The sequence below is a fragment of the Hemicordylus capensis genome, chromosome 1 (assembly GCF_027244095.1).
Source record: "Hemicordylus capensis ecotype Gifberg chromosome 1, rHemCap1.1.pri, whole genome shotgun sequence".
In the NCBI taxonomy this organism is placed as follows: domain Eukaryota; kingdom Metazoa; phylum Chordata; class Lepidosauria; order Squamata; family Cordylidae; genus Hemicordylus; species Hemicordylus capensis.
The window spans coordinates 265,586,974-265,731,152 of NC_069657.1; the positions used below are offsets into that span (position 1 = coordinate 265,586,974).

Here is a 144,179-nt window from a genome sequence, read left to right on the forward strand (position 1 = left end):
TGAGAAGGGGGAGCAAAGACTGCTCATCTCACCTTTACATACTCCCATGTCAACATTCCAACCTTGAATCGGACCCCATGTTCAATCTTTGACAAGGTCTTGAACACAGGATTAGAAACCCACTACTTTTATCAACTCTGGCATCTCGTGGGCCACTGTTGTGAAACAGGATGCTGGACTAAATAGACCTTGGGCCTGATCCAGATGAGCTGGGTTTTTTGCCTTTAGAGTCATGTACCAAGCCTTCCCTCAGGCCTCTGCTTGGAGTCTACTTCCTTTTAAGTACCCTGGTGTTGGGTTCTCAAGCGAGATCTTTCCTACCTCCCAAGTCATCTCCCCCACAACTTCCCTAGCCCTTGGCATCTTTCCCTGCCCAGAACCCAATCTCTTCCCCATGCCTACCAACAGCATACAGCCCCACTAACCTAGGAAGAAGTAGGTTGGATTGAGCCAGTGAGGGAGTTTGAGGGGAACATTACACAAGGCTTAACTGGCTACCTCCATGGTTGCAGAGTAGGTGATATGGAATGTCTGCATATTACATGATCAGCCAGGGGACCAGATCCTACTGCCTGGAAAGAGTCTGGTACACAGACAGGCATTCAGGAATGCACTGATAAAGGTAATGTACAAGATTGACAGTGCTACCGTGTTTTAATTCTCATGATTAATATGGCAATAATTCTGTCCAACTGCTAACAGGCAGGGCATGTACATGACATGACCTAGAAGCACCCCAGTAATGACTAAACTAGTGGGAAGATATTGCAGGCTGCATTTGAGACAAATTCCAAAGGAGTAGCAAAAACAGAGAGTCTCATGGAACCTTAGAGAAGGAATTTAATGGGGCCAAAGCCTTCAAAGGCCAGAATCCACAATGCTACTAGTGACTGTTACTCTGTTGAGAGGGCTAAGCAGACAGTTCTTCAGAGACATTTGCTCAGGTTCACCATGCTGCTGAATTTGAAAAGCCATATGCTGGAGTTGAAGGTACCACTGATTTGCAAGCAGATATATAGTGTAATGTTTGGAACTGGGTGCCAATAGTTTGCTAGGAGATCTCAGCATTCTGTTAAGAATAATTGGAAGTTATGGCATGAGCGATAGCCAGTACTGCAACCCTTCCCCAAGTAAAATAAAATCAGGAATCCAGGCTATATTCTTAAATATGGTTTAATACTCTTCTCCATTTTGTACATCACAACACCAAGATATCACTGCTTGGGAGCGCTCTGAAGAGGCTACGTAGTATGCAAAAGGCTAGGATTCTCACCCTTTTAATGTGTTTGTGTAAGTGTAATACATATCAGTATATATTGATATACACATCAATATATAATGCAATATATATCACCAGAGATAACACATTGATTAAAGAGATACAAAAATTTGGCATCATTTCCAAACTTAAATAGTAAAAATAAAACTACAAAAAAAAGGAGCTGCATACCCTAAATGTGAAACAAGCAGTATATTCAAAAATGTAAATTTACACCCAATTCTTCTGCTCATCATGTCACAGCAGACCCATTTACAATGGCAAAATCAAAGTGTACTGCTTTGAAGAGCACCAGGATGCTTGTGATCAGGCGTTCCGCAAGTCAAATTGCATACCCAGACTCACAAAGGGTTTCCGTTTAGACTCCACCCAATGTGAAAACTACTTTTAGACAATCGCAAACACTGCCTGCTTGCTGGATTATAAAAAATTACAAATTCTATTGCTCACACTGACAGAAAGTCATTTTGGACCTCTTAATACACTGTGATGAGAAGGCTTAGTTAAGACAAACTCTCCCTTCAATTCAAGTGAGACAGGATTTCTGGAACGATATGCACAGTTTGCAAGTTGGGGAGCTTCTGACCAATACAAGAGTGACAAGAGGAAAAGATGAACAGAGCTAGGCACTAAAATATCAGAGTATCCTTTAGAAAACCAGCCAGTTCCAGGGAAACGCAGGTAAGTCCGCTATCTGCCTTGCATGTGCTATGCCACAGTGTTGAAAGTGAACCTTTGGCGCTAGACTTCTTTTAAAAAAACTTACCAATCTCTACAGATGCTTTGCAGCCATCAGTGCCAAGGGTTAAGTCAATCACGTTTTGCTAGCTACTTGCATTTAAAGCAGATTGTGAAATTCTGACCAAGGCATCTTATGCAGTCCCAAAGCCAAAAAAGAAAAAGAAAACCTAAGAAACCCAAAGAATAGAATCAAGCATAAGAAGCATTAGCTTGCTTGTGGAAACTGTTTATTGACTGAGAAGAGGGAAGAGTGAAGGCCACACAACTCAAAACCCCAATCAAGTCTGCCAAGACCCTGGCATTTGAATTGCCATTAATGAAACATACTTCCCGATTTATACAAGCAGTGCTTTTGCAGTCTAAGAATAAAGTGGGTGGACTTCCCAGACCGTCTGAATATGCAAGTCACACCTTTCAACCTGGCATGCCATAGAGCTCAATTCCTTAACCTTCCACCAATGTAGACTGAACAGTGTCTCCCTAAGTTTCTTCTTCTGCAGTCTAAGCCAAGAACGCCATGTAAATGGGTCATATCACTGCAAAACGCAGCAATAAATTGTCTCCAATCAAAATAACAAACCAGTATAATCTATTAATTTTTTTCAAATGAAGGTTTACAGCAGTTAATGTAGCATGAAGATTAAAAAAATCATTTTCATAAAATACAAGAGCAACCAATTTCACCATTAAGTAAAAGTAAAAACTGGGAGATTTTTTTTTTAAATTAGTCCAAAATGGCATTATAGAAACTTAGTAGATTGCTGCTGTACTGACACTATGACAAATCAGTAGGGTTTGCTTGTTTTTAAACCCAGTGTTTCTGGATAAAGTTCTGGAAATACTCCAATTCTAAGGCAGGGATCCATTTGTTTTCCATCGCGATTTTTCTCCTTGGGTTGGATGCTGGAGGGGTGAGGCACGTTTTGCCAGACCCAGGTCGACTACCTAGTAGTCATCAAGGTCAAAGAATTCATCATCTGTTCCTTGGTATTCCATTCCCTGGAAGTCTACTCGGTACCGTAAGATACCTAAGGAAATAATGCCAAGACAGACATCATCATCACTTTTCATTTATATAAAGGATCTGGCACAAGACTCAATGTTGAACCAAGCTTTACGCAATTCCTTTCAACTTCTGAGTAGCTTTGATTCATATTAATAGGTATTTAAAATTGGTAAGAACTGCAGTGAGAGACAAGGAAGATGCTTACATGTCTACTTCTGAAAGAGAGATATTGAAAGCTGCGGGAACATACTTAAGAACACACTGGTAGCTGAATCCTTCATTTAGCTGACAAGACCAACTTAAAGTGAGAAGAGGTAAGGAATTATTTGCCTCAAACAAATAAGTGGTCAACAGTTCGATGCAACTGAATTTGAAGAGCCTGCGAAACTCAAGATATGGGGTAACAGAGGAAGCATTACAAAAAACCAAAGTATGCAAACAGAAGAGTCCACAGAGAAAAGCAAGTTTTCAAATTCAGGTCATGTGGCAATGGTGAACCCCTCGTGTATTCTACCAAGAAAACCATGGCTCTGTGGTCACCAGGAGTCAACACCAACTTGACGGCACAACCTTTTCTTTACATCCATTAAATTCCTGTCATTTTTACCAGTTACCAATTAGGTGTGGAGCAATTACATCCAAGAGGAGAGCCTTTACCTTAGATACGTAGTATCACTGAAGCACCCCTGCATGCATCTGGGGAGAGCCGTCTCCCCATGTTTGGGTCTATCTTTTGTGCAAGATGAGTTGTGCATGTATCCCATTTCCCCCCAGTTGTTTTCCCACTTGTTTATCTGTGGAATGTGTTCTGCTCAAAAGTGTGCAGTAGCATCACTGCACCAAGATAGCCATAATAGTGTATGATAACCCCGCTTTTAGATGCAATGTCTCCTGTTCTTCCCCCACTTTGGTCTTTTGAAAGTCTGCTGTCAACTTGACATGTGTGATCTCTACACAGGGCTTCTCAACTTCTTTTGTGAGTGACACCTTTTACAAGTACTACAGCCACCAGAAATGGCTGCTCTGTTTAGAAACAAGCAGTTTATTGCAATTGTCCCTGTGGGGTGAGGGGTATCTCCACTTACAGCTGACTCCTGTCCTCTTCTTTGCCTGCCCTGAGGGCCAGGTCTGCAGAGCCACACTTTACTGCTGCTGCACCGCCACTAATAGTGGGGCTGGGCCAGGCAGAACAATGACATGTGGGCATCATGGCAGTGGGGCCGAGTACCACCTGACATACTACGGAATGCCATCAGTGGTACTTGTACCACTGGCTGAAGCACAGCAATCAATGCATCTTATATATTTTATTAACATCAGAGGTACTGACTAAAGAGGAATCTTTCTTCAGTAGAAACAGAAGCTAGCACTTCTGAATGTATTTACTTGGAAGCAAGCATCATCAAACTCAACACATATGACCCGAGCCACAGCCTTATAGCCCTTACGCAGGAGGTAGTTCCCTTGTTCCAAATCACATCTTTGGATAGGGTGCTGGGGAAATGTGGATTAATTGGTTGAAATTTTGGAAAAGTTAATGGATGTACAACACACATTTTAATCACTCCCTTCTTTTGAAAGGACTTTTCCTGCATTGTTTACATTGGCTTTTTAGTATGCCCATCTCTGATGTCCCACATGAGGGATTATCTCTCTCAAGAGGAAGCAGAGTATCTTGAGTCACTTTGCTTCTCCACCCCTACCCCAACTCCTCACTCTGTGTTGATAAGCTTGTTTGGGAGGAGCACCTCCTCCAAGAGTATTCTGCAAACTCTTACAGAGCACTTGAGAAAAACCACCAACTATGGAGACACCCACGAGACATCTCAAATACCCGCTGTTTGGTACATGTATCATGGACCATGTAATACAATCACCTCAAATATGAGGGAAACTTTTGATTAAGTGCCATATCAAGTCCATGTTGACTCTTAGCGACCACATAGATTATCTCCAGGATGATCTGTCTTCAACTTGGCCTTTTAGGTCTCTCAGTGGTACATTCATTGCTGTCATTTATATGTAACCTACAGTTTGATACTTTCTTACAAGAAACAGAACACCACCTCCAGTTGGTGATTATGTTAAATAACTTCTGGAGGAAAGTGAAGGACTTTAATTACCAGACTGGACATATTCTCCCAAAGCACTGGGATTGGCTTATTTGTATAAGGTAGAAACGACCAACATTTTACTGCAATTTTGTTGTATGCTGCTCTGGTATCACTGAAGGGTGGTATAGAAATGAGTTACACATATTGAATTAGTATTAAACGTACTAACATACAAAAATAGATCACTTTTAGACTGAAAACAATTGCATAAAGAGAGGTGGAAAAGAGAACTCAATTGATACTTTTAGTTTGAAAATGAAGATTGACAGAAGTTATGCATTAGATCTGAGAATAAATTGAACAAAATGTATCATGGTTCAGTAAATGTATGCTAAATATAGTAAAAAAGGAATATAGTGGGCTAGTTTCAGTAAAAATGGTTGTCCTGCTCACATTGTCTACAAAACAAAAACTATTTTTCCATTTGGTGGGCCACTTTTTAAAGATGATGCTACAGACTCCTTTCATCAATGTGAAACCTTTGCACTGTCACTAGGGTCACATACATAGAAAAAACATTTTGAAAAAGTTGTATGATCCCCAAAGGCAGAGGCAATAGCACTGGGGATGCCACAAATTAAAACTGCTGCACAAATGTAGTGTATTTATACTGGTTATAGACCAAATAAAATTGAAATTGAAAAATCAGATGTAGTGTATTGCAGACTGTAATCATGCCCACCACACAACTCATATTACCACTGAACAATGCTTGTCCTTTTCAATACTCTCCTATTTGTAAGTATGTTAATAAAGGGGAGTTTTGTGTACTATGTTTTCCTTTTCCATTTACCTCCAATTCCTCCAAACCCTTTCACAAACTGGGATCCTTCCTGTGACTTGTCTGTCACAATTTCCAATGTAGCTCCGAATTTCTTATAGTTGTTAGCAAACCACTCAAGGAGAGGCATGCTTTCTATCAGCTCGTGTTCCTGTCCAGTCTATAGGAGATGAAAATTGAAGAAATAGTGAGCAATTCTATGTGTTGCACCTTGATTAGAAATTCCAACTTCCTTTTTACTCCACTAGGAACAGAGTAACCAATTGCCAATTGACGTAGTCAAGCACTTGACAAGTAACAAACATTATAATGTTTTTCACCTACTTTGCACAGCTAACAAGCATACAGTGCTGGTAGTATTCTCATCAAAATGAAGGTACAGACTCATTTTAAAAAGACAAGTGTGCTCACTTAAAGTAGTTTATAAAGATTCTCTTTCCCTCTTAACTGCAGCTCAAAAGCATCAAGTTCTCAAAGTACCTAAAATAAAGCTATGACACTCTCACTCCACTTTCCCCTTTTCTGATTTATTGGCATACTTCTCTTCTACCGAGGAAAACCCTAATTCTAGGTTTCTTTCTGCTCAACTTCCCAACTATTCTGCTTGTTTGCAGAACACAGACTTGCTTGCCTACAATGGAAGAATGAAGAACAGTGGCTTCCCTTCTGCTCCGTTCCACTGCTCCCAGCTGGAAGTATCAGGCAGCAGCATGCGTATTTAGTAGTGAGCATGAAAGCATGCACCCTTTTCTAAGGGTGCCTCTGAGCCTCAGCTCCTGAAAAGTTCCCCACTTATGGCTACATCACCAAGATGAACAAAACAGGCTGTAAATACCAGACTGTACATCCCAATCCCAAGGCAGCCAATTAGACAATTACTTATTTTATTATTTATTTATTTGATTTCTATACTGCCCTTCAAAAAGTGGCTCAGGGCGGTTTACATAGAGAAATAATACATAAATTTTATTTATACTTGGCATATATCTGAATCTCTAGCAGGGGTGAAAAAAAGAAGACAACCAGCATCCCCTATATTCTTGAGCTCTGGGCAGCAGTTTTCTAAAGAACACATCACATCAGTATTTTGCCCATCCTCCAAGGAGCTGTGATGGTCATAAATTTCATTTTATCCTCACAATGAACCTGTGAAGTAGGCTATGCAGAGAGAGAGATTTGCTTCAGGCCACAGAGTTTGCCTCATGTCTACAAAGACAGAAAGGATGTGATTTTTAGGAAATACCTCTTTATCTGTGAAGTGAGATTTATCTTTTTCTTGTTCTGGTGTCAAATAGAGAATCTTCTCCTCTGGTGAAAAACACATTAAACATGCTGAGTAAAATTTCCCAAATCACATTAGATTGCTTCAAGTGCAAAAGCTAAAAATGACTAAACACAAGAGGATGAGAAACTCCACTGACTTCTGCAGTCTAGAGTACACATGCACTCTAGCCCAAATATATGGAGTTCTATAGAGAAAAGTAGAGACTAAGATGTCACCTTGGTCAAACAAGACTGTGAGAGAAGACTAGAGGCACCAAGACCAGTCTGGGTCAGTTAACTTCTTAATGAGGAAGCCATTTGTTCTCATTTCCCCTTCATCCATTTTGGAATGTAGAAAGGAGAGAGCGTAGCTCTTATCCATCAATGGTCAAAAGATGACTGGTGAGGTATGCAGAACTGGCTTAAAAACACACAACATTTTTATCCTGTCCCCCACTCCAAAGGAGCTCAAGAAGGCATCTGTTATCTTGTTTTCCCTTCTTGCAACCACCCTGTGGGGGTAAATTAGGTCAAGAGATAGCAGGTGGTCCAAGATCACCCAGTAAGCTTCATGCTAGAGGCAGCCCCATGCTTTGCTACCACCTCAAAGTGACCCATCTTGGGCATCTTGCTTTCTTATTAACTGCTCAGGGGAGAGCTGCTGTTGCTGCTCCCCAAGAATGCTAGCATGAGGTGGTAACAGTGGTTTATTGCTCCTTTCTAGGAAGTGGGGGGGGGGAGAAGACGTCTCAAGATTGAAGAAAATCTGTTCCAAACTGTGAACGGAGACACAAATACACATGTTTCTCCTCCAAGACAGGAAACATGAATTCAGACTTCTTATCTTGCAAGGACTATACAGTTGGACACATCAAACATTAAGGAGTTACATCTGTGAGGAGTGCTCAGTCAGGCCGCTCTAGGTACCTCCCCCACCCCATCTGCCTATGCCTTCATCTCTGTAGATAAAGGGCAACTTGCAAGCATCTCACTCTACAAATGCCAATGTAGGTATGTGCAAGTGTTCACCCAAGAATGCCTAGACAGTCAATCTCACTTTATTCCAAGAGTTTTATCAATACTGACTCAAGAAGCAAAGAGGGCAGGCCAACGTATAACCCAATTTAATGGCATTTATGTGCTTCACTTTAGATTCTGTAAAAAAAATAATGTCAGAAGATGCCTTTGAGAACGGTGTACAGAATCTCCATAATCACCAATATTTAACGGCAAAACTGCTCCACAAAGCAATTTACCGCAATCCAAAAAAATGTACAGTTCCCTACCCCACAAATCCTGGTATCTGGCTAAGCAATTGACCGCAATCCAAAAAAATGTACAGTTCCCTACCCCACAAATCCTGGTATCTGGCTAAGCAATTGACCGCAATCCAAAAAAATGTACAGTTCCCTACCCCACAAATCCTGGTATCTGGCTAAGGGGAACCACATACCTTCTGTGCCTTGGCAATGAAGAACATATCTCATTATATCCAGGTTCTCATAAACTATCAGGATCTCTACTGCTCCCATTTCTAAGGCTTTTAGAGTGTCTTCAACACCAAAACAGTACTTTCCTGTGTCCTGACTGATTTCATCAAAGTATCGGCCTATATTCAAGGCAAATCAGAAAGAGATGGGAATGAACGTGCTGTGCATATTTTAAATCAGTGCTGTTTTGAACATAAAACCAGCTTAGTTTAGCCAAGATGACTACATTACTGTGACCAAAGGGAAACACCGCTGTATTGTTGAGGAAGACTGGCAGCATGGATGACCAGCTCTTTGGTACTGACACTTTCATAGTTATCGGATGTGAATACTGCTAGAAGTGAGAATTCTAAAACATTGCTCTTAGCACTGTTCTCTTCTGGCCACTAGAGGCATGATGAGATGTTAATAGATCTGTCTTGGTAAGTCAGAACTGTTCAGTTGTTGCTGAAGGCTAGTGCCGGTTTGGGTATGTTGTTCTACGTCTCTCTCACTGTGATGTTTAGTTTCTTAATAAACCTTTATTCTTCTTTATTTTTTTTTAACTCAACCTATGTCTCCAGACAATCTCTTGGGCTAAACCTCTTTACCACTAGAGCATACTCTGCTGTGTGATGACTTTAATGGTTCTCCTCACACCCCTCAACATGTACTACATGTGAGAAGGGCAAGATCTGATGCATGAGCAGTCACCTAATGAAGTAAAAGTTGATGTTGTCCTTGATGCATTTGCTCCATGAGAACAAATTGCTACCCAATTCAGGAATAAGAATCTGAAACTACCATTCCGTAAGCAGTAAGAAAGTTGTGGGCAAAAATTTGCCCATACCTTTTAGTGACCTAACTAAAAGGTGACCCAAGTAAAAGACCCAAACAGGGAAATACAGAATCAAAAGAAAGTGCCTTGCATTTTCACTTGGCATTTTTTGAAGGTTCTTTCCCCTTTCTAGATTTTAACCAGGGATTAATGAACATCTCAGATGATGGCTTAAACCTAAAGTAACTAGTAGCCAATAACAGACCCCCACATCCGATTAATATTTTCTACTGCACTAATGTAGATCCCACCTTCTATGACTTGCGTAACAATATTTGTGCAATTCTTTTTTATTTATGCAGCAAGTGGCATGCAAATGTTAGATGGGCACTTTATTTGTACCTATTAGTTTCTTTTCTTGAATGAATTTCACATTAGACAGGACCTCAGTGGACAATTCAATTGCTTGATTGAATCCATTTTCTCCACCATATGAGATGTCAACTAGCTTTAGTACTTTGGACTGCAACCGCTATAAAAGCAAAAACAAATGTCAGAAAAGCTGGTATAAAAACAAGCTAAATTAAAAGCCTGAAGAAGTGTTCCAATACTGAAGGAAATACAGAATCTCTGGGATGCAAATACCGATACTACACACAGAAACAGCAGACTCCAAAACAAAAGCCCAGGGAATCTGAGAGCCAGACTACATGTGACAGCATTGTTTACAATAATGTAAAGCATTATTAGCCCGGATATGCTCCTCTCTCTCTCTTTTTTAGTAAACAGTAGTCCCCATAAATTCAAACCATAGCAGGGAAGGGCTTTAACCCTATTCTCTGCTGCATTCCCAAACCATAGCCCCCATTTGACCGTTTACCCAGGGCAGGTGGAATCTCCAACTGGTGACAAGAGTTCTCCCCCTCTCCCCCGAAGTAAACGGCTACCAGATCAGGGGCTCCGCCAGATTGAGAACATAGCAGCATGCAGAATAGGGTTACAGCCACCTACCCCTCCCCATGGTGATGCTCAGCAGGACCTCAATCCAGATGCTATTATATAAAGAAAAGCCAAGTACATCAGGGCTTTTTAGATGTCATGCGCAGTTTGGTGCTGGGTCACTAGAATACCTAGTATTTCACTTGAAAAAGAAAGGGAAATCTCACTGCTAAAGGGAGACCATTAACAATTGTTTCAGAACAAACAAGCGTGAAACCCTCTTAACTTGTGCAAATAATGCCAATATGTCAGCATTATTTGATAAACATGCAGAATCCAGATGAACGTTATCCAAATGATTGATGGCCAAAGGGTGGGCCTTCACTGCCTGCCCAACTTCTTCTCCTTCCCCATTTTGAAAACCTAACCCCAATCTCTATGCATTGCAGAAACTATGACCAAATGGTAACAGAGCCATTAGGCATGCATACTGCCAATACAAGGTCACTTCCATTTACCTGATCAAACATGTCCGACTGGCTTAATTCAGTTTTGAAGTCAGCTGACCCAGCTAACACAAGACCAGCCACGTTCACCTTGTCACCAGAAATGAACAGTTGTACAGCCGTTTCTGCTACTTTCCTTACATAGTTGTGCCGCTTCTCCATTCTCAAACGAGCAAAACGCAAGGCAGACTGACCTCCTCTTCCTTAAAGAGCACAAAAGTAAACATGTTGCAAGACTGAAAGAGCCATTTTCATCCTCAACCAATCCCTCCCCTGTACTTTAATGCACAGCTTAGTATTCTTTCGACTCAACTGCCTAGACCACATATGTTTATCAAACCATGATCCAAGTTCACACAAAACTTGACTCCTATATTAAATTTCAGCTGCTTCAAGAAGGCTGCACAAACGAACTTTCATCCCTGAGAGTTGGGGGGACCTAAAAGAACAGGGTAGGATAACAAACAGGAAGATGCAAGAGGACTGCTGAAAACTGGGTGGAAGTACCCTCTGCAAATGGCTCAAATCTGTGTTGGATTGTGGCCAAAAGTCATGAATAGGAAAACATTCAGCACAAGGTAAGCATCATTTAGGAAAGGTTACTACATTTGACATGAAGTCAGGCAGCAATAGTATGGTTCATGTTCTACACACAACACAGAACTAGGCATACTGAAAATGAAGTTCATTGAAGTGTTTGGGCTTCTCATTTATGGCTTTTCTTGCTGCAGAAATTTCTTGCTCACTAAGTTCTCATACAAGTGTACAATACAGCAATGATTCCACTGAAATTTAAGGACTTTCAGTGAAAAAAATCTTGAGGAGGGTCACCTTATTTGGAAATAAAAGCCCATGCCTCTTTAAACAACTGCAAGTTGGCTCACACTACTGTAACTGCCAGCAATGTACTGCAAACAGAAAGCATACTCAAGGAAAAAAAATATTTGGGCTTACCCTGATCAATCAGAGAGCTGCTTACAATCCATCCCTTCAACCCCCAATCAAGTTTCTCTTTCCTAGATATGCTCTAATCAGACAAACCTGCTCTTTGCAATATTTGTTTTTTACACATTACCGTGCTTCTTTGGGAGATCCACTGTGAATTTGTGCAGCACCTCTCTGGTATTTCCTTGAAGAGTTCCAAAGAGTGCACCACTACCATCTATTACAATAAAACCAAACTTGCTGTCATCTGACAGTAGTGCTGTAAGGGCCTGAAAGTCAACACAACAGAAATTGGTGTTAAAACAAACCCCACAATAATGAACTTATGGGAAGTCTATACAATTAGCAGGGCAAGGGGTTAACCTGAAGAAATATGCTATTATAAACCTCAAGAACCTTTTGTCTCACTCCAAGTTCATTTAAAAAAAATTGAAGTTAATTGGGTGCTTTTAGAGCCTGAATCACCATCACTGCACTCTCTTTTAATGGATCATTATTTGTTGCATGGCTCCCTCCTACTTGCTGCCATGATGTCTGAACCCACCCCTAAATAAAACAAAGGAATTTCAAGAGGTCAAAGCAGCCTCAAATTGAAATCGGCTTGTATGCTGGCAAAACTAACCTGTCAGAAACATGACACTCTTGGAACCTACATGAGCAGCAAGTCTGGGAACTGGGCTGCAGACATGCGCATTTTTCCCAGCAGCTAACAATGAGGTGTTTCTTCCAGAGATGCTGTGTTAAGCAACTCTCACTAACCCAGTGTGTCATCGTAGTTGGATCAGATCATCACTGAGATAGTACATCATCCTGTACCAAGGTAAACCTGTGTTACTACTGCTGCCTAATCCAGAACAACTCTGAACAAACCAGATATATTCAGTGGACATCCAAAAAAAATAATCCAGTCAATCTAATTTCTGGACTAAAACAGATTGAGCTCACCTGAGCAGATAGTGTAGGGTTGTTTTTTTTTTTTTAAAGCTTACGGATGTGTCATTATTCTCAGCAGTTCAATTTGATCAAGTGCCTTAGAACAGACCAGGCACCTTAGAAAGAACAAGGAGATATACCAGCTTATAAGGAAGGGGGCTGCGGCAGGCAGCATCTGAGAAGACCACAGAGGGTGAATGAGAGCCTTTGACTTTTGCCAATATGTCTCCTTTGCCTGATGGCCAGAAGATTTACAGCAGCGCCCCCGCCCCCGCCCTTCACTTGCTGGCCAGCACAGCTCTGTCGCCTTGACTGGGGCTTTCCCTTCCCTTTTAACACCTGTGGCACTGATTACACCAGCCCCACCCAGAGTCCCTTGTGAGAGGACGGATTCTGGCGGCTTATAAGGAAGGGGTTTTCAGCTGCCGGCACAGCCACAGGAGGCAGCCACCAAAGGGGGCTGGCCTTTGGTGTGGGACTGAGGGCTGAGGCACAATGTATTCCTTTATGGCTATTTTAGGAGCTGTAACAGGTGTCTAGCCAGCTTTTGTTATTGAATCATGGATGAAGTTAGTCTAATGTATTTGGGTCTGTCTGGAGATGGGGAGACAGGGGTACTGTTTCCTCTAAGGTGTGTGCACGTGCTCACACGTTTTCTGATGTCTGCTCAATTAATTTAAGATCCCGCTCAGGCTGAATTAGGAAGGCCCCACTCTGAATGCATGTGCACACACAGTGCCTTGATACTGCCACCCAGAACAAAACTCATTCTGCATAGAGATGATAAAAAAAATTAGAGGGACCACTGGACAGGGGGCATGGCCCATTGACTGTGGGGCAGCTATTCCAGTGATGGTGGGAAATAGAAGTAGTAACATTGGCAGATCAGCAGACCATTGGAAGGGAAGTCAGAAACTTAATTGCTGTTTCCCCTTGTGGCTGCCTTGCCAGCTTTTTTCACCTTGGAAAGCAGTACCAGCCTCCCACAGAGCCTCACTTTGCTCCTCTGTAATGCCAGGTTGGTCCAGAATAAACCTGAACTCATCCACGATTTTATTCTGGATGAATTGGCTGACCTGGTATCACAGAGACTTAGTTGGGGGATGCTGGCTGCCCAATCTGGTCCCAGCTTCTTCTTCCAGGGTTCTCTGTTGAGGAGCAGGTGAGGAGACGTGGGGGTGGGGGGGAATGGCTGTTGTCTCTAAGGACAATATCTCCCTTGCCAGGATCCCTGTCAAAGTATCTGACCATATTGAATGTGGGTGCTTTAATTTGGGGACCAGGGATACACTGGGACTTCTGTTGGTATATCGATAGCTCCACTGCTCAGTCCCTAACTGAACTGACAGATATGGTCTCGGGCTTGGCAATGGAGTCTCCCAGGCTTGGGGTGGGGGGGAGACTTCAGTGTTCACTTTGGGACCAATTTGTCCAGGATGGCTCAGGAGTTCATAGCGGCCATGGCAACTATGGGTCTATCCCCAGTAGTCTTAGGACCAACACATTTTGCTGGTTACACACTTGATTCTGGTCTTTCACTCTGAACAGGTGGTGCTCCATGGGTAGGGACTCCTATGATTTCTCCATTGTTATGGACAGACCACCATCTAGTTAAGGTTGGATTCATGACCATGTCCCACCTCTGCAGCGGGGAGGGACCCATTAGGATGGTCTGCCCAAGAAGGTTATTGGATCCAATAGAATTCCAAGAAGCCTTAGATTTAGTGTTGGCTCTGCTGGTGACCCTGTCGACACTCTGGTGGAAAATTGGAATGATCAAATCACCTGGGCAGTGGACACAATCGCTCCTAAGCGTCCTCCCCGACCTGCTTCAAAACTGGTCCCTTGGTATACAGAAGAACTACAGGGGCTGAAGCAGTGTGGTAGACGATTAGAGTGCAAGTGGAGAAAGACTCGACTTGAATCCGACAGATTATTACATAAAGCATATGTGAAGATCTATGCTCAGGCAATATGTGCGGCAAAGGGATTATTCTCCATCCATATCATGTCCGCAAGTTCATGACCAGCAGAGTTGTTCAGGGTTGTGAAGGGGCTGTGTGCCCCTCCCCCCTTGAATCAGTACTTGGAACCAACAATTGCTTGCTGTGACGTTTTTGTGGGGGTCTTGGTGGACATAATCTCTCATATTTGAGCCAACTTGGATTCAAACTCTACCATTGTTACAGTGTCCAATGCCAAGGTATCCAGCAGTTGCACTTATGTGATGACTTTGGATCAGTTTCAGTTTGTGACTCCTGAGGATGTGGACAAGTTGCTTGGAATGGTGCTGCCTATCACCTGCCCTCTTGATTCTTGCCCGACATGGCTTATACTATTTGGCAGGGAGGCTGTGGTAGAGGGCCTGGTTGCGATTATAAATGCATCTTTGAGGGAGGGCAGGATACCTCCTTGTCTTAAGGAGGCAATCATTAGACCGCTTCCGAAGAAGCCTGCCTTGGATCCCTCAGAGTTAAGCAGTTACAGGCCTGTCTCCAACCTTCCGTGGCTGGGCAAGGTGATTGAGAAGGTGGTGGCCTCCCAGCTCCAGATGGTCTTCGAGGAAACAGATTATCTAGACCTATTTCAAACTGGCTTTCGGGCAGACTATGGCGTGGAGACTGTCTTGATCGGTCGGATGGATGATCTCCAATTAGGAAATGACAAAGCGAGTGTGACTCTTTTGGTCCTTTTGGATCTCTCAGCAGCCTTCTATACTATTGACCATAGTTTCCTTCTGGAATATGTGAGGGGGTTGGAGGTAGGAGGCACAGTGGTTCCACTTCTACCACACGGGCAGATTCCATATGGTGTCTCTGGGAGACTGTTGTTCTTCCAAATCTGAACTTTCATATGGTGTCCCTTAGGGCTCTATACTGTCTCAGATGTTGTTTAACATCTACATGAAGCTGCTGGGAGAGATCATCAGGAGATTTAGTGTGGGTTTTTTTCAATATGCTGATGACACCCAAATCTATTTCTCCATGTCAGTATCATCAGAAGGCATAACCTACCTACATGCCTGCCTGGAGGCAGTAATGGGCTGGATGAGGGATAAACTGAGGCTGAATCCAGATAAAACGGAAATACTATTGTGCGAGGTCGGAACTCGGGAGATGATTTTGATCTGCCAGTTCTGGATGGGGTCACGCTCCGCCAGAATGAACAAGTATGCAGTTTGGGGGTGTTTCTGGATCCAAACCTCTCCCAGGTGTCCCAGGTTAAGCTGGTCAGCTTCAGCTGATATGCCAGCTGCATCCGTGTCTTGAGATGAATGACCTCAAAACAGTGGTACATATGCTGGTAACTTCTAGGCTGGATTATTGCAATGCACTCTATGTGGGGCTGCCTTTGTACATAGTCTGGAAAGTGTAGTTGGTACAGAATGCAGCAGTCAGGTTGGTCTCTGGGTCATCTAGGAGCAACCATATTACTCCTGTGTTGAAATACTATACTGGCTGCCGATAAGTTTTCAGGGAAAATACAAGGTGCTGGTTATTACCTATAAAGCTATAAATAGTGTAGGCCCTGGTGGCTACCCAGGAACAGGCTTTCTCTGTTGCTGCCCCTGAAATCTGGAATGCACTCCCTGTTGAAATAAGAACCTCTCCATTTCTGGCAACTTTTAAAAAGGCAATGAATTCACCCACGCTTTTAGATTTATAGTTTTAATACTTTTGATGTTGGGTTTTGAATTATTTTAGCTACTTAATGGTGCAGCAGGGAAGTAACTTGCCTAGGGAGCAAGAGGCTATCAGTTTGAATCCCCGCTGATATGTTTCCCAGACTATGGGAAACACCTATATCGGGCAGCAGTGATATAGGAAGATGCTGAAAGGCATCATCTCATACTGTGCAAGAGGAGGCAATGGTAAACCCCTCCTGTGTTCTACAAAAAAAACCACATGGCTCTGTGGTTGCCAGGAGTCGACACTGCTCGATGGCACAATCTTTCCTTTAAATGATTTTAATGTTAAATGTTTTTAATATTTAAATGATTTTAGTTGTAAACCACCCAGAGACACAAGTTTGGGGCAGTTTAGAAATATGTTAAACAACAACAACAACAGACAGTCCCTACCTGTAGATTTACAATCTGAGGACCAAAACAGACATGATATTAATCACATCGGTGGCTCTTGTCTGTTTTTTTCAAATGAAAATGGCAAAGGGAGAGGAGGTGTCAAGATTGAGACCATCATGAAGGGGAGGTGGAATTTTTTGGGTAGCTTTTAACACCTCTTATCCCTGTATTGCAACTCCAACAAAAATATCCCCATTGTGGTTTGTCTTGGAAAGAAAGATGCCATTTGCACCAATGGCAGCTTCCTTCCAGAGGCAAAAAGCAGCAAGCAGTGGAGAGAAGCATCACAGGGACAGAAAGGCCTTCCCCTTTGCTGCAGTACTAATCCCTGCCCCCATCAGCTGCTATTTCCTCATGCGTGTGTGTGTGTGGGAGGGGATACATATGTACACAAGGGCAAATGATATGAGTAACATCAATTTTTGCATGTTTGCATGCAGAAGGTTTCAAGTTCCCTCCCTGGCATCTCCAAAATAGGGCTGGGAGAGACTCCTGCCTGCAACCTTGGAGAAGCCACTGCCATCCTTTGTAGACAATACTGAGCTAGATGGACCAATGGTCTGACTCGGTATAAGGCAGCTTCCTATATTCTTGTTCTTATTAGTGGGGGAAGGGGTGATTTTCACCCATATTCCTCTCCCTCTGAAGTCCACTTGAGTCACCAAAATATGTTTCTGAGGCTCAAGCAACCCTCAGGGACATATTTTGGTGACACACAAATAGCTTGAGAGGCAAGGGAAGACTGGCAAACACACCCCTTACCTTGCTCAAGTGAGAATGCAGTGGTAGCCTGATACTTGAATGGCTACATGTGTGAAATGCTAGTCCAGATGTCAGTAAATGAAATTTTAGAAATGGAGAATTTTCTACCCCATAGCTGGACAACATATTTTATTATGTGCTTAATACTGAAAGGCAGGTGTTGAGATTCAATCTCTGCTTATCTCACCAGAACAGTCCACCACTTGGGTGATCTCATATTATTTTATGCTCTCCAAACATCTGCCATTTATTAAATAAGAATTCTGAATGTTTTAAGTTGCCTATCAACAAAATGAATGTGTGTGTCCCATCTCAGAGAAACAGAGTCTTGACCACTTTATCAGCCCTTGCTTCTGGAAAATTCTAGACTGTGGCTAACACTAACACAGTGCTTGCACAACGAGTAAAGGTGGACTAGCCCAAGAAGATCAGGTAGCTGCGTGAAGGCACAGGGATTTTCAGAATGCCACTGTGCAAAATTTTCCTGTAAGAAACAAGGTGTGCCACAGATTGTGCAAACGTTGCACAAACAAGCTCACTCTATGTTTGGAATGCAAGTTCCAGACATGACAGAAGTAAATCCCGCAACCGCTTTGTGCTGGTGCAACATCACTGCACAAGCGCAGTATTAGTTAGGATGTTGCAAGTGCAAGTAAGTGTTCTTGTTAAGTATTCTTGTGAACACAAACAGAAATCCAGGTAACACACCATGTGTGTTGCTCTCTGTGCCCAAGTGCAGCTTGACACAAATCATGAGCAAACAGGACATGATTGATTACATAAACCACATATAATGTACCAAAGCAACTCTTTCATTAGAAATACAGAACGACTCTTACCTCTGTATGGAATTTATTATCACACAAATATAAAGATGTATTTATTGGTTTGAAAGGTTCAAAGTCAATATTCACTTTCTTCTCTTTTCCTTCTTCTGTCACAATTGTTCCACAGTAAACAACCAGACCATTTGGAGGTACTGTAAAGAATACAGGGTGCAAGCTTAGAGGAGGCTGAAGAATATGCCAAATTATGCACAGTGCAACCAGGAAATTTTTTTTTTTACCTTTGTTATAAAGTTTTAGTCGTTGTTGTACAGACGTAATGGCGCCAAGGACTGAAAGGCGATTCACTCGAGATTTAATGTTTGATGCTGTACCAAACTCATCGGCTAACATTTTTGCCACTCGTGAAATCTGGTCTTTGGGGGGAATGATCAATGATATCATGCTGGTACCATTGCTAAGAGAAAAGGAAAAAAACAACATTTAGACAAACTAACACAATGTGTGTCGCTACATATGGGACGGGGGGGGGGGAGAGAAGAGAATGTGTGTTTAAATCTGAACAAGACAGGGGTCTCCCTTCATACTGGATATCAGGGATGTGCACAAAGCGTTTTGTGCATATCTGAGGTGGCAGCGAGCAGGCACTTTAAATGGAGGAAGGTAGGTCTTACCTGTCCCTCCGCCACTCCTCTGCTGCCCCAGCATGCTGCTGTCCATTACAAACAGCCCCACTGTCAGTTCTTTACAAGCAATGCCATGTGGTGGCTTCCTGTTTGGGAACTGGAAGTTCCCAGCATCCCATGGGCATCCTCATCGTGTAAATGGTGTCTGCAAATGCACAGATGCCATCTTGCAAGCTCAGCAGTGTTGCACAAATGCAAATGCCACTTACGTGATGACGACACCCACGGGATGCTGGGAACAGGGAACCCCCTGTGGAACCCCCTGTATGGAGTCACTTGAAAGAATGGACAGCGGGGCTGTTTGTTAAGGACAGTGCCACTATGAGGTGGCGGAGGGGCAGGTAAGGCCTGCCTATATGCCTCTCTCCATTTAAAGTGCCCACTGCCTCCCCCACCCCCAGTCAAAACAATTCAGCTGGGAACTCAAGTCATTTTGGTGTCTTGAATTAGAGATGCCAAAATGCTTCATGCACATCCCTACTGGATATTCTTCCTACCACGTGCAACTTGTCCCTCTGAAATAAGGACACCACCAGATGTAGTGAGGCACAGCCTCTACCATGACATAATTTGTATGTGTACATGCCCTATTTATGTAGTGCTAAGTTAACAGCCATTTGGAAGCCAGGATAGTTCCTCAGAACAGGGATGAACAGATTTGAAACCTGCATTGTCACACCTCCCCCACAACACACACACACCCTCCATGCAATGCTCTCCAGCTATTTACTGGTGAGAGGGCTGGAAGGATAAATTGCTCATGCTATTCTTACTGCTGCTGCCACTTTAAACTGAGCAACAGCAGTGTAACTTTCCAAGCTGTCATACTTGCGAACTCAGAAATAATTATGTATAGACAAGGAAGGGGAAATAAGACAAATCACTTGATTGGTTGCTAGGCATAATCTACAGTTCAGACATTATGTTACTGTTGAGCCTTCAATTTAAATCAGTGGCAGCAAGAACACCCCTACCTTAGAATATATTGATCTGTTCTAAAAGACTTAAGGTCCAAGTTAGTTTGTACTGTTTTGCTCTATACTTGTACAACAGATCTCCCCTGCCATGATATTAGCAAGTTCATCATTTTATTTTCTTGTAAGAATGTTTAACATTTTATCACCACTCAAAAACATGTGTAAAAGTTGGTTTTTTATTTCAATCCATCAAGTCAACAAGTTTCCAATCTACTCCCTCCCTTCAAAAAGAAGCAGATGCTATATCTTTAAAGTCTTATTAGAAACACCCGAGGGGGCACATTTAGAAAGTTTTCTCCCTAAAAGGATCTTCAAAGTCACTGAAGTGCGAAAGACCTTTTGTTTAAAGTATTTATTTAACTCAGTGAAGTATATGCACTTTATAAGGCATTAAAAGCTTAAATTCCCAGTCAGTGTGTTTCAAAGATAGAAGAGAATGCACAACTCAACCAGTCTTCACAGGGCGTGTACTTCTGTGAAGGAGGTTTCTATGAGAAATTTACCTTTTCTGAAAGCATTATCTCCTAGGGACTATCAAGTTTCCAAGTGCACAGGAGATTTATAGTTCAATTAGACTTTGATTTGAGGCGGTATATAAAGGTATTAAATAAATAAAATAAATAAATTACTGTATTATGAAACTAACAGAGCCATCAACAGAAACTCAAATTTTGGTACATTCAATTCAAGCACCTCAATTACTGGAACAAGTTGGAAATGGGTATTTTTGCTCCTCCCCTTGAAACTCAGGACTGCAGGGGCCATGAGAGAATGTATGCAGTGTTAAGAACCTATTTGCAAAGCTAATCCATCCCATTAGCCTCCATTCCAAGAGTCTGCTCTTCCTCATTTTTGTAACACAGTGACTATGCTTCATGACCTGTTCCAAACAGATGCTTGTGACAGATTCTATCAACCGTGGCATCCTTTACAAATGCATAATACTGTAAAACTCATTTAGCTGTATCTAGGCACATGATTTAGACACATAGAAGCTGGAGGTGGATACCATCTGTGCATGCTTCATCTAGTGTCCCAGCCTGTACAGTAAGCCCATTACAGCAGAATGTGAATATGTGTTTTCTAGTTCAAAAAGCATCAGATCAGTCCATGAGAAGAGGCTTCAGCAGGCTCTAGTTATTAGTTAAGCCAAATATATATAAATATATAAATATATACTCTCTCTCTCTCTCTCTCATATTCAATGTGGGCTGTGTTCGCTTAACTTTTCAGAAATTCCAAATTCACTCCTATATAGCTCAGACTGACAGAATCCTGTATTCAATCCACATCTCCACTTGAATATAACATGCCCTAGTAGCACAGGTCACTAACTGCTCAAGGAGACAACAAAAGCACTTGGATGCAAGAAGACAGTCAACTCAATTACTTAAATGACATTTTTAAAAACACCAATTGCCATCTTGTAGAGCACATTGCTACCACCTGCTGGTTGCAAAAGCAAACTGGACAGTCAAGAGAAACTGCAATCAAGAGGACTGATATCAGATCTAAACCACTTTAATCAAGATTCAGATTAACTTTCAATGTTCTGTAGTTTCACTGCTCTGGAAACTGATCTCTGCACACCTTTAATTATTCAAAATATTTTGAATCCTCCACTGGCTTATGTACCAATAACTAGAACACAGGGGATCTGGCTACAGCTATGCTAAAATAGCTGAATGGATGTGTAATTACAACACTGGCTAAAGGCAAAGTGTTTCTGGAGGCTACCAGTAAGAATACTTTCCACCTCTCTAGGACCAAAGAGTGATATGCTCATGCTTTTAAGGAAAAAAAGAGCAAGTCTGAATTATTATACATTATTTACTTAGCATTTTCAAACATACACACATGGCGCTTTATAGTGTCTGTTATAGCATTGTTGCTAAAAACATGGCCTATCTGGGGCTCCTGTATGGATTACAAAGAGGTGTATGCTGAAGCACTCTGCAACAGTTTACTCTTCTTACCACAAGTGAGGAGTTACCTATGGTCACCCAAAGAGTTTCATTACAGAGATCTGAACCTATGCTTCCCAGGCCTAAATCCAGTATTACATAGGAACATAGGAAGTTGCCATATATACTGAGTCAGACCACTGGTCTATCTTGCTCAGTATTGTCTTCACAAACTATTCTTTCACCACAGAGCGCACCAATAGCATTTTCAATTAAGCACAAACATTCAGTATAGTTAATAAATAGGCTGGCTACTCTCTCAGCATATGCTAGCTAGGTTATGGATCAACATTTGACTCAAAATGCATGCCTATTACTAGCCCCCAAACAGGAAACTTGTATAATCTAGCCAAGGCAACACCATTCCCATCCATTTTGGTTATATTAGTAGAGTAGAAGTTGCCAACCTGCAGAAGACATACACATGCACAATGTTTGTCCTCTACCGTGCGAGAAACATGATGAAAGAGCAAGCTCTGCCAAGAATCATCCAAGTTCTGTGTTCCTGGGGACCACTCTGTTCTCTGGAGGGAAGTAATGTACTGTCAAACAAGTTGATCCCCTCACAATTGGGCAGGGTGCAATCACTGGGGCTGCCCCACAACAGGACTGCATACAAAATCCCCCTTCAAAATCATTCATCCCATGCACTTAGTTTAAGAGCTCCAGAATTTAAAAAAATGCAACACATTGGTACAGACACAGGAAGGTGTACACAAATAAAGAGGAAGGGCTATAGAAAGATGTTTTGTAAAGAAATAGGAAGTAAATAGGTAGTCATGAAAGGGTAAAGCAACACAGAAGAGCATCCAGAGACAAGGGAGCAGCAGATACAAGGAGGTGGCACACAATGTACAGTAGTTATGCTTCAGGGAGCACAACACTTCAGTCAAGAGAAAGTATTTGGAAAACAATGACTAATCTTATTTACAAAACTGACATACAAATAGAATTGCTACATGGCAATTTAAGACTCCAGTTAGAACATGAATTCAGAAAGAAACAGGGCCTGTTTCTGAGGTGGCTCTTGTAACAAGCACTCCACGAAGATGAGGTCTATCCTGCTACACCGATATGCATAAGTTACATGATACACTAATATAGAATTAAGATTAATGGTTTTTAGCCTACTGGCAAAGAAAGAAGAACTGCTTGCATTTTAAAAAACCCTTTACCAAGGTAATCAGCACATTCAAGAAGTGAGCAAAAGGATGGCCAGGCATCCAGTTGGCATGAGTCACTTTCAAAGCTGTACTCCGGATCAAAGTAGCAGCTCTTTCAGCTAGACGTCTGGCATCAGCATTGACAGGCAGAGTCAAAGAACTACCAGGTAAAGCAGTTTCCCTATGGAAAAGCAAAGAAGCATCTACATTGGATATCATTACTGAGTTCTTAGAAGGCAATAAGAACAGCAGTCTGCAGACCTACTAAAGACAGTGGGAAATAACCATTTCATGGAGAAGAGTACTCCTCTGCCAACAAACCAGGTCAGGTGTGACAGGGCACACCAAGATATGGATTATTAGAACATCTCATCTCTTATTTTTATGTCTTTCTTCTCTAAATCCTTTGAAACAAAGCTACACACCCTCAGTTCTACACAGCCCCAAAGCACTGATTCCCTATGGCTATTATATCCTTCAATATTCATTCGGGGCTGGCTTGTCTCATACAGCACAGGAGTTCATAGTGGCATAACAACTATAGGCCTATTCCAACTGGCCACAGGGCCCACACACTGCTGGTAAACCTTGAAGGGATCATACTTAGAGGGACATGATAGATCTTTCTGTTCTAGACAGGTTGCACTCCCTACAAAGGAACAGGCACGTAGATTGGGAGTGCTTCTGGACCCAGGCCTCACTCTGGTTTCTCGGATTGAGGCTATGGCCAGGAGCCCTTTCTATCAACCTTGGTTGATTTGAAAGCTGCATCCATTTATCTAAGATAATGGTCTCAGAACTTTGATGCACTCTCTGGTAACCTCTAGGCTTAGTACTGCAATGCGCTCTACATGGGGCTGTCTTTGCAATTGGTTCAGAAACTTCAGTTGGAAGTTCAGCGGTTAGATTGGTCTCCGGAGCTTCTGGGAGAGACCACATAATGCCTATTTTACAACTGCATTGGCTGACAACAGATTTCCGTGCAAAATACAAAGTGCTGGTTATTACCTTTAAAGCCCTAAATGGCTTAAGACCGGTTTACATGGGAGAACACCTTCTTCTGAATGATCCCCATCGCACTTTCAGATCATTGAGAGAGGTCCATCTCTGGATGGCAGCAACTCAGGAGCTAGCAACTCAGGAGCTAGCAACTCAGGAGCTAGCAACTCAGGAGCTAGCAACTCAGGAGCTAGCAACTCAGGAGCTAGCAACTCAGGAGCTAGCAACTCAGGAGCTAGCAACTCAGGAGCTAGCAACTCAGGAGCTAGGCCTTCTCTGTAGTAACTCCTGGGCTGTGGAATGTGCTCCCTATAGATAACCACAGCTTAACATCTTTGTCAGCTTTTAAAAGAGTCCTTAACACACATTTTTTAGCCTGGCTTTTAGTAATCTTGGAACATTTTAAGTTGTTTTTGACTCGTTTTAATAGTTTGTTTTATTGCGCTTGTATTGTTTTTATGGCTATGAACTGACTTCAGAGTCTGGCAGTATATTAATTAAATAAATAAAATAATATATCCCATACCCTATCAGTGAACATATCCTAGATAGATGCCTGCTCAGGTATGCACATGCCAGCTTGTCCAATCACTCTGCAAGCTTCCACTTCATTCTCCTCTCCCACCACTTCTGGTCACTTGTCAAAAACCAACATGCTTATGGAAGAGAAGCTCTCCTAAACATTAAGGAGGTCCACTAACTGACTAGGCTTAGTAACCACCCATTGTTTTTGGTCACCACTGTCCCAGCCCCTCCACTCTTGTGTGCCTCCTAAACCATCCCGTCTCCACTCAGTATCAGGTTCAGAGAACACCAAAAGTGACTCTGAATAAATACACTGCTCTTCCTTCACTACTTTAAAAATCAAAACCATCATCTTGAACTGTGCCCAGAAACGAAGCAGCAACCAGTGTGGAGCTTCTTTAGTACATGTGTTATTTATTTATTTGTTTATTAATTAATCACATTTATATTCCGTTCTTCCTCCAAGGAGCCCAGAGCTCCTTACACTTAAACCCAGCAAAGTGTCTGGTAACATGTTATACCAGTTGCAGCTTCTGAAGTTTTCAGGAACCACCCGATGGAAAGCGCATGGCAGCAATAAGCACGTAATTTACCAAACCCTCCAGGAACAAGCACAGACAGGAAGCCACAGTCCAAAAAGAACATGGTGAAACAGACTGGTTCTAGATTGGCAAAGGAGTAAGGCAGGGCTGTCTACTTTTTCCTTATTTATTCAGCTTATATGCTGAACATATACTGAGATAAGCTGGACTGGAAGATGAGTGTGGTTTTAAAGTTGGAGGAAGAAACATCAATAACCTGCGCTATGCTAATGACACCACTCTGATAGCGGAGAATGCGGATGATCTGCAAGCTCTATTAATGAGTCAAGGAGCACAGTGAAAAAAATGGGACTATGACTAAATGTAAAGAAGACTAGACTAATGACAAAGGGTACAGCAACCAGCCTCAGAACTGACAATGAAGACACTTAAGTGGTGGATGGCTTCTGCCATTTAGGATCAACCGTCAACAGTAAAGGATCCAGCAGTCAAGAAATACACCGCAGACTAGCACTTGGTAAGGTTGCAATGAAGGCCCTGGAAAGGATATTTAGGCTGCCCAGAGACATAAGTTTGGGAGGAGTATAAATTTGATAGATAGATAGATAGATAGATAGATAGATAGATAGATAGATAGAAGATGCCATGATGAGTCTATACCTACAAAGACTTTGAACAAGCAGGATAGAAAAATATTGATGCTTTTGAACTTTGGTGCTGGAGAAGACTTTTGAAGATACCATGGACAGCCAGGAAAACCAAACAAATGGATCAAATCAATCCAGAATTTTCACTTGAGGCACAAATGACCAGGCTCAAACTATCATACTTCGGACACATTATGTGAAAACCCAGCTCCCTTGAGAAGTCCATAATGATGACGAAGCCGACGACTAGCAGCAAAGTGGATGGACTCGATTACAACAGCAATGAATGCCCCACTGAGACACCTTAAAGGCCAAGCTGAAGACAGATCCTGGAGAGATAAATGACTGACCCAGACAACCCAATGAGTATCATGGCTGAATGGGGATTTGAACTTGGGCCTCCCTGATCCTAGTCCAACACTCTTTAATACACCATACTGACACTCCAAAAATTTCATTTTCTCCATCTCTGGTCTTGAGACAAAATTGGAAAAGAATTCTCCCCAAATTTATGTTTCTCTACAGACCTTCACATCTCTAGGCACAAAGCAAACAACAAAAACCATCCCCATTGAATCCTCAAGAAATTATTTGGCACACCCAATATTAGTCTGTCAGCCACCATCTCTCAGTAACTTCATACAAGTAATGAAAACCACACAAGGTAACCGAACACCATGCAGTTCCCCATAAGGCAATTCCTAAAGAGCGAGCAGGAGTGTCTACCACCTCTTTGAAGTCATCTGAGAAATAAGAATGGAATCACTGCAGCCAGGTAGTCCCCAGTCAAGGAAAATACTTTTAAAAGATGCCCTGAACACAAGTTTAATAAATCTGGGATGTTTTAAACTAATATATAAGCATAATACAACGTTCTCCCTCTGAAGAGGATTGTATCCGTGAGGCATTATGGGTTGACAGCGACCTCCTGCTCCAAACAGGGCCAATCAGAAGACTTTGCCTCCCACAGGAGGAATGGGCAATCCCCTCAGTCTTCAGTTTTTCGCCTTCACTAAAGCAGCTGGAGGTGGCCATACCCTGTCCCCAGGTTTTCCTGGACCTCTTCCAGAATGGGTGGGATAAACCCAGTGAGAGCAAAGGGCCCCGACCAGGAGTACGACACCTTTGCAACTCTACCAAAGCCGTCATGGAGAAGCTCCAGGTACCACCTGTGGATGCCGAGGTGGCTGTCTTGATAATGGGGGCGTGGCTGACCAAGGATGGGGATAAGGTCCTGAAAAACAGACAAGAAGTGTGACACTGCCCTCTGAAGGTCGCATGAGGCACCAGCCCTGTCCTTCAGGGCCTCCACAGCCAATTTGATGTTCGCAAGAGTGGCTGTCCTGTGGGTCAGGGAGCTGAGCCCCCTAGTGTCACCAGAGATGACCGCACTTAGGTAAGGCCTGAACAAGCTGGGTAAAGCAGCCACATTCATGGCCGACTCTTCCCTGGAAGCAGGTTCCTCCCAGCAAGCCACATCCGGGTGACCATGGACACCAGCCTTCAGGGCTGGGGCAGTCATTGCCAGAACCTCGTAGCCCAGGGCCTCTGGTCCCAGAGCGAAAGGTCACGTTCCATAAACTGGCTGGAACTCCGAGTGATCAGGAATACCCTCATGGAGTTTCTCCCCGCAGTTCAGAACCAGCACGTGCTGGTGAGAACAGAGAGCGCGATGGCCAAAGCACATGTCAATCGCCAGGGTGGGACCAGGTCCAAGGCCCTAATGAAGGAGGCCACAGCCTTATTCGCTTGGCAGAGACATCTTCTCTCTCTGGAAGCTGACCACATCAGAGGAGCCTCCAACACAGTGGCGAACTGGCTGAGTCAGGAACAGATAGATCAGGCCGAGTGATCCCTGGACCCTCGAATATTCCAACAGGTTGTGCAGAGGTTCGGTCTCCTGATCATAGACCTCTTTGTCTCTCTGGGAAACGCAAAACTGGCTCGCTTCCCCTCCAGTTACCTCTCCCAGGGAGCTGAAGGGGTGGATGCCTAACCTTTCCATGGCCTGTCGGTCTGGCCTGCACCTTCCAAACTCCGGCCTCAATTCCCCAAACGATCTGGAGGATCCACCAGCTACAGGAGGAAGTCATCCTGGTGGCTCCACACTGGCTCCACCAGCTGTGGTTTTCAGACCTAGTAGAGTTGTCCAACAAGCCGCCAATGCCTCTGGGAAGCCATCCTCAACTGCTCAGTCAGGGCTCGATCTTCCATCCGGAGCCAGTCTGGCTCAATCTCTTTGCCTGGAGATTGAGCCGAGCTCCTTAGGAGCATGTGGATACTCAGCCGCAGTCCAGGACAACATTCTGGCCTCTCGCCGCCCTTCGACCATCAGGATTTATCAATCAACCTGGAAAGCCTTCTCCAATTGGTGCTCTTCACTGGGCACTGCCCCCCTCACCGCATCAGTGTTTCATGTCCTGGGGTTCCTGCAAAGGGGACTAGACAGGGGTCTCCATCACAATACCCTTCGCCGCCAAGTCTTCACCATTTCCTTAGTCCTGCAGGTTCCGGGGATCTCCTCCCTGGCCAGGCATCCTCATGTTCAGAGGTTCCTCAAAGGGGCAGTGCTCCTCAATCCACCCATAACCCACAGGTTCCCGACTTGGGACCTGAACCTGGTCCTGAAGGCCCTCACGAAGCCACCCTTTGAGCCCCTGCAGTTGGTCCCCTTGAGGATCCTCACCCTGAAGGTTTTGTTCTTGGTCGCAATAACTTCCACCAGGTGAGTATCCAATCTGGGGGACCTGTCAGTTCGGAAAGAACTGTGCCTGGTCTTCCCCAACTATGTGCTGTTCTGTACCAATCAAACCTATGTTCCTAAGGTCAATTCAGTCTTCCATAGGGCTCAGGAGCTGATGCTTCCCTCCTTCTGCCCCAGCCCTTCCTCCCCCTAAGGAGAAGGAGTGGCATACCCTGGACATGTGCAGGGCTGTGTGCATTTATTTCCGCTGTATTAAGCCCCTCAGGCAGTCAGAGTCCTTTGTGTCATTCAGGGATTGTTCCCTGGGACAGAAGGTCTCTACGTCCTCCCTTTCCCACTGGATTTGCACATGTATCCAGTTGGCATATACAGCTTCATACGCGTCACTTCCTGAAGGAATCACGGCTCACTCCACCAGGAGCGCTGCCACTACTGTCACCTTCTCCATGTTGGCCCCTCCGGGCAACATCTGCCATGCAGCCACTTGGGCCTCCATCTCCACATTTGTGAGGCACTACAAGATACACGACTGGACATATGCGGATGCAGCCTTTCGCAGGCACGTCCTACAAAAGGTAGTCCCTACTTAAGACCAGACTTCCCACCCGATCGCAAGGTCCTGGTAGGTCCCATAATGCCTCACCAATACAATCCTCTTCTGAGGGAGAATGAATCACTGGTACTCATCTGAAAGGCCATTCTTCTCAGAAGTATGGATTGTATCCGTCCCACCCTCTAGCTTCTCTGGTCTCCTGGCACGTACCCCTGGCCCTAACTCTCTGGGTTGGTTTCGTATGCCAGTTCCCCTCACGGGTTGGACCCCACTCTGGAGGATACTAAGTATAGGGCACATTTCGAGGGGGTGTGCCCTGGCCCATCTCCTGAGTGTTTCCTCACGGATACAATCTATACTTCTGAGGAGAATAACCTTTCAGGTGAGTACCAACGATTCATTTCCTGTACTTCAGGTATGTGTGGACAATGTCTGATAAAGGATCAGAAACCAAAGATGATTGTACAAGGCTGTTGCTGATTAGAAAACAGCGTCTTTGTACAGCTCCCCACTTTTCTGTAACTACTATATCCCAATATGTTGGTTCAGCCAACATAAGACATTTCTATGTGATTCTGTAATAAAATCAGCAGTATTATTGTGTAAAAATTTGGTATGAAATTCAGAATCAATCATCTACGCAAATAAAATATCATTGTGTCTTGTGCCAGAAACAAAAGTACAATTAGCTTTCTCCTAAAACCAGCTTTAAAAATGTAAATAAAAAGGTCAGTTCTATGATTGCACCTTTGAAGAACTTATTTATTATTTGAACAGGGGATTTGATGAAACTGACAATCTCCCTTAAATCCAAACAGCAAATCTATATAGGTATAAAATGCTACGGGTATACGGGGCACATCCCACGAGAGTTCTGATGAGACGCCATGGAGGAGAGCTGAGCGGTTGACGGACGAGCAGCTGCTACCAAGGAGGAACAGGGGGGCGGAGGAGAGAACAGAGACATAGAATGGGGCCACTGCTGCCTAGGTCAGCTCCAACTGCCGCCTCCATCAGCCCACCAAGTCTCCTCACAAGGAGGACAGCTGAGCCAAGACAGGAGAACGCAACGAATGCCGTCTGTGCAGGCCGGATGGAAAGTCCTGGCTCAGCTGTCGTCCTCATGAGGAGACTTGGCAGGGTGACAGAGGCTGGAGATTAGGAAAGAGAGGGGAAAATTGCTGTGGGTGGAGAGTCTCCCAGCTCACAAGCAAATCATCTGCTCATGGAAATCAGAAGAGGTGGGCTGGGGGCAGGGCCTTGAGGTGGGGGGTGGCTGAGAGAAAGAGCGAGTGAGTGAAGGGCAAGGAGGTGGCTGAGAGTCAGCGAGCCTTGGAGCTGGAGAAGGGAGAGGCGGCAGGAGGAGATGCCTCCTAGGAAGAAGAGAAGGGTTAGAGGGATTAGTACTTTGGAGGGAGGAGAGAGTAGGATTGGGGGTGCATGTGGTGGGGAAGCTGAGGGGTCCTGGGGTAGGGTATGAGGTTCCCCTATAAGCACAGGGAGGTGCCTCCTCCCACCAAGGGCTGTGAGGAAGGAAGCAAGCCGGGCATGCAGGCTCCAATGGGACGGCACAGAAAAAAACAAGGTAGGGGAAAAGAGAGATTGAATGGGGAATTTGGAGATAAGCACAGATGCTCTGTGTGGTTTAGCTAGTACTAGCTTAACTCGTGCAGAGCATCTGTGCGCTAGTATTTGATTGCTCACCCTTACCCCGTCACAGCCCGCCTCACCTCAGAGATCTCTCCACCCTCACCCGAGCCATGCTCCTGCTCCTCCTCCACCATCTGGTTGCTTCTATCCCCTTCACCCTTCTTGGTCACTCCTCAATCCTTTTGCTCCATCTCCTTCACTCTTCTTGGTCGCAGCTGCAGCGTTGCTGGTGCCTATTGGCCAAGCTGCAGCCCCCTATCAGCAGAGACCTCCCCACCCTTACTCAAGCCCCGCTCTTTCTCCTCCCCACAAGAGCATCAGCAGTTGACCAGGTCCTTCCTCACTGCCAACACAGCCACGGCCACTCATTCCCCTCACACCAATGACAGACCTGGACCCATCCCTTGGCTGCCTGCATCCCTCCACAGCCCCAAACAGCAGCAGTGGTTGACTGGGCCATTCCTTACTGCTGCCACAGCTGCTCGTTCCTCTCAAGCCGCTGTCAGGCTCAGGCCCGTGCCTCACCCTTCTTTCTCTCCCCCACTCCCTTCTTTTCCCTCTCTCCCACTTACTCTTCTCCTCTGTCTTTCTTGCCCTCCCTTCTTTTTTTCTTTCTTTCTCTCCCCCCGCCCTTTGTGATTTAACAGATCTTGCTTCCTCATATAATTCACATAATGGCAGCCTCCTTCTCCTGAAGGGGCTCTTTCCTCCCTCATGACCCCTCTCTTTGCAGACCCCTGCCCAATATCCTTTCATATACTACAACGCCTACAAATATTTATATACCACTCTTCAACCAAAGTTCTCAAAGCGGTTTACATAGATATAAATAAATAAATATGGCACCCTATTCCCAAAGGGCTCACAATCTAAAAAGAAACAAAGAGAGGCACCAGCAACAGCCACTGGAGGGATACTGAGCTGGGGTTAGAAAGGGCTAGTTGCTCTCCGCTGCTAAATAGAGAATCACCACTTTTCTAAAGTTGCCTCTTTGCTCAGTTAGCAGGGGTATATAGACTCCTCTCCTCTACAATCAAGCAACAGTTGTGTTCCAACTGACCTTAACTATCACATGCTCCTCCTCCCTATGTGCATATGGAATCCCCACTGCCCAATCACCATGGTGCTTCTGCTCTCACAGGCTCCTCCTGCTTATCTGCATATGGAATTCCCACTGCCCAATCAGGTGCTTCTGCTCATGAACCCTCGTGAGAGCTGCCACGTATGGGATTAGCCACAGGTATGCCTTCGAGAATTATATATAGAGAAGATTGTTTTGGTTTTAGCTCCTGTAGTAATATTCTAGATGATTAAAGTAATGATTACAATAAACCAGACTAATAGAACATATTTAGTTTATCTGTACAACAACTGTGTTTTAGTACATAACTGTGAGCTTTGGAGAAGACCTGTATCAGTTGTTAAAGGATATGCTTTGTACGCATACAGTTTGAAGTTCAGTTTCTGGTACCTCCAGTTAAGAGTCATGGAAGCTGCTTCAGCTCACAGAAGTGACATACAAGGAGTCCCCGGCAGATAGGCAAGCAGTCCCTGCAACTCCATTCGCACCCCTGGGCTTAGTGACCTTTACAGCTATTCTCCATCTTTTCTGCTTTAGTTCAATGAAGACATAAGCCTCTACAGAAGTCAGTTTAAAGGCAAGTGGATGGAAGAATACAAGCTCTGCTCATTTCCAAAACATACCCATATTCATCCAAACAGGAACAATGTCATATCATCTTTGGGACATATGCAGATAATGGATAACAACCAAACTAATAGTACTACATGAAGAACACTTCTGCTCACAAGGGGAATAGAGGTGATCTTCGGGGACATAGTTCCACAGGGAAAGCATAGGGAAAGGGGGAGCTTTGCCCCTGCCTACCCATGTGCAACTCAGTTCAGATTGTCAGCCTCTTAACATTTATTCAGTTAGTGTTTTATCTACATGGTATGAAATCCAACTATAACCATCTATCACCAACCTTTTTGTATACCGGGTGTGTGTGTGTTTGTAATGGAACCCTCAGATGCTTCAAGGTTTCTTTATTAAGCCGGAACATTTCAAATAATGCGTTTCAAGGGCACTTCCAGGGCTTAGACAAAAACATGGCAAGAAGGAAGCTAAAACCACACATATTGCTTTTGCTACTGCTTCAAATTTTTGGTGAAGGAGGGGCACAAATGAACTGATCCTGTTATTAACAGATTAAAATTCCAGGTTATAGCTACAGGACTGCAAGGATCAGAACTGGAACAAAGGTCACTTGGTCCAACCACCTAGCATGGCACAAAGAAATAAGAAACCCCCTACAAGTTACTTTAGGCCTAGAGAAGCATCTGAATCCCAGCTACTAAGAAGACTGTGCACTACTTTTTATTTTAAGCAAAAATTTCTGCTTGCAAATTTTACATCTCTACATTGTGTGGGAAGTCTCAAAACATTTCAAGACTCTGAACACTGCCAGGAAGGTTGGGGAGATCATATGAAGAAACTGGAAAGCACCATCCCCCACACTATACCAGAAGTGATTTGCTCTTGCACAGCAAGCTGGGCTGCGGGGCAAGTGCAAGAAGCAACTGCTGGTACTCCAGCAGTGAAGCTAGCCTCAAGTCCTAGTCCTATTCTGCAGGCTATGGTGCTTGTAGGATGGGGAAATGTCTTACACTCACAATCGAAGTATTATTCTCTTCCATTCACTCACAAACGACTAGCAGGCCAGGCAAAGTACAGCCTAGATAACTGTCAGTTGGCTCTAGGATAATGTGCCCCATTCTACTGCCACCATTTTAGATTAAGGGATGGCACAAACAGCAACCTAACATTCCACCCAATTTTATACCACCTGAGCTTCCATTAAAATTGGATGCAAAAGAAAGGGGAAATAGGCAAAATTAGGTATGGGGTGCTGGACAGACACATAAAGCTTCTCCTATAGATGGAGAAGTTGTCAAATGGGACCTAAAAGACAAGAGAGAGCCCCCTCACTAATCTCAACCTTTTTTTCATCTAATCCTGTTTCGTGAACTCTAAGGGGGTGATGTGTGGTAACGTTTTCCTGGTGAGAAGTCTGTTTCCAAAAATACACCGAGCGGCATCCAGACTACTGCTCCCCCAGGAGAAGCTCTCATCACAGTCAGTTACCATCTGTGTATTTACTTGAGATGAGGAGAAGCTAACTATAATTTGGAACATGGGTGTGGCCTCACAGATTATATCCATTGACTGGCCAATGGTATGCCATGGAGCCTGCAGGGACTCCTCCCTCCAATCAAGGAGAGGCTCTGTTAATGGGAGGTGTGTCTGCTGATGGAGCTTTAGTCTGGATATCACTCAGCATTTTATAAATGGTTGTTTCCAAATTGTGATTAAAGTTTTTCAGATTACTATCCCCAGAAAACAAATCTATATATTCAAAAATTAAGTGTATTTCACTCCCACACACATTATCTATTCAATGACAAATGGGGGAAGGGGATTAGAAGAGGGGGGTTAAATTAAAACCTGAAGTGCACATACTACAAACACGCTAAAGAAACATCAGGGTGTTTTACAATTTGAAGTTTCCCACAAAATCCACGTCCCTGCGAACCGAAGCTACTTAAGCCTAGGTAGCAGTGTCAGTACATTAAAACAAGTCTAAAAGTCAGTCTGGTTGTACCTTTATTAGTGCCAACCAGAATGACAAAATTGTAAGCAGCAAGATTTCAAGTTCTCCAGAACTTTTCATCAGGTGGAATGTTAAATAGTCCTTCTTTGCTTAAGCATATCTTGCTACTAGGTAATAAGTGATCAACAAGTGTTGAAAATAAGAACTATCAACACTGTGGTAAAAATAAAGAAACAGTACACAAAGAAATTATGGAGGAAGAAATTTATGTTTCTAGAAAAACCGCTCAGAAAGAAAACGTGCCCAACACAATTAACAGATCATATTATTAAAAGGTAGCAGTAAGTTTGGATACTTAGCCAAAACATCCCAATAACTGTTGAGTGGCAATTAGTGTAGATAAAAACCTGCCACTTTAAATCTAGTATCCTGACATTTAAGCAGTAAATAATAATGGGTTGGAACCGAAAAACTACAACTACCACTGCAAATATCACAAGCAGCCAGCATTCTGTTCAAGAAATAGGGCTTTCCTACCCCCTCCTGCTGAGGTCCTCTGTGCCCCCCAAAATTCAATTCTGAAGTTTGAGGAGGAGTCAGAAATGGTACAGGATGTGATGTGAGGGGCTGCAGTTGAAGAGAAGAATCAGCAAGGGGGCGCTTTTCCTTGCATGCGTGGAAGTGCCTCATGCAAGAAACCTTTGGATCGAGCCCACTATGTTCTTGCAAAATGTACGATAGTCCATATTTTTAATGTTATTTTCCACACCTTCCAACTCTGAACTCTTAAATTTTCCACATTGGCACTTGTGGAAAAAGTACTTTTCCACGTGTTTTCTACAGGAGAGATGGAGAACACATGTTTCCCCTTAATATTAAGATTGTTTTTCACCTGCTCTTTTACTTATCGATTTCAATTTTCTATCTTGCAGGTATGCTGCATTCTGGCCAAGAATCCAAATTTACTGCTACCTTTAATACTATGATTGGTGTTGGGTGCGTTCCCTGTCTGAGCGGTTTTTCTAGAAACATAAATTTCTTCCTCCATAATCTTTGTGTACTATTTCTACACCCAAACCTTTATTTTTACAACACTGAGAGTTTTTATTTTCAGCACTATCCCCTCATTTATTACCTGGTAGCAAGGTATTATTTTGCCAGAATCCATTTATTTCAAATAATACCTGGGATGCTATTCTGCTTAGCCAACAAAACTCAGATCAGTATGAAATTATAATTATGGCATGGTACACAGCCTGACAGTGCTCCACACTGTTTTAAATTTCCTGGGTGCATGACTTCATCAAGTAGATTAGCAAGAATCTCTACTCACCTGTAACATTTTGAGCTTCCTATTTAATTTAAACCTCCATTTGATACTCATTGAAAATTTAGCCTATTGAGTGGACATTCTATTTTGGCATTTTATTCTGTACCCTAACACATGTTGCTATGCATTGGAACCCACACAAGGAGACAGGTCTCCACAAGCTCAGCACATTCAACAATGCTCTTAGCTAAACCACAGACACTCTAGTCCTACAAACATTACTTGGAATGGTCAAATACAAGTCTAACACAAGCAATAAGCAAAGACAAACTAGTCTCCCAGTTATTCTCATATCCCTACACATAGGTTTTCTAACACTGTTTTAAGCTAACATTAGAATCTACCTTAAGTATTCTTTGGAACATAGGTTACAGAGTAAAAATCAAAAAATGGTTATTATTGCCATGGATTAAAGAGCTATTGGCTCAAATACTTTCAGTGATAAGGTTTTTTTGTTTTTGAAAGTTTTGAATTTGAAAGGTTTCCAGAAAGTTTCCCAAAGGCCTAAATTGATTGGATTTAATAAAAATGTCATGTTAATCATATGTGCTGCATAAATATTTCAAACGTTTCCTCAAATAACCAAAATGTTGATGAACAAATATTTGATTACAGCTTGCCAAAGATTTGAGAAAGTACATCTATACTAGGGAAGTGCATGGAAACGGCACCTGGCAGTCTGAAGGTGGCGGGGGGGGGGGGGGAGATAGCCACGTTTCCCCTGCCGGCGCTGTGTATGCAAATGGTCCGGCGGGACAGCAGTGTACCTCCCTGCCACCCCATTGCTTCGTCGAACCAGAAGTGCCCGGAAGTTCCCAGTGTGTGTGCATGATGTACGTATGCATGTGCATGCACATGCATACGAGTGCTGGAAACTTCCAGTCTGAGGAAGCAATGGGGTGGCAGGGAGGTACGCTGCCACCCTGCTGGACCCTTTGAATACACAGCACTGGTGGGGAAAATGTGGTGGGAGGAGTAAGAGCACCCTCGCCTGCCCTTAAGTTATCCACCCCCCACACCTTCAAACCAGCTCAGTGCCCCTAGAATGGAGCGCCAAACAGTTCCGTGCACATCCCTAATCTATACTTTTAGAACAATTCATGAGAAGTTATAAGAGTTGTGAAACTGCAATATTTGCTATGATGGAAACGTTGCTTGCAAAGTGGCAAAACACAGCAGCAGACATTAAAACTCACAAGATTTCAAAACTCAGGCTTCAAAAGTTTTCTTCTTGCCTATTCCCTATCCAATTGGTAGAATTTAGCCTTACATATTAGTGGAATGAGACTCCTCTCAAAACCTTGCAAATGGGCCACAGAGTTAGCAATGCCACACCCAGAAAGAGGGATCGGATTAGTAGGGCATGTGGCATCTCTATTTCAGATACACCAGTTATTCTGACATTCCCATCACATATTTTTCCCTACTGAAAAACATCACCCTGATACTTGTGTCTTGTTCTACTGCTTTTCACTGTATTGTGACCATGTATGTGCACGCACACACCCCTAAATTATTTGCTTGAAAGACAGATAACACCACGCTCCAGAAACTTTATAATCTGAAGCCTCAGCAGCCTAAAACACTGCACAGCAACCATTAGCAATCATGAGGAGACCTCTAAAAGTTCACTGTCTGGTAAAAGTATCCAATCAATTGCAAACACCTAAAGGCTAATTTAACTGTCTGCAATTAAATACAGCGACCAGGATTCAGAAAGCCCAGTGCACATGCACAAAGATCTTCCTTGTGTGCACACAGTGCAAGGGGACAGTTCCTTCCAGCAGCCCCTTGCACCTCATGGGGTTCTGATCCAGAGGACCCTGACATGGGGAGTGGAGAGAGGTACTTTTTCAGGAGGCTGCTACCAGAAATGGGAGCTCCCCTATGCATAACACTACATATACTACTTTAGAACCTGAAATGTTTCACTGAAAAGAGAATCTACATTTCAACCCCACCTTAACATTTAAATAGTTCAGGTTTCCTACTATCCTGTGCCACTGCAACTTGATCTTTTCAGGTAAAGCACATTAAGACATGACAGTGGAAATCCGGAACAAGATTCTCCTATATGTGGGTTCCAATTATGAACTTGAAGCAGAGAAGACTGCCTATATACTTTTTTTTTTCATTTCCTGCTTGAGACAGACAAATGGCTAATATAAATGAAGACAGCAGTAGCCACATTTCTAATAAGCCTAGCCAGTTGCCAGTGAATCACACCATTGACTCATCTATGCCACTGGGATCTAACTACAGCCTCTGAAGAAGTAACAAGAAATCCATAATGAGAAGCTAGAGTGACCAGTTCCCATGGTAAATATTCAACTGATCCAAACCTCAAAAACTATGAGGCTGGACATACACTAAATAGAATATAAAGAAGAAGAGTGTAATAATGTTTAATAGGCTACAGAAATTGTTTTAGTAAGTTTCCAGTAAAGCTAATCAATCTGAAAGTCCAACAGGCTATCCATCTCATATGAAACATATTATCAAACAGCTTTAAAGTGAGGAAGGATTTAACACAACATAGTACTAAAAAAATAGATGTTCCATATGCTTTTCCCAACTCAGGTTGCCTGCCATATTACATAATTTCAGATAATTACATGTAAACCTACAAGGGCAAGAAAATTAGTAGCAAATATATCTAATGAATACTATATAGAACACAGCAAAATGGTAAATGTGAAGTAGCCACATGAATCAAGGATATTCGCTTGCCAGTCAGCAGCCTCAGCATGATTCTCTTGGGCTGTTGAAGCATTTATAGATAGGCCATCTTCCCTACCAAAGGTCCATAAGTTTAGGCTGGCCTTGATAGCCACTATTTGTAATCACCACTGAAATAAAAGCTCTGGCACACACAGAGGATCTGGGAGAGATCTGTTTCTCAGTTCAAGTCATGCTTTGGAGATATTCAGAGGAAAAGAGAACGTCTTGCTACTTTTGAGCAACTCTAGAGCACTACCAAAGCAAGAAGATGATCTCTTCTTATAAATCTTTTGTGCACGGAGACAGAGAGGAGGCGGCAAGCCTTGTGTTTCCTACTCAAAACTAAGCAACAGACCTCATCTTTTTCCTGATGTACAGAGAACCCTGTAGAAATTAAGAGGAGGAGTCTCATACTGTGCTGAAAAAGGGACAAGTGCATGCCACTGGCCATTTGACAATTGCATTTTGTGGAACTCCTGTCCCTTGCTATTATTCTTGGAGAGTCAACTAATAAAATCACACCTGCCTTTATAAGGAGAAGTTAAGCACAACAACAGCTCTCTGTGTAAATAAAACACATTGCAAAGGGGTGAGGAAAACACTATTTCAGGGAGGAGTGTTCCTTTATAATCAAAAAGCTGTGCTTCAGGCCCAGATTTGATCTCTATGTAGCGAATACCACCTTCCCCCAAATAACTCCCCTTACAGACAAGCGTTATTGCCAACCTAGCCACATACATTACTACAAGGCCAATAAGATCAGGGAGGACTGTCCCATCTAAAAAATCTGCACTGAAACGGCAAACACTTTTTTGCAAAAAAAAAAAAAAGGGGGGGGGGATATTTTTGTAGAGACAGAGAGGCATTGATAAGTGCCTGCTTTATATAGCAGAACAGAGGGAAGAGGGGGGAGCACAGAAAAGAGAGAGAACTAGGTATCAAGTGATGGAAGGTGCATCTGCTGCATAGCAAGGTAAATGTTTTCAGCGCTGAAATGTATGTTCAAATCACTTCCACAACACTTAAAATGTCACCCAACTACTATTGGTAGCCAACCTCATGAGAAAAAACAAAACAGTAAAGCTAAAAAAAGCAGTCAAGTGGTGCATGCATGCACCCATCTGCAAATGCAGCTCCCAAGTAAGGCAAGAACTTATTTGTGACTAAGGGGGCCAATATGTATCTGGACTTCAGCACTCCAATTTACAAGATGGACTGATCTGCTGTACCAAAAAAAATAAAATATTTGCACATAGAAAACTAGCATATCTGTTGTAGATTAGAGGAAAAAATAGTATAGCAAAAAAGCTATGTAAGAACACATTGTCCTGATATGCTTATTTGCTAGCATCCATATGGATCTAGTCTCCCCAAAAAGTTACACACTTAGCAAGAGCTAAGACCAAGTTCTCAGTGAGGGAGCCCCATCTCATGCTTGGGCAGTAACACTTCAGATTTCGAGCGAGATGGGGGGGGGATGGCCTCCCATAACTGAACTCGCTACAGATTAGAAAACTGGATTGTCCGGGAGGATTCTAGCCTGGCCTTCTCCCCGACACGCTCTTTTTCCTGTGGGGAGGTCCGAGGAGGCTTTTAGCCGCTATGAGCACAGAAAAGCTCCATTCTTCGCACTAGCAGCGCAAGGCACAAGGTTGGGCCCCCTGAGCCAGACGCAGGCCCAGCACCACCGCCGCCACCACCACCACCACTCCCGCCGCCTGGGCCTTCCTCACCCGCGCGCCGCCTCGAGGCTCTTGATGAGCTTCTTGATCTTCCAGATCTCCACGTTCCTGTCGGCAGCGCTGGGATCGTCCGCCATCTTCTCCCTCCTCCTCCTCCTCCACCGCCCCTCCTGCGGCTGCAGTAAAGCAGCAAGGCCGACACAGAGAGAAAAGAGAAGGGGGGGGTGGGAGAGCGAGAGAAAAAGAGACGGGAGAAAAGAGAAGGAGGACGGGAAGAAAGTAAAGCCGTTAATCCCGGCTCGCCGCCTCCCTTCTTCACCCGCTCCCCCCACCTCCACTCGCGCGCGCCCCCCCGGTCCTGCCTCCGCGCTTCCATTGACCGACTGACTGACTGACCGGGAGGGAGCCTCCCGCCGGCACGCGCGCTCACCTCAGGCCTGGCCGCCGCCGCCGCCTTTCTCCCCTTCCTTCTCTGGACGGCAGCGAAGAGCTCCTCGCGACGGCGCTTGTGACGTCTTTAACCGGCTTCTTCCTTCCTTTCCTTTCCCCTCCGCCTCTCCTGCTCTTCCCCCTCCCTCTCTCCTCGCTCTTCTCCTCCGCGCTGCATGTGTTGCAATCGCCTCACATGGGGCTTCTGACATCACTTCCGGTCCCCAGCCAAAAAAATAAGGGGGAAATAAAAAGGAAACGCGTGTATGAGGGCGGAAGATGATCTTTCCGCCACCTATTCTTCTCTCATTGGCTGCGGTTCTCTTCAGAACCTTCTCTCCATTGGATGGCTTCTCAGGAGGACGACGAAAGCTCCGCCATCATTGCCTGTATCGCGTTGCATGCAGGGAGAGGTAGTTTCTTCGAGGGGTCACTCAGGGCGGATGTACGACCCTCGCGTTGTCCGCCGCAGCTTCGTTCGTTGGTTGCGTCCGGCTGCGAGTTCTTTAAAAAGGACGCGCACACCTTTTTTGGGAATGCGTGGAACCATGAGTCAAAGCGTTCCGCAGGGTGGAGTGCCACAGGGAAGCTGGGTGGGGCCGGGCGCTTGCCCGAGTTCAAATCCCCATTCAGCCATAGTACAAGCTGGGTGACTTTTGGGCTAGTCACTTCTCTCTCAGCCTAGCCTACTTCACAGGGTTGTTGTGAAAGCAAAACTTAAGTATGTAATACACCGCTCTGGGCTCCTTGGAGGAAGAGCGGGACATAAATGTAGTAATAATAATAATTGGGAGTGCGTTCGTCAGTGTCAACTTATAAACGAAGCTGGATGTAGGCACTTTCCAAAGTTTCATTGCCGAATCCAGAAGCTATAATATAATAAAACAGCAGCAGCCACTGATTACACGTGGACGGGTTGGCCTACTGTTCACCATCACATTTCAACTGATTGGGGGCTAATTCGCATGATCTGATGTGGTTTTAAAAAGATGGGGTCTAAAGAAGAGCAATAATAGAACAGACCAAGGTGGGGCCATCTAGTAAGTTTCCAGTTTACCACAGTGGCCAGTCAGATTATGCCCCAGGAAGTCCACAAGGATACTAAGACTTTCCCGTGTATATCCCCAGTGTCTGGTAGTACACTGCCTTTGTAGATGGATGTTTATTTTATTTTATTTCTTGATTTAAAACTCACTTTGTACATATCTCACTTTTCAACCCTGAGATTTTCAAGGCAGCTTACATGAAAACTGGTAAAACCATTCAAAATTACACATCAAAGAAAGTTAAAGCCATACTCTAAAGCTACAAACACAGCCTGCAGCAAAAGAGCAGCAGGTAAGACAAGTTACCATGATAAGCTACCAGCAGGTAAGACAAGCTACCATTCATCAACGGGTTTAACTGGGCACCTAAAGGATAAAAGAACAGGTGCCAACCAAATGTGGGAGAGGAGGGTTCTATTGTTAGGGCACTACCATGAAAAAGGCCAATTTCTAAAAGTTAGCCGTCTAATCCAGGCGCACTTGGATTCAGACAGGGATTTTTAAAAAAAGTTTCTTAAAATGTTTATTGAAATAATATGCTGTATTGGTTGCAGTGGGCTTTCATCTATGGGGCCACACCTGTATAGCCTCAGCAGTGCTGCTGCATCAGCTTTTCCTCCCAGACCACTCATGGTATCCTCAAGTGAAGCTTAAGAGGTGGGTCTTCAGATACTAAACCTGGGACCAGTGTGTTTTATGGTTCAAAACCAGCACTTTGCATTTTATTTCATTTCTACCCTGCCTTTCCCTGTTAAAACAAGCACAATGTAATTTACAATAACATAGTTAAAAACAGTAACCATAGAAATAAATACGAATATTCACAAAATCAATACATAAAAGCAGCAATCTAAAAACAGATAAAGTTTCAAATATCCAGAACTGATCTATACTCCAAAGGCCTGGGGAAACAAAACAAAACAAAAATTTACACACATCATTTGCACCTGGAAAGATACTGAAAACTGAAGTCAGTGAAGATCCTTAAGCACCAACAAAATATGACCAAGAAAACCTTTATTTATTTATTTATTTATTTGAGTTGTATACCGCCCTTCCAAAATGGCTCAGGGCGGTTTATAATTAAAACAAACCACTAAAACAATAAAGAGCTAAAACAAATTAAAAACAATATAACAACAATTAACAATTTAAAAACATTTTAAAACAACAATTAAACAATTACAGTGATTAAAAGCCCCAAAATCGGGTTAGAATATTAAAACAGATTTTAAAACCCTGGAAAGCCAGGCCAAACAAATACGTTTTAAGTGCTCTCCTGAAGGCTAATAGAGAATTCAAATTGCGGATTTCCGCAGGGAGCGCATTACACAGCCCCAGAGCAGCTATAGGGAAGGCCTGTCTCCGAGTCGCCACCAGACGAGCTGGTGGTAACTGGAGACGGACCTCCTCAGATGACCTTAATGTGCGGTGGGGATCACACAGAAGAAGGCGCTCTCTAAGGTAATTCGGACCTAAGCCGTTCAGGGCTTTAAGGGTAATAACCAGCACTTTGTATTTTGCCCAGAAACATATCGGCAGCCAGTGCAATTGTTTCAAAATAGGCGTAATATGGTCTCTCTGGGTTACCCCAGAGACCAATCTGGCTGCTGCATTCTGAACTAATTGAAGTTTCCGAACTACGTACAAAGGCAGCCCCACGTAGAGCGCATTGCAATAGTCAAGCCGGGAGGTTACCAGCTGGTGCACCACTGTTTTGAGGTCATCCTCTCTGAGGAATGGACGCAGTTGTCAAATCAGCCGAAGCTGATAGAAAGCACTCCTGGCCATGGCCTCCACCTGAGAAACCAGGGTGAGGCCTGGATCCAGGAGTACTCCCAAGTTGTGCACCTGCTCCTTCTGGGGGAGTGTAACCCCATCCAGCACAGGAAGATCTAACCCATTCCTCAGATTCTGAGCACCCAAATGAGCACCTCCATCTTGCTTGGATTCAGCTTCAATTTGTTATCCCTCATCCAGCCCATTACTGCCTGTAGGCAGGCATTTAGAGGATGAGTGCCATTTCCTGAAGATGAAAGGGAGAAGTAGATTTGGGTGTCATCAGCTTACTGATAACACCCAGCACCAAATTTCCTGATGACCTCACCCAGCGGTTTCATGTAGATATTAAAAAGCATTGGTGACAGAATGGAGCCCTGGGGGACTTCATATAACAGCTCCTGCTTTGAGGAGCGACTGTCACCAAGTTCCACCATCTGGGATCTACCTGAGAGATAAGAACGGAACCACTGCAGAGCAGTGCCCCCTGTCCCCAACTCCCCCAGGCGACCCAGAAGGATACCATGGTTGATGGCATCGAACGCCACCAAGAGATCCAAGAAGACCAACAGAGTCACACTCCCTCTGTCGATTCCCCGGTAAAGGTAATCCATCAGGCCAACCAAGGCTGTCTCAACCCCATAGGCTATTCTAAAGCCAGTTTGAAATGGGTCTAGATAATCAGTTTCCTCCAAAACCGCCTGGAGCTGGTTAGCCACCACCCTCTCGATTACCTTGCCCAGCCAGGGGAGATTGGAGATTGGCCTATAACTATCCATCGCTGAAGGATCCAGGGAAGGCTTCTTAAGAAGCGGTGTAACTATTGCCTCCTTCAAACAGGGAGGCACCCTGCCCTCCCTCAGTGATGCATTTATGATATTGACTAGGCTATCTCCAACAATCTCTCCGCTAGATCGAAGCAGCCAGGCTGGGCAAGGATCCAGAGAACAAGTGGTAGGCCATACTGCTCCAAGCAGCTTGTCCACACCATCAGGAGTCAGATTGAAACTGATCCAACCTAACACTGCAAGAGGGATTGCAGGATACCTCCCTCACAGACCCTGCAGGAATAGTAGAGTCCAAGTCAGCCCGAATACAGGAGATCTTATTTGCAAAGAACCCACTAAAGGCGTCACAGCAGAGTATCTCCGGGAGCTGATTTGAGGCAGAAGGAACATAAATTATACTCCTCACCACCCGGGATAACTCTGCGGTGCGTGAACCCTCAGACGCAATGCGCTCCGACCAAAAACACTTTTTTGCTGTGCACACTGCCATTGCGTAGGTCTTCAAATGGGTTCTATGCTGCATCCTGTCAGATTCAAGCCGAGTTCTCCTCCACTTGCGTTCCAGTCGCCTACCAAACCGCTTCATCCCCCGCAACTCCTCCGTGTACCACGGAGCCATCTTAGAAGCAGGCCTGGAGGGACGCTTAGGAGCAATAATATCTACTGCCCTGGTGAGTTCTCTATTCCAGGTTCCCACCAGGGCATCAACAGAATCACCAGCTGCACCAACATCAAAACTCTCCAAGGCCTTTTGGAAACCTGCTGGGTCTAGCAGCTTTTTTGGGCGGACCATCCTAATAGGTCCATCACCCCTGCAGAGGTGGATTGTGACCGTGATACCAACCTTAACCAGGCAGTGGCCCGTCCATGACAATGGGGTAACCACTGGATCCCCCATCCACAGATACAGTCACATACCAGCAAACAACCACAGTCCAGGTCGAACAAAAGAAAACAAGTGTGTGAAAATAATATAATAAGCTCAATTGGCATAAAAACTATTGGCATAGTATCTACCAATACTATACAGAGTGAGTTTAAACTCATTACGCGCAACCTGTACCGGTTATGAGGAAATTAGTATCTGTTTAATTTTACTAGCAATCAGACAGAACTTAGCGATATTTAAGGAAATCTCAACTTTCTGGTCGGACAGCAAAAAACTTACATAAAATAAATCCGTGTGGCCTGGAAAAATTAATTAAAAGTGGAAAAATGTAATGTTGATTAAAGTCCCTATATAACTCACAATATAATAAAACATGGGATGTGGTTTCGATGATGCCTGTTGCACAAAGACACCATCTTTGAGCAGTGAGATTTTTCTAAACTTTCCTTCCAGAACTGCAGTGGGTAATGCATTAAAACGAGCTAATGTAAACCTCTTGCGATATTTTGGGAACTGTAATTTGAGTTAAATATCTAGCAGGATGAGAACTAATAGGTTGGCTTCCGAGAAAAAATCCTTTGAGAATCAAGGATTGTTCTGTTTGCCTATCCATGCTAAAACACTAAGTGCCTTCTATCAGCTTGGGCTGATATGCCAGCTCAGAACAGTGGCACATCTGCTGGTAACCTCCATACTGAATTACTGCAATGCGCTCTATGTGGGGCTGCCCTTGTGTGTAGTCTGGAAACTACAGCTGGTTCAGAATGCAGCAGCCAGGTTGGTCTCTGGGTCATCTCGGAGAGACCATATTACTCATGTATTGAAAGATCTATACTGGCTGCCGATAAGTTTCTGGGCAAAATACAAGGTGCTATTTATAACCTATAATGCCCTAAACGGCTTGGGCCCTGGGTATTTAAGAGAACACCTTATTCGTTATGAACCCCACCACCCATTGAGATCATCAGGAGAGGTCCGTCTGCAGTTGCCACTGGCTTGTTTGGAGGCTACTCAGGAACAGGCTTTCTCTGCTGCTGCCTCAGAGCTTTGGAACGTGCTCCCTGCTGAAATAAGAGCCTCCCCATCTCTGACAACTTTTAAAAAGTCTTTAAAGAGGCACCTATTCACCCAGGCTTTTAATTAAATATTGTTTTAACAGTTCTATCATTTTAAAATGTTGTTTTAAAAATTTAAATTGTTGTAATGTTTTAACTTTTACTATGTCATTTATTTTGTTTTAACTACTGTTTTAAGTTTTTTTGTTGTCATGCATTTTAACTAATTTTTAAACTTTTTGTTTGCTTGTTGTAAACCGCACAGAGACGTGAGTTTTGGGTGGTATCGAAGTGTGTTAAATAAATTTAAAATAAATAAACACATTGTCTAAGTACCATTTTTACTTGGGCATATCCCATTCTTAATAAAATAAATCCATATAAATTTATATGGTTAAATCCATATAAATTTAGCTTCTGCAAACTGCTCTTTTCCAGGATAAATTAAAGTTGTCTATTAATATTAAGGGGGCTAAGCCCATAGGATAGAAATTGGACTTTAACCAGCATTCAAAGATACTTAACCGTACCGTGGACTCAACATTGGAACCACCTGTTTCCAAATGAAGAACTACATTAGGTGCGCTGCGAGACTCTTAAAAGATATTTTTCAAGAATTTCATTTGAACTGACTCTAGTGCTGCTGGATTGCTATATGGACCAAGCTGTGCTTGCTCCATAAAGGAGTTGAGCACGGGATTTAGCTAAAAATAATTAATCGCAGCAGGAACAAAATGTGTACCACCAGAGCTGAAAAAGGTTTGGATGGCTAATACAGACTTCTGGGCATTTTGAATTACATATTGGAGATGTGTACTGCGCTTAACTTGTTCTAATTTGTGTCCATCCAAGGACCAATTTTGTAATCTTGGGCACTTTGTGAAAGTAAGTATCTTAGTTTGGGTGTAATTAATCTCTAATGCTTGTTCTTGTCAAAATTTTGCAAGGGAGTGTAGGGCTTTTTGGAGGCCCACCAGCGTCTGTGAACGAATGACTGCATCATCTGCAAAGAGAAGGATAGTAAGATGTCAGCCAGTTTTGGCAGATGGAAAGCCCAATTATTCATATGGGAAACTGTGGAATTAATGTAAAAGTTGAGCATTGATGAGGCCAAGATGCAGCTTTGTCTAACTCCTCTATATGTTGGAATTAATTTTGTGTAATGCACTACACAGCACTACAACGAACCTTCAAACGGGAGTTCTCACGTAGTCTGTAGAGTAAAAAAACCTTGTAATTGGTGGTTCATCGATGTATTTAAAATCTTGTCCCACAACTTTTCTCTAGAGATTAAATCAAAGGCAAATCTGAAATCAATGAAGGTGACGTATAAGGCAGTATTGGACTAGATGAATAGCTTTCAATCAAGTGCTGTAAAATTAAAGCCTGATATATTGGGGAGCTACCAGCCCTAAAGCTGGCTTGCTCCTCAGCCAATGTCTGTTCTTTCTCTAATCAGGATTAATTTTGGGCTTTAATCCTGAAATTTGTTAAGCAAATGGCTTGCAAACATCTTGCTTAAACAAAAATCTTGGCCTATTTTTTGGTAGAATACAGGAGGGGTTTATCATTGCCTGCTCCCATACAGTATGAAATGATTCCTTTCAGCATCTTCCTATATCACTGCTGCCCGATATAGGTGTTTCCCATAGTCTAGGAAACATACCAGCCGGGATTCAAACCGGCAAACTCTGGCTTGGTAGTCAAGCCATTTTCCCACTGCACCATTAGAGGAGCTTAAATGTTTTTAAGTATTTGGGGGTCATATTTCAGGAATCTGGGATGAAGAAATCTGGGATGAAACCCAAATCAATTATTCTGCTGCTCAGGCACAGAGAAGTGTGTCATCAACTCTCAGCTTCCATAGTCGGCAAGGAAGGATGTTCATTTCAGCTGCCATCAACTTATTCAAGGGAAAGTAGATGGCTCAAATGTTATATGGAGCACAGCTGGGACCCTATGCTAACTGTTCCCTCCTGGAGCAGGTCCAAGCCAGGTTCTTAAGAACTAACATCTTGCTTATAACATTCAGAAAGCTAATGGGATGATAATTTACTGGTAAGTCGCTTTTGCCTCTTGTATATGGCAGGCAATAATTATCGCTTAACCCCAGTCATTTGGCAGTGAGGCAGAACGATTGATTGCTGTGAAAAGAGAAGCTAAAATGGGAGTCTACCACTCAAGATTATTAGTAAGCATTTCAGATGAGATAAAATCACAGTGGGCTTTACCTGATTTAAGTTACTTAACCAAAACAGCAATTTCTGCACATGACACAGAGGGCCATTTGGGGAGATACCCAGGATCAAGGTCTAAAACTATGTTGGAGTCTTCCTCCCAAAAATGTCCATCCCATACACCAGCAGGAATATGGTGAGAGGGATGGGGAAGTCTGTTGTATGGATGGGAGGTTATAAGATGCCAAAATACGGCTAAATATTTTGAATGTGTAGCAGAGATAAGTTGTTGCCAAAAAGATCTATTGGCATCCCTTTTTTTAATTTTTAAAGGAGATTTATATTGCAGTTTTTTGCTTAGTTAATTCTTAAGAGGTCTAAGAAACTGGATTCTCCCTGTACAAGTTAAATGATTTAATAAGCGACTTCTTCACAATTTGACACTCCAGATCAAACCATGATTTAGAAGGCAGAATATGCCCTATGGATTTTGAGGATTTAGTTGAAGTTAATAGTGGGAGCAAAGCCTGAGTAAACCTGCTCTAATTTTTGAATTATTCAATGTACTATTTATTATGGCAGAACAGATTTGACAAAATATCTCAGAATTTAAGATTTTTGAGACCTGTTCTCAGGGTTGTCCCTGAGGGGCAGGGGCATGGTGCTGGGGGTGGATCAGCATGTGTGGGGCCCCCTTAACATCTCTATTATTATTTCTCCAAGACGGGCCATGCACGGCGACATGGTAGGAAGGAGGCGATTGGCTGTTCTCCAAGATGGGCCTTGCGTGGCGATGTGGTGGGAAGGAGGCGACTGGCTGAGTCTGCAAGCAGAAGCACCTGATTGGGCAGTGGGGATTCCATATGCAGATAGGGAGAAGGAGCCTGTGAGAGCAGAAGCACCATGGTGATTGGGCAGTGGGGATTCCCTATGCAGATAAGGGAGCTGCAGGGGATGTCACAGGCTCAGTACACAACTGCACAGATACTCTGTGTGGGATCAGCTAGTTTTAATATAATATGCATAGTATGTAAAACACAGACACAAACATACACAGTTTAACATAGTTGCATTCCAAACCTGAATTCTCTTGCAAAAAAAAAAAAAAAATCTTATTTGAAGGAAGACACTTGGATTCCCAACACTTAACTCAAAAGTAGGATGGTAGCCACTGAGTGTAGGTTATACCGGTAGTTAAACAATCTATTATATATAGCAATAGCAATAGCAATAGCACTTACATTTATATACCGCTTTATAGCCGAAGCTCTCTAAGCGGTTTACAATGATTTTAGCATATTGCCCCCAACATTCTGGGTACTCATTTTACCGACCTCGGAAGGATGGAAGGCTGAGTCAACCTTGAGCCCCTGGTCAGGATCGAACTTGTAACCTTCTGGTTACAGGGCGGCAGTTTTACCACTGTGCCACCAGGGGCTCTTATGGTAGCAAATAGAACATGTCTGCTTTATTCTAAACCTGTTCTCTTGACCCTTGCTAATACTATGTGGCAGGGAAGTTGTTGTAGAAGGCCTAGTAGGGATCATAAATGCTTCTCTGAGGGAGGGCAGAATGCCTCCTCGTCTTAAGGAGGCAATTATTAGACTACTTCTGAAGAAGCTTGTCTTGGATCCCTCAGAGTTGAGCAACTATAGACCTGTCTCCAACCTTCTGTGGTTGGGCAAGGTAATAAGAGGGTGGTGGCCTCCCAACACCAGGCAATCGTGGATGAAACTGATTATCTAGACCTGTTTCAGACCGGCTTTCAGGTGGGCTATGGGGTGGAGACTGCCTTGGTCGGCCTGATCGATGATCTTCAACTGGGAATTGACAGAGGGAGTGTGTTGGTCCTTTTGGACCTCTCAAAGGCTTTTGATACTATCAACCATAGTATCCTTCTGGAGCGTCTGAGGGGGCTGGGGGTGAGCAGCACTTCTTTGCAGTGGTTCCACTTACCTCTTAGGCAGATTCCAGATGATGTCCCTTGGAGACTGTTGTTCTTCAAAAACTGGACTTTGGTATGGTGTCCCTCAGGGCTCCATATTGTCTCTGATGTTTAACATCTACATGAAACTGCTGGGAGAGATCATCAGGAGATTTGGTGCAGAATGTTATCAGTTTGCTGATGACAGCCAAATCTTTTTCTGCATGTCAACATCATCAGGAGAAGGCATAAGTTCCCTAAATGCCTGCCTTGAGGCAGTGATGGGCTGGATGAGAAGTAACAAGCTGAGGCTGAATCCAGATAAGATAGAGGTACTTATTGTGTGGGGTCGGAACTCAAGAGATGATTTTGATCTGCTAGGGTGTGCACAGAACCGGCGGGTCCATTTTGGTTTGAGTCCAGACCTGAACCGGACCGGGTCAGTTCAGTCCAGCACCCCCTCAAACCCCCCTGGTTTGGTTCGGAGGGGGTTGCGAACAATTTTTCTTTAAAAAAAATTTTTTTTTACTTACCCCCTTTGTGGGAATGGTTGAAGGTGGCTGGGGGGGAGTCTGTTGAGGTTCCCCTTCCCCCCGCTGGCTTCCCTTCATGCCCATACCAGCCGGCTGGCTCTTTGGCCCATTCGGGCCTTCTCCCTCCAGTGCTGTGGCCATTTTGGAGGCCGCCACGCCTGCGCAATTGGCCTCTGTGTGGCCTGGTCATGTAGAGGTCAATTGTGCAGGTGCGGCGGCCTCCAAAATGGCCGGCACACTGGAGGGGGAAGGCCTGAACCAGCCCGGCCAGATGGCCAGTATGGGCATGAAGGGAGGTCAGCGGGGGACAGCGGACCTCCATGAACCCCCCCCGCAACCTCCAAACATTCCCCCAAAGGGGGTAAGTTAAAAAAAATTATATCTATCTATCTATCTATCTATCTATCTATCTATCTATCTATCTATCTATCTATCTATCTTTCTTCGCAAAAAAACCAAAAACCCGAACAGTTGGGGGGTGTTCAGTCCGGGGTCAGACCGAACAGGGGATGGTGCAGTTTGACCCCGAATGGTCAAACCAAACTGGTTCAACATCGAACATGTTCGCACATCCCTATTATCTGCCAGTTCTGGATGGGGTCACACTTCCCCAGAAGGAACACGTATGCAGTCTGGGGTTGCTTCTGGACACAAACCTCTCTCTGGTATCCTAGGCTGAGGCAGTGGCCAGAGGTGCCTTTTATCAGCTTCGGCTGATACGCCAGCTACGTCCATTTCTTGAGATAAATTACCTCAGAACAGTAGTACATTTGCTGGTCACCTCCAGACTGGATTACTGCAATGCGCTCTATGTGGGTCTGCCTTTGTATGTAGTCTGGAAACTGCAGTTGGTTCAGAATGTGGCAGCCAGGTTGGTCATCTGGGAGAGACCATGTCACTCCTATCTTAAAAGATCTACACTGGTTGCTGATAAGTTTCTGAGTAAAATACAAGGTTTTGGTTATAACCTATAAAGCCCTAAACAGCTTGGGCCCTGGTTATTTAAGAGAATGCCTTCTTTGCGATGAACCACACCGCCCATTGTGATCATCTGTAAAGGTTTGTCTGCAGTTGCCATTGGCTCGTCTGCTGGCTACTCAAGGACAGGCCTTCTCCATTGCTGCCCCGAGGCTTTGGGACACACTTCCTGCTGAAATAAGAGCCTCCCAATCTCTTACGTTTTTTAAAAAGGCAGTCAAGATGCATTTGTTCACCCAGGGCTTTAATTAGATATTGTTTTATTTGTGTTTTTAATAGTTTTAACATTTTAAATTTCAATTGTTGCGATGTTTTAATCTTTTCATCTGTTTTTGTTGTTTTGTTGTGAACCACCTGGAGACTTGCGTTTTGGGTGGTATATAAATGTTTTTAAAATAAATGAAGGAATGAACAAACAAATAAAATATACACATTATTCAATAAAATGAAAAACATCTGATGTTGAATGCTACACATATCAAACTTTTCTTTTACTTCCCTTTTGCAAGCACATTAATTAAAAAAAAAACTATTACCTGTATTTAAATCCTTTGTCAATGCAATCTACGCAAAATGTCTTTGCCCACAACAACAGGCCTCACCTACTAGTCAAATATATTGGATAGAAACCCAGATATAAGAGTTGCTCCTATCTTCATCTTTAAACTGACAGTAAAACACTTTGTAAAGCATGCCTTTGTAAAGCATACAAGTGTATTGCTTTGCTTCTGCCATAAAAGCAGGAATACCATGAATAAAAATGGGCATGATTCAGCAAAACATGTACATGTGCACTGAAATTCTTTGTTTACCATTTTTGTTTGTTAAATAAAAATAACTAAACAATAACAGACAAGAATATCAAACCACAGCTTGCTTCTCCTCCCCCTTCCCCCAGCCCTTCTTCAATCTGAGCCATTTTGGAAGGGCAGTATAAAAATCAAATAAATAAATAAATAATCTGTCCCTCTTGCTTCACCCCTGAAAGTGTACTGCAACTTAACAACACCAAAATCTGCTCCTTGCTTCAACTCACCACAGGTGGTGTTTTATTTTCCTTTTCTCTTTGAAACAGTCTTTTAATGGGCATCACAAAAATATGTGTAGCGCTGCAGAAATGCAGATTTTAGTCCATATAAACTTATTAAAAAGTCAATATGCAAGTTATTTATATGTATGCTACTGTTACAAGCACAAAGCAAAATAAAGCAGGAGGATCAGAGTAAAAATGGGTTAAACCCCTCAGGAAGTGCTACACCTCTGAGAGGGCAAAAAGGGAGGAACAGTCAGGATTAGACCAGAATGCCATGATGGCCGCCAGATGCACCCAAATGGAAGTCATACAGAGGCCCAAATACTTGAGATCCAAAAGGTAAGAGAGGATCAAAGTAGGGGGGCTATAGATGGCTCCTGCACATCATGGCAGAGGGCAAAGTGTGTGAACCGCTTCCATTTCACCTGGTAAGACCTGAGAATGGATGGCTTCCTGGAGGCAGAGAGTACAGCCACAACGTCAGGCATTCAAGTGGAAGAAGCCTCCAGGCCGTTAGGCGTAGAAAGGCAATGTCCAGATGCAACAACACCCTGTGGTGTTGAGATAGAAGTTCACCCTGGTAAGCAACCAATGTTTTCTGGGTTTTTTGCATCAAGATCACTTCCTTTTCCTAGAGGTCACCTCCTGGAACCCAGAGGATGTCATGGGAAGCAAAGACCTCATGAGTGGGAACAGCCCCTGCCTGGCCCCTGCCGGCTGAACAGCTGGATGCTATTCTCTGCCCACTTTGGGTGCCCATGGATTGAGTGCAGAGTCAGTTACATATCTGGATATATGGAGAAGTTGCTTACTGAGGCAGAAGGCTTCCCACCGCAAGGCAAAAACTGCTTCCTTCTGATCTGAAGAGAAAGAGTCCAGAGCAAGGCAAGAGCCTTTCCCCAAACAGATACATGCCTAGTAGTTGGCAATCTTAAGCAGAGGTGCTTTTTATCAGCTTTGGCTGATACGCCAGCTGCGTCCAGATGAACGACCTCAAAACAGTGGTACATCTGCTAGTAACTTCTAGGTGGGATTACTGCAACTCGCTCTATGTGGGGCTGCCTTTGTACATAGTCCGGAAACTGCAGTTGGTTCAGAATGCAACCGCCAGTTTGGTCTCTGGGTCATCTCAGAGAGACCATATTACTGCTGTGTTGAAGGAATTGCACTGGCTACTGATACCTTTCTGGGCAAAATACAAGGTGCTGTTCATTACCTACAAATCCCTAAGCTTGGGCCCTGGGTATTTAAGCGAATGTCTTGTTTTCCATGAGCCCCATTGCCTGCTAAGATCAGCTGGAGAGGTTCGCCTGCGGCCACCACCAACTCATCTGGCGGCTACTCGGGAACAGGCCTTCTCCGTTGCAGCTCCTGGATTTTGGAATGCGCTCCCTGTTGAAATAAGAGCCTCCCTATCTCGGACAACTTTTAAAAAGGCACTGAAGACACATTTATTCACCCAGACTTTTAATTAGATTTATAGTTTTAAATAATTTTAATACTGGGTTTTAAATGTTTTTAATCTTTTAAAAGGTTTTAATTGTTAATTGATTTAATGTTTTAAATGATTTAAATTGTAAACCACCCAGACATGTAAATTTTGGGCAGTATAGAAATATTTTAAATAAATAAAAATAAATAAAAATAAGAGACCTATAGAGGCAGAGCCACCGCATATATTGGAGCCAAGGCACGCTCAACTGGCAAGGCTCTAGGTTTGGTGCCTGGTGTGTCTGATGCAGAGGGACACCCAGGATCACCCACGGTGTGGTCAGAGAAGTCCATAGCGCTCATGTCAAATACAGCCTTTTAGGGGTGTGCACGGAACCGTGGAGCTGCGGTCCAGCACTGGGGTGTGGGGTTCCATTAAGGGCGGGGGGGCTTTACTTACCCCTCCCGCGCTTTCCACCGTTGGCGCTGTAATTATTGTAAAAATCCCGGCGACGTGCACACGCAGAAGGCTTCCTAAAGACTTTTGTAGCCTGGCAGGGAAGGGGGCAGGAGGACATCCCCCTGATGCCCGCCCGTTTCTAGAGAGCGAGCAGTCGGGTCCGGGGCGAGATTTAAGGGGGCGGCAGGGGGCTTCAAGGGGGTGGCAGCAGCAGGGTCTTCAAGGGGGCGGCAGGGAAGTATCCTGCCGCCCAATTTTTTTTACCATGGAGGAGCCATCGTCATCGATTGAAGCGGGCGGCGAGGGATCCTGCCGCCGGGATTTTTACAATAATTACGGCACCAAAGGTGGAAAGCGCGGGAGGGGTAAGTAAAGCCCCCCCCGCCCTTAATGGAACCCGCCAACCTACCCTTCCGAACCCTGAACCGCCCATGTCCGGACCGGTCCGGAGGCCAGTAGAATGGCCTCTGAACCGGTCTGTGCACATCCCTACAGCCTTTCCCCACAAAACAGACAGCAGTCTGGTAGTCCTATTATGGCATGCTTGTCTGGTGAATGTCTGACAGGGCTCGCAGTACTGTCTCCCCCAGACAAAAAAGACAAAACTGATGTTTGTCAGAGGAAGGGAACTTAGCCCTGCAGATGGAACAGTGCTTAAAAGTAACGTCAGCGGCCATAAATAAAAAACAAGAAACAGCCAAGTTTTCTCCAGAGGGTAAGCATCCCCGGGCTTGGGGTGGGGGTGGGGGTTTAGAGATAGAGGAGGATAGGAGGAGGAGAGAGAGAAAGAGAATAAAGTAGAACAAAAAGTTGTAAAGGAAGGTAACATCTGCTCCTCTCCTTGGCAGAAGAGAGATGGCAGAACACAAGAAGAAAAAACAAAACTCTCTGACTAGCCTGAGGTGTTTCTCTGTAAGCATACGATGAAAAACTGAGGAGGTAGGGGTGGCCAGGTGACCTTATAGGTACTGGAGTGGGGGGCAGCCAATCAGGAGTGAGAATGAGGAAGTTTGCTAACTCCCTATGAGGCCTTCATTCTCCAACTGAAACCCATCTGCATGATGGGCAGAGACTACCCAGAAGAAGCTGGTATATATCAAACACAACACCAGTCCTTTTGCTTTGATGATTCTATTTGAAGTTGTCTGAATACATGAAGGCTGTTCTTGTGAGCAACCCAACCCAGGCTAGAGCAGCCCAGATTGGGTTAGGCTGCTTTTATACATGTGGATCCTGGTGCTGCCTGCCCACCTAACCCCACTTCAAAGCCCAGCTTTTAGCTGAGGTTAAGGGCACAAGCATGCCTTTAACCTGGGTGCCAGGATGGATGGATGGATGGAGTGTGTGTGTGTGTGCCGGGCACACACACACAGATGGGCACCTAGAGCATCCATCTCACGGGGGTATACCTCAATGCATCACACTCATCGCATGGTGCATTTTGGGCTCTCTGGAGGCTGGGACACATTGTCTCAGCCACCAGAGATCTGTGCTGCTTGGAGCTGTGTGGATCATCTAGGAGCGTGAGACACACTCCAAGGAGCAGTCTGCTGGTCATCTGGGGGGAAGGTAAGTTGGCAAAGCCTTCCACTCACACCCGCCTGGTTGTGTGAATAGCCTCATTGTCTGCCACTTCACAGAAAGTTACATGGTCATTCTTTGTATGATGCTCACATCATCAACACGCAGAAAATTGTGAAATAATTTCAGCAGGTTGGGCTACCCTCTCCAGCACAGCAGCTAAAACTGAACTGCTAAAACTGATCTGCCCATCCGCCTGCCCAGTCATGGGAATGGCCCCAAATCAAAGTCTACCAGTTTCATAGCCCATTTAGCTTAGCTATTCTTGAACTGGTTTGACCAGAACTCATGGTAAAGAGGGGTTATAGAAGTTTATGGTAAGATCTCAGAATAAATTTTGTACCCCACAAGTAGGTCCTAAAATTTCTCATGGACCAGAAACATATCAAAGTTTCTTTTTTGATAGCTGAGTAAAAATTTTCTGAGTCAGTAAGAGTTCGGGAGGCAAATGCAACCTTGGTCTCTCACCCAATTTTGAGTGAAGCAAGACATCAGCAAACCCATTCATCCATAGGGACAGTTTGTTCCTCAAAGTCAAAAGGGTTTATATCCTGGCTGGTGGGAAGTGAGTGCTTAATCTTCTAGAAGCCTTTTTGGTATTATCTGTCCCACTCAGATTTTACATCCTTCTTTGGGAGAGGATGCAAGGGAGCTATCTTAGGGGCAAATTGCTGTACAAACTTTTAGTAGTACTCACAAACCCCTAGGGGTGGGGGGAAATATAAGTTTGTCTTTGTTGACTGATTCTGATGCCTCATAAGTGACTTTTATAAAGTCAAATTTTAATGTGATGCTCTCTGGAATATAGTATGTGCTAGAGTATGTCTCCGAGACCATCTTAAATTGATATTTCTTTTTGTTGATACTGAGCAGGATCCAGTCTAAGATAGTCATAATGTCAAACAAACTCTGGGCGGTTTGTTGTAAACCGCTCAGAGACTTAAGTTTTGGGCAGTATAAAAATATGATAAATAAATAAATAAATAAATTGAAATTAATGGGACTTAATTTAGTCATAGATAACTTCTCTCATTTTTTAAATGGTGCTTGGTCATGACTTAGTCTGGATCCTGCCTTCTTAGGCCATGTTGCTAAAGCCTTTCTAAGATTTCAGGGTAATATCATGTTCAGACTCATCTGTCATACACCAGGTATATAGCACTTACATTTATATACCGCTCTATAGCTGGAAGCTCTCTAAGTGGTTTACAATGATTTAGCATATTGCCCCCCCAACATTCTGGGTACTCATTTTACCGACCTCGGAAGGATGGAAGGCTGAGTCAACCTTGAGCCCCTGGTCAGGATCGAACTTGTAACCTTCTGGTTACAGGGTGGCAGTTTTACCACAGCGCCACCAGGGGCTCTTATGGTAGCAAATAGAACATGTCTGCTTTATTCTAATATCACATGTATCATTATCCAGAATAATGATGCAGCAGAAGCCAAATGAAATGGCATGTGTTTACACTGGAACATGCTTTCTGGAGTGATGAAAGAAATATAGGATTCTTGTGTTTAAGAGATCTGATGCTAGACTGGTGAGAGGTCCAGAGTTGTAAAGACACATTTGGCCTACACGATGAGAAAATTACTAAAAATTAAATGGACAAATTAGGCATTTCCTAACGTGTCCTTCTAATTTCAGTGAGACTTACTTGAATAATTTCCCTCATCATGTTGATCATATGCTTCTTTAAGAGTAAGTGGGATCAAACTGATATTGTGCAGAGCATGATAGTCTCCACAACAATGTTTGAGTTGAGCTCTCTTAGTTAAGTCACATACAAATGGATTCATTAAGCTTTCTTGTCTAAGACAATTAGCGGCCTTTTCTGGGACATCAACAGGCTCAATATCAGCTTTGCATACTTTGGGATTTTCTTTTTTCTTCTTTGAGTGGTTTGCTCAGCACAATAGGGACATTTTATACTTTGTGTTATAAAGGCACAGCATCCCCATCCCAATCTTGTGCTTGCACCTTCTAGCAATCCCTAGAGCATTTGTGAAGGCTCATAGAAATGCAGCACAAATTCCTTCATATGAGCTTTCTGCACTTTGTAGGACTGGTTCTACACTAGTTGGATCCAGAATTACCTGAAAGTTTTTTTTAATGGTTTCTTTCTAGTAGAGACACACCCTTATGGGCAACATGCATTTTCTTAGGAGAATTGTGACTTCTATATTCTAGAAATAGCCTTTGATAATTATGCAAGACCCTCATATCCTCCTGGAGTATCTGAAGGATGTAAAGATGGAGAAATGGTAGCAAATACTACAAAGGATAAGGAATAATGGTGTATGATGAGCCAGAATCTGTTAGGATTTTCATCTCATGGCCATTAACTTCCACTAGGCAATGAAGAGAATAGTTCTGAGTAGCACTTAAGTTTGTGGCAGAAAATTGATACTCTGAAACATTGGTGGAAATTTGATACCCTATGCACTGCAGACTTGTAAATTCTAAAAAAGTGTCCTTTCTAATTGCATTTCTTGCATATTGTTTGCTTTGCAGGATTGTATAATCCTTCCAAATCTGCATTATGGTTAGGATTTCCACACCATTAGCATTGATAGTTTGTGGGTGCAAAGGGCTGGGAATGGTAGGCATTTTCTTTGCTAATGTTTTTACAGGTGAAACTCGAACAATTAGAATATCGTGCAAAAGTTCATTAATTTCAGTAATGCAAATTAAAAGGTGAAACTAATATATGAGATAGACGCATTACATGCAAAGTGAGATAAGTCAAGCCTTAATTTGTTATAATTGTGATGATCATGGCGTACAGCTCATGAGAACCCCAAATCCACAATCTCAGAAAATTAGAATATTACATGGAACCAAGAAGACAAGGATTGTAGAATAGAACAATATCGGACCTCTGAAAAGTATAAGCATGCATATGTATTCAATACTTGGTTTGGGCCCCCTTTGCAGCAATTACTGCCTCAGTGCGGCGTGGCATGGATGCTATCAGCCTGTGGCACTGCTGAGGTGTTATGGAAGAACAGGATGCTTCAATAGCGGCCTTCAGCTCTTCTGCATTGTTTGGTCTCATGTCTCTCATCCTTCTCTTGGCAATGCCCCATAGATTCTCTATGGGGTTCAGGTCAGGCGAGTTTGCTGGCCAATCAAGCACTGTAATCCCATGGTCACTGAACCAGGTTTTGGTACTTTTGGCAGTGTGGGCAGGTGCCAAGTCCTGCTGGAAAATGAAGTCAGCATCCCCATACAGCTCATCTGCGGAAGGAAGCATGAAGTGCTCCAAAATCTCCTGATAGACGGCTGCGTTGACCCTGGACTTAATGAAGCACAGTGGACCAACACCAGCAGATGACATGGGTCCCCAAATCAACACAGACCGTGGAAACTTCACACTGGACTTCAAGCATCTTGCATTGTGTGCCTCTCCATTCTTCCTCCAGACTCTGGGTCCTTGGTTTCCAAATGAGATGCAAAAGTTGCTCTCATCAGAAAAGAGGACTTTGGACCACTGAGCAACAGACCAGTTCTTTTTTTCTTGAGCCCAGGTAAGACGCTTCTGACGTTGTTTGTTGTTCAGGAGCGGCTTGACAAGAGGAATACGACATTTGAAGCCCATGTCCAGGATCCGTCTGTGTGTGGTGGCTCTTGATGCACTAACTCCAGCCTCAGTCCACTCCTTGTGAAAGTCCCCAACACTTTTGAATGGCCATTTCCTGACAATCCTCTCCAGGCTGCGGTCATCACTGCTGCTTGTGCGCCTTTTTCTTCCACACTTTTCCCTTCCACATAACTTTCTATTAATGTGCTTTGATACAGCACTTTGGGAACATCCAACTTCTTTTGCAATTACCTTTTGAGGCTTTCCCTCCTTATGGAGGGTGTCAATGATGGTTTTCTGCACAACTGTCAAGTCAGCAGTCTTTCCCATGATTGTGATTCCTAATGAACCAGACTGAGAGACCATTTAAAGGCTCAGGAACCCTTTGCAGGTGTTATGGATTGATTAGCTGATTGGAGTGGGACACCTGGAGCCTAGACTGTTGAACCTTTTCACAATATTCTAATTTTCTGGGATTGTGGATTTGGGGTTCTCATGAGCTGTACGCCATGATCATCACAATTATAACAAATTAAGGCTTGACTTATCTCGCTTTGCATGTAAAGCGTCTATCTCATATATCAGTTTCACCTTTTAATTTGCATTACTGAAATTAATGAACTTTTGCACGATATTCTAATTTTTCAAGTTTCACCTGTATGCTGCACTGCATCCAGTCTGGTAATTTCGCACATTAAGAGCACCTCTGGGCAATTTCAAGTTATATACATACATACATACACACACACATTTTATATCCCGCTCTTCCTCCAAGGAGCCCAGAGCGGTGTACTACATACTTAAGTTTCTCCTCACAACAACCCTGTGAAGTAGGTTAGGCTGAAAGAGAAGTGACTGGCCCAGAGTCACCCAGCTAGTTTCATGGCTGAATGGGGATTTGAACTCAGGTCTCCCTGGTCCTAGTCCAGCATTCTAACCACTACACCACACTGGCTCTTATTTACTTTTACTTATTTAAAAAGTAAAATATTTAACCATAAGGAATTGCTAACAGATTTTTGGTTTGTCTTCATGACAACCTGAACTCATCTACAATGGTAGCAAACACATATTGCACTCATACATTTGTCTATGGGCTGAGAATTAGAACAGAAGTTAGAACATTTTGTTACAATACTCATCAGTATGTTAAAATCTCTCTAGGACCTATATTGCAGCCTTATAGCAGGTGACATCTTGTGGCAAATTAGTGACAGGAGGAAGATGCTTAAAGATCCTCTGGCCTTCAGAGCCAAGGTAATCTAAGAGCAAAGCCATCTTTCTTTCTGGAATGAAGGCAATAACTTTCTATATGTACCCACTCATTTCTGCATAGTATTAGCTATGCACCCATAGAAAACCAGTTCCCACAGAGCTCTTGAAATGTTTTTTCAGGGTATGGCAAATCTTTATTTGCTAGAGCAGCTACAATCCACTAGTGTTGAATTTGCCACATTAAAAAGGTCAGTACATATTAGCAATTTCTGAATATGAACCAAGGTGACATAGTGAGTAGTTTGGGGCAAAGATGGAAGCAACTTAGGTGCAATGCCATTTTCAGCTACAAGCTCAGTGTGTGACACCAGGCAAGGCTCCATTTCCCAGCCTTCTCTTCCTCTCAGCAAACTGACCTCTTGGGAGTTATGGCCACTGCTGAATTACACACCTAGTTTGTATTACACTATTTAGAGAACAACAGAGGACTGAAATATTGAGTCTAAACATTTTAAATGAATGTAAATTTTAACATTATGAACATGTAAGCTGCAGTATAATTGCTATTAATGTGTATTTTCTTTCTAGTTGAAGACAGATTGGGGTTGCTGGGCCTTTTACGTGAATTATACTTTCCAGTATTTTTGGTCAATAATTTGTGTATGAAGATCTAGGTTTATTACATTAGGGTTTTGTGCTTTTAAAAGCTTGAGTAAATTGTTTATTTTTAAGGGGGTGGGGGGAGAATGCTTGCTTCTGCTAGCATCTTTCCCATACCATAACAGGTGGTATAGAATAGATATTAGGGCTATCAGACACTGAAAGGAATCTTATTTGTACTTGCATTAAAATGTTTTTTAAAATGTGTGCTGCAGGCAAAGAGGCAACGTTTAGTGATGTTTTACAATTAAGCTGACAAAATGACGTGTCCCTAAAATATGATAAATCCACCAATTAAGTAAGCTAACCCTTATTGTACTTCATTATGACCCAACTTGTTTATAATGGATCTACTATATTTTTCCTTGGTTCTGCCTAAATGTTTTAATGAATGTTGAAATAGAAGGATCCCCAACTGACAGCATTACACCACACACCCTGAATGGTTCTCGAGTCCTGGTGTGTGGCCACTGGGCTTTGTAATGACTGCTGCCATTCCTGCTCTGTTTCAAAGTCATTCAGGTCATCCCTGGCTTCCCACTACACTAAATTAACTGAATAAGCAAGCATTACTGCCACCATCCTTCCTTGCCAATTCTTCACCCATTGCTGAAAAGAGTTTCCTCGTCCACTTGCTACATTCCTTGTAGTAATAGTTGTAGCTGAAAACCATGTAGCAGCACATCTGGTATCCGCACTCTGAACCACCACAGTAAGTGATCCATAGTCCCCCCGACAACCACAATGAGGAGGGCAGAGCCTTCCTCTCCCACTTGGGACATGCAGCACAACTAAGGCCAACAGCTGAGCTTCCCTCTGCAGATTCAAGGTGAAGAGGAAGGCTGAGGCTTGCTGGTGGGTCTCCACCCCAACCTACAACTCCAAACCTGGAGGAGCAAGGATTGTCCCTGACACTGAAACCAAGGCCCAGCATGAGGTCAGGGAAAGGGCATGGTTCTGGCAGCAAGATGCTTTGATTTGGCTGCCAGAGTTTGTGGACTCTTGGAGATAGATCCACATAATCAACTGCTTGCATGAAACAATGCAATGATTTCCAACCACACCACAGTCCTGAAGGACTTCCATAGGGCCAGGCTTTGTAACTGATGCAGTGAGCATGAGTAAAATAGCAAGTGTTGAGCAGTACTACTGGGAAGGGATCCTCCCAACCCATGACCTGAGTTTGGGGTCTCTAGAACGTATGACCATTTCATATTGTCACAGTAGCAGTAACATCAGGTTAGGGCAGAGGTGGGGGGAAATGAAAGTTGTACCTTTATTAAAAACAACAGATCCAATAAGAATCATTTTATTAATAGTAAGGAAGCTGTTTTTCTGTATGGAGAAAAGACACTGGGTAGAGCAGAAAGCCTAGACAAGCAGTGCATGGAGCTTCAGAGTAGCCTTATTTATAGTCACAGCTACATGAAAGCAACCCATTTCCTTCAGTACAAGGATATTAAGGTAAGGTGCAGATCTGTATCTTCTCTACCCGAATAGAAAGCCCCACCTCTGCTGAACCCAGTTCTCCATCCTAATCCCTTCACACTACAGAGCAGAAATCTGTTCCCAAAAGGAGGATCCATTATTAATGATGGAACTTACAATTCAGGGACTGGGGCTCTAAGCCCCACCCAGAATCTGTGACATGGTTACCAAACCTCTGGGAATTACTGCTGGGTTTACTCCTGCTTAGGAGGCAAGAGCTCCATGAATCTTCAGGGTGCATTTGAAAATGTCACTGGAACTAGGGGAGTTGTCTTGCATTACTTTAGATTTCACTACTAGACACATCACTAAATTTATACATTTAGGAAATTATGTATAGAATAGAATACTGCAAAAACACAGTAAGATGAAAATCTGCCCACAGCTGCTCAGGAAGGTCCTCTGGCTCCCAAGCTTTGGAACATTTGCCCTCTTCCTCCTCCAGTCTAAGCATGACTGGGTTATTGCTTTTCTTCCTTCTGATCTCCAGAGCTTCCAGAACTCTCCCGCTCTGATGCCATCTGAAGAAAGAAGAAACAGTGTTAGCTCATAGGAACACATAAAGCTGCCTTATACCGAGTCAGACTATTGGTCCATCTAGCTAAGTATTGTCTACACAGACTGGCAGCAGCTTCTCCAAGGTTGCAGGTGGGAGTTTCTCTCAGCCCTATCTTGGAAATGTCAGGGAGGGAACTTGGAACCCTCTGCATGCAAGCATGCAGACGCCCTTCCCAGAACAGTCCCATTCCCTAAGGGAAATATCTTACAGCGCTCACATGTAGTCTCCCATTCAAATGCAAATCAAGGTGAACACTGCTTAACAAAGGACACAATTCATGCTTGCTACCACAAGAGCTGTGCAGCAGAAGCACCTACAAACCCAGGTTCTGCAACAGACCCAAACTGAACATGCTGAAAGAATGTAAACCCTGTCTAGAAGAAACTCCAACTCTTCTACAGTTAGCGAATCAGCCATCCTTGGTTTTAGCTGGATTTAATCTGTCATCCATTTCCCATGGAGGGTCTGTTATTAGAACAATTCTTAACCAAAATTCCCCCTGGCCTTGATCAAAATGCATCTAGAAAACGATGCCGCTCCAGTCCATTGCCTTGCCTTCAAACAGGCAAATGTGCAATTGACCCCAAATCCTTCAAGGTAGTCTGTGTTTTTCTGCAGCAGGGATCAACCCCTGGTTCTTAATACTAAGTGACAGACAACTCTTCCAAAGCGAGGCATTTATCATTGCCCACAGGGCTCACCACAAGGAGTAATCAGCCGCAAAGGGCAAAGGTCCAATGGGCAGCTTGTTTGCTGTAACTCTCCATGCACCTTGTCCATATCCTCAAGCAACAACCTGAAACTGATCCATGCAATTGCCCCAGGCTGGTGCTACAGATACTCCCAGCATGAATGGGTTTTACAAGGCAGCTGTAATGGGCAAAACTAGACGTGACTTTAAACATATAGCTTGGTCCTGTGGTTTCTTCTCCCTCATATATAGCAGTGGTGGAGCCCTCAATCAGGATCAAAGCAAGGGGTAAGAGGAGATTTAACTCTCTGCCCTTCCAGCTAGTTGCTTTGGGAGGGAAACTGTCATTGGTGCCAATAGCAACTTCGCACCGGGACCAAACAGCCATGGGGCCTGATCCGGATCAGGATCACTATGGCTGCCATTTACCCCCAACCCCACCCGCCGCACCAACAAATAAAAATAAAAAGGCATGCTTAGTCACTCCTAGTCTGACTCTAACTTTGAATGTATTAACAATTTAATCCAAGAGTCAAATTTAATTCAAGAGTTTAAGCAAGAGTCATTGTGGGCCTGCGATGCTATCTGAGCAGGAGGCAACAGATTACATGGACCAAGCAACTCCATGGGATGGCATTATGTGGCTACAGGGATCCAGTTTCTTTACTACTTTACTCAGCTAAGCTCTGAATCCTTTAACCCTGGTCATCAGCATGCAAGATAAATGCATTTATTTAGAACTTGTGGTGCTTTGTACACGTTAACTGAGAAAATTAGTAATAATTAAAGGCTATTTCTAGAATACAGAATCAGAAAAGCAGTAAAGCTTTTCAACCACATGTCTCACTCCCAAGATCAACTGCGGTCCCTTTTAAAACCTGCTACTAGGTGTCCTGCAACAGAACTTCCATTTGCACCCAACAGCTTTGTTTAATTTGCCTTACTCCGTTTCTTTTCAAAACCAGCTGCACAAACCCTCTTGGCTTTTCAAACCAGCTCCCTCCCTCCCTGCCCACTCAAATATTCAGCTCTCTTACCTTTTTGTAGGCCATTTCAAAAAGTTTCAGGGATGCTTGCTGCAGGGTGGATGCTGCCTGCCTGATGTTCTCGCCTGTTTCGCTATCTTTACGAGCCAGCAGCTCTCGCATTTTTGCAATTTCTTCTTTCAATTTGTTGCACTATAAAGCAAAACACATCCATAACCATTTTGGCTTCTGCCAAAGGCAGTAGACTTCAACCTCAGTAAAGCTACATAATTTGCAGTGAACAGCACAGCATAGTCTGCTCCCACTGGATGGGTGTAGACAATACCCACTACTAACATTAGCTGATTTTACTGGCTCCTTCACCAACGGGGCTATGGAGACCAAACTGCTCTGCTTCATCACAATGAACCAGCATGTAATAAGTTTCAATTTCAGAAGTATCAACAAGAAAAAGCTAAAGTTATGCCGCCTTGCAGAGTCATTCCAAAAGAGATTCCCTGTGCCATGTGAATAAGAATATGGTTCTCCATCAGCCTCTCTACATCTCACCCCATTCCCAATTTTAGCACCTAGAATGGACTCAAGAGGCTATTGTAGCACAGAAGCTTTCACAAAACTAAGTGAGAGAGCATCTAGCTGTTATGAACCAAGTACAGTGCTCCTGAAGGAGCTGATATTGTAGTTTTGAAGGGCAGAAACATGACGACTTAGACATGCCGTCCTGCTATTTTGGAGAAGACAAATCAGCAGTGGTATTGCTAATAAATAAGTTTTAAAAATCATCATCATCATCTCCCCCCCGCCCGCTTTGCTAGAGTGGTTGTAGGATGAAGGGAATCTAATTTCATCTTTGGAGAACCTATCCTAGGGTTCTATCCTTATGGACAGAAGTTTTCACAGAGATGTGCAGGATTACAAACCAGAAGACAGGATTATGCCCCCAGCTGGTATTAGTAAATGTTCTTTCTGGGGTAAATACATATATGACATCCAAAAAATTAATTGTGTTTACGGTAACTGCTGTCAGGCTAGCTATAGCCCATGCAAACCAGACTACAAATAATTATTTTTATATAATCTGGTCAGATTTTATTCTTTACACTAATAGGGAAAATGATTGTTTCCCTATCACAGACAATATTAGAGTATGGATGGATTGATGAATTGTGGTTTGTTGTATTATGTTTTGCTGTTTGCAATGGATCAGTATTATTTAGCATTGTGAATTGGTTTTAATAAAGGATTATACTGCAAAAAAAGAATAAAATTTGTTAGCTACCTTATAACAAATTGTCCTTTGGGCAGTTTACAACACAACATTAAAACATGAGCTAGACAAACATTAAATCATAATAGACCAAAAAAAAAAGGGGGGGGGGAGGAAGGGAAAGAAACCTAGATATCCTGCTGCTTCTTTGCTCAGATCTGAGACAAGAGGGATCAGAGGGTTATCCTTCCCCTCCAATCTAATGGTCCACAAAAAAAAAACAATGCATGAGTTCATACTTCTGAGGCAAGCAGTACCCTGGCACAATTAGGCACAGAAAGTCTAGAGAATAACCTAAAGGAAGATGGCCTAAGCCTTGCCTTCATTGATGTGGTAAGCCTGTGTCTGGGAGGCCAGATTGCAAGTGGGGGCTTGTATGACAATACTCCACACAGCCTACTCTGGCATATAGAAAACTAGCATGTCGGGGAGAATATTAGTTTAGATTAATCTAGGTCAGCTGGAAGGATCACATGCGTTGCCCAAGGGATAGGTGGCCCCAAACATAGAACAGTCCGTGTGGGGGCCAGGCAATTGGCCTCTATAGCACTTCCTGATTGGCCCAGGTACCACACTGCACCCAGAGTTTGCAGAGGGACCATATGGGTGTGAAATCAGTGGAAAGACTCCTCAAGCACAACCAAGTGTATATGACTAGGTCTTCAGATAGGCTGCTGGGGAATGACAGTTCCCCATAACTGTCTGCTGCTATGGCTAGAAGGTTAGAACATTACTCGGTGATGTGTACAGTATGAGTTAGTTCTGCCTGCTTCTTATATTTAAATCCCATCCCTCCAGTGCATTACTGCTCAGGACAGCTTCTGGCATGACTGTTGCTGACTAGGCATGCAAAAGCTGAGCTGGGCACGGTCTCTACCATTCCCTCTGGCTGGGCTCAGAGCTGGCTTGCCTGGCTTCTAGCCTAGAGCTTTATTCAGTGAGCCAAAGGTGGTTGCTCCTATGATACTGTAGCTGCGGTTTCTCTTGCTGCTTATCTTGGTTCCTCCCAAACAAAAGGGTTCATTCCCCTCAGGTGAGTATTGCTCTCTTAAGGAGGCGCAGACTCCTTCTGGGGAGGCCTGTGCTGCCCCTGGAGCTATCTTCCTTCCCTTGCGTGGTGTGAATCAAAAGGGTGGTTCAGGAGGGGCAGGTGGAGAGTATGTGAGTGGAATAAGGGTTCAAACCCCTCTGTGCTGGAATTTCTGGCCTCCTTCTGCTTTGCTACAGTATCTTATGCAGTGCAGAGTGCTATGGTGTTCCTGTGCTTGCTATGTTATGTGTGATGGGGCAGGGCAACATCAATGGGGTGTCTCCCCATCACCATGTGTGGATGTGTTTCTTCCCTGCTTGACCCACATGGGGGCATCAGTATGTCTCACTGTGATTGGTGTGTGCCAGCAATGTTGCCACGGATGCTGGGAGAGTGGCTGGCACGATCACTTAAAAATAATTATAACTTAATATCTCTGGTTATTAATTAGCACATTTAAAATGCTATAAAGGATGAGAGTTTAGAAGGAATTAACTTTAATACTGGGGGGGAGAGAGAATCAATTCAAGTAAACATGGTACATCAAATCCATATACATCAACATTATTAATTAATTAAATAATCAAATTTGTATACCACCCCAACTTTCATCTTAGATTAAGGAGGAAGATAATCATCACATGACACCAGAGGAACACCTACCTCATCAGCAGGCAGCTGATCTTTGAATTCCTCCATCTTTGTTTCTGTATCATGGATGATTCCTTCTGCCATATTTACAGCTTCAACACGTTCCTGTGTAAAGCAACACCTTGGATGAGGGAGGATACGATACCTAACTTGTACCTATAACCAGCCTTCCTATTCAACAGGGATCACAAAACTGATCTTTAAGAACCACACCCTAGTATGCCTAAAGGAATAAATCTTCCCAGTTACTAATCTTGCCAAGTCTTACATCCCTGCTTGAATGCAAAGAAGAATTTCAAATATGAACTCATGGGTTTTGAACTTCACCACATGACCCCAAATGATGCATGTGAGATGTGCAGAGAGCACAGCACAGACCACTGAAAAGGTCACAGTATCTGTCTAAACACAGCAGGGCAGCTCCCACTCAGTGCAACATTCACATGCTCTCCATTCTGCTTGTGAGTAGTGTATTCAAAATATGCAGCATAGAAAGTTTTTGCCACTTTCACCCCAGAAATCGAGAAATTCTTGAGAGAAGTATATCAATATACTTCTTGTTGGAAGCATATTGGTATCAGTTTCAGAGATTAAATGTCCAGCTAGCTGACCCACACAGAGCATCTGTGCATTATTTGGGGCTGGCTCTTCTCCCCTCCCCTCTCACTCACCCCCTTTCCAGTCTCTCCACTGCTTCCTGGGCTTTGCCGCCGCCACCTCTCTCTTACCAGGCCAGGCTTTGCCGCCACCTCCCCCTGACCCGGGGTGGACAGGCCTGCCATCCTGCCTCTGGTGGACAGGCCAGACTTTGCCGCCGTCTCCCCCTGACCCGGGACAGCCAGCCTGCTGTCCCGCCGCCTCCTCCCGCGGACAGGCCGAGCTTTGCCTTTGCCGCCTCCTCCCCCCACCCACCCGGGATGGCCTGGACAGGCCGTCCTGCCACCACCAGTCAGGCAAGGCTGCCTCCTCAGGGCGTTTTGTGGCCCGCTGCCACCAGTGTTGCCAATGCTGCACTAACGGGAAGCAGGTTTGATTAGAGTAGAAGTCAGAATCCGGATGGCCATTATTAATTTCTGGCTTAAGCTTAATTTTACTCCTGTAGGACTGACACCCTTTATATTGGCAGATAATTTCTAATCTGCCTGGCAGAGGGGTATAGAGAATGAGGAGTTTTTCTATGGTCTTTCTCATTTTCTACTTTCCATGAACGATCAAAGGAAATTATTCAATTGCGCATAAAGGATACTGAACAGCAGAATGATACAAGTCTGCTGCCTAGCTCCTATAAGATACTGACAGAATCCTCTAAAATCACACTAGCAATCTTTCATCTCGGACATACTCCATATATCACTCAGCATTTCCTAGGGTTCATTTCAATGCCCTCCCTTTGGCATTATGAGGCTCTGTGCAGGCACATTACCCAGCAGGGATGTGCGAGTTGGCTTGCATCGAGTCAGCCTGGTTCGGCGGTCCAAGGTCGAACTGGACTCTCCGCCCCCCACCCCCAGTTCACAGAACTGGCTCACGGGCTGGCTCGGGGGTATACTTGTAAAGGAGAATCTGGCTAGGATTCCCCTTTACAAGTACAGGATATTTCCTAGCCTTAAAAGGATTTCATTTAACCTTAAAGCAGAAAGCGTGTGTGCGTGCGGGGTGGGATGAAAAGGTTTCCTTTACCTTTAAAATGAAGCCCTGTCAGCAGAGGGGGAGGCAGCAGCTCTTCCATCTGCCCCACCTGCCTCCCAAATAACTGTCCAGGCTGGCCTGGTCCGGACCTCGGTGCATGTTTAGAGGCCTGTACTAGGCCGCATCTGGCCTGGACAATCATTTGGGAGGCAGACAGGGCAGGCTGAGGAGCCCCTGCCACTGCCCCCCAAGCCTCCACCACCAAATGGCTGCCGCAGTGGTCACCCCCACCGGTGGTGGGGCTTCATTTTAAAAAGGTAAAAGAAATCCTTTCATGGCCCTGACCCAACCCCGCCACCGCTTTAAGGTTAAAACAGAAGCCTTTTAAGGCTAGGAAATCCCATAAAAGGGGATCCTAGCCAGATTCCCCTTTACAAGTATACCCCGTGAGCCAGCTCAGCAGGCTCACAGACCAGACCTGGCCGGGCTCAATCAAGCCCAAGCCACCCAGGGAGGCTCAAATCTGGTCTGAGTTTAAGCCGAACTGGGCTACCGTCAAGCTCACACATCCCAATTACCCAGGCTTATGAATACCATATGGATCACTTCAAAGATCTCATGTTCTTTTGTGATGTTTCTATCAAGGTTTGATTTGATTTTACCATTAGTGAAATTCTTAGGACATTTGGACGATTTTTTATGTTAAGTTTCTTTTAGAGGCTAGAGATTCCTATGTCACCTATAAAGTAGCTAAACTTTATTTTTTAGCACCTAGGGCAGGCTTCCCCAAACTGCGGCCCTCCAGATGTTGCTGAACTACAACCCCCAGCATACCCAGCCACAATAAATTGTGGCTCGGGATGCTGGGAGTTGTAGTTCAGCAACATCTGGAGGGCCGCAGTTTGAGGAAGCCTGACCTAGGGCATGTCATATACTTGTCTAATCAAAATGAGTAACAGTGATATAATCATTGATAATCAGTGATGTATGTATGATTTGTATAATTATTTTGTTTTGTTCATCACTGACTGTAAAAAAGAATAAATGACTGAATATGACACCAAGGACACCAAACACAAGGAGTAGAAGTTGTGATGTCTGTCAGACAACTAGTGTTCCCTCTAACAGGGATCCCCAGATGTTGTTCACTACAACTCCCAGCATCCCCAGCTGCAATGGCCTTTGGCTGGGGATTATGGGAGTTGTAGTCAACATCTGGGAATTCCTGTTAGAGGGAACACTGAAGACAACCTTCCTACTCATATTCACAGCAAGAGTGTTTATCCACTTTATTATCTACTAATGGTGTTCTCAAACTTTCTGGAACATGATGAAAAGGAGATGTGACCAAGATCATATCCAATTACATCTTGATTCTTCAGATCAGTGATCAGGTACTCATTTATAAATAGGGAGGTATATACAGCAAGACTGAATTAAATCTGATCTCTGTGATTTAGGTTCCCTAGCCATCTTGTCTATTTGTAAAACTAGTCCTTATAGTAGTTAAGCGGGAATTTTCAATACTAAGGTCAGAAATTTTGCCAATGAAAACAAGAAAAGTAGCATAAAAAACCAAGTTGAAATACGATTAGTAGTATCCATTTCCTCATTTTTTTTACTATTTCATAGCTGTGTTCTACACTTGGCCAATTTAAAAGCAATGGCCACATTAAACAATAAACTCTGTAGCAAGATTGATCCTCAGTTTCCTTGATCCTAACTACTTAAGTGCACTTAAGTTTCCAGTAATCAAATTCTGACCTTTTGTTGATGACAGAATTTCAGCTATCACCATGTTATCCAGCTGTTTGCAGTTTACATACTATGGCAGCTGGAATTCTGTCCCAGTTATTATTATGGAATTCTGTCCCATAGATATACAAAAGAGATGCTGATACCAGGACAGGAGTAATACTGTACATGATTTCAGAGTTTCCTGTAAGGGGAAATGTGCCAGTTTGTGAAGCAATACATTTACTATATGTATGTGAAAGCTTTTTTCAAGATGAATTACTGCAACACAAGTTGTAACCACTTAGGCACAGAAATGTATTTTCCTCCACAAATGACTATAAATGTCATTTATAGACCTTTATAGTCATGAACATTATTTTGGCACCTTAGATGTCAACTCATTCATTCTAAAAATATTGAGAACAAAGATTTCAGAGTGGTGAGCTAGAAGTCATCGTTACAAAATTACCTTTCTTCGTCTGTCTTCTTCTGCATACTTCTCTGCATTTTTCACCATATTCTCAATGTCATCTTTGCTAAGGCCACCAGAAGACTGGATCACAACTACATAGATGTGAAAGTTATTTTATTTATAGATAGAATGCCACCTGTTTTAACACATACCAGAGAAAGCAAGACTACACCCAAGCCCAGTTAGTGATGAGTTTACCTGCAAAAGATCCTACAGGTTTTATCAGCACTGCTGCCCTCCTCCTACAAGACTTGTTCTATGCTAATAAATCACCATTTTAAAACTAGTCATTTGCACTCATTTAAAATGCACTAATCTTTCAATACATTTTAAACATACTGGTCAGCTAGATGAAAAGCATAGTTGCTCAGAATTGTGGTTTCTTATTGCAATATGCTTTTATAAAATAGAGTGCAAAGATATCCTGATTGCTTAATGTTAACTACAATAACTTCTGCTCTGTGTCTTCAGGTTTAAGAGCTACATCCCACTTCCATAATTCAGCACTTTATACTATCGAATTTCTCTTACCTCTAATGTGTTGCTACATATGGAACAAGACTATTCCCTATTCAAAACCAGGGAGACAAGCTTCCTAGCTGTGTTGTGCTCAGTCAGAAATCTTCCACACAAAGTTTCAGAATGATGCGTTGATAAAATCCATCACTGCACACACACATTGCCTGCTTGCTTCTGGTCAAGACTCAAAGTTCAGGAGATCTTATCAAATGCTTCCAGGAAAACTACTGAGAATTAAATCTCACAAGGAGGTGCATCTAATTAACAGTCAGGTTTGAGCTTGAAAGAAGATATTTGCTAGAGTCACTCTCCTTCTTGCTGTATCCTTCCACCCAAAGCTCTTAGAGTAGCATCTATTTGCTATTCTCCAGAATCTATTTGCTCTGTAAAGAGCAGACACAGCTTGAGGAGGTGAGCAAGCTTTTCTAAACATCTAGCCTTTCCCCCCTTCAAACTAACTAACAGGAGGAGGGGAGATTTTCAGGGACTGGTTTCTCTTTAAGGGATAAGTCCTAGTGTGTGTGTGTGTGTGTGTGTGTGTGTGTGTGTGTGTGTGTGTGTGTGAGAGAGAGAGAGAGAGAGAGAGAGAGAGAGAGATTGATTTGCTAGGGCTAGCAAACTCCAATATTTTTGTTTGTCCCTGCCTGGAGGGGGTGGAGTTAGCTAGGAGGCCCCACATTCTTTTGATCACAGATTGCACATCTTTACCTCTATTGTCAGTCTGTTTGTAGTAGCTGAGACCAGGCTTCAGCCTTTATGATGTCAAGGAGCCATTTTATGGAACAGAACTCTGCTGCACCTAGGTGCCTAGGACTACTGAAACAAGGTCTCCATGGTATGAGGAAATAGCGCCAGTAAGAGAAAAAAGACCAAGGCTCCAAAATTATATGAGAAGATCATAATCTCACTATGTTCCATAACATCCTTACTGGATGTTACACTACTCAAATGAGAAAGCCAGTTGTGAAATTTCTCTTTCCATCATGATTGGTTAGCTGTGGAGAGATGGGGAAGAGTCTCCTGCCTAGGTTCTAAGTGTAGGGGGTTGGGCTAGCAAATGCCATTTATCCATCCAATGGTCTTGGAGATGTGAACATCTCCAAGCTGTCTATTGTGAACTATTCCAACTTCATTAGTCTAGCAGTATTTGGCCCTCTCACCGACATATTTCTAGATAACCACTCATCCCATCTTCCACTCCCTTTAATTTAAAGCAGCAATCCGTGCACTCACTTTGTTGTTCCCGTCCTGTGCCCTTGTCTTTTGCAGAAACATGAACAATTCCATTAGCATCAATGTCAAAAGTGACCTCTATCTGGGGTACTCCACGTGGAGCTGGTGGAATCCCAACCTGGAATCACAAAATACTTTGTTGACAACTCATAGGATCCAGTCATTAATCAGTGTTGGCATTGCAAGTGTTACAGAAACCAAGTATTGGATCAACAGATTATTCAGCAAGCCAGTCTCACACAAAAAGACTCTTACCTATGATGTCACACTTTGACAAGACTAACATTTAATTGGAGAGATTTCCATTAGAGGCTACTTCCTATCAAATCTAGGCAGCTACTGCAAGTGTCAAAAGCTGATCGGGACACCATCATAGAAACCAGAACACATTCTTGTAGGCTGCTGCCATTAATTCATTTCACAACTCATTATACCCATTCCTATAAATTTAGAATTGTAAGTTACTGAATGGATTGTAGTGTCTGTACAGAGACCCTAACAAGGTCATAAACCAGCGTGGTGTAGCGGCTAGAGTGCTGGACTAGGACCGGGGAGACCTGAGTTCAAATCTCCATTCAGCCATGAGACTAGCTGGGTGACTCTGGGCCAGTCACTTCTCTCTCAGCCTAACCTATTTCATAGGGTTGTTGTGAGGAGAAACCTAAGTATGTAGTACACTGCTGTGGGCTCCTTGGAGGAAGAGCGGGATATTTTTTACAAATAAATAAACCTGCAATTGCTCACTGTGGAGGCAGAAGAACTGGCTTTAGGGAGTAAGCAAGAACTGACTCCTGGCCCAGAATGTGGCCAGACCTTTCATGGAAGGAACCTGCCTCCTAGTGAAGGAGAGCACTGCATTGTCCAGAGCACTGTATGGTGACAAGCAGAGGAAACAGATGAAGCTAGGAATCAAGAAATGAGTACTGGGGATAGAATAGCAATCCAAGTATGAGAATGCAGTGTTATTGTGGGGCAGGGGCCAGACAACACATGGTATAATGTTAGTTTATTTCCCTCTGTACTTCAATGTGTTAGCCACCTAATGGTGCTGCGGGAAATGAATTGACTAGCAAGCCAGAGGTTTCCGGGTCAAATCCCCACTGGTATGTTTCCCAGTCTATCAGAAACACCTATATAGGGCAGCAGCGATATAGGAAGATGCTGAAAGGCATCATCTCATACTGAGCGGGAGATGGCAATGGTAAACCTGACCTGTATTCTACCAAAGTCAACCACAGGGCTCTGTGGTTGCTAAGAGTCAACACCAACTAGATGGCACACTTTACCTTTACCTCAATGTGTTCACTTTACGCATAACATGAAGAAAGCTATGGGAACTCAGGCCACAATAAATCATTTCTTCTCTAAGGTGTCACAAGATGCCATATTTTTTTCTTTTACAAACTAACATGGCTGTGTTGGAATTTAGCAAAAGCAATTTCAGGAGAGGAGAAGGCTAACACCTGAATGCCAAGGAGGAGGAGATGGGAAAGCAGTGGTTTGGTGGAGGTTAGAAGCACTCATGCAATTCAGACTGAGATGGAATCATCATTGGATGGACCACTGCAACTGAGGAAATGTTAGGATAGGAAGATTTTTACAAGTGATTTTAGCAGGGGCATATTTACTCCTTAAAGGTACAGGACTCAATATCCAGATTCTTCTGCTTTAACCACTTCGATACCTGCTAGGGTCACTTATGATTCACCACATGCAAATCTGAACTGCCCTTCATACTACCCATTACTTAAATAATGGGATGGTGCCTACACCTCCAGAAGGGCCTTTAAATATCTGCATTCTTCAACTAAGTATGAAGGCAGCTTGCTTTTCAAATGTCTCTTTAACTGAAGGTGCCAATAACTTAGGTCACAGACATCCAACATACCAAAGTAAACTGGCCAAGTAGTTTGTTGTCACCAGCCATTTCTCTTTCACCCTGATGGACCTTAATCTCCACTTGGGTCTGCCCATCAGCAGCTGTAGAAAATACCTGTAGAAGCGAACACATTTGGACAGTGTCATGAGGAGTAATGTACAGCCGAATAGCACATAAGAGAACATGCATTAGTCAAACCAAATGGAACAAATTTTCTCCCAAGTAGTTCTATACCTTGTCCGAGCCTCTGCCCTATACGCTCTTCAAAATCAAAACACATTAACAGGCAGCTAGATTTCAGAGAATACATTACATATCCTTTACTATACAAGTAGCATAAGACAAGCTAATGCCCCATGAATCTCTTACAAAAAATCTGTAGAAATTAATGAGAAGCTCTCTCTGAGTCACCCTTTACCTGCAAAAAGGGTCACCTTCAGCTGTGCACATGCTCTCCACACAAATTATCTTCAAATCTAAAGCTTGACTACCATAGTCAGTGTCTGCCAAATCCCAAAGCTTCTTGAAACTTACTGACTTTATACATTACTTTCTTAATTGGTCGTTCCAGTCAGAGACATTAAAGGACAGTCTGGCACTCTCCTGGAAAGAACCAACCACAGCTTCTGATAGCTCTTCTCATGTGGCTAACCAACATGCACAAGTTGGACCACTATTACTATTAATACTACTATTGAGAAGCTGAATATAAATATTTTTTTAACCAAATAAAAATTAAAATCAGTTGAAACAGTAATTAGAGGGCTCCGTGTCCGAAAAAAGCTCACAATCTAAAAAGAAAAAAAAAGGGAGACACCAGCAAAAGCCATTGGAAATGGAGGGAGAGGGACATATGAAGACAGCTGCTATTCCCCTGCTAAATACGAGAGCATATATACACCACTGTGTAGTGACATTGGTAGGTATTGTGGCCTCTGACAATGAAGCAGTAGCCAAGTCCTGTAACCTGATGGAGAGAGATGAAATGCAGATGCTAAAACCTTCAGTGCTTTCAGAGTATGCTAAAAAACTAACAGCATGATGCTCTGGTCACAGGAGAGGGTATGAGGAGTAGGGGTGTGCATAAAACCAGTTGGCCCGGTTCAGTTCGAGTCCAGACCAAACTCGAACCTGATCGGACCAGTTCAGTCCAGCACCCCTTCAAACCCCCCGGTCCAGTTTGGTCAGCCCTGCAGAGGCCATTTGCACATGCACTGTGGCCTCCAAAACGGCTGCTGCGCCGATCTATGGAGGACTGAACAGGCCCAGAAAAGAGGCTCCGGATGGGCCGTGGCAGTGATGTGAGGCCAGCGGGGGGAGGGGGAACCCTGATGGATCCCCCCCCCCGGCCTACAGGAAGCCCCCCAAAGGGGCTGAATGTAATTTAAAAAAATTTTTTTTTGCAAAAACCCCTGCAGACTTGCATGGGAGTTCAGTTCTGGTCCAGATGGACCTGGGGAGAGGGTTCGGTTTGACCTCGAACTGCAGGACCGAAACACCGAACCCCCGGACTGGTTCCGCACATCCCTAATGAGGAGGAATACTTTTGAGGGGTGGTCTTGGCAAAGATAATAAAAAGGGTAGGAAAAAGAGCACAGGGCCCATTTCAAATAAATTAACATTCAAGTCCCTTTCTCACCTGGCTCTTCTTGGTTGGAATAGTAGTATTCCTGTTGATGAGCTTAGTGAACACTCCTCCCAGTGTCTCAATTCCCAAGGAAAGAGGAGTCACATCCAGCAGCAACACATCTGTCACATCACCAGCCAGCACGCCTCCTTGGATGGCAGCGCCAATAGCAACAGCTTCATCAGGGTTAACTGCTTTGCTAGGGGCACGGCCAAACATGTCCTGTACAGTTTGCTGCACCTAAATAGATATAAAGCACATAAGAGCAGTATAGAGGGGGAATTCTGTGACATAATACTTAATACAGTACCGCAGCTGCAATTCTACAGTAGACACAATACCAGTTTTCTAATTGTAACTACTATACATATTTTTGGTGTATCATCAGAGCAGAAGTTTTGAACTTCATATGCCTTGTAAACATCCAGAAGCACACAGCATTTTACAGGAGACATGCAACCACCACACAGGCAGAAAACTTGCAGCCCTTAGGTCTACCTCATTCATCTTTTATACAGATTATCCTTCTCTGAAGAACTATGATGCCTCTACCCTATGGAGTAGGCAGATGACAATCTCAGTTCTGGTCAAAACATTTATGCACAAGCAAAACCACACAGGAAACATATGAAAATCAGAAAACAAGAAGGTGGCTCCTTAACAATATGACCCCCACTCCTACATATCTAGGGTGAGGAGAGCTTGTCTTGTGGTAGCAAGTATGACTTGTCCCTTTAGCTAAGCAGGGTCTGCCCTAGTTACATACGAAAGGGGAGACTAGAAGTGTGAGCACTGTAAGATATTCCCCTCAGGGGATGGAGCCGCTCTGGGAAGAGCAAAAGGTTCCAAGTTCCCTCCCTGGCTTCTCCAAGATAGGGCTGAGAGAGATTCCTGCCAGCAACCTTGGAGAAGCCGCTGCCAGTCTGTGAAGACAATACTGAGCTAGATAGATCAATGGTCTGACTCGGTATATGGCAGCTTCCTATGTTCCTAGGGTAACATTTCGTTTTATACCAACCTCCTCTGTTGATTTAACACGTTCTATTAATTTTTAAGAACAGCAGAAGAGCTTAACAAAGTCCAAAGGGCACATGACTAGTTCCAAGATTATGGGATTCAAACATTTCAAGTTACTGGAAATCTACGATACCTTTGGCATTCTGGTCATGCCACCAACTAAGATAACTTCTCCAATGTCACTCTTGCTGACTTCAGCATCCTGCATGGCTTTTTGGCAAGGGGCTACTGTCCTCCTAATCAGATCAGCCACAATTCCTTCAAATTGAGAGCGACTCAGCTTCATATTCAAATGCTTTGGCCCAGAAGCATCCATTGTAAGATATGGCAAGTTAATGTCTGTCTGCAATAGAAAGAATTAACATCAAACACTAGAAATGAGGTAAGAATGAAGAGAATGCAAGATCCCCCTGTACTAAATTCCTGTTCCCATTTTGCTAGTCTATTTATTCCACCCAGAAAAGCAGAAAATGACCCTCCTCAAGCCAAGTTTTGTAATATGTAGAAGGAACTTAAACATACACAGAGTCAAAACAGGTCAGTGTAAAATCTGGGGATGGGGGGGAAGAGAAAAATCCACTTTGTAGCCAGAAAGATTTCTGGTCAAACAGCATTGAAAACTATGGTACTTGTCACACAGTTAAGACTGCAATGGGCAAGATACAGACTAGAGCTAGCAGCAGCTCTGCTTGCACCTGGAGGCTTTTAAGCTTCCAAACAAGGACAAGGATCAAGGACAGTTGTAAATTCTCAACACAATCACACAAGGAGGATAGCTGCTAAGATTTGTGTTCTCATTGCATTTCAATAACATCGTTGTCAAGAGAATATTCTACTCCTTTAGAAACCAGTTCAATAAAACTGTGCTGCACTGCAGCAACCCTAGCAAATTGACTAGCTTCTCCCCCTGCTCACTCACTTCAAGTGACAGCCTGTCACACTCCCTGCAAAGTTCTGTCCTGAAGTGTGTGGGGGGGGGGGGCGGTGTCACTGCAGCAGCACCCGAGAAGGCATGAGGGGCTGCCACTGGAATTGTTGCCGTTCCTCCCATGTGCAAACATGGCCACCACTCATGCACAGAGGGGATTGGATCTCACCCCTAAATGCAGATTTTCTAGCTCTCACGAAATACCACTTATTCTCATGATTTGGGCTACGGGAAAAAGATCACGGAACACTGGTCAACATCCAGACTAATCTCATGCCTGCAGAAGTGTTTTTCATTGCACAAAGGAGGGCCAATTTTCAACGATGGCCCCCTTCCCTCTCTGCAGCCACCTGTACCATATGAGAAACTAAATGGCTGCTCTCAGAGACAATACAAGGGAAAGGGTTAAACTTGCTTCTTTGCAACTGGTGAAAACCCAACCCACGCTCCTCCACCAAAAACTAAATCTAGCCCTGCTGTGCATTTGATTGCTGTTCTTGTCCCTCGGATGCTTTGTTCCCAGTCATTTGCCATCCTAACTTTTAACTGAGCTTTAAATTTGTATTGTATTGCTTCTATTCAACTGCAGTATGCCACCCTTGGATGTTGCCCCCAAAGGCAGAAAAATATTTTAAATAATGTTTCAAATAAGAAACAGGATTCATTGCTGTAACTAAGCCTCAAATTAATTGGCCTATGTTAGAAAACAGATGCAATAAGCAGGGGAAATGTTAGTTTGCTTTCCTAATGCTGAAATTATACCCAGTTAGCTGTGGTGGCGCAGTGGGGAAGCAGCTTGCCTAGAGTGCAAGAGGCTGTTAGTTCAAATCCCTGATGGTGTGCTGCCCAGACTGTGCCTAGTAAATACATTTGCAGTCACCTATATCGGGCAGCAGCAATACAGGGAGGTGCTGAAAGGCATCTCATACTGCACAGGAGGCGGCACTGGTAAACCACTCCTGTATTCTACCAAGAAAATCACATGGAATGTGATCACTAGAAGTCAACACCGACTCAACGGCACAATCATTTTTCTTTCTTGGTTTTGCATTAACTCTAACCAATTAATAGATAAAAATGCAATCTGGTCTTTCCTGACAGCGTGCCATGTAAATAATTCAACTCCTTACCTGGACTGAAGAAGAGAGTTCACACTTTGCTTTTTCTGAGGCTTCTCTCACTCTCTGTAGAGCCATGTTATCTTTAGTTAAATCAACACCTGTCTAAAAGGGGACAAGAATACACTTTCAGTGTCTTCTACAATCAGGGCGAAAACAATACGCCCAAGTCTACAACCTGTTGCAGCTCTTTGGGAGAGATTTCTCTGCACCATAGCATAATTAAGTATTAACCATGACCCTAACATTGTGTAGTTTAGAACGATCAACAATGTAAGGGATTCAGCCACAAGCATGATTGTAGCATACAAGAGTTTTACCTGGCCCAAAGCAATTCTGTAATATTTTGCAAATCAAAAAGTCTCAGTTAAAACCTGATGCTTCCAAGTGCACATTTGAAGAAATGCCTTTGAGCTTGCTTCCCATCAGAAATAATCCCAGACTGTACCTCCATTTTGGAAGATCAGTGCCCCCTTGGTGAAGCCAGTCCCACTTGAGTCTCGCCCAATGTATTAAATCCCACCTCCAACAAAGCTCTGTTTCTATTTCAGTAAGAAAAGGCAAAACCTGCCAATGCTGCAAAATGCAATCAAAAGGTGAAACTGTACTGGATTCTGTGTAACTAATCTGATAGTGTCTGCATTAACTGCTAAATGTCAGCAGGTATATGTCATTACACATCTACTGAGGTCTGAGCCCTTATGGATGTAGTCCTATTAAGCAACTCCATAAAGCTGGATTTGATTCACCAACACATTTCTCTGATATCATTAACAAAATTCATTAAAATTCTAACTGCATCCATAAAGGAAGGTGTTAACCTCTCCTAGGCTGCATCACACACACCCACGGAAGCAACTGCTCAGAGACAGGCCTTCTCTCTACATCCATTCACTTACATAGGAACACAGGAAGCTGCCACAGACCACTGGTCCATCTAGCTCAGTACTGTCTACCAGTGTTCTAATTTTTTTCACCTGTGTGCGGAATGAGTTTTGTTCTGGGCAGCAGTATCAAGGCAGTGTGTGCACATGTGCATTTAGAGTGGGACCTTCCTGATTAAACCTGAGCGGGCTCTAAAATTAACTGAGCGGTCACCAGAAAATGTGTGAGCGCGTGCACATCTTAGAGGGAACAGTGCTGTCTACACTTGTAGCCTCAGTATTAATTCACACATCACACATTTATTTAATTTATATATCATCCTTCCTAAAGTGGTTTACATTAAAATCAAACACACATAATAAAACAGTTAAAATCAGAAAACATTTAAAGCAGATTAAAATTAAAACTAGGTATCATTAACAACCAGGCTAAAAAGATGGGTTTTTAAGGCTCTCCCGAAGGCCTCTAAGAAAGATAATCCTCTCACAATATTCTACAACAATATTCTACAACCTAGGGGCGGCAACTGAGAAGGCTCGATACCAGGTCACCAGCAAATGAACCAGTGGCACCCGAAGACAGACCCCTCCTGATGATCTTAATGAGCGGTGGGGATCTTGGAGAGGAAGGTGCTCTCTCTGGTAACCAAGACCTAAGCCATTCAGGGCTATAAAGGTAACAACCAGCACTTTGGACTTCGTCCGGAAACATATCGGCAGCCAGCGCAACTGTTTAAGAACAGGCTAAATGTGGTCTCTCCAGGATACCCCAGAGACACATCTGGCTGCCGCATTTTTAACTGAATTTTTACAAACCATGTACAAAGACACTGCGGTAGTCCAACCTGGAGGTTACCAGCTGGTGCACCACTGTTTTCAGGCCATTCTCCTCAAGGAATGGTTGGAGTTGTCGAATCAGCCACAGCTGGTAAAAAGCGCTCCTGGACACAGCCTCAACCTGAAGCACCAGGGTGAGACCTGGATCCAAGAGCATAGTCTCTGCAGAAAACATGTGAAAGGATGGAAAACATGCCTGCCACATACAGCAGAGATGCATGTTTCAAAACATGCAAGGGAATCACAGCCAGCCACAGGTCTTTAACAGATGCTCACCATGAATCTCAATTACTCAGAAACCTGCATCTCCCCTTCACACTTTCCAGGAAGGAAGCACCAGTTTAAACAAAAAGAAACAAGTCTACTGCCATAAAACATGAACCAGCCCCAAATACTGCATTAAATATTATGCCAATTTCACTGATGCTGCCATTCCTGAACTAAATCCACTAGATGAAGCATAGAAGAGAGTTATTTGCAGGATGATTCAACTCAATGAGGCCAGCAACAAGGGAGTCGAGTGTGTGCCTTTACTTACTTGAAAACCAGAGCGGGCATTCTGCTATGTAGTCAACTGAAGCTCAGTTGCAGCCCTGACAAACCTGTGCAGCTATCTCAGATATCTTTGTTAAGTTCAACTCAGGGCACGTTACTAAGAGGACAGACTGCTCACCTCTCTCTTGAATTCTTTTACAATATGCTGCAACAAGGCCTGGTCAAAATCTTCACCACCCAAGAAAGTGTCACCATTGGTAGATTTAACTTCAAAGACTCCCTTCTGAATTTCCAAGATAGAAATATCGAAAGTACCACCCCCCAAGTCATAAACTGCAATACTAGAAGAAAAGAAAAGCACACATCAATACATCTGCACAAACATCAAGGAGAGATTTAGGGACCTCTAATATTTGCCATATCAAATTAGAGGCTATCTTCAAAGAATGAGGTTGCATAAATTGCCTCATAATTCAACTACTTTCAATCTCCACCTCACCCCACATGGGTTATATAGAACTTCAGAGCATGCCCAATATCTGAACATGTACAAATTGTTCATTTAGGGATACTTTGATATGCAACTGGAAATAGCTTCTTACAGGGTGGGGATAACAGAACCAAACGGGGATTGTCAACTCTTTAACATAAGGGCTCCCATATTTTAAACTGCTGCTTATCAAAGAGTGTCGTCAGGTGCTTCCTATCACTCTGGCAACAGCCAGCTTTCTTTTGCTTGCTATGGTAAACACAATGGGATTCATTTAGAAATGGACTTAAAAGCTTTCCAATTCCATGGCTTGCCTCAAAGTAGCACTGTTGTGGAAGTGATTCCAATACACAGTTACGTTCAGAAGCTGCCAACTAGATGAGTCAGCACAGCATTTGACCAATGAGGGGATCATCAAATAATAAGGTTCAAGTTTCTAGAAGAGACGCAATGGCATTTTTACATGGCATGAGAGAAGCATGAACTTACACTTTGTCTTCAGCTTTGTCTAAGCCATAGGCCAGTGCAGCAGCTGTGGGCTCATTTATTACTCTTAAAACATTCAGTCCAGCAATCTGCCCAGCGTCTTTGGTAGCCTTGGAGGGGGGAGAAATCAAAACATTAAACATTTTAAGACACACTAGCTGAACTCGTACAGAGCATCTTTGTGCTACTGCTAGTGCACTCGGCCTTCCCACCACCTCACTCGGCCTTCCGCACCCCAGAGACTTGGCAGGGCAACAGAAGGCCCCCTCACTCGGACTTCCCCTCCTGCTCGGACTCCCATCCCAGACTTGGAGGGGTGACAGAAGGCCCTGCTAGCCCTCCCGCCCCCGCTCACCCTTCTGCCCACCACCACCCACTTGCCCTTTCCTCTCTGCTGAGCCGGGCCTCCTCCCTGCCTTCTCTCTCGCGCCAGAACTCTCGTGAGATGTGCCACATACTACCGAGACTAGCCATGGGTCACCTAAGCATTTTAGTATATTGATAATGCCCAGTTCTGGGAATGTTTTTCCTCCACAGGAATGCTTCTGAGTTTCCTGTTAAGAATCACAAATGGAAACACATGCAATTTGAATCTTGGCACAGTATTTCCATGGAGAAAAGTGTGTGCAAAATTATTCCGAAATGCACTCCTGCTGAAGGACACACGACATTGGAAACAGCCAGAAAGGAACCCCAGGTTTCAGCAAACCTACCTGCCTCTGAGAATCATTGAAATAAGCAGGGACTGTGATCACAGCATTTTTTGCTTGATGCCCCAGGTAATTTTCTAGAAAGCAAGCAGAATGCAGCTATTAAAGTAAAACTGCTATCAAATCATTCACAAGGCATAAATTTCAATCTGAGTAGGTTCCTGCCCTGTAGCAACTCTCCAAATCAAGTTAAGAGTGGAAGATTAGCGTTTGAAATATTTGTATTCTGCCCTTCCTCAATAGTAATGAAGAGACACAGAAGGCTGTCACATTTTTCTTCCTCAACTGCGCTGCGAGTAGGTTAGGCTAAGAGAAAAACAAAGACTGGCAAAAATTCCTAGTGAGCTTCATAGCTGGGCAGGAATCGGAATCTATGTCTCCATGACTACATATCCGACTCTTTGGTTCTCAAGTAGGTGAGATACAGCCCACAGTTTTGTTAGGACATGTAGCATCCATTTGATTCTAAGGGCTGATCAGCACACTTAATGGCATCTTATTATCTAGGCCAGTAGTTGCAGTTAAAATTATTATTTTAACAATGAAGCTGTTGGCAAGGTTTCTTCACAAATGTACTGCAGGTTTCAGAAGCAGCATTACATTTCAGAAGCATTTATAAGTGATGAGCATTCTGCATAATCATTTGATAAACATATATAACACATTTGTGTATAGTTACATTTTAATACTGCCTCAATCACCTTTAGGTGGTAAAAATGACAGCTGTAATAGGAAGACATTTGCTAAGGTATGCAAAGTAGTTTGTGCAAGAAAACACTGTTTAGATGTTATTGTTCACTGTGTAGATCTTAATGTTTATTGACTTTAGCACCATCAGCACCAATCTTACATTTACACAGATGTTTAGGAACAGCATGTAAAACATGTAAATAAAAACAGACCTTACTCCACAAAGCAGAAAGGTTCAAATTCAAGTGCAATAGCCATATAGTGCAATTCACTTCTAGACTTCACCTCTTTATGTTGATCAATTGCAACCATCAATATGACCCACTAATGTGTGTCTAAACGAGAACTATAGAGCATGCAATTCAAAGCCAAGACACATAAATCCCAAGTGCCAATATTATCTGCATTCTTCATGCCAGCTTAACTCAAACACACTGCTGTACAAACCTGCAGTCTCTTTCATCTTCATTAATATGAAGGCACCAATCTGGCTTGGGGAATAAAGCTTTCCATGAGATTCGACCCAGGCATCGCCATTAGAAGCACGGACAATTTTAAAAGGAACGTTCTTGCTGAAAGCATAAATATTTTCCAAAGGTTAGAATCTGAACAACAAATTCATTCCAGCAACATGCTCAAACTTCACTGGTTTTCACTCTTTAATACAGGTTCAAAGTAGGTAGATCCGTAACAATGTATGAGAAACCTTATTTCTACAAAATCATCTCCAACACTTACGTGGACAAGTTCCATCAGTAAGTCTCGCTGAACAGTGCGGGGAGGGGCAGCTACCATTAGCATGACGCTATGGTTCCACGACACAGAGCTAATGGAACCTCTTCTCTATCCCTCCTCTTCCAGCTTTAGAGCATTTAGCTACACAACTTGAAGACACAGCTTTTCTAGGCAGGGTTGAAAGTGGAGCTCTTCTCAGGGATGTGCACAAACTGGTTTGGAGGCCCTTTTATGGGCCTCCGAACTGGTTCGGACCCTTGCCAGCTCAAAGGTTCAGCGGTGGAGGAATGGCTTTAAGGGTGTGGGGTGCACACATCCCCGGCAGTGTTTTCCCGGCAGGTGCGTGAGTCCTTAAGAGCTTGTCGGGGTGGCAGTGTACCTCCCTGCCGGCCTGGGGCGCTGTTTACTAGATGTAGCTGGAAGTAGGAAGTGTAACTGCGTGCATCATGTCATGTTCACACACATCGAGTGTGATGTGCACGAGCAACGCGCGCAGTCGCACTTCCTACTTCCAGCTACATCCAGTAAACAGCGCCGCAGGCCGGCAGGGAGGTACACTGCCACCGCGGTAAACGGCAGCGGCAACGGAGTGCACCCCCCAGCCCTTAAAGCCACCCGCCCCGCCAGTTTTGTGCACATCCCTAGCTCTTAGAAAAAGGACCCATTTTAAAGACATCATATAGGACTGTTTTATTTTTCTCCTGATTCCCCTCTCCCATGAGAAACCTCACAGAGCTTTAAAGTTATGAAGGCTACACACCCCATCTCACATGAATGTTTTTGTTTTTATTTATTTTTATTTATATCCCACTCTTCCTCCAAGGAGCCCTGAGTGGTGTGCAGAGTTGGTGCACCATATGACCACAGATATGGTTACTTGTAAGCCCATATACCATCTGCAAATCCCAAATCTCACTGCCTATCTGTATAAACAAATATCAGTCAGGTGCTATATAAATATGATAAACAAACCTCCCATTTCTGAAATACCTACAGGCTGTATCCTCACAATTATATTGACAAAGCATCAGACAGATCAAGCTTCTCTCATTTCAGTTAGATTTTAGGCAATTCCTGAAATTGCACAACAGCAGCCCTAATGAAAGCTGAGCTGATGTCACTCTACAACAGGGCTGCACAACCTCAGCCCTCCTGCAGATGTTGGACTACAATTCCCTAATTCCTAACTATTGGCCACTGTGGCTGGGGATGATGGGGGTTGTAGTCCAAAAACAGCTGGGAGTCCAAAGTTATGCAGACCTGCTCTACAAGCAAAAGCATAAGCCCTGTCCACCCCCAGCACAGTACCTCCAGTGACTGTTGCTAGTGTCTTGTGTTTCTTTTTAGATTGTGAGCCCTTTGGGGACAGGGATCCATCTTATTTATTTATTATTTCTCTGTGTAAACTGCCCTGAGCCATTTTTGAAAGGGCGGTATAGAAATTGAATTATTATTATTAATATTTAAGTTTGCAGCTCATGTGATCTTCTCCCCAAGCCAAAAAGACTTGCTTACATATCTTTCTGTACTTCTGAATCATCGTATCGTCGCCCAATTAGCCGCTTGGTTGCGTATAAGGTATTATGGGGATTTGTCACAGCCTGTCGTTTAGCAGGCATGCCAACCAATCGCTCGCCATCATTTGTAAATGCTATAACAGAAGGGGTAGTTCTGGCACCTTCTGAGTTTTCCAGCACCTATGAAGAAAAAGAGAAGAATCAACAGGTAAGCATGGCTGAAGCTGAGATGGTAGTCTTTGTAAGTTGAAGCAACCTTATTTCTAACTCACCTTTGCCTGCTTTCCTTCCATAACTGCCACACAAGAATTGGTTGTGCCAAGATCAATACCAATGACAGCACCTTTGATTGCTTCTGAGCTAAAAGGTAAATTTACAAAGAATTTAATAAGAGGCTTTAAAATGCTATTGGCATCTAGCTCAGCAAATGTTTTCACTTGCTCAACAACATCTACATACACATTTTTACCATCTAGTGTTTTAATTTTTTTGCTGTAAACCGCCTTGGGATTGCTTTAATGAAAGGCAGTATATAAATTTAACAATAAATAAAATAAAAATAAATTGGCATACATAAGAGAGTGTGTGCGTGCATGTTAGACAGCAGCTGCTCTACTATTGCCAAACATAAGCTTCTAAATCTAGTACCAGAATACAGTTGTAACTTGGCATCTTTGTATCACAGACCTCATTAATTCCTACTACAATTAAGAAAGTAAAATGACTGGATTTAAGTGGAACAAAAAGATCTGAACTACAAAAAGAGGAGAGTTGGCTATAGATACTAGGCTTCCATTTTATCTTCCCCCCCAATTAGTTTTGATATAAATACATAAATGTAAGATCTTTCACTAGACCCACTTGCCCTGAAGTGGATTCAGCAAAGGATATCAATTTACTCATTTTGTACCACCCAATATCTGGGACAATGCAGCAGCACAATATTTTCTTTATTCTTCTCTAGCTTCTAATCTGTGCCAAATATTTACTTCTGCATACACTTAAAATACACATTTAAAAAAATCTAACTGTACTTTTAACTGCCTCTGCAATGTTGGATCCAAAGGTGAGATTATGACCATCAACATCGGGGGGGGGGGGGGGGATGGCAGTACAATATTCTTGGCCAAGCTTCACACAACCCTACCCTTTGCAGGGAGAAGAGCTGGTCTTGTGATAGCAAGCATGAATTGTCCCCTTTGCTAAGCAGGGTCTGCCCTTGTTTGCATTTGAATTGGGAGACATGTATGAGCACGGTAAGATAGGGATGTGCATGAACCCGTTCAGAGGCCCTTTTACGAGTCTCCAGACAGGTTCGAGAACCAGGAGGTTCGAAGTTTGAAGGTGATGGAGGGTTGCACTTACCCCTCCCTCCGCTTTCCCCCGGCCGGTGCCCAGTTTTCCTCAAGTTCTATGGGGTGGCAGCGTACTTCCCTGCCACCCCATTCAGGTGGAAGTAACTGGCGGGCGGGTGCTTGTGGCGGGCGCACGAGCTACTTCCAGCCAAAGAGTGAACGGGGCAGCAGGGAAGTACGTTGCCACCCCATAGGACTTGAGGAAAACTGGGCGCCAGCGGGGGGAAAGCGGAGAGAGGGTTAAGTGCACCTTCCGCCACCCTTAAATTGCAAACCCCCACCGCCATCGAGCACCCGGTGTGGTTCCATGCACATCCCTACTGTATGATATTCCCTTTAGGGGATGGGGCCACTCTGGAAAGAGCATTTGCATGCAGATTTTGCAGAAGGTTCCAAGTTCCCTCCCTGACATCTCCAAGATAGAGCTCAGAGAGACTCCTGCCTGCAACCTTGGAGGAGCCGCTGCCAGTTTGTGTAGACCAGGCCTGCTCAACTTAGCCCCCCCAGCTGTTTTTGAACTACAACTCCCATAATCCCCAGCCACAGTTGCCAGGGATTATGGGAATTGTAGGCCAACATCTGTAGGAGGGCCAAAGTTGATTAGCCCTGGTGTAGACAATATTGAGCTAGATGGACCCAATGCCTGAAGGTAGTTCACCTTGCTCCCAGCAACACCTTGTGACTTAAAGTAACTTCCAACAGTGTTCCCCCCTGCAGACCTGGGAAGGTTGCAGGTGCTTTAGGGAACTTTTGTCTTAGCAGCCCCAAAGAATAGTTTCCAGGGTTGCAGGAAAAAGCCCGACGGTTTTAAGTCACAAGCTACCACCACCAAGACCAAGATGAACTACCTTCAGCCTTTTCCCTGCCCAATACTTTTAAAGATCTGCGAAGTAGCAGGGGGCAGGTCAAAGCAAAGCTGTGTTAGAATACCTGAATCAGTCCGATCAGGTTCGATTTGGCCCAGGCCAGCTAGAGTCTGAAGAGTCTAAAGCTTCACACAGCCCTAATAAGTTAGCATCTCTTCACTAGTTTAGCAGATAAAAGAAAGTTGAAAGTAGAAGGCAATACTGTGGTCAACAGAAAGGAAGGTTTTATTTGGGCTTAGAAATAATTTGTAGAGTTCAACTCTGTCATGCAGGAAACAGAAGCTCAGGTTTCCAAAGGAAACGTTTGGGGGTGGGGTGGGGGACTGACACGTCTCTATAATGTAATTAACAGATCATACTGTTAAGGACTAGAAGTAAATTTAGCCAAACTAAGATATCACTCTCTTTATTAGCATACAGTTCTACATAGAAGTTTTAACTGTACGCAAAACCAGTGTTATGCAATTGAATCATTTAAATAGCCAATAAGGTTACTGAAAACACAAATATGTCTTAAGTTCCTTTTTCTAACCAGAATCCATGTCCCAAAGTTCCACTGCTTCCAATCATAAACCTTCAGTTTGGTTTTCATGGATTTCAGAAAGCTGATGATGTGCACAAATGTCTCTTATGCTCTTTTGTTTCTTGATGTTGTGGGCACAGTCCCAACTACTTTCTTTCACATGCTGCTGAAGACAGAAGTGTCCAAGCAGGTAGATGAGGGGCTGTAGCTCAGTGGTAGGCTTCATACTTTACACATATAAGTCCAAGGTTCAATGCCTGACATCTTCAAGTCAGGCTGGGAACAATCCCCATCTGAAACCCTGGAGAATTGCTGCCAATCACAGTGTACACAATAATGACCTAGAGTCCGACCAAGCATAAAACAGCTTTGTAAAAGCAGCACAAGGGCTTTTCCACCCTGTTACAAGAGGGGAAAGTTACCTAATACTTCTTTTTTTGCATTTATATTGTATTGGTTTTCTATATACGAATGTGACTTCCAGTTCATCTTTCAACATAGTTATACTGTAACATCTATATTTGCTCTCATATAAATATTTTCTTCACATTATGCCATCATAATCCTTTAGTTCATTTCTCAAACAAATTCCCCGACTGTTATTTTTGCATTTCAGGCCCCATTGATCGGTCCAAATTTACATTGTTTTTCCTGTACCACAAAGAGGATTTCCAGTCTTCTAGAAAACTTCTAGAAAAGAGGGGAAAGTTACCTAATACTTCAATGTGTTCATTTGGTCTATAGGCCTTTCCACTGCAAATATCTTTTAATGTGAATTTTCTGATACATTTATATCCTACCGTGTTATCCGTAAAACACAAGCATCATAAAATAAGCATAAAACTATAAAATATGCACTAAAGACTCCAGGGTAAACCTTAAAGCAAAGGTGTTATGTTGATTTTCAGATAGTACTCTCTGTCCAAATACTTATTCTGCATTCTACATTAGAGTGTAATTTTTCAACATTAGGGTCAATTTCCCCAAAACATCCAACAACCCTCCTTCCACTTATTCTCTTTAATGCTCGCCTTCATCTATCTCTGCTAGAAGAGATTATTCCAGAACTCTCCTGAAACAAATGGGCCATGCATGGGTAAGAATATTTAAGAATAACCATATTATCCTTAAGTGGCAACAAGAACATATTACCATCTTCATGAAACTCTCCTTAAAAACTTCAAATAGTAAATGACTTAGCAATCTTACTTCAATCTACACTGAGGAAATTATTGTTTGCTCAGCTAGATACTTACGCATATTTCCTGCTTGCTACAGCTCTAAGAATACTTTGACTTACTCCATTCCAGGTAACCTATAACACAAAAATGTTGGTAAAATGCATTTGCAAAGAATTATTACAATCTTCAATGCAGATGAACCGTTTTCTAGCATCATTCTTAGTGTCTTTACACCTAAAGAACATGCCCTCCAGACATATCAAGCATCCAGGCTTACTGTTGCAGGCAGGCATTCAAATATTTCCACCTTGACCCTAGCAGATGACTCAACAAATAAAACAGGGCTTTTTTTCAAGTAAGTGCACACAGATTGCAGTCTTAGTGTTAGCATGACATCAAGAAGATGATGCAATTCTGAGCAATTCTGCACTACAGACTATACGGTTTGCAAAGACTGTATATTCAAAGAACTAGAGGGCTGTATCCTAAAGCTTACTTCCTCCAGAGAAAAGAGACATGTGAATACAACCCAAATGTTTAGGTTGAGAACTCTCCCATCTTACACAAGAAGTGGTCTTTTCTGTTTCAGCAGAAATCACAGAAGACATGCACAAGCATTCTGGTTCATCTGACTGGCTGCGTTGCCTTTAGCATTCCCCCTCTTCCAATAAATCAGAATTGGAGCTTTTATGTATCCATTTGTTAGGATAATTAAAAGATGCACAAGTTAACCAACCTAGTAAAGTTTTTCAGCACCTGCTTTAATGAAAAACAGCCTTCCCCCTTCCCAACCAGTGGTACTACCATAACCGGTAGAGGCACACGTGCTCTCACACACAATGCTTAGTCCTGCCGGAAATTGCAAACACTGGTGATGACTAGTAATGAAAGGAAACTAAGTTCTGCTACAATAAAAATAAAAATACAAACATATATACAACGTCTCAGACATCATAGGTTCTATAAAGATAAGAATAGATTTTCGCGGGGCGGGCGGGGGGGGGAGAGAAAGAATGAGAGGTTAACGGGAGAAAAGGGCTGTTGCCTTCGTGTCCTGCTTGCGGGCCTCTGAGAGGCGCCTGACCAGCCACTGCTGGAAACGGAAGAGCGATCTGGATTAGATGACCTTTTCTGGTCAGATCCATCGGCCGCTACTAGCCATGACAGATAAAGCCTCCAGATCAAAAGACAGTATACCTCCGAGTACCAACTGCGGGGGGGGGGGCATACAAAGCTCTCCTTACGGGGCTCCCAACGCCCTTTATTCCTCCTGCCCGGAAAGGTACCAACCACTCCAGTCGGCTGGCCTCCATTTCTCTCCCCGGCCTTCATCCTACCCTCCAGCGTGTCTCACCTGGGCAGGCCCGAGGACGCTCCCTCCACGGCGCGGAAGCAGCAGGCGAGCGGCGCACAACATGGTGGCGAAGGCCGGAACGGGGCCGCAGAAGCAGACAGGCAGGAGCAGAAGGGTCGCGCGCAGCGCCTGCAGCAGCTTTTTTTCTGGAAGTCTCCAGCCACGTGGGTAGGCTGAGGGGGCGCGAGCGGGGACTTTTCGCTTCTATATTCGTCCTATGAAAACGCCCGAACCGAAAGCCATGAACCGAACGGCCTATGAAAATTACTCTGCAGCTCTGGTTTTCAAAAAGCGGGTTCCAATTTAAGGGAACAGTTCCAGACTTTTAAATCCTGTTTCCAATGGAAAGGACTATAAAAACACTTCTTCCAGAACAGGCATTCTTCTTTGACAGACTTAAAGGTCCTTGGCCGACGACCGCACGCCCAAGGTCAAAGAGTGGGGTAATGATTGATTGATGGCGTCAGAAGGAAGGTGGGACATGATCGCGCGTGCGTGCTAGACCTTTCAAGGTTTACAGGCCTTTTTTTTCTTTTTTTTAGCAGGCGCAGTTGCAATAAGACATTTAGTAACTACCGGCATTTGTTGGTGCGTGTTTCACAAGCGATAAAGAAAAGTCCTCACCAACTTCACAAGAAATGAAGAGACTTAGCCACTTTGAGGTTGAGGGCATAAAAAAGCAAAACAAAAAACCTCTGGAAGCTGATCGTGGCTTTTTAATATGAATTGCAAACTTTCTGTTCTGTTTAAAAAACAAACTATACAACCTACCTGACAGAATAATTGGGATGACACATGATCGAAATGATTTCGGGTTTTTTTATGCAAGCCTCTGGAACTCTGCAGACTTTGAAGAGCTGCTGTTTTCTAGCTAATGTGGATCACTTTGTTACCAAAATTTCCTCTGCCAATAGCAATTTTGCAAAGGAAATTCTCTCTGCCCCAGAAAGGATCAGGAAAGTGATCTTTTAATACAATAATCACATCTGCCAATGTGAGTGCATTTTCGGTCTTTTTCTAGGATTGCAGTTCTCAGCTAACTTTAAAGTACTTTTTAAAGAAAATCCATAACAGCTAGAGTAATGATCCCCCCAATAGGTACTGTATGTGTAACAGTTGACAATGAAATGGTTTCTGAAATTTAGGGAAAATCCCCATTGCACAAGGCTTCCCTGGCAGGTGTGTGTGTGTGTTTTGTTGGGGGGTTGCTTCTCTCCCTTCCCTGGAAAAGTCCTTTTTCTGCACAGTGCTCATGGACATATTCCTGGTTGGAAAAAAGGGCTTTCTCAGGGAGAGGTGAGAACCAAGCATGGCTCCCCCCTCTCATTGCACTGCAGCTACAGTGGAAGCTTCATGCTCAGTTGGATTTCTGGCTGCTTGCAAGCACAGAGCTGGTGTGACCCAACAGAGAGTGCCCAGCATTGCCACAAATGCTCTATTTTGCTCAACCAGTTTTGACTTGGGATTGCCAAGTCTGTAACAGAGAACACATTACCTTGCAGCAAGTGCAAACCTGAGACACCTCCAAACCAGGACCACCACCACCGCCGCCATGGACCAGGTGCTTCTGTTGGAAGCGTACACAGAACCCAGGCTCCCTCCTGGTCAAAAGGTCAACATTATAGAATGAAGTGCTTCAGATCCTGGTGGTATTATGAGAACTTTGACATGGGGGGGGGGAAAGGGATTGCTCTTCAAGGCACCATTGCTGTGGAGAAGGACAGGTCTAGCATGTGCTGCATTGGTGAGTCCCAGAGGCTCCTTGTAGTGTGACAAGCCACAAAACTATGGATTCTCAGGATTAGAACATAGCAGCACCGTGCGTGTGTGTGTGTAGATCAAGGGGCAAATGATCACCCTGAAATCTCTCTGATCCACTTTTTCATTCTCTCCTCCCAGGGGACTGAAGATGATGGCGCAAAGCCAGCAGGCTTGCAAAGCACCTAGAAGGACATTAGACTTGACTGGCCATCTGCTGCGCTGGGCTTAGTGGCCACAGTTATGCAGGCCTACCTTAGGAATGAAGCCTGCTATGATCCAGAAATAAGATTCATTGATGGAACCCAAGCCTTCTGCTCCTCAGGAACTCTGTTATCCACATTTACTTGAAGCCTCCCCATGTACTGTATCCCACAACTGGGACCAGGGAGTCCCAGCAGACTGGTATAGATTAAAAAATGCAGCAGTTGCTGTGCTAGATCCCAGGGCTGAGTAGTTTACCTGGTCGCCATGGCGCTGAGGTTCTGATGGATTGTGATGGAGACTGAAGGTTCAACTGCTGCCCTTGGACTCTCTGGACTCAGCTCTTCGCAGGAGGGCTTTCTGGTCCCTCCTGCTGCTCATGCCAGTTTTTTAATCCCTATTTGGCTGTGAGGAAGTGCTGAACGTGGCCTCAAGGATGGAATTCAAAGATCTTCACTACCATGGGCGTAGCATCCTTTGGACAAGGGGGATATTTGTCCCCCAGCCCGGAGGGTCACGGGGCATACCAGGCTCGGGGTTTGCCCTGCTGCTGCCCTTTCTACACTGGTTGCTCACGTGCACTTTCCATGCATGACAGCAAGAGAAGTGCTCTGGGGCTGGGCTTCCTTCCTCCCCCCACCCCACGTATCCTTCTCCAAGCAGACCACCCTTTGCTGCTTTTGGCCGCTGCAGCCATGCTGCCCGCCGCAGTCTGCCACCTCCACCCCCCGTGGAGGGCGGTGACCCACTGTGGCCCCCTGCTGGCCACAGTGGCAGCCACTCCCCTACTCTGCATCAAACAGCCCGAGCAGAAGGTGAGTTCAAAAACTGGCAGAGGGGAAAGCTTGGTTGGGTTAGGTGGCCCCACCCACTTGCGTTTGATGTCATACACAGGGGGCGAGGCTTGGGGTGCTGGGGCTCATGATGGAGGCCTCCTAGCTGCAATTTGTCCCCTGGCCACTGGGAAGCTCGCTACGTCCCTGTTCACTACTGTACCCCAAATAGGTTTGGAGGGTAGATTTGTCCACCGAGGGTTGGATTTGGGTCAGGATGAGGAATTTTAGGATGTGAGTCCATCCTGGCCCCTTTGGAGCGACCCAGGCAGGCGTGGGTCATGAACGCGCCTCGTGGGCGGGGGGGGGGCGCAGCAGGCAGCTTCTTTAAGTGTAAACGGAGCCGGTGCTCCATGCCGCCCAGCAGCCCCCACGGCGGGGAATCGCCTCCACCACTCACCTGGCTGCTGGCGGGGGCTCGCCTCCATGGGAGCCAGGTGAGTGGCGGAGGTGATTCCCCACCATGGGGGCTGCTGGGCGGCATGGAGCACCGGCTCTGTTTACACTTAAAGAAGCTGCCTGCCACACCCCCCGGAGGCGCGTTCACGGCCCGTGCCTGGACCCAGGTGGACCCTCATTCATCCAGGCCATCTTCACTTCTTAACCCAGATGGATTTCTGCTCTCTTCTCTTCTTCGTAGGGCATGGGACAGGGATGTGGGCAGTCTCAAAGAGGAAGTTCCTGGGACTCCCCTCTGGTAAGATATCTTGCTCCCCATGGATTATTAGGATCAATTGTTTATTTTACTGTTCGTTTCCTTGTCATTACATTTGAACACTGCATGGCTGCACAACTTCAGCCCTCCTGCAATTGTTGGGCTACAACTTTGATAATCCCTGACTATTGGCCACTGTGGCTGGGGATTATGTCCCAAAACAGCTGGAGGGCCAAAGTTGTGCAGCCTACTGCCTCTGGTACTCTCAGGAAAGGTGGCACTTGACAGGGTTTCCTAAACCAAGGAAGATAGTTCCCTGCCTGCAAGGAACTCCCACCTAAATTATGTCTGTTGGAAAGGCTGAAAGGGCAGGCAAAGAGGGAGACAGAAGGAGATAAGAGGAGGGGATCAATCCTGAGCAAATGTAGTTACATCGATTTGGGCTTGAGGTGAAGATCCAGTGTTAAGGCTCAGCGGTAGGGGAGTGGGGCATACACATTTAGCTGCCCAGGGTTCAAAATAAAGATGTGTGACACTCTCTATGTTCCTATGTCCTCTAGTCTGTTCTGTGACAATGGGGGCTAGAAAGCAGTTAGTGCTGGTGTGCCTGGCTCACAGTCCATCAGCTCTGGCCCTGAGCTACAGCCCTCTTCCTTAGCTGTGGCCCAGGAGAGAAGAGGGACTTTTGGCAGGTGTTGCTTGTCACTCCAGAGGGCCGCAGGGGTGAGAAAAGCTGCACCTCCCACACCCTACAAATGATAGCAAAGGCACAGGAAACCCCCCTCCTTTAGCTGCCCTGTAGTTTCTGGGGCACGTGTGTTGCCTTGATGCCTTGTCAGGAGGCATCTGACTGTCCACAGCTGGAAACAGGATAGGGGACCAGAAGCACCTTGGGTCTGAACCAGCAGGATTCTTTTCACTCACTCACCCACCCATATCTTTTATCTTTTTTCATCTCTCAGAGCCACAGGAATCTGCTAATAAGCGCTCCGTGACCCGAAGTGCCAAATGGTCACCGATTACCTTGGTAAGGGATGAGAATCTAGTCCGTACCTGGAAGGGCTGGAGAGGGTAGGGGAGACCCCATTTTCAGCGGTAATAGAGGGACAGGATCCGTTTAAGAAGCTACGGGCTATGAGGAACTTTGGTGGGCAGGATGGGATGAAATTCAGGACTCAGCTGCACATTACTCATGCAAACATGTAGAACCCTCACTGTGGTGGAAGTAGCACCCAGGGTGATTTGGGACTGGGGAGTGCTAAGAAGAAAGAGGTGTCCGTGTCACTCTCTTCCACCCCTTGCTTTTTCTTTCTGCTTTCCTGCCTAAATTGCTTCCTCCCTTCAGGGTTCTAGACCTGGACTACTGCACACCACAAACCACATACAAGGAAGCAGACTGGGAAGGGAGTTAGAGTGGGAAAGTGATGGTTGGGGAAGGATTAGGCACCCCTCCACCCCTGCTACTCCTCTGCTCCCAGTCCCAGTACACCCTGGCCACTTTTCAAGAGTAAAGGATTTATTCAGGAACTGGCACTCAGTTAATCAATACAGGAAGTCGTGTTTCTAACTCATACAATAACCGGTATGATTCTTCTGTCAGTTTACCTCCTCGCCAGCCTCTTTTAGTGGCCTTGGTCCTTCAACAGTCACTCGCACCTGTCAATCACTCTACCTGGCCCAGCCTTCCATCTCACTCTCCAACTGCCACACATCCTTTCATTACGCTTTTCTTAGTGGTTTTCCCCACCCCAATTATTTATATATTATTTATATATTTCCCCACCCCAATTATTTATATATATAAGCCCACTCTGGGTTAGGAAGAAAAATAATGCCTTAAAACACACACATACACACACACACACACACACACACACACAACCCTGTGCAATGTGGTTTATGGGAGTCAGTGTGGGAGGCAGGAGTAGAAAAGCAGAGACTAGATGTAAAAGAGCAAACAAAATATTGTAGGGATCAGAATAAAAGGAAGCTTTGGGTTAATATAGGATCTTCTGGGTTTACTTGCTTGTTACAGTTTCAGAGAAGGAATGAAGTCAGGATGGGCTGGGTTAGCACTTTCCCCTCAAAGCTAATTTACCTCATTGCTAATGCTCCATCATTTTATCTAATAAAATTTTTCTCCCTGTGCCAGTTCCCTTGAACTGAACTGACTCCACCCCAATTCGCCTCACAGAGCTCCCACTTTCTCAGGACATAGTTAAAGGGCTGCTTCTCCTGAGGGGAGACTCCTTTCCTCTCCATCCTTCATCTCTTGCTAATCCTTCTGGGACTTGCTCAGGAAGAAGTCGGCCTTTCCTGGCCAGGAAGTTAAAAACAATGCTGGGGAAGGATGATTTGGCACAGGGGCATGGCAAGGCATTTGTTCCACAATCTAGATCAGGCGTCCCCAAACTGCAGCCCTCCAGATGTTGCTGAACTACAACTCCCAGCATCCCGAGCCACAATTTATTGTGGCTGGGTATGCTGGGGGTTGTAGTTCAGCAACATCTGGAGGGCCGCAGTTTGGGGAAGCCTGATCTAGATCCATCCCACAGTCAGTCTGCTATGAGTGGGAATGCAATTTCCCCTCTCCTCCTGTGCAGCCCTTCTGTACGGGGCTGGATTATCATCCCTTACCTCCCAAGACCGTTCAGTGGCAGTAGTATCAAGCAGCATCTCATCAGCATCGTCCTCTGGTTTCAAGACACTGCAATGAGAAACAAGACACAACACGCAGTGGCATGAGTCCCCCAGAAGAGCCCTGCTTGATCAGACCTAATCTAACCCAGCACTCTAAACCTCCCCCTTTACCTGTTTGTGTAGCTTGGATATGAGACATCAAATGGTTCTCAAGATACCTCTTGTGTGGCGAGAGGGTCTTTCTGGCAAATATGCTAGGTGTCAAAGAGGCATTTCATGTAGAAAACGGCCATCTCCTTATGCAAAAGCCCAGAGTCCTGTACAACACAATGGAGGACCCACACGTCTGATTCTGTGACTTACATTGTCTTCCACTCTTGAAAGTGCACTCTAACCCTATTCTATAGGAGAGAAGAGGACATCTGGATTAAGAAATTTAATCCAGTTTGGTTCCTCTTGGGGCCAAACTATACATTAATAGGCATAGTCATTCCATGTTTGAACAAACAGAAATAGAAGTACAAATGGGTTCCCTTTCTGTTTTGTCTCCATTCACTCAGAAATAGATCCCCTCCCCCCCAACAAATGGCAAAAAGTAGGCTTTTCTCTTTTAATCTCCCAAGTAATGGGCATTTCTTTTAATTATTGTTTCTCTTTGGCAAAAAAGAAAAAGTGAAATGTCATTTTCTATTTTAAATTTAAATGCTGGATCTGAACCAGAGTTCCAGTTGCAGTCACTACCTACCGGTGGCCATTTTGAATCATGGCAGCCATTTTGTTGACAGCAGTGCATTGGTGGCTCACTACTAGACATACAATAAAACAAAATGGCTACTGGAATATGGTGGCTATGCCCTGATACTCCTGTGAAAACTAGGGTTGTGCTTGGAACCAGATTGCCTGATTCATCTCAAATCTGGACTGGATTTGAGCTGCCCTAGGTGGCTCGGGCTTGATCAAGCCTGACCTGGCCCAGTACTGGGTGTGGGACAGGGAAAAGGCTGTCCTTTATCTTGAACAATCAAACCACTGCGCCAAACTTGATTGGTTCTGTATGGTGGCAAGGCGGGCCGCCAGCCATGGGGATGGCGGCGAAGGCGGGGGTGGGGGCTTCTTCCACCCTCCTGGTGGCCTCCCAAATGCCAGCCCAGGCCAGCTGTGGGACATTTTGGGCCTCCCTGCACACACATACATCTATGTACAGTCCCCAAATGGGCCACAGCTGGTCTGGGCTATCATTTGGGAGGCCAGTGGGAGAGTGGAAAGGAGCCCCCACTGCTGCTACTGCCGCCACCATGCCAGGGATGATGGAGGCAGCAGCAGGGCTCCTTCCACCCTCCCACTGGCCTCCCAAATGACAGCCCAGCCTGGCCCCCCACTTTTGACTTTTGCAGATTGTTATGTATTTGGGTTATGATGATTATGAGGGGCCTCTCACAATGGTTTTGCCCTAGGAATGCTCAGATTTCCTCATACCTTTTGCTATGTAAACCACTTTGAGAGCCAAAAGGTCATAGTGGCAGGGGATATTGGGAGTTGTAGTTCAACAATATCTGTGGACCCAAAGTTAGGAACCCCTGATATCAAATATCTTGCCTAGAAACTGCATTTATTATGTCACCTGTGATGTATACTGATCACTGTAATGTCACTATCACTCATGTCATGACTGTTTGATTTATTAGTTTTACTTCTGCTGTTTTACTAAGCCCCCGCAAAAGCTTATAATGAACCCAAACTTTTAAAAAAAATGTGAGAAAAGATGTTAGTACTGAGAGTCAGTGCATAAGATAACATTGGTTCTGTTTATGCATTTATCAGTGAATGCAAACAATCTATTTGCATGAGCTCTATAATGTGTGAGGAGGGGATTCATACAATACTGCAAGAGCAGCTTCTGTAAACAGGAGCTCCCTTATTCATGGGAAATATTTGCATGACTTTCCTCCTCGTATGTTATACTGCTGAGGATGGGGCCATACCTTAATGGTAGAGCATCTGTTTTGTGTGCAAAAAGGTCCCAGGTTCAATCTCTGGCATCTCTAGGTGGAGCTGGGAAAGACTCCTGCCTGAAATCCTTGAAAACTGATGTCAGTCAGTGTAGACGATACTTTGGCCCGGTTCATACATAATGGGAAACCGGAGGTCATTTCACCTCCGGTTTCCAAACCTGAATGTCCAAACCTGGGGAAATGGAGTTTGCGGGGCAAAGCAACCAGCAGTTTCCCTCACCAAACTCCACTATAAACATTCAGTCAGAGTGGAGCTTTGCTGCCACAAACTCCATTTCTGCAGTGCCAGCGCTAAATACGAATGCTGGCACCACAGTTTGGGCCCCACAGAGCCGGAGTTGAGGGAGGAAGCTCCTCCCTCACTCCAGCCCAATTGGCTGTGCGCACTGCCCATCTGTGAAGAAGGAAGCCTGCACAGCCAGCTCCCCTGCTTCTCTGCAGTCTTGCTGATTGCAGATAGATGCTCTCCCCAACATCTGCATGGGAGAGCGAGGGTAGGGCGGGGCATGGAAATGCAGGTCCATTGGATCTGCTGTTCTGTGTTACATATGAACCGGGCTTGAGTTAGATGGAACAATGGTCTGATTTGGGTCAAGGCAGCTTCCTGTGTTCCTGTGCTAATGAGAGATGGCCCTTATGCAAACTGTTACATGCCAACGTCCAATATAAAACTCAGTCCTGAGACAAATACTCATGTTAAAATGACATGAAGTGAAATACTCTTGCGCCAGAGAGTGGCAGCAGGGAGCTATCTGAAATGTTCTTTCTTTCAGACTGCTCTCCGGTGAATAATGAGCCATGCAAAAAGGACAGCTTAATTCAAATCACTGACAAATGGCATGCAAGTATTGACAGACTGTAATTAAAGCAAAAGCATGCTGGGGAGGGGAGCTACCCAAAGGCTTTGTTTATAACAACTCCCCTTTGTTGTCATTCCATTTGAGAGTCAATGCTAGAAAGAATGGATGTCAAATCTTTCCTAAAACGAGGCTTTAATTCTTGGCTCAGTCCCACTCACAGCAAAGATTGCTATCAACAGAGCTGTGGAGAAAATCAATTTCCATGCTCCTCGAGAAGCTGTAACAACCTGAAAAGTTGTTTGAGTTTTTCTTTATTTTGTAATAGCTCTGTGTAGCCCAAGGCTGAACCGCATGTGCCCCTGCTCAAGCCACCAGAGTAAGGAGCTGCACCACCGGGCTGCAACTTGCCCAACTGGTCATCTTATTTAATGAGATTGATTTCAAAGGAAGGTAAAATCCAGAGGGCTAGCCAGGCTAGTCTATAGCAGAAAAACAACAAAGTGTCTGGTGGCACCTTTAAAACACAAATGCATAGTGGCACAAACTTTTGTAGGTCAAAGTCCACTTGGCCCTATGTACAAGGTGTTATCCTTTACAGAAATGTGTATATTCCTGGATACAAATGAAAGAACAGGAGGGTTGGGGAGAAGCCAGAAGGGCCAGCAGTACAAGGAACAGGTATGCACACAGGCTACATGTAGATGCAACACTAAGGCTTTTGGTCCTCTTCCTTCCAAATTCAGTAAACTATGGTTTATTCTAATCACAATTCGTTTATAAGCAAGAACATGAGGCCAGGATCAAACTGTGGTTTCCAATCCTGGTTTGTGAACTAACTAGAATTAGAATAAACCACAATTTCCCAGGTGTGGATTTAACAGGAAACTGTGGTTGCTTCTTAAGCAGAACCAAGGAGAACCAACTGAAGGCCAAAGTAAGCATGTGGAATCTCCCTCCCCCAGATACCTCAGTACTGGAGTAAAGATGGTTTGATCTGCACCCATTTCCTTCTCCTCATGTGCGGTTACCTCATTCAGCTGACTTGTCCCCTGGGAGTCCAGCCATCCCACCACTTCCTTTCTCCTCCTCAGCCTCCTTCCATTGGGGCTTTCTCAGATGGCAGGCTTAATTGTGGGGTTATGCAACTAATCATTAGTCGCATTGAAACCACAGCCTGAAACCATAACCATTCTGAGGGTGTTCTCATAGGGCTGCTTTGATGCAGTGTCCCCTCTGTTCTGTTCAAATTTCCCCCATGGATTTTTCATATTGCTTGCTCCTGGGTCTTTCTCTGGCCAATGGCTTTCTAGAGTAGACGGGATGCCCCACTGCACATGTGTGGTGTGCACTTCTAAAAACTTTCATTTCAATGAATAAAAAACATATTTTAAAAAATTAACTTGTTTTTAGGGGGTCTTCTGCAAGATCACCCAGCTGGCAGGGATGGAAGATCACCGCAAGATCACTCAGCTCCCTCCATCCTTCCCCGCCTGCTGTCCTGACTGGAAAGCAGCAGCCGCAGAGGAGGTGGGGAGAGCAAGCCAAGCCAGCCGGGTGGGCGGAGAAGCACGGAGGTGGGTGTCTGGATCCTTTTTTCTTTCTCTTTTATTTTATCCCCCACCCAGTGGTCGATGGTCTTGTGGAAGACCACCAACTCGGCAGAGACGGAGGTCTTGCTGTTGTTCTGCAAGATCACCCAGTGATTTTTAAACAAAAAAATGCAAAGAAAAAAGTTGCCATTCTATCACTATGGCCCCTCCATACATTTCAGAAGAAACATCAGAGTATTTTGGAATATCCCAAAAAGCCACTGTGGAAAGTGAAACTTTTTAGCACGGGGATAATTCGGGCTAAGCTCCAAAACCTGAATTGTGTATGGAGTGCTGCCCAATACCTTGCAGTGATTTTGAGGTATCCCTGCCCCCTCCCCCCCACAATGTACAAATGCATACCCATCACTCCTGGGGACATTTGAAATAAATTTGCCTTCTGGGAGATCCCCTGCTCCTTGTAACCCCACCACCCATCTGCTGACTCTTGTAAGGTTTGTGCAGCTTCCTGTCACTAAGTGCTGCTGGGATTGGCTGAGCTGCCCTGGAAGCTAACTGAGCATGGCCAGACATGCATGGTTGAGGCAACACATTGCCCTCCTCCCATGATGCCTGGCCAGAAGTGCATCAGGTGACATTGCCAGGTCAGGTCTGCTCTGGCAAGATTGTGAGTCAGGTGTGCTGGGCCTTAGCTGTTGGTGTGGAGAGGGCACCGGAAGGAGGGGACTCCCTGCCAAGATGTGATCTCGGAGATCTGAGAGTGGATCTTTCATCGACATTTTCTTTGGTTAAAGCCAGTCAGGAAGGGTGGCTTTAATTTGGATGAGAGCTGTGGTGCAGGAGCTGCAGGAGGGAGTAGCTTTTCCTCCTGTACCATTTCCCTGATTTAACCCCAGCACCACTGCTGCTTTCCATAGAGGGGGGAAAGGACAAGTACAATACGGGGAACCTTGTGGCTGTTTTCAATCTAAGGAAATGGCACCTTGTTTGGCCCTGATGCACTTCATGCATCTGATGAAGAGGATCCTTGCTCACCAAAGCTTTTGTCAAAGTTGGGTACGTATTTGTGAGATCCCCTCTGTGCCAACCATGAGGGGGTTGAGAGTCCGGCCTCAGAGAGAGGGGGGCTTTGGGGTTTGTGTGCCAGGGGCCTGCTACTTCCACAGGACATCGGGTATTGTGGCCCTTGCCCTCATGCCTCTAGGCCTCAAGCTCCCTCTCCCCGGGCAGCTCTCGCCTGTCTAGCATCATTGGCCGGCTCTTTCTTATACACAGTCAAAATTTCACAGGAACTTCCGTGAGATTTCCCCGTCCTGTCAGAACGCTCTCGAGACTTCCCAGCCTCACAAGAGTTTGTTATGGGGATTCGCGAGCCGAATCCCGGGTCTTGCGAGATCTCACTAATTACGGCCAACAGTATGTCATTTGGCCAGGGGAGCCAGAGGGGGCTTCACGGGCCCACTGGAGGGCAATGATGGACGTTCGGGGGTAAGTTAGCAGCCCAAGTGTGTAGAGAGAGGACTGCTTCAGTAGATAGGGATGTGTACGGAACCGGCAGGTGGTGGTGGTGCAGCTTTAAGGGTGGGGGAGGATGCACTTACCCCCCCTTCTGCATTTCCCCCACTGGCGCTCGGTTTCTTAAACATCCGTCAGGGCAGCAGCATACCTCCCTGACACCCCCTTCACTACGTTTTCCGTAAGTACCCAGAAGTAGTGGACGTGCTAGCAAGTGTGCACGTCAGACGTGCAATGTGTGCATGTGTGCAGGCGCATCCATTACTTCTGGATACTTCTGGAAAATGTAGCAAAGGGGGTGGCAGGGAAGTACTCTGCTACCCTGATGGATGTTTAAGAAACTGAGTGCTGGCGAGGGAAACGTGGTGGTGGTGGGGGTAAGTGCATCCCCCCCACCCTTGAAGCTGCATATACCCCCCCGCCGAACCGGTGAAACCACCCACCATTCAAACCGGTTCGGAGGCCCATAAAGAATCTCCAAACAGGTTCCATGCACATCCCTACCGGTAGACGGAGCGCAGCAGCAGGACCCTGACATTATTCCTAAAAGTCAGTGCTAATTTTTACAAGACAAAAAAACACAGACATGTATATATAATTGCCAGCCAATTATTTATTTATTGTTAAATTTATATACTGCCTTTCATTACAACAATCCCAAGGCAGTTTACAGCAAAATTTAAAAACAAGATTGTAAAAAAGACACAATTAAAATAGTAAGCTAAAAATATAAAACAAATCTGATTAAAAATTTAAAACAAAAGCATAAAAGCAATACAGAGTACAAAGAGCAGCAGCAGAGACAATCAAATACAAGCCTGGGTAAAAAACCACGATTTAACATGCTTTCTAAAAGCTGTGATGGAGACTGAGGAGCGAATAGCCACCGGGAGAGCATTCCAGAGTCTGGGGGCAGCAACAGAGAAGGCCCTGTCCCGCATGCATGACAACTGAGCCTCCCTCATTGTCAGCACCTGGAGCAGAGCCCCCTCAGATGACCTTGTCAAGTGGGCAGCAACCCTTGGGAGCAGGTGGTCCCTCAGGTATCCCGGGCCCAAACCATTTAGGGCTTTAAAGGTCAAAACCAGCACCTTGAATTGGACCCGGAAAAAAACTGGTAGCCAGTGAAGCTCTTTCAAAATGGGTGTGATGTGCTCCCACCAGGCAGCTCCAGATAAAACCCTAGCTGCCGCATTTTGTCCTAGCTGCAGTTTCCGGATATTAAAATAAAATAATTTTTAGTTAATTTATCATCAATCAATCAATCAATCAATCAAAGTTTATTACGGTCTATGACCAGCACAACAAGGGGGTTATCATCTATCTCTTCATAGACTGATTAATTGATTGATTAAATATAACGTTATAAAGTTGTATATTACAATACAAGGTATTGATGCCTTATTGAGATATTTTGAGATATTGAAGGAAATGTAAGATAATTTACTATTGGATGAACAAAAGCTAACCATTTGAAGGGAAGATCCTGTTAATATGTTATTTCCCTATTACACCAGCACATTGGAAGTATAATAGGCTCACCACCAAATGCAGCTAACTAGGAAAAGAGTTAGGAAAAGAAAAGCACCTTTTAAAGTGATGACTCTCTGATATGGTGGGAGAGCAACTATCCCTATTCAACCCAGTATAGAGTCCCTCCAGTGGCTTTTGCTGGTGTGTCCTTTTTAAGATTGTGAGTCCCTTTGGGACAGAGAACCATTTTCTTATTCCTTTTGCTATGTAAACCATTTTGAGAACGTTTTTGTTGAAAAGTGGTATATCAATAATAGTAATCAATTTTTAAAAAGTTTACATTTAATTCACAAAGTTTTAGTAGAGTAATTAACAATTTAAGTTAATTTACCAATTATATTACGATAATTTGCCAGTTAAAAATGTTCAGCCTTCATGTAAATACTAGTAACTTTCAGCCCGTTAAATTAACGGACGCTAGTAGACCTTTGGGGCCAGCTAACTTTCTCTCCCCCCCCCCGGTCTCCGGAGGGGCCGAGTGCGCCCGCCGCCACCATTGGGCCCGGTATCCCCGCCGCCGCTGCGGAGCCCGATGTTGGCTGCCAGCCTGCCGCCTTCTCTGGCTTCCCCCGGGCCCGCTTCCCCCGGGCTCCGGCTTCCCCCGGGCCCGCTGCCTTCTCTGCCCTCCCCCGCCGCCTCCTCCCGCCCGGGCCCACTGCCTCCTCCAGCCGGGGCCGGCGCCACCCAGGGCTGCTGCCGCCTCGCCCGGCTTCCCCTGCCGCCTCCTAGCTTCGCCTGGCCGTCCGGCGTCGTCATCGGCCGCTTGTCCTCGGCCTGCCCACCCGGCGGCGACCGCTTCTCCTCGGCCTGCCACTGCTCCTCCCCCTGCCCAGCGTCGGCGTCAGCCGCTTCTCCTCGGCCCGCCGCTTCGCTTCTCCTCCACCCGCCCAACATGGCGCCCGGCACCCGCTCCGTGTCTCTTTCGCTGTGTTCTGCGCACGCGCGCACCACGCATGCACAGAACACCCGAAAAAGACACGGATGCAGGTACTCAACCATTTTATTATATAGGATACCGACAGATGTCATAAACCTGGATCTTTGATGATAAAATGTGCTATATGTGACTACAACTTCCTTCTTGTAAAATACTTTATATCAGTATTATTATTATTATTATTATTATTATTATTATTATTATTATTGATGACATGAGTGTTCTGCCCTTTCACCAGTGAACTTGGGGCACTATATATTGTTCTCGCTCCTTTTTTATCCTCACAACAACCCTGCGTGATAGCCTAGGCTGAGAAGCGGTGAATGGCTCAAGGTCACCCAGTGAGCTTTACAGTGAAGTGGGGATTTGGTCCCAGGTGACTCCAGTCCTAGTCCCACAGGCTAATCACTACAGCACTTGGGCTCTTCTCCTGTATTGGTTCTGAGGCTACAATCCTATAAGCATACTTGCTTGGAATTGTGCCCCATGGAACATAGTAGGACTGATTGTCAGGGGCATAGCAAGGTTGGAGTGGGTCTGCGGATGAGATTTTTAAATGAGTCCCTTGCTGCAGGCTGGTGGAGGTCCTGCCTGCCACACTCCTGCCTGGTGCTCACATGTAGCCTCCCATTCAAATGCAAACTAGGGAGGACCCTGCTTAGCAAAGGGGACAATTCATGCTTGCTACCACAAGACCAGCTCTCCTCTGTTTCTGTGGGTTCCAAAGGAAGCTTCTGTTCCGAGTGTAACAATTTTTGTCAGGGCTGTAGCATTGCGGGATTTTTAAAAAATCCAATATTTCCCATCTTTTCATTTAAAACAAACAGTAATATAAACAATGTATCTCATCAAAAATATACAAACAAAATTTAGTGTTATTAATATCAAAAAGGGCACATAAAATATCCACATCCTTTTGAACTTGAACAGGAGGGGAGGAACTACTAGCCTGAGCTCCCTTCTTCTTTCTGGAGCCACCCTTGCGTCTCGAAGTCCAAGGAGGGGCAGCCCTGCATCTTCATGGACCACAACTCCTTCATGAATAGTAGGGATGTGCACGGAACCGGTTCGGAGGCCCTTTATGGGCCTTCAAACCGGTTTGAAGAACTGGCGGTTCTGCCGGTTTGACGGTGAGGGGTGTCTAGCTTTAAAAGTGGGGGGAGGGTGCACTTACCCCTCCCACCGCTTCCCCCTCCCCCGCCAGCGTCAGATTTTTAAAAACGCCCATCGGCAGGTTGAGTAGACTAAAATCGAGTTTGGTAAGATATAGGATATATGTTTTGAATTATTATAGCAAGGGTTAATTGTATAGTTAGTGATTCGCACTGATTGGTGAGCTGGAAGTCAATTTTTGTTTAATTGGATGTAATGAGATTTTCAAGATATTGTTAAAATCAATAAAAATTTAAAGCAAAAATAAAACAAAACCGCCCATCGGGGTGGCAGCGTACCTCCCTGCCGCCCCGTAGCCCCTATATTCCGGATATGACTGGGAGTCTCCGACGCACCTGCACCTCATAAAGCAGCACCCCCGCCACCTTCGAGCCTCCCTGCTGCAGTTCTGTGCACATCCCTAATGAATAGGGAGATACACACATGCCCATCCCCAGAACACAGCCACTTCTAGAGCTTAGTTTGACAGAGTACAAATAGGGAAGAGTCATTTGGGCAATCTTTCCCCTTTCACATAATAGAATCAGCACATATCATCATTAGCCTATTTTAATCTAACCTTACTTCACAATGCTTATAATGCAGGGGCGTAACGATAGGGGAGGCAGGCAGGGCACGTGCCCTGGGCGCCACCCCAGCGGGTCACTTGGGGGCGCCGCCAAAAAGTGGCTTTCCCCCCCGCCCCCCGGATCGCCCGCCACCATGGCAGGCGGCGGCAGCAGGTCGCCCGCGGCCCACTGAGTACGACGGTGGCTGGCCTGGCGGCGATGGGCTGTAGTGCGGCTTGAGCGGCAGCAGCGGATCGCCCGCCGCACCGAGGAGTGCAGGCAGAGCGACGCCAAGCCTGCCTCCTGGCCTGGCGTCGCTTTGCCTGCACTCCTCGGCGCGGCGGGCGATCCACTGCCGCCGCTCGGGCTGCGCTACAGCCCATCGCCGCCACACCAGCCAGCCACCGCTGTACTTGGCGGGCCGCGGGCGACCCGCCGCCGCCCGCCACATCGCCACCGCACGCCCGCTGCACTCGGCAGGTGACCCACCGCCGAATCGCCGCCACCGCTGGTGATCTGCTGCCTGGGGGGCGCCGCCGCGTCTTCACAGGTATGTGGGGGCCAGGGGGGCGCCATTTCAGGGCCAGAGCTTGCCCTGGGCACCGTTTCCCCCCCCCGATACGCCACTGTTATAATGCTAATGTTATGTAGACAATTTAATTAGTTATATATCATCCACCTTGCATAACATTGGGACCTGAACTCTTGCCAAGCAAGAACTTAAGTAACCTGCAGCACGATTACTTAAAAATCATTCTATAGGACTTACTCGCAAGTAAGTGTGCACAGGATTGTGTTCTCAGCCTTGTAGGGAGAGGGAGCCACTGACTTGTATCTTTGCTTTAATGTGGGGAGATGTTCATCCAAATTAATTCCACATGAGTGAGAGATTTAACAAACATCCTGGTTAACTCCTGTTCTTGCCATCCACAACAGCCATGCTGTAGAGTGACAAGGCCGCCACCGTTCTGGCAGTCCATCTCAATTTCTGTTCAAGGCTTCTCAAGGCTACATGCTCAAGAGCCTAACAATGGATACAACCACACCAGGAGTATATTGTCCAGCTCTGGGTGCTACAACGGAAGGGTGCTAGCAAATCAGAAAGGATTTAGGGAAACAACTGGGGATAATAAAGAACGTAAATCATACGGAACATAGGAACATGAGAACAGGCGCGAGCCGTGAACGCGCCTCCGGGGGGGTGGGGGGGTGGCAGGCGGCGTCTTTAACTGGAAACGGAGCCGGTGCTCCGTGCCGCCCAGCAGCCCCCGCGGCGGGGAATCACCTCCGCCACTCACCTGGCTCCCACGGAGGCGAGCCCCCGCCAGCAGCCAGGTGAGTGGTGGAGGCGATTCCCCGCCGTGGGGGCTGCTGGGCGGCATGGAGCACCGGCTCCGTTTACACTTAAAGAAGCTGCCTGCTGTGCCCCCCCGCCCACGAGGCGCGTTCATGACCCACGCCTGCCTGGGTCACTCCAAAGGGGCCAGGATGGACTCACATCCTAAAATTCCTCATCCTGACCCAAATCCAACCCTCAGTGGACAAATCCACCCTCCAAACCTATTTGGGGTACAGTAGTGAACAGGGACGTAGCGAGCTTCCCAGTGGCCAGGGGACAAATTGCAGCTAGGAGGCCTCCATCATGAGCCCCAGCACCCCAAGCCTCGCCCCCTGCGTATGACATCAAGCGCAAGTGGGTGGGGCTCCGTTTCCAGTTAAAGACGCCGCCTGCCGCCCCTCCGGAGGCGCGTTCATGGCCCGCGCCTGCATGAGAAGCTGCCATATACTGAGTCAGACCATTGGCCTATCTAGCTCAGTATTGTCTACACAGATTGGCAACGGCTTCTCCAAGGTTGCAAGCAGGAGGAATCTCTTTCAGCCCTAATCTTGGAGATGCCAGGGAGGGAACCTGGTTTAAATGACAGCAGCATAGGTTTAAATTAAGTACTAGGAAAGATAAGTAAAATTGTGCCGTTGAGTCTGTGTTGACTCCTGGTAACCACATAGCCATGTGATTTTCTTGGTAGAATACAGGATGGATTTACCATTGCCTTCTCCCACGGAGTATGAGATGATGCCTTTCAGCATCTTCCTGTATCACTGCTGTGTTTCCTCTGGGAATCATACCAGTGGGGATTCAAACCAGCAACCTCTTGCTCCCTAGGCAAGTTACTTCCCTGCTGTGCCATTAGGTGGTACACTAGGAAAGATACCCTAAGTGCATTTCAAAGTGCAACCAACAATTCATTCTCCTTAATGCTTCTTTTAAAAAAAATTCTAAGGAGCCACAGGCCTGTATCCAGTCTCAAATTGTTTTGGGGGGGATTGCAGAATTCAGGGGAGGTAGGTTATAAAATGTTCAGTGAAAACAGCTAGTGAGACTGGAGAGCAAAGAGAATATTTTGGTGTGACAGGTACACACCATGCCACCAGCTGGCTATGGGCCTGAGGAGGCACCCCTCAGTGACAGGTTGGGGGATTCTAAGCCATGTTTAGGCAATGCAAGCATAGAATTGTTGGATACCTGGGTAATGGCAGATAACTAATCCAAAACAGAGGCGCCATCTGTAGATGTAGCATGTAAGGAGGATACAAAACACTGAAAGACACGACTAAAAACAGCTAGAAGCGTTCAAGCAGAGAAACCCAACTTTTAGATTCAAACTTCATTGGGGGCAGGTGGGGGAGGAGAGGCTTGTAAGCCCTGCAAACCCCCCCCCCCCATCTAGGACTGCTCCTATCTGAGAGTCATCTGGGGCTGCAACAAGATACCTCGATTTCTTGTGTGTTGCCATCTCCCCAGAAGGCACAATGTAAAGGCGGGTGGGTGGGATGTCAGTCACTCCACAGTGACACGCACACACATGTTCTCCTCCCACGAGGCAGGCTGGCTCACTCTTAATGAGCATGTAAAAGGGCGTGTGGAGTGGAATGGAATGGAACAAGCTACACTCCATCTTTCTGTTCCAAGAAAACCGGGATATAAAGACACACGCACTTACATACTTCCCCGGGCGCCCAGGCGTCTGTCTCCTATCTGTCCACATTCACTCTCTCCCATGATCCCCTTCAGTCCAGCTGAAGTGTACACAGGTACAGATTTGTACACAGGTACCATTGTTCACACCTTATGTTGAACACAGGTATGGCAGCACACTTCCTTTCTGTAGCATGCATTTGAAAGACCTGTATCCAGGCTCACTTTTAAAATGAATACAGGTACCTGTATTCACACAAAAACATGTACGAGTGTACATACATTTCTATATTCATGCAACACAATGTCTGAATAGGGCTTACGTGGGGCTCCCTTTGAAAAGTGTTCAGAAATTTCCGCTGGTATAAAATGCTGCCACTAGTTTGGTGGCTGGAACTGCTCAATAGGAGGATGTAATACCAATTCTATATGACCTATATGGGTTTATCTGTTCATTTCCAGCTCAAATTAAGGTATCTTAAATGGGTTGGAACTTGAGTGCTTTAAGGATAATCTTTTTTTAGAGCATGCGTTGATGCTGAAGAAAGTGTACTTTGTTTACAAAGCAGTGAAATTGCCACTCTCACACTAGAATGTTTGTAGGGACCCTTGGAGACCTGAGTGAAATATTTCAAGAAACTTCAGGAACAATCACTACAAGTGAGAAAGTGGGAGTAGTGGCTTGCGATACCTAAGCCTCAAGAAGAGAACTGAGCAACCATGTGTGGAAGAGGAGGAGGGGGTGGAGAAAGACCATGAAGGTCTGAAAAAAAGCCCTGCTCATAATTATGTCTCCGGCATTTCCCCACAGCGTAGAATCAAGATGCCTATCCTCTGTTTCACTAGCCACACAATTATGCTTCCAGTTTACACAGTACTTTTCTGGATTATCCCCAAAGGTGGATGTTTTTCAATGCATAAATAATATTCCAATGTTTGACTATTCAGACTTAGATCCTAGGAACTAAGGAAATACAACAGATTCCAAACATATTGTTTATCTCTAAAATCTGTCTCTAGTTTACAGTAATAGATTTTGTATTTGAGGAGAATCTATTGCATATTTGCACATGCAGCTGTGGAAAGGTAGTTTCTGTTTATATTTCTGAGCAGGCAAATCATAAACTGCATGAGTTTTGAGTCTATATGAGAACACTAACCTGTCCCAACTCACATATTGTGACCATCATTGTTTTAGCTAAAATCTGGGAGCCAAGCCAACATAAATGGTCTCCCCCCATGTAATGTAGCAATGTGCATTTCTAATGAATTGTACTTTGCTGACCACAGCCTGGAGACACTTTGTTTGATATATTGAAACAGCTGTGAATGACATATTGAGCCCAGAGAGTAAACAATCCATGTAAATAATTACAGCATGATACAGAGATAATAGCCCTGTGTGGCAGATGCACATATAATTCAAAAAGAAACATTACATTTAGATAACATTTAAGAGGTTTTTAAAATCCAAAAAAGTCTTATTTCCAACAGCCCCAGTGATGAGAAAAAGGAAAAAAATATATATTTCAGTTTTAGACAGGCTTCTCACTCAGAATAAAGTTAACAAAAATATTGATAGTTAGGAATGATACAAATCTATCTATCAACATTACCAGTGATCCTATTCTCCCCTCCTCTGATTTTGGAGTAAGGTTGCCAACTAGGAACTTGTATAGAGGGCATGCAGTTATTTGGGGGACCAAATGATGCCCCCCCATTAGGAGGAATAGAGACTATTTTGGGGACCAAACAACTTCTTCTTCTTCTTCTTCTTTTGCATTTGTTGTGGTGTCCAAAGTCCTGAGGAGCAGCTGGTACATTTTGTTCACTCAGAACCCTTTGCTCCCATGAGCAGCTTCTCTTCCTTTGCCTCCTTCCTCTGCCAGCATCCTACTGACCATCCATCCAAGGAGGAAGCCAGAGGGGAGTTTCTGCTTCAGTGGCAGGTTGCAGAGCCACATGATGCAGGAGGATGGAGAGGTAGGCCTGGCAGGTGCAGCTTGCCAGGATTGTGTGTGTCGTGCACCTAACCAGGAGATGAGTTTACTGTTCGGAAGCAGGGGCCTTGTGAACTCTGCACCTAGACAGCAGACTGAGCAGACATACAGCTCACCTGGTCATCAGCTTCACAATGGTGAGTTGTATGTAGTCTCAACTTAGCCAGTTATCAAAATATGCATATGCTACTGTAGCTGAGCCAGGCGCAGACCATCTGCGCCCCCGGCCAACCCACCCACTGCCGCTGCCTTTTTCTTCCCCCGCCCCACCGGCCAGTCCGGCTTCCGGCCGGACCACTTCTTCTCCCTCCAGCCCGGCCTGCTGGCTGGCTCACTTCTTCTCCCTCCCTTCTCTGCTCCCCTGAGCTTTCTGGATGGTGGGCCGACTAGAAAGCTGGCCGCCACCTCCTCCTGCCCACCCGTCAACTCCCGGCAGTGGCCACCTCCTCCCTCTGGCCCACCTCCTCCTCTTCTTCCTCCCGGTGGCCTGGCTGGCCCACCACTACCTCCTCCTCCTGGCAGCCGTGCTGGCCCGCCACCACCTCCTCGCACAAGCTGGGCCAGCCTGCTACTGCCTCCTCCAGCCACTGGCCAGCATAGCTATTTTCTCCCCCGTCCCAGTTGCTATCCTATCCGGCAGCTGTTCGCAAACTTTTGCGTGAGCTGCCATGCATGGGATTAGCGACGGGTATGTTTAAGAGAATTATGTATAAAGAGAATACCAATAAACATATGCAGATTTTAGGCAAAGTGGAGACTTTTTGGACACTTTTTGGGGGGTGTAAAGCGTCCTCTATTTCCCCTTTTTAACTGAACTAAACAGAGCTGTTCCTTTCCATCTCGTGATTTGGGCTCCATGGTGGAGATGGTAAGAGTCCTTTGCGTGTACAAGTTCTGTAAACTGTGATACCACACAAATTTGAGAGGGAAATGAGAAATTTCAATTGAAACAGTGCTTACTGTTTCTGAGAAGCTGCTTAGAATGCTGCCAGTGCTGAGTTTTGAAAGCACAGGTCTTCTTCAGTCCCTTTTGTGGGCCCACTTCAAATTATCTTTGTTGTTAATTTTGTCTGCTTCTTCCTGTTTGTTAGTTATCCTTTTATTTTAACTATTCCAGCATTTGAGGTGGGAAAGGGTCATTTTAAGAAATGCTTTCAAAGACCAGCTTCTTTTGTCTCTATTTTTTCTTCGCAATCTGGAGGTAGCATGAATGCATAAATCCTGTGACATTGCGGCCTTTTCATCTACCTGGAGAGTCATATACTGAACACATAAGACAATTCATGCACTTCTGCATAATGAGATGTTCTCTCTCTCTTTCGTAAATCATAAATCTTCACTTAATATGCAGGTGGTGTTGGATGCCAGCTTCAGAAAAACTGATGTAGTTGCCAGGTTCATGAATGTCATAAATCATTCATGCTAAGGTAGACTACAATTGCTTGGACCTCTAAAGCAGATCAATTTCAAGGTGGTTGCTTAACACACAAACATGATGCTTGCTGATTGTTTATACAAATATGTACTTTCATTAAGAGTTTGTTCTCTTTCTCTCCCTCCCTCTATCCATCTATCTCTCCCCCTCACCTCCATTTTCCTCTTGAGCAGCTCCTCTGTCCTGGAGAAGAATTTGTAACTAATAACTTTCCCCCACCCTTTCTAGTCCCCAAATTCCAGCAGAAAATATATTACCAAACACATAAAATCTGTAAATTTGTCATAAAATGAACCATGTAACGCTCTCTTAATGTGACACAGGCACCTCAGTAAATCTTCTCCGGTGATTATAAAAAGTTATGGGCTCATTTTTTCCAACTCACACTTTGGGGGGCGGGGTACACCACATTTATATGTCATTGAAATTAATTAAAGGTTTTGTGACCACAAGAGAATTTGGCTCCCTGAATTGCCATAGCTTTGAGAAGGAATAGCAAGTCAGTCAACATGAGAAACATATCATTACAAGTTTCCTTAACTAAAGGTTAGTTAGTTAGGTTCTGGAAAACCCACTGTCTGGTTTGCATTTGGTCCTGGAATTGATCTACTAGATCAATTTTCTGGAAGGGCTGTGCAAAGTGTGTAGAAATGGAGGAAAGTACCGATATGGATTCAAGTTTGAGGGCTGAGTGGTGGGCAAGGCTAACGCATGAGCTGTCCTTCCAGGGCCTCTAGCAACGTATCCAGTCTTTGACACTGGAGACCAGATGGCTCTACAGAGGGCTCCATTTCCTGCTTTTCATTCACAGCTGCCATGGGCAACTCCAAGGACAAGAATCTGGAACATGAGTGTGGGAAACACCCATGTTAAGGCACCCTTTGAGCTTACTTTCATATAGGCTGGCTCACACACTTACCTGGCTGGCAGGGGCAGATCCAGTGGGGTGTGTGTGCGCAAGGGTGCAGTTGCACCTCCTGTGAATTTGGATCGAGTCTCATGGAGATCGGCAGTAGCAGAGAGTCAAAAAAGGGTTAACTTCTCTTCCTGCTCTCCCAGCCTTACTGGTTCTTCTGGTCCCACCTCCTGTGTGTGAGAGAGTGTTTTAAATTCCCCATGCCAACAATATGCCTTCTTGTGAGGAAATTAGTACAAAAGTATTAAAAGCTTTAAAAAGAATGAGGGAAGAAAAAAATGCTCTGACAAAATGGATCTGTTTTTGTTTTTGTTCCTGCCTTTTGTTTCTGAAGATACTAAACTGCTTATAGCTCTAATCTGGTCTGTGTGTGGGTTCCCCTCCTCCCTTTATTAAAAATATTTATATACTTCTCTTTTAGCAACAAAGTTCTCAAAATGGCTTAAATAGCAAAATATGAGAAAATGGTTCTTTCTCGATATGTGTCCCCTTATAATCATTACTGTTTTATTTTGCTTTGTGCTTGTAACAGTAGCTTATATATAAATAACTTACAAATTGTCTTTTAATGGACGAAAATACCCCAACTTCTTAAAATTTGCTTCACAAATGCCTAAAATAAACATTAAGCATTTTCCCTCCACACTTGCTTCAAAATAAGGCTTTGCAAATCAGATCACAAGAAGCTCGTTTTTAAAATTCCCTTGCCAATAAAATGCTTGGTTGTATTTAAATCCTAAGAAATTGAGGTAACTCCATGTATGACATTCTGCTATCCAGTAAGAGATCAAATGAGGCTGCTTGCTGCTGTGATAGGTGTAGAAAATACTATTTGAATTTGCTTATGAGTTTACATTGTTAGGATTGGAGTGTATGTGGCTAAAAGTCAACATATACATTTATTTATTTATTTATTTTATTTTATTTTATTTTATTTTATTTTATTTTATTTTATTTTATTTTACACATTTGTATACCGCCCAAAATGCAAGTCTCTTATTATGACACGCATCCTGTTCTTCCTCCAAAGAGTTCAGGGTAGTACACATGTTCTTCCTCCCAACTTTTATCCTCCCAACAATCCTGTGAGGCAGGTTTGGAGGGGAGAGAAAGCATCTCATCTGAAGTCTCACAGTGAGTTTCATGACTGAATGGGGGACACAAGTCCTCCAGTCCTGGTCTTAACACTCTAATCACTACACCACACTGGTTCTCAACTGTGTGCGTACTGATTGCAGGAGAAATCTGATGCAGGAGAAAAAGGAGATGCATTTTTAGTGGTGAAGCGAACTGGCGGGGAGGAGAGTGTTGGATACCTTTACGAGAGCATGAAAGGGTTTAATGATCAAAAGGTGGGGAGGTTGTGGGCCCCAGACAGGCCCTGTGGGCCCAAGCCCTAAATCTTTTAAGTACCTAGCAACACCTCTGCAAGGGAGAGCGGAAGAGGGCAGAGTGGCAGGATTGTCCATGCAAAATCTGGTATCAGCAGGTATGTTCAGAATTTCTTCTTAAAAAACCAAAAAACCAAAAACAAAACACATTTCCCCGCGTATATTTTGGTGTAAAATGTAGTGAATCCAGCTAATTAAGTGGCAGGGCAAGGGGGTGGGGGAAAGAAAGGGAATATGAGAGAGAAAGAGGAGGAAGATGGTGCCAGGTGGGTGTGTGAGGCAACAGAAAGTGGTGCAAGACTATGTGTGGCTCCCCAGAGATGCAGCGGAATCCAGTCTGAGTTTGACAATCCTGGCATGATGCATTTGCAAGAGAACTAAAAATCCAAGCCCCAATAACTATATGTGAAAACAAATATTTTAGGGGGGGATCCCTATAACCCCCCCCCACCCCGTAATTTCTTGCTGGATTCACCCCTGCTGGCTGGCAGTTCTCTTTGCATGGAGTGAAATGCAGTTCTCTTTGCATTTGTTGGCGGAGCAAGTATACCTAACTGTACCACCTACTCATGTAATATGTTCTATATGGGAACTCCACACAATCCATTATGTGCCCAAGCCTTATTTGGATTGCCCCCCACCCACTTTTAAAAGGGGGAGAATACTGTGAATGAATCCTCTCTCTTTAAGGGCCTCCATATGAAGCGTAAGCCTCTTGTATTACTTTGAGTGCATCATGGAATGGAGTGCATGCAGCTCTTCCTTCATCACACAGAAAGGATTCCTGGTTGTGAAAGTCAGAGGCAACCTGCCCCAACCTCCGTCCACCCACCAGCCTTGGCCATTCAACCCATGCAGTCTGCGCCACAAAGTGGCACAAGCCTATAGCAGGTGCACTGAAGGAGGTTCTTACAGAACAATAGCTTAATATCTATCCTCCCGTATCATTCTGAAGCACCAGAGCGATGAAAATTGGAAATGCTAATTAGTAGGAAAAAAATTAATGGAAGCGTTTGGGAAATGATCCAACCACAATTATTTATTAGCGTGCATGGAACTCTTCCATAGAAACCAATGGAATTTAGAAGTCTTTAATTTTGGCTGGATCATGCTCTTGATTTATTTTTATTTTATTTTGGGGAAGGAAAAAAAAGCTTTGAAATATTTTGAGGTGAAATAGTTAACCCACTGGTACAAGAATCTAGAGCGAAAACAAGGCATATATAAATGCAATCTAAAAATTACATCCCCTCAATCCATCTGCAGAGATGTGTGTACATATGTAGGGTTCTATGTGGATAGCCCTTGCTGGATCAGGAACCACAGGCATAAAACTGCTGTGTATCTATGTGCCAATGTCATCTACCTCCATGGTGCTACTTTCAATAGAACATGTATTCAAATGTGCACCCCAGACGATCATCGCTGTCTTATACCAAGTCAGACCATTGGTCCATCTAGGTCAACAGTCTATCTAGTTTGATAGCAGGGTTTTAGACAGGGTCTTTCACAGCCCTACCTGGAGATTGAACTGAGCCTGGGTGGCACCTCTGGAGCCAGGAACTGAACCTGGGACCTCTGCACGTGCTCTACCACTGAGTTCCCCCAGCTAGTCACACAGGTATACCTTCTTAAAACACAGAGTGGGATCGGAGTGACAGACAGTACTGATTATGAAGTTGTTATTACAGTGTTCAGAAAAGCAAAACGAAAAACCAGGCCTTCAAGAAAGATGTTTCAAGTGCATGTGGGAAAAATATGTACAGACAGCAGCCTCGGAATGCATAGCTGAGTGTATTAATGCCAGCAACTTCATTTAGAAAACCAGAAAGAATGCTCATACCCAATCAAAACAGCTTGCATGTCAAATACTGAATATCAAAGACTCACAAGGAACTGCTAGAAAATTACCATGAGTCATGAGTAATTCTGAATGAATAAACACAAGAAAATTATTACATGTTGCAAACAGAAAACTATGAAATTAATTGAGCAAATTATCCTGCCTTAAACTAGGCAACCATATTTAACACATTAATACTGTACCTCATCCTAAACATGGACAAAAACCTGATTTACTTTTCCTAATGATAAACTGTGGTGCCGTGGGATTTATTTATTTATTTATTTATTGTTAAATTTATATACCGCCTTTCATTAAAGCAATCCCAATAATGATATGCAGACAATTAAGCAACACAAGCTTTAAACATTAGACACTTGGGTTAGAACATAAAGTATTCATTGCCATGGATATTTTGACATAAAAAGCCATTCCTGGTCTTTGCTTATTTTAAATAAATGATATGTTTCAGTTCATAATGAATGACAAGCATTCAAAGACAAGCAGTTAGAAGATAAAACTGTTACATGTCATGTTTTCATTTCAATATTTTCCTAGGTCCAAATCAAAATCGCTTTCCAAAAAAGACATTTGTTTTTGTATGGGCCGGGGGTGGGTGGGGGGTGGAGCCTGCATTTTTAGATGAATCTATGATGAGGAAGAGTTTTTGGTCAGGAAAACCAAAATTGCAGTCTGCTGCAAAGATCACTGAATTTCCTGAGTTTTGCTCTGTGTTTTGCAGGAGAAAGGAAGAGGGAATGAAATGCCAGGTGTTGAGCTATTTCTCCTTTTGAGAAATTTCTCCTTTTGAGAAATCAAGTAGCAACCCCTGCTCCCACGTCTGCCAGTGTGAGGTTTGCAGGGAGAGGAAAGGGGGAAAGAGAGAGAGAAATAGAAGGAAGGAAAATCAAAAAGACTTTTAAAAATGAGTGAGAAAAAAGGGACATGGTGTGGGATGTCATATGGGAAACATGGGAAAGAAATCTTGGAGAAAAAGTTTGGGCTCTTCTTTTTTCTTAATATTAATGCAAGGGTAAGTTAAGAGATATAAAAAGAAGGAGGAGGATTAAAAAGAAGGAGGAGGATAAGTAATGCTCTCATTTAGCAGTTTGCTTTTTATTTCAGAACTCGTACTGATGCTACAAATAAAAATTTGGGATTTCCCCTGTGAACATTTCCACAGTTTCAAAATCCCTGGCTTCTGGGCAGAGGGACCCCTTCTTCTTCCTAGTCTGCCAAGGCTACATCCCCACAAACTCTGTCCCATTCATGTCGCCAGACTGTGGGCAAGGCATCAGGATGTCAGTAGCATGGCAACCATTGGCCATGATCTTCAAGGGGGCGTGCCCAGTGCAATCAAGCCTTTTCAGCATTGATCGCCTGCTCTTGGCAGAAAAAAAGGCATTTAAACCCTTTCCTCTTGCTCTTGGTGTTTAAAGGCATTTAAACACCACTTGCATCACTGCCCATGCAAGAGCTCTGTAACCATCCAGTTATACACAAGCACAATTACTGGTACCAGGGGATGAAGAGGGGCACTAGTTTTGTTATTCTGGGAAGGGATCATGATGACTTCCTAGTAGGGAATATGTATATGTGGGCAGGCAAAGGATCATGGGGTTTGGTCCACTGTGACAAAGGATGCTCTTGGACTCATAGACCTGAGCCAAGCAGTCCAGGGAGCCCCAACACACTCCTGCCTCTGTGTTGGCTTGCCAGCAGGGGATTAGCCCTCTCATGAGAGGGCCAGTCCACTGGGCAGGATCAGAGGCTCCATGAGCCTCGGTTCTCCATTGGACTGCACTCTCATGAGGTAGGCCATCCAACTCTAGGGGGCCCTGCTGATGTGGGGCTCCTGGTATCTCTGGTTAATAATAGAACTCATATTCTGTACCTTCTCCCTCTGATTTTCAAGGAGTCTGCTCTACTCCATGTGTCCGAGTGGTTTTGGGTGGGCAGAGTTGGGAAAGACTGGGAATGGATTACATGTCCATCTTATTTATTTATTATTTCTCTGTGTAAACCGCCCTGAGCCATTTTTTGGAAGGGTGGTATAGAAATCAAACAAACAAACAAACAAACAAACAAACATGTCTACAGCCAGATGGGTCAGGCTGAGACTGGCGTTGTGGCATATGTAAATTGGTTGCCATGGGGCACCCATGGATTTGAGCAGTCCCTGGCAAGCCAGGTGGCCGTGCGGTGACAACAACAGCAGCAAAAGTCATAGGTATGTGTTGCAGGGAGAGCAGACTGTCCTGCTTCACGGCAGTTGCTGGAGTACCCTTCCCCAGGGCTTGCGTGGATCAAGCAACTGGGCTGGGTGGCAACAGCCTAGTTGCTGGCAATAGCCCGGTTGGTGGGATCTAGAGACAGGGCCTTTTCGGTTGTGGCCGCTCGGCTCTGAAATACCCTCCCTGTAGAGCTTCGCTATCATCCCTCCCTCAGTATTTTTAAAAAACTAAAACATATCTTTTTAAATAAGCTTTTTACTGTTTCAACTGTTGCTTATATCTGGTAGGTTCTTGAGTTTTTAGTTTTTAAAAATAACATTTAATTCGAAATTTTAAAATCTGTAATTCTGACGGTGGTTTTAGCTTGGATTTTAACTTGTTTAGCTTAATTTGGTTAATTTTATTAGTCTGATTTTACATTGTATCTCTTTTATAAATGCTGTGGGCCTCCCCAAGCAGTAGTATACTGGAGGGGCAGGGTATAAATATTTCAAATAAATAAATCATAAAACAGCCCTCCAGCCTGCAAGTGTGTCTCCATGGCCAGGCACTCTCATGAGTGAGCGGTCCTTGGGAGAAGGCAACAGGCATCTATTGCACATTTTATCATCATACAGGGCTCTCAAGCTTGTCTTGGTTTCCCTTTGGACAGTTACGCTCATTAGGTATGGCCGAGACTGTATGTTTGCACCTCAGGGGAGGGGTTGGGCCCCCCTTCCCCTACAAACTGCTACCAAAAAAAATTGGGCAGAACCATTAAAAAAAGCTTGGGGCTATCTTTTAACCCTAAGTTCAGGTTATTCTGTTGCTGGTAGGCTTTCCTTTGCTGGTGTCCATGGTACTGCACCAGTCTGGGGTACCTGCAAGCCAGGGGGCCAAGGTTGAACATTTGGATACACACACATATGTATGTGCAGAGTTGAGGGCACCCCTCTATGAAGTTGGAGGGAGCAGCACCATCCATGGGAACCTTAAAAATACAGACACTGTCCAGGCATCCAGGGAAACCAGTACCCTGCTGCCCAACCAGAGAGCATATGCGACTGCATATGCAACACCTTTGAAAGGATGCCTTGCCAGACAGCCATATTTGATCAGGTGTGTTATTAATGAAAGGGTTCCTTGCATGTGTGCCCATTCCCCTTTCCCGGAAAGAAGCTGTCAAAATGTTTTGTATGTTGATTCCAATTAAAGGTCCTGCATTCGGGGCAATGTGCCTAGGTGTGCGTTGCAGGTTGCTCAAGTGATCAAACCAAATGGACAGATAATGACACCGGATTTGTGGGGCTACTTGTTGTCTCTTTGTTTAGATGACTGGACAACAGGAAGGTTTCCATGGCCAGGGTTTCCATGGGTTTATGCATGGGGTCAGCACATTGGCATTTCTGCCAAGTGATGTGGTATCACTCCCCTGGCATGTGTACCCTTTAGGAACATAGGAAGCTGCCATATACTGAGTCAGACCATAGGTCCATCTAGCGCAGTATTGTCTACACAGACTGGCAGTGGCTTCTCCAAGGTTGCAGGCAGGAATCTCTCTCAGTCCTATCTTGGTGATGCTGCCAGGGAGGGAATTTGGAACCTAGATGCTCTTCCGAGAGTGGCTCCATCCCCTGAGGGGAATTTCTTACAGTGCTCACACTTCTAGTCTCCCATTCATATGCAACCCGGGTGGAGCCTGCTTAGCTAAGGGGACAAGTCATGCTTGTGACCACAAGATTCCTTTCCCTTTGTTGGGAAACAGCAGCATTTCTCTGTTTCCGGTGTCACTGGAGCCCCATGTCTTTGTGCACATATTTCTGCAGTCCTGGATTGCTATAGACCTCTCTTGCTGTGTCCATCTTGTCATCTCATCCTTTTTGTGCAGATTGGCAAGTAGCGGGGACCATAAGATGCAGTGGCAAGCAGGCTTTCTCCAGTGTGGTTCTCTCCTTTTAAATGCATTGAAGCCAGGGATGCAGGATCCCTGTTGCCAGGCAATGGCAGGAGGAATGTGGAGATGGCGGAGGGTGTGGCATCAGCCTCAAGAGGCAGCCAGTGAGGACCATGGCTGCCCCAGAACTGACACATTTCCGGGCTGCTCTGAGCCAGCTTCTCATTGGTAGTGAGAGGAGCTTGTGCACGAAACCCAGGTTACGGTGGCGGCAGGCTTCAGTTAACACCATGCCACCTTCAAACCTGAGGTTTCAGCAGTGCAACACACTACAAACTGAAGGTTCAAAGGGTTTGGTGTCAAATACCAAGCTGCAGTTGGATGATGAAACTGCAGATTCATGCATTCAAATGACCACAAACACGAATCTCTGGCACGTTTGCCTCCCATTTCACGTTATATCCAAAGGCGGCTTCAGAGACTGACCAGGATGAAGCTGAGCCAGTACTGGGCTTGGCTGCTCGCCCTGAAGAAGCAGGACCCATGCCAGATCCAGTTCCTGGCCCAGGGATGGTGCATAGCTTGTAGGAACCTCAGAGGCTTGCTCTGAGGAGTCAGACCAGAACTCAGTCTGGTCTCAGCTCCCAATGCTAGACTGGAGCTGGTGGGAGCTCTAGAGAGAGAGCCCCTGTAACAGTGCCCGAGGAACCCAAACCTTCCCTGGTGACCACCTCAGAGCCTGAGCAACCAGAAGAACTAGCCCCTCCTCCTCCATTGCCCCCACCAATATCTGTGTATCGATGCCAGCAGCAGACAAGGCAGGAACTACAGGAGAGGAGGAGGAGGAAGAGGAGGAGGAGGGCCAGCCTTCAAGCCAGGAGGCTGCCCTGTTAAAGTAATTGTTCTCTCAGCAGGGAAGCAGAACCTAGCAGCAGTGAACTGGGCTCAGGAGTATTTCTGAGGTCAGTCTGCCTCTGCCTGCTGTTGGGTTAACATGTGCTGTGGCTCTGTCCATAGTGTTGCCTGGCCTGCCTGGACCTTGCATCACTGGCTGGACCTTGCCTCAGTTTGTTGCATGGACTGTGCCCTATTGCCTTACCTGACTACTGGACCCAGAGGACTCTGCCGTATAGTATGGGACGATAGCCTCCAACATTTCACAGATGAAAACAGGGATACACTGAACAAGCAATTATCATATTAATGATTACTTCCCGAGTCCCCAACCTACTACTACACCTTGCTGAGGATTCCACATGCTACATCTCTGCACTGCGCATAGAGCCTTGGTGTTGTGCATCCATTTACTTGTAGGTGCACTAGAGACACGATGCATCCACTTAACCCATGTGAAAGTTTAATTTCTAGAGATTCGGGGAAGGGAGATGAATCCTGAATTATGACAACTCCAGCAACTCACATGAAAGAAAATTGAACAAGGCAATGACAGGAAGTAATAGGGACATTTGCCAGGGACAGATTAAAAAATAAAATAATAAGGACTGTCTCTGGTAAATAGGGACAGCTGGGGACTGTCATTGCCCCTACTCACAGTAGTGACTCAGTTGCTGAGGAGGCAGCACAAGCCTCAGCCCTGGACCATCAGATCAGATCAGACCATAACTGGAGAAATACCTGTAGCTGGAGTCTCCTGTGGTAGCTTGGGAGACGATGACTGTAGATGATGAAAGTGATGGAGGTAGACATGAAGAAGGCATGGGAAGCTCATTTCCCCTGCATCCGTTTGTCCAATAGAAACTCTTTTGCTGAAAGTACAAGACTTCTCTTCTTCCCTAGTTTTATCTTGTATCACCAAGAATTCATTTCATTCTCCCCTCTGTATGAGCTTATATTTGCCAGTCTGTAACAAGACTTTTAACAGCCCTTCTGTTCTGCTTCTTCTCTCCTCTTCCTCCAAAGCTCCTCATTTATTACTTTATAAGAAGACTGGTTTCTACAAATGAACAATTTTTAATGACATCTGAGTTTGTAACATCTGAAACTTTCGAACTACTCCAAGACTGGAAATAAAAATCGACATCTGAGGTCACAGAAGTAACTTTAATGTGGCATTAAACAGGCAAACGCTACTGTTTTAGAGTCAGTGCTTAAGCATTTGGAAGTTAAGAGGCTCACTGGGTTTTTAGAAATGGAAATAAAACATTCTGAAAGCCTACAGATTAATATGGGAGAGAGGAGGGAGGGAGATGATTCTTGCCTGTCCTTTTAGAAAAACTTCAAGGTTGCCTACCTCTTTTCGGGTCTTCTAGAGATCAAATAAGGAATAGTGTGGTCAGATGTATTTTTCTTGTTCTTGATTTCTGCTTATGGCACCCTGTAGGTTTTGTGAGTTGGTTTGTGAGCGAAGGTTTTGATGAGATTGTGGATTTAGATTAGAAAAGGGATTAGACAGATTCATGGAGAACAGGGCTATCAGTGGCGACTAGCCTGGATAGTTATACATTTCCATCAGCATCAGATGGGGCAAGCGCTGCATCAGGTGCTAGGGAATACCAATGGGAGGGGGTGAATACCCCCCCACACACTTACGGGCTTTCCTGATGTACTTGGTTGGTCACTGCGTGAAGCAGGATGCTGGACTAGGTGGGCCTTTGGCCTGATCCAACAGGGCTTTTCTTATATCCTATGATTATGACCTCTGTTCAGATGTTATGTTGTATGAGTGAACAGACGTCTGCACATTCATGTGTGGATGACTGTACCTGCATTCATTTCAGAAGTGAACAGGCTCCTCAAATGTGTGGTACAGATAGGAAGTGTACTGCTGTACCTGTGCTCAACATAATGTGTGAATAACTACACCTGTGTACAGATCTGTACCTGTGTACACTAAATGAGTGTTCAGCAGAACATGTGAGTAGGGCTCCTGTGTCCAGAGGCTGGACTTGATGACCCACTGATTGGAAGGATCCAGGAGTGTATCTGTGAGACCATATAATCTCATAGTGAAGCTCCAGAAACAAGGAAGGGGACTATTATTTTCTGCTGGGCTTCAGGGACTTTACCATTTACTTTGCCACCTTGCCATGTCAACTGAGCTCCATCCTGAAGCATTAGATGCAGACTTTCTCATACTGGCCAAGTATCACATTCTATCCCCACAAGAAACCATAAGGCATAGGTTTGCTCCTATCTCCACCCCTTAATTCCTGGGCTTTGCCTTCTACATCTCAGGGTGTGACCACAGGAGACTTTGGCAACCCACCCAAGCTCCTTGGTTCCCACCCACCATCCTGCTAGATGGCACAGATGAACATTTCTGAAGTACGCCCACACTGAAGCCTCCATTGGCTCCTTGTAAACACAAAACAAAACCCCACTAAAACTAACTTACTAAAAAAAACAGTAGTAGAGAGTGACTATGGTCAAAAGCTGTCTATGAATGACTTGACTGGTGTCATTTCAGATCACAGCAGAGAAAGGGGAACAGATGCTTTCAGGCAGCAAACACTGCCTGAAAAGGATAGGCAAGTGCTCGCTCGGGACTCCCGGTAGCCCAGGCAGGGGCGGGGTTTTTTCGTTCGGGGCTCTTTTGGAGCTCAAGCCACACCCCCTCCGGGTGCTTCAGCGGCTCCTAACGTTGGTGGCCCGGGTTCTTTGAACCCCTTCACACAATGGTGTCTACACTCTGAGTGTCCTCAATATGCAGATGCTTCTTAGCTCTCTCATGGTATCATCTGATCCTAGGGAGGTGGTGGATGTTCTGAACCAGTGGCTGAAGGCAGTGATGGGCTGAATATGTGCTAGTAAATTGAGACTGAATCTGGACAAGATGGAGATCCTTTTGGTCAACAGGAGAGCGAATCAGGATGAGGGGATTATTCGACTGGCTTTTGATAGCGTTGCACTCCCCATGAACGAGCAGCCACACAGTCTGGAGGTACTGCTAGGGGTACTGCTGCTACTCCTTTTGGATTTTCAGGCGGAGGTGGTAGCCATGGGTGCCTTTTAGTAGGAGTTTGCCTGGAACTGGTCTGGGGCCATGTTTGGAATTCAGCCGGTCCGGCGGGGGGAGTGTGGCTTTAAGGGTGTGGGGGGGTAGTACTTACACTCCCACCAGTGCTGGACCACGCCTCTGTGGTTCTGTGCACACCCTTACCTTTTAGCTGGTGCACCAGCTGCACCTCTTTCTTGAGAAGGCGAATATGGCCATGGTTACCCATGCCTTAGTCATCACAGCTGGATTACTGCAATGCACTCTACATGGAGCTGCCCTTGAAGGATACTCAGAAACTTCAGCTGGTGCAAAATGCATTTCCTGGTGTTCTTTCTGGAGCCACTCACTAGAAGCATATTATGCCCATTTTGAAAGAACTGAACTGGCTGCCAATTTGTTTCTAGAACCAGTTCAAGGTGTTGATATATATCGGAGGTTAAAAAAAAATTCCACTATTTTCATTGGGGTTTTTTGGGACAACTTCGTGTTCCCAGTAAAGCCTGCTGTGTGTAAAAGTCCCGGGTGGCTGTCCATTCTCTGGCTTCCCATTCTGCCTTTAAAAAGCAAGTAAAGGCCTTGTGTTTAGACCTTTGACCTCTAGGGGGTGCTGGTTGCTCTGTGTTTTTGCTGCTCGTTGCTGTCTTTTATTGCTCTCTCTCTCTCTCTCTCTCTCTCTCTCTGTATAGATGGATAAATTAAAAAGAACAGCCCAACTGCAACTTCTTTGTGACTGTTTCACAAACATTTCACATTCACAAACATGGGACCTATTTAACTTTTTTTAAAATACCGTGCCACACTTCTCTGAGAGCCAGGAGGTGAGTAATAACTCATAGGAACTGATTAAACTGTAACTTTGATAAACGGATGGTGGGGAAAGCACTGTTTTTTGGGAGTTCAAAGCAGAATCACCTCTGACAGGAATAAACAAATGCTTTTTTGCATGGATTTGGAATTGTGATGGAAATGAGCCTTAAGAGTCAGAAGGAGGCTGAACTGGAATTGTTTGTGCTTCCCACGCACAGTGGGTGGCTGCTCTCCTTCCTACATCCAACCCACGCTGTCATAGATTGAAGATCAAGTCGTAATGTTGATACTGTAGACATTGAAAAATGAGGTTTACGGTTTATCCTTTACAGATCATTTGAATGTTCCAGTGCAGTTCCTTCAAAATACGAATGAGGTGCCTGAGAGATTAGCAGATTTAAAAGCCTGCCTCCTAACCAGTTTTTTCTTTTCCTTCCTTACCTTTTTTTTTTTTAAGCATCAGCTTTTCATCTTTGGCCACTGAGAGCTTTGACAAATAATTTATTGCATTTTATCCTAATAAAATGTGATGCTTTTATTGTACTTTTATATAAATGTACATTTATTTTTGAATTATGCCGTGACAAGCACTAGTTATGGATGAATAGTGAATAAATCAAATTTCTCTCTCTCTTTCTCTGTCTCACAAGTTTTCTAGGCCTAATTCCTGTGCCAGAAAGTGACTGTATTACTTTTATTGGCTGCAGGAGCTAAACATGGCCTGTGGTGAAAGAAAATGATCCAGGAGTTAATCTGCTTTGATTAAGAGCTTGAGTCTAATACTACTAGACAATCTGTTGAGTGGACAGACATTATTTACTTTGCCTCTCCCTCTCTTGACGGCTTCGCACAGATGCCACCAAGTCAGTACGCTGGGAATGGAGGTTCCCACCAGGCATGTCGTCCTGGAGGGCATATCACATGTTCTGATGTGAACCCACCAACCACCAATACCCAGGCCAGTTACTGAGATTCTACCAAGATTTTCCACTCAACTTCCAATCTAGTTAAGAAATCTTGGATGAATCTCAGGCTGAAATTGATAAGGCAGCACAAGAACCACCTGTTGGTGGGTTCATACTACCAACGCTGGTGGAGAGCCAGCGTGGTGCAGTGGTTAGAGTGCTGGACTAGGACTGGGGAGACCCAAGTTCAAATTCCCATTCAGCCATGAAACTAGCTGGGTGACTCTGGGCCAGTCACTTCTCTCTCAGCCTAACCTACTTCAGAGGGTTGTTGTGAAAGAGAAACTCAAGTATGTAGTACACCGCTCTGGGCGACTTGGAGGAAGAGCGGGATATAAATGTAAAATCATCATCATCATCATCATCATCATCATCATCATCATCATCATCACCAGACCCCCAGTGAGGCACTACCTTGGCACTTCCCAGTGGTAACTGGCGCCCTGGGTGCAGTTCCAAAAGACCTTGAAGAGCACCTCAACACCATAGGGGCCACAGAAATCACCATCAGCCAATTACAAAAAGCAACTTTACTGGGAACAGCATATATTCTGCGACGATATCTATAACCATTGACAATAAAATTCTGGCATCCCAGGTCCTTGGGAAGGACTCGATGTCTGGATAAAACAAACCAGTCAATTGTTAGAGGTTGTTGATTTTTACCCACAATAGGTAAAACAGTAGAGCACTAACGAATGAGCACACACTCCAGTTACAGAGTAGGTAGCAGAGGATGGTCTGGATATTGCAGCTATTTAGAGAAAACACATGGAGATCCTTGTGTGACTAAACACTAAACATTTATTGGTTAAATACACTTAGATAGGAAAGACCTATATTTAATCTAAAGGACTACATAGTGGATAGGTAAGGAGAGAGAGAGAGATGTTTCCATCTGCTCTCTAGGAGGAAAGGAAGGATTGTGACTCAGCACAGGAAGTGCTGCAGAGTCAGTTCAGGGGTCATAGAGTAGGGACAGATAGGGAGACCCTTACTCACTGTCTCTACTCCCAATGCCCCTAGTGGTCATTAGGACAGTTGGTGCAAAAGGTCGATGCACTGGAAGTTCATCTCCAACATCAATAACACCTGTCTGACTGTGTAAATAAATAATAATAATAATCATAACAGACAAAAAAGGTATGTAGTACACCACTCTGAGCTCCTTGGAAGAAGAGCGGGATATGAATGTAAAAAACCAAAAACAATTCATACGCCATCCCTGCCAGGAGTGCACAGGAACTTCCAATGCTCAGCTTACTGACCTAGTAGTGATTGTGTGAAGCCACCCTCACAACCCCTCTCTCCCGCCCTCCCCCTCTCCCCCTCCCTCCCCCACACAGAACTCTAATGATGTATGTAGTGCTCTGCAAGTCTCAATATTCCCTTATCAACCCCTCACCCCTTGCAGACTACTTACACCAATGATGTACCTTGAAGTTGGGGGGCATTTCTCCAAGACTATAAATAGTACATAATATGAGGGTTGTAGTCTCATGGTCAGGCCTGATTCCATATTTTTGTGGAGCTGCAGTGCTCCCCACAGCCAATGGGGAAAACAACACACATTTTGGCCGCATTCACATGTAACATGGGAGCATGGGTCCAATGGACCTGTGGTTCTGTGCCTCCCCTTGCTTTCCCGTCTGAATTTGTATGTACTGGAGAGCAGTCTCTCTGCAGTCAACAAGGCTGCAGAGAGGTAGGGGAGCTGGCTGTGTGGGCTTCCATTTTTACTGAAGGTCAGCCTGCACAGCCAATCACGCTGGAGCTGCTGGAGTAGCTTCCACAACTACAGTTCCAGGGGAAGCAGCCTGTGGTTCCGAATTCAGACGTACTGCAGGCTGCCAGGAACTTCGGGTTGTGGCGATGAAACCTGAGAGTTCTGACTGGAGTTCCAGTTCTGAACCCTCAGTTTCACTACCACGCTGGACTCCAATTCCCCGCATTTGGATGTAGTCTGAGGAACTGCAGATTTATTCAACTTCAATTCTGAGTTATCTGCAAATTTTGTTCTTTTTTCTTTAAAAAAAAAAATAAAACCCCAAAAATGAATTAGTAAGTGAAAACAAATGAAAATAACAATGCAACAAAAAGTAAAATGCATTGAATAAATGGAACAAATAATGGCTGGGAAAGTGGGGGCGGGGGAGGAAAAAAACATTTTTTTAAAAAAAGTGTTGTTTGCTAAGATTTCCTTTTTAAGAACCTCCTTCCTCCAAAAGATGGGGACCTTTGGATACCATCACATGATTCCAACTGCAAGGAGCCTTATGATTCCAGCCCTCCCCCCGCACACTTTTGATGGGATGATGGGACAGTCTTGCTGCTGCAGGTGGAGAATAGCTAAGCTGTGAGACAGCCCATTTGCTAGTGTTTTTGTTTAGTTTTAAAGGGCCAGATGAGCTCTCCAGTGCTGCAAAAGAGGAACACACAGCTTAAAATTTAATCTGAGGGTGGCTGAGAAGAGCAATGTTCATAAAATGATGAATTAGAGTTTTTGTTAACCCATCCTTTATAAATTTGGCTAACTTCAGATTATCAGTTTCACTGTCTTCAGGACATCCTGCAAAGCTGACCTTTAATTGTTGTCCAAGTATGAAAAAGATTTTAATGTAACCCCTACTGGTGCACGCAAAATCAAGCAAGTTTTTCATACGAACTATGATATAAAGAAACAATGAATTTCACTTTAGGGAGTATATACTTGATTCAAAATGCAGATTTCAGTTTAAAGGCACAAAAGAACGTAATCCCAAAATTCAGTGTGTTCCTTGTATTATTGAGGAATGTTGCAGAAGAATCTTAAATGACAGAATACTACCCTAAATGTGGATCCTGATCAAGTGGGATGTTGAAGTTGCTATTATATCAGTTGTCTCTGGATCCACACAAATAGTTGCAATGCAGATAACTGGATTTACAGCCACCTGTGTAGGGGTGTGCATGGACCATTTGGCATGGTTTGGTCCAAATCCAAACCAAATTTGGACTGAACTGCAGGTATTCAAACTGGTTCTATCAAACTGAACAGCTGGCCCATTTTGTTCAACAAACCAGCTCAAAACGGTTTGAAGCGATTTGCGACTGAACCACTCAAAGCAGCCCAGTTCGTGGTAGTCCAGTTCACAATTGAACTGGTTCTGCACATCCCTACACGTGTGTGCTGCCACCAGTTCTGCTGTTACACTTTTGTGATTTTACCAGGTCTCTGGAGTGGAGTTGTTCAGGTTGTATATTGGAACAAACTGATGATCTGCTAGCTGTGCTCATTTGCTATGGGTAGAAGGGAAGTCACTAGTTTCACTCAACTCATCCAGATGAGTGCTGTGCCATATGTGGAAGATGTGATTGTTGTGTTTCCAAAACTGGTGGCTGTTAATGGCCTTCCTTTCCCAATATATAAGAAAGCCGCTGATATATCTTCAATGTGCTTATCTTCCTTTAGCATTAGTGTGGCACAATGGTTGGAGTACTGCACTAGGACTTGGGAAGCCCAGGTTCAAATCCCCATTCAGCCATAAAGCTGGATGACCTTGGCCCAGTCATCTTCTCTCCACCTAGCCTACCTCACAGGGTTTGTGTGAGCATAAGGTGGTGGGGGGAGAACCTTGTACGTCACTCAGAGCTCTTACGAGCAAGAAAAAACCTGAAATATCTGTTGTGATCAGTCAGGAACAGCTTTTCCTTTTCCCTTAAAGAGTGAACCAGAAGTGAACCCTGTCCTGTCCATCAGGCAGTGACCTCTAGGGATCAGCCACTCGGCATACATTGACTGGGACCTAGGAGGCCTTGAGGCAAGAAATGAAGGGATTCTTTGTTGTCTTAGTTGGAGCCAGGCACGAGATGAGGTAGGATGGGCAGAAGGCTTAGTGGGGAGCAATGGAGTTTGTGCCTCATGGCAAAAGCTAGGTAGCCTGAAGAACTCTCTCATGGAAGGACATCTGCAGATCCTGGGAGACAGGATTGCAGGAAGCTTGAATTCTCTCCTGGAGTTTGGGGTGAGTTTCAAGGGGGAAGGAAGCCAGGGCTTCTGGGCTTCTGAGGGGTTTAGTGAGGGAACAGTTTGTTAGCTTACTTGCATTAGGTTTCACTTTGATTTTGTGCATTGCAAGCCCTTACAACTGGTTTATTGTATTTTTATCTGTAACGTAACAAGCTAAGAGCAACACTAGCCTGAGCCCTTTCTTTCCAACAAGGGGGCTTTTGTATTTTCTTGCATTTATGTTCTATGCAACTGAGTAACCACAATTTTTAAATTGTGCCACTCCAAACAAACGAGTGATTTCTGATGTATTCTTGCAAGTAATGAGTGTCTCTGTTACCTGTAACTGAAGCTGCTAGAGCCTCAGACTGAAGCAGTCTGTAGTTTTTTGAATAAAGATTTCTCTTTTAATTTCTCTTGTAATTTCATCTGCCTCTGAGTGGATTTTTAACTTGGGAAAGGAGGTTTTACTCTGGTGCAGACATGCATCAAGGTTAATTGTTCAGCAGCCTACCAAGTTTTCTCACCACGTGTAGGCTGCAAGTGGGTTTTGTTTTGTTTTGTATTTTTCCATTTGGTAAAGGGGAAGAGAGTCTCCCTGGACACTCACCCAAATCCAGGGAGGAGTTAAACTCTCTAACTAGGGTGTGGTGGCAGCGAATCAGTTACTGAGGAAGCTTTAAGTCTTACCAGAGGAACAGACTTTGTCGAGCAAACATGGAAGGAAGGAATCAGCATTTTTCTTTCCTTCGTGTGGGCTTGCTTTGAGATAAAGGCTGGGCTTAAATCCGCCAATCGCTATTCGCTACAATGTCTAATGCTGTTGCTCTCCCTATTTTATACAAGAGACATGTGTAGTTTTCTACAGCAAGTAAGAAAGCATCAGGCATATTTCTTCTGAATACAACTGAAGTATTTCATTTGTTGATTCTCTGAAGGCTTTCAAGTGAAATGCCATTTCCTTTGCAAAAGATCCAGCATTATCTGCACCTTTAAATGTAAACCATCCAACAAAAGCTTCACATTTCCTTGATCCCAGCTTCATACAGCATATCTGAATGGAAATATTTGAGCTTTGCTTTCAGAGCAAGATGGTTGACTGGTGGAAGAGAACAGTGCACAACTAACAGAGCAAGCACATCGGCATTCAAAGAGTCGTGTTGCATAAGGGTTCTTCTGAATTGTACTACCTGACTGAAAAGAATGTTGACCCCTCTTCCAGGCATGCATATCCCTTTCCATCTCATTCAACACATCACAGGTATCTACTAGGTATTGTTTATAATGCAATTAATGATGAAGAACATGCTTCACCTTTTCTCCATGCCTGCATTACTTTGTGAGATTGTAAGCTCCTTGGGGGGCAGGGGCCTTTTTTGTCTATTATTATTTCTTGTTTACACAGTCAGACAGGTGTTATTGACTGGATTGTTTTATCCAGACATTGAGTCCTTCCCAAGGACCTGGGATGCCAGAATTTTATTGTCACTTGTTATAGATATCGTCGCAGAATATAGGCTGTTCCCAGATGATGATGATGATGATGATGATGATTTTACATTTATATCCTGCTCTTTCTCCAAGGAGCCCAGAGTGGTGTACTACATACTTGAGTTTCTCTTTCACAACAACCCTGTGAAGTAGTTTAGAGTGAGAGAGAAGTGACTAGCCTAGAGTCACCCAGTTAGTTTCATGGCTGAATGGGGATTTGAACTTGGGTCTCCCCGGTCCTAGTCCAGCACTCTAACCACTACATCATGCTGGCTCTCTGAAACAGGTGCAATGCACATTGATGAAATAACAACAACAACAACAACAACAACAACTTTCCATACATAGATGATCTGAAGTTGTATGGAAAGTCCCAGTCAGAAATTGAATCACTGCTAAACACCGTCCGTATATTTAGTAGCGATGTAGCAATGGAGTTTGGACTAGACAAGTGTGCTGCATTAATAATGAAAAGAGGAAAAAATAACAAAAACAGAAGGAATAGAACTACCCAATGGAAGCAACATCAAGAACCTGGAAGAGAAAGAACATTACAAATACTTGGGCATTCTCCAGGCTGATAACATTGCACACACTGAAGTTAAAAGAAAAATAGGAAGTGAATACATCAGGAGAGTTAGAAAGATCCTAAAGTCCAAATATACAAGCCATCAACACCTGGGCTATACCTGTTATCAGATACACTGCAGGAATAATAGACTGGACCCAGGCAGAGCTAGAGACGCCAGATCATAAGACCAGGAAAATCATGACCATCAGTCATGCTCTGCACCCCCGCAGTGATGTAGATAGGCTATGCCTCCCTCGCGGCTCAGGTGGAAGAGGAATGATGCAAGTCCATCAAACAGTAGAGGAGGAGAAAAGAGGCCTTGAAGAATATATAAGGGACAGTGAATAAGATGCACTTCAAATGGCCAATAACGAGAAACTATTCAACACCAATGAAACAAAGCAGGCCTACAAGAAAGAACAAGTCAAGAACCGAGCAGAAAAATGGAGAAATAAGCCCCTGCATGGTCAATATTTGCACAATATAAGTGGAAAATCAGACATCACCAAGACCTGGCAATGGCTTAAGAATGGCAACTTGAAGAAAGAAACAGAGGGTTTAATACTGGCTGCACAAGAACAGGCACTAAGAACAAATGCAATAAGAGCAAAAGTCGAAAAATCAACAACAAACAGCAAGTGCTGCCTTTGTAAAGAAGCAGATGAAACTGTGGACCACGTAATCAGCTGTTGTAAAAAGATCGCACAGACTGACTACAAACAAAGGCATGACAAGGTAGCAGGGATGATACACTGGAACATTTGCAAAAAATACAAGCTACCTGTAGCCAAAAATTGGTGGGACCATAAAATTGAAAAAGTTGAAGAAAATGAAGATGTAAAAATATTATGGGACTTCCAACTACAAACAGACAAACATCTGCCACACAATACACCAGATATCACTGTAGTTGAGAAGAAAGAAAAACAAGTGAAAATAATCGACATAGCAATACCAGGGAATAGCAGAATAGAAGAAAAAGAAATGGAAAAATCACCAAATACAAAGATCTACAAATTGAAATTGAAAGGCTGTGGCAGAAAAAGACCAAAATAATCCCAGTGGTAATTGGCGCCCTGGGTGCAGTCCCAAAAGACCTTGAAGAGCACCTCAACACCATAGGGGCCACAGAAATCACCATCAGCCAATTACAAAAAGCAGCTTTACTGGGAACAGCCTATATACTGCGACGATATCTATAACAACAACAACATTGACAATAAAATTCAGCCATCCCAGGTCCTTGGGAAAGACTCGATGTCTGGATAAAACAAACCAGTCAATAACACCTGTCTGACTGTATAAACAAGATAATAATAAATAAATAAATGTCTGACATGATACACAGCATCTTGGCAATGCTGTGAATCGCTTCAGGGCTGATGTAGACACATAAGGCAGTTCCAACACTATGGAGGACAAGTGGTTGCACAAGCATTGCTGCCCCAGTTACTCTCATCATCACTACAACCATTTGTCCTCCATTGCATTAAGGCTGCCTTACACAGCTGCAGTAGCCCTGACACGGTTCTGAGAATTGCCAAGATGTACATTGTGCCAGCCAATAATAAAATAAAAACAACAGTGGCTGACATGCCGCTCAGGCTTATGAGGGTGGAGCAAGAGCTCTGTGCTTGAAAGCAGCCAGGAAATTAGTTGTGAGGCTTGCAATGCCAGTGCTGGGTGGGCAGAGGGGTTGGTGAAAGCGCTTTAAGCTTGTCTCTCATTCCCCAAAAGTGCTTTTTGCACCCAGGAATACGTCTAGGAGGGCTGCACTTTCCCCTCCCCATGTGCTGCATTGCAAGGCAAGCCTTGTGCGCAATTAGTGTCCTCGGTGCTTGTAAGGGTAAAGCTCTTGCTCTGCCCTCATAAGCATGCATGGCATTTCAGCCAATATTATTTTTCATTCTTTGGAGTTTGGGGGAAATGCATGATCAGGCACATATTTTTTAAACAGAGAAACAACAGCTCAGCTGTTCCCCACCCCCACCCCCCACAGCTAGACTGTTCCCCATCTGTTCCGTACAGAAGGGCCATGGTGCTACTGTGGCTGACAAGCCATGGGCAGGAATATCTCACATTGACTAAAATGGTTTCATGGCACACTTTCCAAGGCAGTGGAGGAAGGCCTTCCGAGATAAAGGAAGCAAAAGGAGTTTAACTTTAAAAGGGACTGACAGTTTATGGAATCCATCTTCCACTGAAAGTCAGCATATTCCCTTGGGCTGTTTTTAAAGTGCTTGCCTTGGACAAGACTGCATGGAAAATAATATATGCCAGCACCAGCAATTAATTCCCTAGCAAGCATCTTCAGACTAAACCTAGTGGCCTAGCATCCTCTTCTTTATTTCACTGACCAGGAGTTTTTTCACACAGGGCTTTTAGTTTGCATCTCCTCCAGAATGGAGAGGGTGCATTCACATATCAGACAGATTTACCCTGAAGTACCTGCAAGCTATTAGGGAGCACTTCACATGCGATTCGGGGTTTTCCCTGTGCGTTAGAGTGTAGCTTGATCTATATCCGGTGTCGGGGTCGGGGGTGGAATCCACGGTTTGCATCGGTTTTGAGGGGGGCAACTTCGAAATTATAGTAAAGTCTCACAATAAACTCATGGTAAATCCTGCTGTCTGAAAATGCTCCAGGCAGAGTTTTTGCAATGATGAGGGACAATGCTATAGGAGAGCATAGGAAGATAGCAGTACAACAGCAGTGCAATTATTGGTATTCTCCAGGGACGCAGAGAGCCAACAGAATATGGGAAGATGACTAGTGATGAAAAGGTACCAGATGGTCTTCCTAAAATATAATGAACAGGACAGTAATTTTAGGAGACAAAAAGAGAAATATTGGTATCCTTACAAAGAACAAGAAGACGAATGCAGAAAAGATTAACCTTTCAGAGTTGTAGCATACCATCACTGAAGCAGACAACTGCACACTGAGTCTTTGGAAATGTAAGGTTTGTCCAAAGTTAAAGAACTCAGGGATCTTTCAGGGTTGCAGCATCATGACTTTCAAGCTTGTCACCAGACTGGATGATATTTTTAAGCTTGTTACCAGAGAGCCAGCGTGGTGTAGTGGTTAGAGTGCCGGACTAGGACCGGGGAGACCTGAGTTCAAATCCCCATTCAGCCATGAGACTAGCTGGGTGACTCTGGGCCAGTCACTTCTCTCTCAGCCTAACCTACCTCACAGGGTTGTTGTGAGGGTAAACTTAAGTATGTAGTACACCGCGCTGGGCTCCTTGGAGGAAGAGCGGGATATAAATGTAAAATAATGATGATGATGATGATGATGATGAACTCCTGTTCTGAGGAAACAATCTTTCTTCACTACTATTTTTAATTTGAAATCACAAATGCACACATTCATGGGGGGGGGGGAACTACAATGTTGATTATATAAATGGAACCATGCCCTATTCATGCACAGAACACCTGATGATAGTAAAATGTGTAAAAGTAGAACTGATGCTCACCAAATGTACTTGCTATTTGTACAAACTAGAGCTTAAGACTGTAAAAAGGAAAATCACTCCAGAAACAAAAAAAAAGAGAGATGTGTAGCCACTGTATAACAATTGAAAGAGAGGCTGATAGTGGAATACTTTGACTGATCTGGGTGGCAGAGAGAGAGAGAATTCCAACATGAGCACTGTGCCTAAGAGTGATTTTGCAGTCAGTTCAGATGACATTTTTGCACATCTCAAAACTTCCTTGATCAATCTGCCTGCCAATCCATGAAATACCTGTCTTTTCATTACTGAATTTTTTCTAACTTGACCATGGAAGGGAAAGATTTTGCATATAGAGGGAAATGTGTAGATTAGGGGTGTGTCACACTCCTCCACTGGGCAAACGGCTCTTGCTCCACTTTTCAGGGGCTTCCCAGGCAGTGTTCCCTCTAATAGAAAATCCCAGATGTTCTTGACTACAACTCCCAGCATCCTCAGCCAAAGCCCACTGCAGCTAGGGATTCTGGGAGCTGTAGTCAACATCTGGGATTCCCTCTTACAGGGAACACTACTCCCAAGTCCAGCCTGACCTCAGAGGGAAGTTGACAGCTGGCTCTGCATGCAGTGGCCGGGGCTTGTTCTGTCACCAGTCCCCCGTTTGGCCATGTGCTGCCCATCAGCTCCAACAGGTATCATAGGGTTCTGTAAGCTCCGAGCTGTACTTAGAGTGGGTGAAGCAGCTCAGCAAGTGGCAGGGGAAGGTTCAGTTCACCTTCCCCATCAGACATGCCATTGGTGCGCTGGGTGGTGGAAAAGGAAGGAACAGAGCGGCGGAGCACAGCATAGCATGGAAGGGAGAAGGCAGGAGCGGCTCATCAATGGTGGTGGCAGAGGAGCGGTCAGAGACTTGAAGGCTGGAGGGAAAAGATCTGCAGGCCGGATCTGGTGTATATGGATGATGGCACAACCTGCAGAGAAGAGTGGCTATCTGCATAGATGGTGATATATAGGAGGGATAGATCCTAAGGATATGCCCTCACATGCCCCTTTGTTTTCACACCTAAGCATACTGTTCTTCTGGTTCTTGCCTCATTTGAGTCATTATCCTATAAAGAAAGAAAGAAAACCAAGCCAGTTGATCAATATTACAATATTTTGGCTCTCTTTTATTTTTATTTTTTAAATTTTTCAATTATGTTCTCCCTTAGCCTTCTGGGTGGGGGTGGGGAAGCCTTCTTCTCCTCAGTTCTCCTTTCTCTGTGTCCCTCCAAATGATTGTTGCTGCTGCCTTCAGTTCAGTGCTTGAATTTGAACTCAAAAGCACATCAAAGAGGCTTGGCAAATACAGTATTGTTTCCCTCTCATTTCTCCAAGATTTGCAGAGATTTAAATGGCCAAAGGTCAAGCCTCAAACTTCAAAGTGTGAATGCATAAAACTCCCACACCTGTCTGCCTGAAATTCAGATGATACATCTGTATCATGATTTCAGAAGAGCCATGCATGCATTTTTCTGCAATTTGGACAAGACGTAAACCAGCTATAAGCATCTTCTTTATATATAATTTGCTAAGGCATACCCATGGCTATTCCCATGCATGGCAGCTCTCGTGAGAGTTCGGAGAGCTGCCAGACAGGATAGCAATGGGGATGGCAGGGGGAAAGAAAATGGCAGTGGCTGGCGGCCGGCCAGGAAAACAACGGCACCGCAGCCAGGTGGAGAAGGCAAGGGCAGTGGGTGGGCAGAGAGGAGGAAGGAAGAAAACGGCAGCGGAGGTGGGTGGCCAGGCAGGAAAACGACAGCACCAGCAGGCGCCAACAGGCGGGAGGGGGGAGAAGGTGGAGACGGACGGGACTGCAGCTGGGAGAAGGCGGGGCAGGTGGGCAAAAATGGCGACAGCAGGGGGAAGGAAACAGTGGTGGGGGCAGGTGGCCAGGCAGGGAGAACTAGAGGTGCAGATGCTCTGCACCCAGCCCAGCTAGTTTTAGTGAATTCTCATTATAGTCTATAATACATAAACAGCCTTTGTGCCATATCACTTATTCTTCCCACTCCCCAACAATTGAAAGAGTGCAAGGGCAGCAATATAAAACCATAAACAAACAAACAGGATGTAACTGTAGTTGCACGTTCAACAGCAGAACAGATACATATTTACTGAGAAGACAGTCCCAGTAAGTTCAATGGGATGTAAGTGTTCTTAGGATTGCAGCCAAGTCATTTTGGACAATCAGGAAGGAGGAAAGTGGTACAATTCAGCATGGTTTTAGAAAGGATTTATTAAACAGGATTTTAAAGAAGTGATTTATTAAAAGAACAAGGGGACACTGAAAAACCTATTAAAACACAGTATCTTTCATTTCAAACTTCACAGGAATATCAGGAGGCCGACAAATGCTACAGAACTTCAGTAAGCTGGAAGTGCACAACGGCATTTAAATTACACTTCAGTGGGAGGACAGGGAAGTACTCCAACCCATAGTGTTCCCCAATGCTTTGGCCCTAGTGCAGACAGAAAATAGTGGGATGAGCTAGAGCAAGAACTGCTACGTAGAAACAGTTATGACTTCCCATGCAGTTCCTTGCGCAAGCCCATGGAAGCTCACATGAAAGAGCCCTTCATCAGGAAATATCCAAAGGAAGCAAAAAAAAAAGCTTGTTCTGGAAGTACTGTACAAAAGCTATGTAAGGGACCCTGAGAACTTGGACCTCAAGCTATGAAATTCTGGCACATCTGGGGTGAGATGAACATAATGCTCCTATTCCCTTTCTGGCCCCTAGTAAAACCCCTAGTTTTATCTCCTCAATGTTCTGTTTAATTGTTCATATCACTGATGCTGTTTTTATGCTGATGCCTATTTACCCTTTATTGTCTGTTTACTATGTCTGGATGTTTTCATAACATTCTTATTCCTGGATTTATTGACTTTTTAGCCTTTGTGTGATGAAGACTGTTCCTCTGGGTAGTTGAGGTTCAAGCCATATAGGGTATGATAGTGGTAACACAGAGATGAACTGACAAAGTAGCTAACTGATAAGGTAAAGGTAAAGTGTGCCATCAAGACAATTTTGACTCCTGGCACTCACAGATACGGATGTGCAAAATGTCCAGATGTCAAAACATTTCCACTCAAAACAGGATATTTTGAGTGTTTCAAGATTGAAACAGAATGCCCTTTAAATAAAGGGCCTGTTTCAAGCTTGGAACAAAACAACCCCATTTCGAGTTGAAATATGTCAATTTTTTCGAGTGCCATTTTGGAGGCCTGTTTTTCCCTTGCTGATTGGTTTTCTGGCACTGGCTTCTGACTGGCTTGCAATCATCTTGCTTCTTGATTACTGCTATAACTATCTGGTTGTTTTGCTGGATCTCAGATTGACAAAGGGAGAACTTGGGTGTCTGCTTTCCTTGAGTTGTGGTTTCTTTTGTTTGTGAGTGTGAAGAAATGATCCCTTTCCACTTTGTTTCATGGGTTGCAGTTTATATTGTAATTGCCTTTGTTGGAAGTGAAGGACTCTGCGCTGTCTCATGTCTCAATGACAGAGGGGGACAGATTAGTGAGTCAGAGGGCTAGAGGAGTCAAGACTTTGGTCATCCTTTCTCTACTGATCTGACACTATCTCTTTGATATGTAGATTGCTACTCTCATGGACTTCTTGCCTGCCTGGCCTCTTCCTCCTTCCCTTTCTTCTCCCTTGCAACACCCACACTCCTCTTTCCCTGGACCATGTGTGCAGAGATGCAGAAACCATCCCTCTGCATCCAGCTAGCTAGCTAGATTAGAGATCCTATCTCTCCACTTTACTATCTAGAATGGAGTTCACCAATAAAGACTTCTTATATTGATTTGAAACTATAAACTGGCTCCAAGTTTCTTTTACTCTCAGCATACACGCATGCCTGGGCAGACTCCGCTGTGTTGTGCCTCAGTGCACTTTGCTGTAATAGAAGGATATCTCTTACCGGAGAGAATTCCCAACAGCCTTGATCTTTGTCCTCTTCAGGCTCTGCAAGTGCTAAATGTAACAACCTTGTAACAACCTACAGCCTTGTCTGAGGTAAAAATATTGTCAGCTACAGAGTTTTGGAGGGAAAGTTATAAAGGTTTCTATTGGTTGTCTATAGCTGTCTCCAGGCAGAGACAGAAAGTTCTGGCTGCCTGAGAGAAGAAACTCCTTGATTGGACAATGTGGAACTGAATATAAGGGAGAGTTTAGCAGCAGCCAAGAGGAGGCTGTTGATGGAGTAGAGGGGGGAGTATTTGTAGAGAGAAGAGATCAGTTTGCAGCTGAATGTTGTGTGAGCCAGGAAGCTACAACACTAGCAGTATAAGATTGGGCTGAAACTGCTAGGGGAGTTAGCAGTGAGAGAGCTGGTCTTACTGAAGCCTGCTAGGCCTTAGCACAGAAGGCGAGCAAGTTTGCTTTTTGTATTTTGTATTTTTTGTACTCTTGCTGTCCTAATCTTTTATCTACTGTTCCTGTACTATTTTTGCATTTTGACACCTTCTAAAGCTAACTCGGGTCTACCAAGGCATTCCCTAATATAGGGAAAGGCGTGAAGCTAATCTTTCAATTTGCTTGGCAGCTGTTTGAAGCTGAGGGCGATCATCCCACTGCCTGCTAAGTGACCTGTCCTCAGTATGCCAAAAAATAAGGAGCCAATGACCCCATGTGACTCCTGAGCATGTTAACAGTGAGAACTACAAGCCTGTAGTCCCAAACCTAAGCAGAGAGGTTTCTGGGAGCCTTCAGAATCACAGTGCTGGCAACAAGCTTATGGCAATGCTTGCTGCTAAGGGTTCTGTTGCGGCAGTTGTTGCAATCCTAGGAAGTAAGGAGTCATAATTGTGTGTGAGAGCAACTGTGCCATGACGGCACTGTGGCTGGCAGTGGATTCTGGATCAGCAATTCATTTTTGGACTGTGTTTGAAATCTGTGTTCTGTGTCGGGAGGGATAGATTCACTTTTACTGTGTGCTTCTGTGGTGTTTTTCAAGGCAGGGTTGCAAAATGTATTGCAAATTGCAGTACAGAACTTGTGTGCACTCTGTAGGTGCAGCTTGTTCTGGCCATAGAGAACAATGGGAGAACTCTAAACCCTAAAAACAATGGGGGAACTCTAACACTAACTATTAGAGTCCACCCATTGTTCCCTATGACCAGAACACTTGAAACGTGTCCAGTTTTGTTTTGTTAAAACAACTGGTTCAACTGCTATTTTGATGAAATGTTTCAGCCATCTGTGTTTTTGTTTCGAGCTCGAAACAAAATGCAAAATCCGTTTCATGCACATCCCTCCTAACTGAAGTACCCTATATCTAAGCCTGGATGGAGGCTCAATTTGCCATAGGAAGTGAGGTAAACATAGGAGGGACTTGTGACTTTGAAGGACAGCTGGCAGTTTGGTATGTGGTAATTGTTTGGTATTAGACAAACTGTGCCTCTATGAGCAGTGT

At 44.4% G+C, this 144,179-nt stretch overlaps 2 protein-coding genes and 1 non-coding gene across 5 annotated transcripts; all 3 read right to left on the minus strand.

Annotated features, from left to right (window-relative positions):
• Positions 1-1,157: 1,157 nt before the first annotated feature.
• ETF1 (eukaryotic translation termination factor 1) lies at positions 1,158-40,867 on the minus strand. Its single transcript, XM_053284899.1, has 11 exons — positions 40,573-40,867; positions 40,194-40,318; positions 18,667-18,842; positions 18,440-18,579; positions 11,952-12,090; positions 10,889-11,079; positions 9,834-9,963; positions 8,638-8,793; positions 7,165-7,229; positions 5,934-6,081; positions 1,158-3,048 (listed from the first exon to the last, which is right to left on the minus strand). The coding sequence occupies exons 2-11, from the start codon at positions 40,277-40,279 to the stop codon at positions 2,966-2,968; spliced, it is 1,314 nt and encodes a 437-aa protein (XP_053140874.1). The 5' UTR covers positions 40,280-40,318; positions 40,573-40,867; the 3' UTR covers positions 1,158-2,965.
• Positions 40,868-62,997: 22,130 nt separating this feature from the next.
• HSPA9 (heat shock protein family A (Hsp70) member 9) lies at positions 62,998-98,799 on the minus strand. 3 transcript variants are annotated; one of them, XM_053284909.1, is made up of 17 exons: positions 98,746-98,799; positions 91,380-91,438; positions 87,652-87,739; positions 87,378-87,559; positions 85,575-85,699; positions 84,441-84,514; positions 83,731-83,837; positions 82,930-83,092; positions 80,548-80,640; positions 78,623-78,832; positions 77,485-77,712; positions 75,855-75,959; positions 73,967-74,084; positions 72,212-72,306; positions 68,389-68,481; positions 65,480-65,620; positions 62,998-63,713 (listed from the first exon to the last, which is right to left on the minus strand). In XM_053284909.1, exons 1-17 carry the CDS (start codon positions 98,782-98,784, stop codon positions 63,654-63,656), a joined length of 1,980 nt encoding a protein of 659 aa, XP_053140884.1. In that variant the 5' UTR covers positions 98,785-98,799; the 3' UTR covers positions 62,998-63,653. The 3 variants fall into 3 exon arrangements, with proteins under 3 accessions (XP_053140884.1, XP_053140885.1, XP_053140883.1); XM_053284910.1 differs by lacking the exon at positions 98,746-98,799 and adding an exon at positions 94,672-94,782; XM_053284908.1 differs by lacking the exon at positions 98,746-98,799 and adding an exon at positions 92,659-92,968.
• LOC128341359 (small nucleolar RNA SNORD63) lies at positions 72,820-72,886 on the minus strand. The gene has a single exon (XR_008314368.1). It is a non-coding gene; the product is annotated as a small nucleolar RNA SNORD63 (small nucleolar RNA).
• Positions 98,800-144,179: the final 45,380 nt, after the last annotated feature.

What these genes read in the sequence shown, in the direction of transcription:
- HSPA9 (XM_053284908.1), bottom strand. Translation starts at nt 92,721, where the DNA reads ATGTTGTGCGCCGCTCGCCTGCTGCTTCCGCGCCGTGGAGGGAGCGTC. An exon ending in TTCCAACCAAGAAGAGCCAG is followed by an intron (nt 75,960 to 77,484) that starts GTGAGAAAGGGA and finishes TCGCTTCTACAG; the next exon opens with GTATTTTCTACAGCTGCTGA. An exon ending in TTGAAATGGCCTACAAAAAG is followed by an intron (nt 63,714 to 65,479) that starts GTAAGAGAGCTG and finishes TTCTTTCTTCAG; the next exon opens with ATGGCATCAGAGCGGGAGAG.
- ETF1 (XM_053284899.1), bottom strand. Translation starts at nt 40,279, where the DNA reads ATGGCGGACGATCCCAGCGCTGCCGACAGGAACGTGGAGATCTGGAAG. An exon ending in AGCCTCGAGGCGGCGCGCGG is followed by an intron (nt 18,843 to 40,193) that starts GTGAGGAAGGCC and finishes CTTTTCTCTTAG; the next exon opens with CAATGGTACCAGCATGATAT. An exon ending in ACTAAAACTTTATAACAAAG is followed by an intron (nt 18,580 to 18,666) that starts GTAAAAAAAAAA and finishes TATTCTTTACAG; the next exon opens with TACCTCCAAATGGTCTGGTT.